Source organism: Orcinus orca, chromosome 9, assembly GCF_937001465.1.
Source record: "Orcinus orca chromosome 9, mOrcOrc1.1, whole genome shotgun sequence".
NCBI classification, from domain to species: Eukaryota; Metazoa; Chordata; class Mammalia; order Artiodactyla; family Delphinidae; genus Orcinus; species Orcinus orca.
The window spans coordinates 6,941,302-7,085,480 of record NC_064567.1 but is presented as its reverse complement, the minus strand read 5'-3'; the positions used below and the strand labels follow the sequence as shown (position 1 = coordinate 7,085,480).

At 45.1% G+C, this 144,179-nt stretch overlaps 3 protein-coding genes and 1 pseudogene across 4 annotated transcripts; all 4 read right to left on the bottom strand.

Annotated features, from left to right (window-relative positions):
- Positions 1–54,255: 54,255 nt before the first annotated feature.
- On the bottom strand, positions 54,256–73,086 carry PDIA4 (protein disulfide isomerase family A member 4). Its single transcript, XM_004283653.3, has 10 exons — positions 72,637–73,086; positions 66,709–66,892; positions 65,304–65,509; positions 63,427–63,565; positions 62,254–62,459; positions 61,971–62,129; positions 59,070–59,221; positions 56,959–57,115; positions 56,429–56,662; positions 54,256–55,476 (listed from the first exon to the last, which is right to left on the bottom strand). Exons 1-10 carry the CDS (start codon positions 72,722–72,724, stop codon positions 55,061–55,063), a joined length of 1,941 nt encoding a protein of 646 aa, XP_004283701.1. The 5' UTR covers positions 72,725–73,086; the 3' UTR covers positions 54,256–55,060.
- A 1,273-nt stretch (positions 73,087–74,359) lies between these two features.
- On the bottom strand, positions 74,360–87,408 carry LOC117198085 (activator of 90 kDa heat shock protein ATPase homolog 2-like; annotated as a pseudogene).
- Positions 87,409–92,104: 4,696 nt separating this feature from the next.
- On the bottom strand, positions 92,105–111,469 carry ZNF786 (zinc finger protein 786). 2 transcript variants are annotated; one of them, XM_049714722.1, is made up of 4 exons: positions 110,948–111,469; positions 101,156–101,278; positions 96,814–96,966; positions 92,105–95,416 (listed from the first exon to the last, which is right to left on the bottom strand). In XM_049714722.1, the coding sequence occupies exons 1-4, from the start codon at positions 110,958–110,960 to the stop codon at positions 93,594–93,596; spliced, it is 2,112 nt and encodes a 703-aa protein (XP_049570679.1). In that variant the 5' UTR covers positions 110,961–111,469; the 3' UTR covers positions 92,105–93,593. The 2 variants fall into 2 exon arrangements, with proteins under 2 accessions (XP_049570679.1, XP_033268595.1); XM_033412704.2 differs by having other exon boundaries at positions 101,156–101,282; positions 110,943–111,465.
- Positions 111,470–116,145: 4,676 nt separating this feature from the next.
- Positions 116,146–129,946, bottom strand: ZNF425 (zinc finger protein 425). The gene is given in 5 exon segments (XM_033412705.2): positions 116,146–120,001; positions 120,004–120,357; positions 122,600–122,710; positions 125,869–125,995; positions 129,807–129,946. Coding segments are annotated over 5 exon segments (2,106 nt in total). The 5' UTR covers positions 129,825–129,946; the 3' UTR covers positions 116,146–118,505.
- Between the last annotated feature and the right edge of the window lie 14,233 nt (positions 129,947–144,179).

The window sequence follows — 144,179 nt, the reverse complement described above, 5'->3', positions numbered from 1 at the left end:
CTTTGGGAGCTCTTCGGGCCACCTCCTCAGGGGCTGGTCAGCTTTCCATCCGTGAATCCCTGGGAACTGTGTATAATGAGGATAAGCATAGATTCATGGGGAGGGAGACCCATAATTTTCTACTGTTTTCTTAAGGGCATGCTTGACTCCTCAACAAAAGGATAAGAACTACTGACTTGAACTATTAGAATCTCTTCTGAATTTCAACACCGGCCAGACGTCAGACTGAAACTGGCTGTTCATTCCTTCACTCATTAGAATAAAGGTGACAGGGACATGAAGCATCCTCCAGGGTCAGTCCTTTATCAGGGTAGATCACAAGATGAGAAGGCACCTGCATAGCCAAGGCTTCTTGAGAAAATGAAGTGGTTGAACTACGGTTCGAGATTATGACCTTGGCTTTTTTTTTTTTTGTCAAGTTGTATTCAACACCGCATTGCTGAGGGAAGGGAAGGACACGTATATAGATTTGGGGGAGAATGAGGCAGCCCTTGCCTGTGAAACTGTTGGAGAATCACTGAGTCTTCCTAGGTCCTGACTGCGTCAACATATCACCTTTCTCCAAAACCCCTCTCCTCCTCCTGACCTCCTGGAGTGGCCAAATGGTGGTCTGGAATGACATCTCCTGTGAGATGTGACTTATTTGGGGAAAGGGTGTTTAGCAATGTAATTAAGAATCTCAAGATGAGATCTTCCTGGACTCGGATGAGCCCTAAATCCAGTGACAAGTGTCCTCATACGAGAGGAGAGGTAACGTGAGGACGGAGGCACAGACTGCAGCGATGCGCCTACCAACCAAGGAACACCAAGGGCTGCCGGCAGCTGCCAGGAGACAGACAGGAAACGGATTCTCCAAAAGGAACCCACCCTGCCAACACCTTGATTGCAGACTTCTGGCCTCCAGAGCTGCAGAGAAGATACTTCTGTTCTTTTCTGCGGTACGCGGGCCCCTCACTGTTGTGGCCTCTCCCGTTGCGGAGCACAGGCTCCGGACGCGCAGGCTCAGCGGCCATGGCTCACGGGCCCAGCCGCTCTGCGGCATGTGGGATCTTCCTGGACCGGGGCACGAACCCGTGTCCCCTGCATCGGCAGGTGGACTCTCCACCACTGCTCCACCAGGGAAGCCCAACGCTTCTGTTCTTATAAGCCACCAGTCTGTGGTAATTTGTTCCAGCGGTCCCAGCAAGTGGGTGCATTGAATACACCTCCCTATTTCTCCTGGCTTCTTACATTTGTCGCTCTTGAGTCTACTCCTAACATAACAGCCAGAGTCAGAAGTCGTTCTTCTGCTGGAAGCCCCAGTGGTCCTCTCCCCATCACTCCCTCCTTTTTAGAGGAGCACACGTCCACATTCAGGTAACCAGATGGCTCATTTTCTCATGCCCTTCAGGTGTTTTTGTTTTGTTTTTTAATTTATTATTTATTTTTGGCGGCATTGGGTCTTCATTGCTGCCCACAGGCTTTCTCTAGTTGTGGCGAGCGGAGGCTACTCTTCGTTGTGGTGCATGGGCTTCTCACTGCGGTGGCTTCTCTTGTTGCGAAGCTCGGGCACTAGGCACGCGGGCTTCAGTAGTTGTGGTGCACGAGCTTAGTTGCTCCGTGGCATGTGGCATCTTCCCAGACCAGGGCTCGAACCCATGTCCCTGGCATTGGCAGGCGGATTCTTAACCACTGCGCCACCAGGGAAGCCCCAAGTGTTTATTTAAAAATCCTCCCTCTGTGATATCTTCCCTAACTACCCTACTTAAAACTGCACCTGCCACACACCCTAGCTGCCTCCTTGCTTCATTTTTCCCCATAACAGTTACTACCACCTAACATGCTATGTCTTGTAGTTATTTATTTTACTTTTTTGTCTGTCACCCCACCGTTACACTGTAAGTTCCATAATAGTAGTAGGTACTTGATTCATTTCTGTTGAATGAATGAATGATGATTTAATGGAGGTACTTGATACATTTCTGTTAAATGAATGAATGGATAATGTTCATCCAGTGGAACTTTCCACGCCACCTTTAACTCCTCCATCTCAAGTCTCACTCCCCACATCTTAATTCATCCAGACTTACTGATCACTCACTTCCGACAGCCTCAAATCTACCCCTTCCTCCTTTGGTCACAGCTATCGCCACCGTTTTGTCCAGCGACCCATGAATTAGCTTCCTAAATAGTCTCCCTGACTTAGCTCTTCCCCAGTACATCCTAGACTGCCTGTCATGTGAATTTTCCTAAAAATAGCACTTTGATAACGCTTCTCTCCAACAAAAAAAAAAAAAAAAAAAAAGAAAGAAAGAAAAAAATCACAATGGCTCTGAAAGACGAGATTATGAGTGAAGTTCATCTCCTTCTTTATACCTTTCTGGGTTTTTTTTCTGATTTTTCTACATTAAAGGTATATTCTTCCTATTATAAAAATTTATTGAAGATAAAACTTCCAAATGGTTTCCTCTTGCCTATAGCAAGGCCCTCCATAGTGTGGCCCCCACTGTCCTCTCTCCCCTCTGGACCATCCCCACCCCTCTCTGCACGGACCGAGCCTAAACTCTGACCCATACTTCAGTGGGAAAGTCTCCCCCGGATCCCACGAAAACTGGACAGGTACATTTAAAAGTATGAGATTAGATCACTCCCTAACACCATACACAAAAGTAAGCTCAAAATGGATTAAAGACCTAAATGTAAGGCCAGAAACTATCAAACTCTTAGAGGAAAACATAGGCAGAACACTCTATGACATAAATCACAGCAAGATCCTTTTTGACCCACCTCCTAGAGAAATGGAAATAAAAACAAAAATAAACAAATGGGACCTAATGAAACTTCAAAGCTTTTGCACAGCAAAGGAAACCATAAACAAGACCAAAAGACAACCCTCAGAATGGGAGAAAATATTTGCAAATGAAGCAACTGACAAAGGATTAATCTCCAAAATTTACAAGTAGCTCATGCAGCTCAATAACAAAAAAACAAACAACCCAATCCAAAAATGGGCAGAAGACCTAAATAGACATTTCTCCAAAGAAGATATACAGATTGCCAACAGACACATGAAAGAATGCTCAACATCATTAATCATTAGAGAAATGCAAATCAAAACTACAATGAGATATCATCTCACACCAGTCAGAATGGCCATCATCAAAAAATCTAGAAACAATAAATGCTGGAGAGGGTGTGGAGAAAAGGGAACACTCTTGCACTGCTGGTGGGAATGTGAATTGGTTCAGCCACTATGGAGAACAGTATGGAGGTTCCTTAAAAAACTACAAATAGAACTACCATATGACCCAGCAATCCCACTACTGGGCATATGCCCTGAGAAAACCAAAATTCAAAAAGAGTCATGTACCACAGTGTTCATTGCAGCTCTATTTACAATAGCCAGGACATGGAAAAAACCTAAGTGCTCATCATCGGATGAATGGATAAAGAAGATGTGGCACATATATACAATGGAATATTACTCAGCCATAAAAAGAAACGAAGTTGAGCTATTTGTAATGAGGTGGATAGACCTAGAGTCTGTCATACAGAGTGAAGTAAGTCAGAAAGAAAAAGACAAATACCGTATGCTAACACATATATATGGAATTCAAGGGAAAAAAATATCATGAAGAACCTAGGGGTAAGACAGGAATAAAGACACAGACCTACTGGAGAACTGGACTTGAGGATATGGGGAGGGGGAGGGGTGAGCTGTGACAGGGCGAGAGAGAGTCATGGACATATACACACTAACAAACGTAAGGTAGATAGCTAGTGGGAAGCAGGCACATAGCACAGGGATATCAGTTCGGTGCTTTGTGACCGCCTGGAGGGGTGGGATGGGGAGGGTGGGAGGGAGGGAGACGCAAGAGGGAAGAGACATGGGAACATATGTATATGTATGGCTGATTCACTTTGTTACAAAGCAGAAACTAACACACCATTGTAAAGCAATTATGCCCCAATAAAGATGTTAAAAAAAAAAAACCAGATGGGCCGGGGCAATTCCAAGGCATGAGGGGCTACAGATGTAGTCAGATGGAAGATGTGTTAAAGTCGCAAATGTGACCAAGAATCCCCAAAGGCAGACACTTGAGTCTCCTCACATTCTAAAATTCCTTCTCCTCACTCTGTTATACTTAATTTGCGTTTGGAATGTTGCACTGATTTTTCTCATTGCTGGCTTTTGTAATGCTAGCATGGTCATTGTGCTTTCCTATTCAACAAACCATAAGAATTCTGAAATGCAAGCCCTCCTCTGATGATAAATGAAATTGATTTTAAAAAAAACATTTGGATTCACCAGAAACAACGGCCTCAACACTTGTCTGAACTCCTACCTAATTATTTTTGGGGCTTTGGGCTAGGAAGCAAATTACATTATATTCTTCTAAAAGTATATACTTACAGAACCATCTGTAATCCCTTCAAAGCAATCTTTGCAAGTCACTACTGGAATACGTAATGTTATAAATTCTATTAGATCATAGAATTACAGGGCTGGAAGTGATCTAGAAAACTGACAGATCATAGAGCTGACAGATCCCTGCTGTCTTCAAAAACCGCATCTTAACTAGGCCAGAAAATAAATGACCAAATGTATTTGTTCCAAAGTGCCTTCCTGCTTCCACCTCCCCAAAATGTAAAAAGATTTTCATGTTGAGTGAGATCAAACCGTAAAAATTTAAATTTCAAAAGGGAATTGGGAAGAACTTTCCAGTGCTACTATCCATGATTATTTCCCTTACTATGCACATTTGTAGGAATCACGTGTCAGTACTCTGAGGCCAGCCCTACCCTTTCCTCTCCTTTGGTCACTAGGTTATCAGACGGAGTTAGCCACGTACCTCCCAGGAGCCCAATCTGCTCAACTGAGTTGATCCTACCGCAAGTTCCCGTGACAGAAGCCAGCAGAAGACAGACTCTGTGTCATTTCTATTAAAACAATGCTTCTTATCACCAAGGCCAGGTTCACTCTAACTTGGGCAAATGCTAAGAAGCGTTTTTAATAGGGTAAAGGCAAGTCAGGCCAATCGTTGATTAAAACCCCAGCCTCACCTTTGTTGCCACCACTCTCCCCACCCACCGGCTGGCCTTCCCACCTCCCTCCTCGGACACCCAGACTCATAGAACCTTCCACCACCCCTCAGTCAGAACAGTCCCATAACATGTATTCAACGTTCATCGCTCAGCACGTGTTTTTTGAGCACCTTACTGCACTGACCACTTCACGGGGATATTCTCTCTAATCTTCACACGGGGACTCTGATGTGCGTGCCGTGGTGATCTTCAGCCAGCTGGTGAAGTGCTGCACAGAGAAGTTAAGAAATTTGCCCAAGGTCACAAAGCTTGTAAGTAGTAAAGGGAGCAGACACTTGAACCCGGCAAGTCTGACTCGGGTGGCCATCCTCTGAGGCTGCCTCATTCAGCCTCCTCGTAGGCCTGATGCCTTTCCGTTGCCAACAGCAGTGGTGCTACATGTTAGGAAGAGGTAGAACGGCCTGACCTAGTCGGGTATAGCTTCTCCGAGGGCGCGGCATTGAAATTAGGGCCAGCAGTTAGGAGAAGCTGCCGTAGAAAGGGGTACAGAGGAGCATTTCAGCCCAGAAAATGAAGTCATTCATTCATTCACTCATTCATTCATGGTGTGATGCTGAACTTCCGCTTTCTTGGAGGCACTGGCGTCTGCAGCCTATTCCCCGGGCAGGAAGCACTGGTTGATATTCACGTACTCATTAATTAACCTGTAAACATTTATTGATCCCTATGCTGTGCCGCTGTTAACCTAGGGAATCATGAGCTGCCGGAGGTCGTTTGGCAAATGGATAAGAACCTTTCCTTTCTTCCTGAGACGTTCATGCGAAGGTTACTTGGCAGGTGAGGCCAACTCTGGATGAAGGCCCTTGACTTGGTTTACTGGTCACTAATATGCTTTTCAAAGGAAGAGGCCAAGTGCTAACTGGTGGTGCCCTCAGGGTGCAGAGCCACGGGTGAGCCCACGTGGAGGCCCCCCTGTACCCCTGAGTTCTGAGAAGGAGGCTATCCCAGAGGACAGACAGACGTGATGGCTCAGCTGAGCAGTATGTGCCCCCGCAGCCTGTGACCGCCCAGTGTTTGATTCAGAGACTCAAACATCAGACCAGGCAGGAGGCTTCTGTGATGTGTTCCGTGTTGTTCTAGGTGGTGTTCACATGGGTGTGCTCATCATGTATAAATGCATCCGTTGTGCACCTTCTGTACCTTTCTTACACTTGAATGTACAGGTTTATTTAAAACATCAGGCCATGCAATTTACTTTCTGGTTATAATAAGCATGACGGGAAAAGATCACATGTGAGCTGGCAGGGACCTCTGAGAGTGGCTAGTGCAGCATTTATCAAAGTGTGTTCCACGGAACCCTGGCCCCAAGAGATGTTCTACCAAGAAGAAATGGATTATGGGTTATGGATTATGACAGATGCTGCATACTATTGATTTTAGGGGTTTGAGATATCAGCTCCCAAACGGAGTTCACTGGTCTCCACACATCCCTGCCCCCATCACCTCATAAATATTCCCCATGTCAATATCACTCGCTCTGCATTCCAGGCACTAGTACCAGCATCCCCCAATGGCACAGACCAGAAACCTGGGTATCATTTCTGACTCCTCTCTTTCCCTGACTTCTTTCAATTACATCTCCAATTTTTTTCTCCAGTCTGCCCACTTTGGCCCCATTTTCACTGCCATCATCCAACATCACCAGCATCTCCTCTCTAAAACACTACAGACCCCTAACGGTTCTGTCTCCATTAACCTATTCTCTCCAAAGCAGCCAGAAGGATGGATCTCTGCAAAGTGTAAACACCGCACGCCTAATGAAAATCTTCAGTAGCTTTTTGCTCCCCTGGGATAAAGTCCCAAATCCCCCAAAAGGCTTCAGAGGTCCACAGTGATCTGGCTTGAGGCTGGACTCTCACCACTTTCTCAGAAGTTCCACACGCTCTCAGTTAGGAGCATGTGCTTTCTTCTCTGCCACTCCCCACCCTTACCCTGGGCAGCTCCTACTCACCCTTCAATTCTCAGCACTCTGTGTGGGCTCCCCCTGCCATGCGTTCCTGACACCCCTTTGCAACTTCTCTGTAACTGACCAGGGTTTGCTCAAGTCTGTCTTCTGCACAGTATGAATTCCACTGCAGAGACTGTGTCTGGGCTTAGGGGCCCTACCTCTTGTGATCATGAGTCACTCAATAAACGCTTCTGAATAAACAATAATATTAAAGGTAAGATAAAAGAAAAAGCCCTTTTACACTTTAGATAACACAGAACTTCCTGAACATAACTGTCTACAGAATTCCTTTCTCATTTAGCCCAACAAGACTGTACTGCTCAGAATACTCAGGGGGAAAAGCAGATCCAGTCCAAGCCTCTCATTTTACACAAGATTTTGAGGCCCAGAGAGGTGAAAACAATGACCCAAAGTCATCTAGCATGTTAGTTCTTGAAAGAGTGCAGTTTGGCCTCAGAAAATAACCTACAACATAATAAAATTTAACTTTTTTTTAAACACTCCCTGCAGGCGTTTTAAAGCCAAGAAATACCATAGAAATTAGAAATCTTAATTAAGATAAGAGGGAAGAGCCGGGCAAAGAAGATGAGAAGCTGGTCTCTCATCACTCACACTGAAATAAAACTGATTAAAGAGTTAAATGAAAAATAAGAGCAAAACCTAGAAGAAAACACAGGGGAATATTTAACTGAATTATCAACAGGAAGGACTTTAAACTTAAAAGTAATGGAAGAAACCACATAGGAAAAGATGTGACAACGGAAAATTAAACTCGGCGTGGGCCACCTGGCCGAGTCAGGACTTCTTTCCCTACATGTAAACATAACTGGCTATATCCCACTAAGTAGCTTAAAAAGAAAAGAAGGTATCATTAGCATAAGTCCAGGAAAATATAAATGCTTTCGATGACAAGAAAGGAAGAGAGGGCACAGATGCAATGTTGGTCAGTTATCAAAATTAAAACTCTCGGGCTTCCCTGGTGGCGCAGTGGTTGAGAGTCCGCCTGCCGATGCAGGGGACGCGGGTTCGTGCCCCGGTCCGGGAAGATCCCACATGCCTCAGAGCGGCTGGGTCCGTGAACCATGGCTGCTGAGCCTGCGCGTCCAGAGCCTGTGCGCCGCAACGGGAGGGGCTGCAACAGTGAGAGGCCCGCGTACCGCAAAAAATTAAAAAATAAAGCTCTTGAGAATCAAACTCGATGGTCATTAATTAATGAATTTAAGTGAACTTTTACTGAGTGTGCATGACACATGCCAGGCATTAGATTACATGCCTCTGACACCTGCAGTAACATCTTTGAGGGAGAGAAAGATGCCTGGGGTAAGAAGCAGCATTTAGGCACCCGTTCTACCTTTTACAGGAAGTTATTTACTTTCTCTGATTTAACTACCTGATGGAGTTGTTTCGAGGGTGAAATGAGATAATGCTAGTTAAAGCTCTTAGCACAGTGCTTGGCAGGGAGGTAAATCTCAATAAAATATTAAAGAGAGCCAACTTAAGTTGGGTTCTGCAGATCTAGGTCTAAGAGCATTTCTATAAAGAGCTAAGGTATACTCCTCTCCCCCACGCACCTCATTTAACCTCTTTGATCAGTACTGATATTTCACCGTATTTCCTTTAGGTCAGCAGGGGAAGGAAAAAGTTTTCCTCTAGGCTTTCAAGTTCAGTTTCTGGGGACCTGTGAATTAAGCCCAACAAAAGACAGGATGGTAAGGGGGAAGAAAGGAGAGTTTCCTTATGTGTGTAGCACTCATACATGCAGGAGTAATCAATGAGGAGTAACTCAAAGGGGTAGTTAGAATTTGGAGTTTATACACCTAACTTAGTAGGGGGAAGGGAGGGGAAAGAAAAGGCTACTATGGAAAGAGCAGAAGGGTTTATTTAGGAAAGCCAAACAGGAGAACAAACAGGAGAGAAGGAAGTTTGTGATAATGTTTGTCTATATGGGTTTGAGTAGTCTTTCTTCTTCAGGGCCATAAAACTCCCCCAGAGAGGACATTTATGAGTAGACCCGCCCCAAAGAGGGAATTTATGGAAGCCTTATTTCCCCGAAGTTGCCGCTTTGGGTCAGATAAGGGAAACTCCCAAACGGCTTCTTTCTTCATCTGTTGACTCTCAATTGTCCTCAGCTCAAAATAATTTTATGCCGAAGTAGCATATCCTGATTCCCTTCAGGTCTGATAAGTATAACAAAAGGGAAAAGCTGACGTGTGCAAACCAGTTACTAGAGACACGAGTACTATAATATAAATGAGATAATACAAAGAAAAGTATAAATGATTATACAAACTGCAATGATTACTGTTATGTAAATTCCCACCTCAGTCAAAAGACAAAACCCCCCAAATTTATAAGGATGTCACTAGAGCAATTATCCACATCTAAAATAGAGCATTTGAGAGCATTCCTAATGTCTTTCTTAATCTATTAGCCTTTCCTAGATTATATGTATTTTTAAAAATCATTGAGTCAGCTAGCTTAGACTTTGGAAATCTCTAAGCTTCTTGTACCATCATTTTCTCTAGGACAACTTTTCAATATCTTATTTTAAATTTGATGATTTCTCCATTTTTCTGAAATTCTCAACCCAGCCCCAATATTCCCAATTTCCCAAATTTTTCTCACTAATCATAATAGGTAATTAGGAAGTCAGCTTGGGCCTTTTTCTGAACAATTTCCTGGTTTTGTCTTTACAGGAAGAAAGAACAGTAAGTTACTAGGAAAACCCTAAGAAATATGTTGAATAAGAGCTTTATTTTGAGTAAGTGCAAGAAATCTATCAAAGTTGTCCCAAAAGGAATTTTTTTTTAACAACGACAACCAAAAAAAGCAAAACTATCCTTAGAAAAGATTCAGATGATGCCAATATTCCAAAGGGCTTATTTCTTAAATCTAGTTCATATTTTAGTTTCTGGGTATAATTTATATCTGACACGTAAAACCGAGGTTCAGCCCCACTTCCTCAGCCGAAACCCTCTCCCTTAAGGAAAATAACTTCATGTTTTTGTTGGCAATGTTTTTTATGTGCAAAACACTTAAGTGTGGGTAATCTCTCAGTTTGTCCTTCGACTTCCACTATAAATATTTAAAGCTTGGAAGTTCACCAGTGGTTTGCATTTTCCCAATCAGTTGTTGGAAATAAATACCCCCGCCCACAATGGTAGGTTGAGAAAAGGTGAGTAATTTATGGGTGATGTAAACCATTGAAGAACTCCCAGAATAGGAGTTTAGCACACACGGAGTTTCATGGGTGGTATCTTTACCCGAGAGGGAAAGAGGAAGTCTTGCTGAAACCACCTGTTTGACTGCTGTTGACTCACTCTTAATCCCTAACCAGTAGAGACAGGGATGTAGACATCGGGATTTCTGGGGGAAGGGGTTCCTAATGATGAGCCGGAAGGTGGTACCCGCCAGTGCCAGGAGAGGGACCAGCAGACCAGCGCTCCCTACCTGCCCGCCTGGCCTCCGCGCGCTGGGAGAGCGCACAGTCCAGACCCGCCGCGTGCTCCTGAAACTGACACGACACTGACAGGACTGCCTGCCACGGCGCGCCCCGCACTGGGGCCCCAGGCAAGCGCGTGACTTGGTTTCCTCGTCATTCCGCGCGGCCCACCCGGTCGGGTGGGGCGTGGGCTCCCAGCCAGGCGGGCTGTCCTCAGCCAGGCGAACCCGCGGCTCCCGGAGCCCGCGTGGCTGGCAGCCGCCCGCCCGGGTTTACTTTCATATTTAGCTAGGCGCTACCCACAATGCATTTGTAAAAATGAAATGCAAAAGAGGTTAGTGCTTAACATAATCCTTACAAACACTACTTTTCAAAAGAGCGATTTGGGGTTTTTTTTACATCGTATTTAATCGGGAAGTTGAACGCATCTTATTTTTCATGGTTGTGACATGGCCCATGAAAAGTCTCCTTACTTAGAAAAGTCTCTGGGAAGGAACTATAAATAATCGGAGACCTATTCCCCTCCACAGTTGGTCCAAAAGTTGTGGGTTATCATTAATCTGTTTGACGTGGTCTCACCTAACTGACTTTGTGTTTTGCTTTAATCAAGAAGCAGTAATTGGTAGTGTTTACATAAATTAACCAAAATGCAAATTTAAGGAAATTTTTAGTTTATGATCTAAAAAGGAAAAGACTTTGTAAAAATAGCTTGCTTGGGACTCACAGACATAGAGAATAGACTTGTGATTGGCAAGGGGAAGCAGGGGGAGGGAAGGGGGAACTGGGAGTTTGGGATTAGCAGATGCAAACTATATATTATATATAGAATGGATAAACGACAAGGTTCTACTGTATAGCACAGGGGAACTATATTCAATATCCTGTAATAAGCTATAATGGAAAAGAATATGAAAAAAATAAAATAAACTGCTTGGTTACAAGTGTTTTTTTTATAAAGTTACTTTCCAGCAGTATTTATGCATTCACTTTCAAAGTGCCTGGAAAAAAAAAACTAATGCAAAAAAAGCAACTTTGTTTTAATTAGCTTTAAACTTACCAAAGAATGTATCGGTTTTTAGAAATCTTATATTGAAAATCGTTAATTCATGGTTAAACAGCAATGCATTTCTTATAAATCAGGAAAAAGAAGGGGAAAACCAATTAAAGAAGTTTCCTTTCAAAGCTGCATATGGTATGATCTCATATGTCTATGTATGTGTATATAAATACATGTGTGTGTTTGTAGATGGATAGAAAAAACCTGGAAGGTACACACCACATTATTAACAGTGATTACATAACTCTAGGGAGTGGGATTTCAGGTGAGGGCATTTAAAGAAACTTCCAGAATGAAAAAAGGTACAGAGCGTTTGTTGCCAAAAATTCAGCATATTTGTAGGTGTCTGTGAATGAACTTTGGATTGTTTGTTTCACAACAAATATAAAGTACATATGTTCACAGACCCAGATGGATACCCAATTTAACACCAGGTGGGAAAGGAGGTGTAAGTCCATTTCTGATTTATGGCAAGACTTCCTGACACCACGTCGTCCATCATTTCTGTCTGCAGTTGTCAGCCAGCAGGTGTCATCTCTTTGGTTCAACTGTTGTGATCAGTTAGAGTTTATAGTCAGATTCAAGCAACAGGTTCCAACACACTAGCTTTCCTCATTAGCAATGAAACTTGACTGCTCTGTTGATTAATACGCACCCTCTGCTGTAAATTTGTTTGGGGGAAAAAATCGTGAAAAAAATTGGAGAGAAGGTTCTATGTTTACCAAATCTTGATAGATGAAAAGGGCATCATTTGTTAGTAAGGATGGTTCTCAGCTGGAGAACACCCCCAGCTCACGCTCTCAGGCTGGTGGCAGCTTGTTAAAAACAGGTGCTTTGTGTCAGTCAGCCTTGTTGAACTTAATATTAAGTTAATTTCTGAATTTAAAAGCATTAAGCCGACTGGTAGTCTAGAAATGTTAGAATACCAGAATCTTGTTCAGTGTTATAATCCTGATAGGCAGTTCCATATCTATTTCAGATGACTAAAAAAATCTATCAGAGGTGAGGTCATTATGAGGGAAATGGACTGGAGCTAACATTTTCCTTATATAATTTCAACCCATGACCCAGGCCCAAGATGACAATTATTACAACCATGTTCTTAGTGTCAGATAATTTTTCCACAATAATATCTGTATCACAGGAAAAAAATGTAGCATCCCTACAAAACAATGAAATTAAAAAAAACAATTGGAGATACATATGTATGTGTGTATATATATATATACACATATATATGTATATATGTGTGTATATATATATATATATAGAGAGAGAGAGAGAGAGAGAGAGAGGGAGAGAGAGGGAGAGAGAGAGAGGGAGAGAGAGATCTTATGGAAATGAGTGTTATCTTTCAACCCTGCCATCTCACTTCAGGGATTTATGCAATGATTCTGCCTCCTGGTATTCGTTCCTGTGTAATCACATCTCCAGGAGTGAGACCTGAACTTACTAATTCATTTCTAAGGAAAAGAATAAGGCAAACTTATAGGGTGTCACCTTCAGGATTAGTTTCAAAAATAACTGTAGATTCTACTAGGATTCTCTCTCCCCCCAGCCCCATCTCCACCCCCGCAATTGCTCTGGGGGAAGCCAGCTGCCCTGTACAGAGCAGCCCTAGGGAGAGGCAAGGAAGGGTGTTTGCAGCCAACAGTCACTCAGGCCTGAGGACATGTGAGTGAGCCAACAGCCTTGCAGAGGGCTTGGAAGTAGACGTCTCCCCAGTGTAGCGCTGAGATGAACACAGCCCTGGCTAACACCTTCAGTGCAGCCTGGGGAGAGACCCTCAGCCTGAGCGCCAGCTAACCGTGCCCACATTTCTGACCCATGGATAGTGTGAGAAAAATGTTAGTTGTCTTAGATTGCTGTGTTTGGGGTTAATCTGTTATACAGCCATAGATAACTAATACGTGTCCTTTACTAAAAGTGCTGCCATTGCTTAAGCATCTTTGGAACCCTTCTGTTTTGAAAGTTGCCTTCAGGGTCCAAGTGTGAGCCACACACGAAGATGGACTGCATTACTTTAATTACACCTCGTCTTTGCCAAGAACATCCTTCCAGGCTTGTTCTCATCACATTCACCATCCTTGACTTTGACAGACTTGGGGCTGTTTTAAAAAGCAAATCTGCCTTCCAAAGAGGAGGAGTCACTGCCACAAGGAATACTAAAAACGAATATGCCACGGCTTCTGAAGACAATTTCACTTGGCTTCAGATACATTCTGACTGACGGCTACATCACTGGAATAATTCTTCCAAGGGGATTGTTTTGAAAGGGATGATACTCACTTTGGATATTTAATGCACAGATTACTCATTGAAAGAGTTGTGCTGTGTTTATTTATTTAGTATCTAACAAACATGACACTTCCTACCAATAATTACTCTGTGCAGTAGGTGCTATTATCTTTTGTATAGCCGAGGAAACTGAGGCAGAGAGAACTTGCCTGAGGTGCACAGAGTAAGAGGCAGAGCAGGAGTGTAATCTGGGCAGAGTCTGGTTCAGGTCTTTGCTGTCCTGCTTCTGTTAATTCACTCTGTGTTCTAGTTAGATCTCACCCCATAACAGGGTCAAGACAATAACAAAGCAGAATCAGATTCTTATTCATTGTAATAAAATTTCACCTCTACTCAGATAATATTCCAATTTGATGGGCTTAGGAAATGTACAAAGTACTAAATTGACGTTCCTTCGTACATTCTCCTGTAAAAAGAAAGGTTTCTTTTCCCTTAAAAGAAACCAGAACATCTGTCTTTGGTCAAATTTAGGAAGGTGCAAGTTCGAAACAGCAAATTAAGATTTTGGTCTTTATGTAAAACCTGACAGTTTTTTAAAAAAAATTAGTAACCTATCAGACTTTGGGTAGAACTTTCCACGCATTCGGGTGTGATGTTTCTGACTGAAATGCTGGCAAAGCTCACACCAGATTTGGAGTCTGGCTTCTGAGAAGAGGGCTTTGTGGCAGCCACCCTGTCTTGACAACTGCTGGGTTACTTCAGAGAAGGTGCCTTTACTGATAAGCCTCCCTTTTCTTTCTCTTCTTTGGTGTCTGAGGGTGTCCAGCTGAGTGCACCTCCTCTAGCTATAACCAAGGGAAGTGTCCTTTCTGATGTGGTTTCCTGGAACGCATCTCTCCCTTCAGTCTGCTCCTCCTTCCTGCGAAACACCAAAGACCCTTGTTTATAGCTTTATTTTGTGTCGCCACTCAGCAGATCCTTTGTTGTCTTATAATAATTTGTGAATTTGTCCCCAGGTAGATTAGAACACTTTTAGGGGCGGTTATGCAACTGTATTGGTTCCATTAGCCTCACAGGCATTGTAACACAGGCATTGTTTCTTTTTTTTTCTCGGTACGCGGGCCTCTCACTGTTGTGGCCTCTCCTGTTGCGGAGCACAGGCTCCAGATGCGCAGGCTCAGCGGCCATGGCTCACGGGCCCAGCCGCTCCGCGGCATGTGGGATCCTCCCAGACCGGGGCACGAACCCGCGTCCCCTGCATCGGCAGGCGGACTCTCAACCACTGCGCTACCAGGGAAGCCCCTTTAATGCTTATTTTTAAAAATGAATGAACTGTTTCCATTTCCAAGGAGCCATGTTATTACCTATAGACAGACAGGATGTAAGTTGGCTTCCAAAGTCATGCGAGCACCAGAAGATGCCCAGTTTCTGCTCTTCACGCTGCTGCAGCCAACTTTTTAAAGATTCCAAACTACTAGGAATAGCAACGAAACTCAGCAGGACAGAGTCATGGTAGTGAACTTGACCACTCTGATGAGTTTCCAGACTACTCGTTATTGGAAACGATTGTTTAAGAATGGTTACTTGACTTGTATACCTTTGTGCATTATTTAGCAATGTAAATAATTAGCCTCAAGAACCTTCTGTGATTCCAGTGCACATTTTTTAATCCCCAAGAGCTTGAATTCAGAAAGGATTCTGTGTATCCATGAGGTAACCTTCTTTTTCTCCTCTTTTTCCATCCTTTACATGGAGGCATAAACACCATCATTTTAATAAGCAGATTGTCAACAAATATTCACTGGCCCCTGCTATTGGCAAGCTCTGTGGCCAGAAACACACAAGAGAAACAACCTCTGTCCTTAAGTAGCCAAGTAAATAATGCGTGTGATTTACCTGTACAGGGTAACACCAAAGTATGATGTAAGGTTCCCGAAGCACAGTTTACAGACAAGGAACTTCAGACCGGAGAGGTTGGGCGGCTCACCCAGAGACGCACAGCTGCAGAATGACCCAACCACGACTCAACTCTGGTTTTCTGGTGCCAAGCCCAATGCCCCTGTCCCAAATGTGGATGGATATGTAGAAATATACATTCAGCCGGAGGAATGTTCAAGGAAAGAGCGAGACAATTCACGGCTTGGATAAAGAACTTTTATTGCATTTTTAAGAAAATTATAAGCATAATCCAATTCACAAGTAGGCTATTCAGTTCGTGCAAATGACTAAAGAAAAAAATTTACATAAAATTGTAGTAATATATTTAGTAGAGAATGCTAACAGCGAAAGAATATATTTCCAAAAAAAGAACATATGCAACTTTTGGTCAACAACTGCTGATGGGAAATCCATGCCACTGTCCTGTGCTGCTATCAGCTCAGTAGGATGTGCTCAAGGCTTATAGGTTGGCAGGAGGAAGCTGCAGTGGGGAGGGGGACAGTGTCCCACAGCAGGGGACAGTGATCTCTGTGAGACCACACACAGTCACTTCAGCACCAAGAACAGATAGCTGGAGCATCTGGCAACAAGTCCCACTTTAGTGTTGCTTTCCTTGAAATAACTTGTCATTTCCATTTGCTCCTTTAGGAGGTAATTAGCAGGGGTGAGGTCACATGCCTGTATCTTCCTGCTTGCAGTATGTACTCAATGGATATTTTCGATTAAATGAAAACCACATTCTACAGCATAAGTGCAGTCACGTTTGGATGACTTAACTGCTGATGTCTTGGTCTAAATGTCACATACAGAGAAAAATTATGAGCGCTAGGGAAGGTTGATAAGATAAAACCAAAGGCTGTTGCCACTTGGTATTGACTGAATATTTGTGTACCCCCCCATATCCATATGTTGAGTCCCCAATCCCCAATGTGATGGTATTTGGAGGCCGTGCCTTTGGAAGGTGATTACGTCATGAGGGTGGAGCCCTCATGAATGGGATTAGTGCCCTCTAAGCAAAAACATGAGCGATGATCTCTCCCCCGACTATTCGAGGACACAATGAGAAGACAGACGTCTGCAAATCAGGAAGAGAGCCCACACCAGGAATCAAATCTGCAGCACCCTGATCTTGGACTTCCAGCCTCCAGAACTGTGAGAAATAAATGTTGTCTAAGCCATCCAGTCTTTGATAGTTTGTTATTGCAGCCTGAGACACGCCTCATCACATTCCATTTTTGCCACTTACTACGAGTGTGATCATGCACAAGTTAGTATTTTGACGCTCAATTATCTCATTTTTAAAATGAGTATAATAAAACATAGGTGGTAAGCACCTCCAAATCAACATTTTTTTGGATTTGACACCAAAAGCAAAGGCAATAAAAGCAAAAATAAACAAGTGGGACTACATCAAATAAAAAAGCAAAGGAAACCATCAACAAAATGAAAAGGCAACCTACTGAATGGGAAAAAAAATATTTGTAAATCATATATACAAGAAGTAGTTAATATCCAAACTATATAAAGAACTCAAACAACTCAGTAACAAAAATACAAACAATCCAATTGAAAAATGGGAAGAGGATCTGAACAGACATTTTTCCAAAGAAGACATACAGATGACCAACAGGTACAGGAAAAGGTGCTCAACATCACTAAGCATCAGGAAAATGCAAATTAAAACCACAATGAGGTATCACCTCACACCTGTTAGAATGGCTACTATCAAAATGACAAGAAATAGCAAGCGTTGGGAAGGATGTAGAGAAAAGGGAACGCTTGTACACTGTTGGTAGGAATGTAAACTGGTGCAGCCACTACACTATGGAAAACAATATGGAGATTCTTCAAAAAATTAAAAATAGAACTACCAATATGACCCAGCAATCCCACTCTGGGTACTTATCTGAAGAAAATGAAAGACCAATTTAAAAAGATATCTGCAGAACTACCCTGGTGGTGCAGTGGTTAAGAATCCGCCCACCAATGCAGGGGACATGGTTTCGAGCCCCGAATCGGGAAGGTCCCACATGCCGCGTAGCAACTAAGCCCGTGCTCTGCAACTACCGAAGCCCGCACGCCTAGAGCCCGTGCTCCGCAACAAGAGAAGCCACCGCAAAGAGAAGCCCGCGCACCGCAACGAAGAGTAGCCCCTGCTCACAGCAACTAGAGAAAGCCCACGCGCAGCAGCAAAAACCCAACACAGCCAAAAATAAAAACCACACATATATCTGCACCCCCATATTCACTGCAGCAGTGTTTATAATAGCCAAGACATGAAAACAATCTGAGTGCCCATCCAAAGGTGTATGGGTAAAGAAAATATTATTCAGCCATAGAAAAGAATGAGATCTTGCCATTTGTGACAACGTGGATGGTCCTTGAGGGCATGATGCTAAGTGAAATAAGTCAGAGAAAGACAAATACTAGATGACCTCACTTATATGTGGAATCTTAAAAAAGAAATAAGAACTCATAGATACAGAGAACAGGTGGTTTCAGGGGGTGGGAGTGTGGAGGGCAGGCAAAATGGGTGAAGGGGGTCAAAAAGTACAAAATTCCAGTTGTAAAGTAAATTACTCCTGGGGTTCTGACGCTCAGCACCATGACCCTGGTTAATAACACTGTGTCGAATATTTGCAAGTTGCTAAGAGTAAATTCTAAAAGTTTTCATGAGACGAAAAAGTAACTGTGTGCTGAAAGATGTGAAGTGGACTTAGAGTGGCGATCATTTTGCAATATATACTAATATCAAATCATTATGTTGTACACCTGAACATAATGTTATGTGTCAATGACACCTCAATTTTTTAAAAATAGAAAAAAAATGGATATAATAATAGTACTACCTCATAGAATGATCAGGAGGGCGAGCGACTGCATTTAGCATGGTCCCAAACGGGAAGAGCTCAATTACTGCTCTTTCACTACTCTAATGATGATTGTTATTCCCTGCTCTTTATTTCATAGACATGATATTTTTCTATATTGCAGCAATGACCATTGTTCTGGTATAAATTAAATGCTTTAAATAATATTATGAGTCTGCTTTGATGATCCTAGGGACAGATAAGGAACTTGTATGTAATCTGAGAGCCCAGGTACCAGGTGGGGCCAGCCTTAGCCCTCTGCCAGATTCTGTTCACCTGCTGCTGACTGTTCCAAGTCTATTCTCCCGTCAACTCCTCCACACCTGGCCAGCCTTGGTGTTTCACCCACCAACTCTGCTTTCCTCCACCCAGCTCTGGGCCTGCGACCCGCCGAATCCAGCGGTTTCACCATCCAGCCCTGAGACCTCTGCCTGGCAAATGCGCTGAGTAAGCAAAAACTCACCTCCAACCAGCGCACCCCACCGTGGACCAGAGGGTCGGAGTCAAGGATTATCCTTGGAGCGCAGTGTCCACATAAATGCCCCCCCCCAAATATACTTAAAACTTCCAGCAGCGACCCTTAACAATACAGTACTCACGGCCTTTGAACAAGGCCATTCCAGCTGGCTTTGAAGCCTCCAGGTGACAGATGAGGAAGGACCGGGGCCACAGCGAGCCAGCGCGTCCAGCACAGCAGCGGTGGGAACCGCTCCCCCGACGGCCGGCCCCTCCATCATTTGGGCCGGGAGGCGCTCGCACCCCATGTCACGAAAGAGGAAGGCGAGACGCGAGGGACAAACGCTTGCCTGGTAAGGAGCGGCAGGGCGGGGACAAACCCAGATCCCGAAGCCTGGGTCCCCTCCCGCCCCACCGCGGGCGCCTGCAAGCGGGAACCTTCCACGGGAGAGGTGTGTCCGAGGAACACAGGTTTGGGCAGAGAGAAAGAAACTAGTACAGAGGAGAAAGAAAGAAGATTTTTAAAAAGGAAAAAAGTTCCAGCCGGGATCCACCTGCCAAACCAGAACACACAAAGCGCTCCTGTTTGGGTCTGCGGCGGTCCGGCTGCCTCACCTGACACCTGGACGATTCCGCCGAATGGGTCACCTCCCGGGGCCGGATGAGCGCGGCCGCCGCACAAAGGCCGGCTGTTCCCTGCGTCCCGCGGCCCCGCGGCTCCCGCCCGCACCGCCCCCTCAGCGCTGGCCCGCCTGCTCAGCCCCGCGAGGTCCAGGTGGAACCTCTTCAAAGAGAAGCCTCTAGACGCTGGCACCCGAGGAGGCCTGTTTAAGCACCGCAGAGCCGTCCCACCTGCCCTTCCCCGGAGGTGCAGAGCCCGACTTGCCCGCCTCCCAGCCCACCTTAGCCACAGGTGAGCCTTCTGGAGGATTCCCCAGGCTGCGCCCTCCCCCCGACGCCCTCATCCTACAGCAGCCCTGCCTGTGAATAACAAGTACCGTCTTCAAAAACCAAGCCTTCTGCTACTAACACAACACTGTTAATCACCTATACTCCAATATAAAATTTTAAAAGCTTTAAAAAAAAAAAAAAGGATGAGGTACTCTCTATATATTGACTAAGATTCCCAAGATGTATTAAGCTAAAAATAAATAAATATTGCAAATAAAAGAAGCAACACATACACGCCTCCGCAGGAGTCTTGGAAGAAACACTGGGAAAATATTTCAATGGATCTTTTCCTCTTTCAAGCTGGAAAAAAATGTTAAGAAACCTTCAGCTTCTTTGCAGAAGGCCAGGACGCTCTGGCCGCTTAGATAAAGTCCCTTTTCAGGGTCATTTCGGGTTGGGGGAATCCCATTTAGATCAGATATAGGGGTTTATATGGTGTTATCTACACCATGTGGGAATTTGTTTACTCAGCCTTTTTCTTTTAATTGAATGAAACTCTTTAAATTCTATAGTGCTTTGCAATTTTCAAAAGTTTCACACACGTGATTTCATGTAATCCCATAATAACCCGTTTTTAATCCCCTATCCCTATATTGCCCCTCCCCCTTCCCTCTCCCCACTGGTAACCACTAGTTTGTTCTCTATATCTGTGAGTCTGCTTCTTTTTTGTTTAATTCACTAGTTTGTTGTGTTTTTTAGATTCCATATATAAGCGATATCATACAGTGTTTGTCTCTCTCTGACACTCAGCCTCTTTTATTCTAACTTAGTTGAGCTGGGTGCAAGGAAGGAATGAGATTCCTAATTCTTATGTAAGTAGCACTATAATACTATCTAGTAAATATAGATATATAGACATAACAAAGGAAAAAGAGACACCGTCCCAATAGATCACACTTTCGATTTTCAGTTTTCTTTGCTTATTCCCATATAATTCTCCAATAGGTGTGAGCACAGTATGATTTTGTTTTGTTCTCCTGCTGAACTGTATGTGCAAGTTTCCTTTGTACTACTCAGTCTTAATAATTCTGTTTTAAATCTGCATAACTTTCCATCTCTCAAATAGATGTATAAAAATATACTTAAAACATTTCCTATTCTTGGGTGTGCTCTGGGGGAATAAGGGTTTCTATGACCGGGAGGAAGGGGTAATTTTGGGCACTGCTTCCCAAGGGCAGCTCTGGGTGGGGCAAGGGGATGTAGAAGAGAGTGGAGATAAGGATGGAGGAAGTAGACAAACGTGTCCTGGTTTTGCAGTTAGCCATCTGCATTCCTCAGGTTTAGATCAGACTTTCTAAACCTGGGTTCATGATTGGGCTTGGAGCTCCATAACACCCTGACATTGTACACAGAATGTTTGTACATATGCAAATATGTGCAATTTTGTGGAATAGATGCATAACTTTCATCAGAGTCCCAAATAACATAATGGTTTTTTGGGTTTCTTTTGGTTTTTTGTTTTTGCGGTACGCGGGCCTCTCACTGTTGTGGCCTCTCCCGTTGCGGAGCACAGGCTCCAGACACGCAGGCTCAGCAGCCATGGCTCACGGGCCCAGCCGCTCCGCGGCATGTGGGATCTTCCCGGACTGGGACACGAACCCGCGTCCCCTGCATCGGCAGGCAGACTCTCAACCACTGTGCCACCAGGGAAGCCCAACATAATGATTTTTAAAAGATTTTAAGAACCGCTGGTTTTGAGAGAAAAGATTCAAAGGGCCAAGCTCCTTTGAATTGCTAAGCTTCTGCCATCCCCAAAGATGCATCTGAAGTAGAGCATTGTGGGGGTGACACATTGGTGTGTGCCTTGGGGACTGGACATCACAGGCAACTTGTAATAATAATATACCTCCATAATTATGACACATTTAAGAAACTGAAAAGTGCTGTGACTGGGGCATGTGAATAAAATTAGATTGGCATTCAGAGGAGAAAAGATTCCTTCAGATTGAGAGGAAAAGAGAAACAAGGGAGGCAGTCTTGCTGGGAGAGATGAAGCCTCAAAGATACTTTTAGGGAAGCATGTGGGGTGTGGTTTGATGTGGTGAGATGTGGAGGGCAGATCAAGTAAATGGGGGAGTGTGGAATAAAGAGGGGAGGTAGGTCGGGGCCAGGGAGTTTAAGATGTATCACTTAAAAACAAAACCCCAATGAAGGACTTCCCTGGTGGTGCAGTGGTTGAGAATCCGCTTGCCAGTGCAGGGGACGTGGGTTTGAGCCCTGGTCGGGGAAGATCCCACATGCCACGGAGCAGCTAAGTCCGTGCGCCACAACTACTGATCCTGAGCTCTACAGCCTGTGAGCCACAACTACTGAGCCCACGTGCCACAACTACTGAAGCCTGTGCCTAGATCCTGTGCTCCGCACTAAGAGAAGCCACCACAGTGAGAAGCCCACACACCACAAAGACCCAATGCAGCCCAAAAAACAAAAAATACCCACAACATTGTAAATCAATTATATTTCAAAAAAATTATTAAAAAAAACAAAATGAACAAAATTGCTACCTCTGTGGCTTCACCTGTAGCTTCATCACCTCCTGCGTGATTGTTGTTTACGTAGTCGTGTTCTCCTCCTGCATTTTAGAAGAGGCATCTGTTTATATCCTGCGCACAGAGATTTTTAAAGAGAGGAATCATATCAGAGAACTGCTTAGACGGAGCTGGCTAAAAACGCTTTTGGCCACAGAAAGATTCCCCTTAAATAATGGTCTCCTTCCCTTCCCTGCCTTAGACGGCTGTAGTTATAAATCAGGCTGAAAGGGAGAGGGGAGGGCACAGAGCCACGAGCAGTTCTTGGGTCTGGTTGGAGAGCAGAGGTCTTGGGGCTTGGGGTGGAAGCGGCTCATGCCTGTGGAAGACAGACCCCAGAGAAATTAGGGAATTTAAACATCATCAAAGGCAGCGGGGTGCCATGGAATGGTTTCCAGCATATTCTGAAGAAAAGCACAGGTTAGCACATGAAAAAAGGGTTCTTCCCTGGGAGCCCTGTGACCACATGGCGCATCTTCCTAAAGAATTGCTGTTTTTCCAAGTAGGTCATAGCACAGCTGTGAAACAGATTAATCGTGACGTCTGCCCCTCCCACCTCCTCTTCAGACCTCCTTCCTGGCTGCCCCCTGGTTCTTATCAGTGCTCATCTCCAGCCCCAGCAGCATCACCTGGATGAAGTTTTAGGACCTTGACCTCAGCATCTGTTAAATACCTACTGAAGTTACATATATTCCTCATCTCAGCCATTTGAAACTCACTTCCTGGGTTTTGGTGAAACTCAGGTATCACTTTAATGGTTATTTACACCATATTTTTCTTTAAATAAATTAATTTGTTTTACATAGATACTTCTTTATTTTTTATCTTTATTGAGGTATAATTTGTATACAGTAAGATGCACCCATTTTAATCGTGCTGTTCAAGGAGTTTTGACAAATGTATACATACATGAAATCACAACCAAGATGTAGAACTGTCCCATCACCACATAAAGTCCCTTCATGGCCCTTTGCACAGTCCCCCATCCTTAACCCCCATTCTATGCAACTGCAGATCTGCTTCTATGATCATAGATTCGTTTTCTCTTTTCTAGAATTTCATGTAAATGAAATCATACTTTTGTGCACTGCTGATTCTTTTTTTTTCATTATTATTCTTGAGATTCCTTCATGTTGTTGCATCTATTAGTAGTTTTTCCCTTTTATTCCCAAGTAATTTTCCAAAAATACATTTTTCAAGAAAACTTTACATCTCCAGTAAAATTAGAAAATCAATATCAATTACCATAAGTAAAAGGAACCATAAATATGAATACTATGGAAACAAAGTAATGTTTTAAAATTCTAGTGAGATACTGTTGCCGCAAGAGGTACTTTCCTTTTGCTTAAAAAAGAAGCTTAGCAAATGGGAGGTATTAGTGACATATCATCAGACTAAGATTTTCCCTCCTTGATGTAATCATAAGGATTGAAAGAAAGTTGGAAAAAAAAAACTTTTCTCATTATAGGGGTCAGTGCTATTTAAGTCCGTGTACAGTGCTACCTAAAGTTTCTCATACCTCACCATGATCTGGTGATATATATCCCATGCTTTGGGTATCCTCTTTCTACCAGCTAGGAATGTGTTGAGCTGCATGTAACAGCAAAGCCAAATAAGAGTGGCTTGAACCCATGCAGACTCATTGTCGTCAGATCACAAGAAGTGTGGAGCTAGGCAGTGTCCAGGGCCGGAGCAATGCCCCACCGGGTCATCAATACTCCAAGATCTTTTCTCTTTATCTTATGCCATCCTTTGGGAGGGCCTCTGTACTCAAGGTTTCAGAATGGCTTTTCCCACTCCAGGTACCAGTCCCCATTCCAGGCAGGAGGAAGGGGTGAAGTATGTCTTCTCTTCCTTCTCTTTCCCCCTTTTCTATTGTTTCTCTCTAGTTTTAGTGGGATTAGAGAAGGAATTCAGACAAATGCATGTGTTCAGGCTACCATGTTAAACAGAAGTTGAATGCTTAGATGTTGGTAAGAGATGTCTGAGACCAGAATGACCTTCCATCCAAATAAACTGAAGACTCTTTCAAATGTGGGAGAGATGAAAATAATTTCGGACTGGTCAGGCTTCCAGGAAATCCCAACTAGCCTACTTTGGCAAGTGGTCCCAATCACTGCCTGAGAGATTATAAAGATGAGGATAGAGCCTGTATCTTCTATTCTTCATCCCCCAGAAGGCTCAGCCCTTCACTTCTCTCAGCCCCAGATCCCAAGGAAACTTCATAATTCTTATTCCAATTACTTAAAAGAACTTTCTGTTATTGACTAAGCTCGATGAAGGTGAGGTCAGCAAATGCTATGCCTTACAAAGCGGGATTTCCTAAGCATTCGTATTAATCATAATCTTCCCACGTTTTCTTCCATCCTTGAAAATTTCAATTCACTTTAACATTTAAAATTTTAAAGTACAAATGATTTAAAGCAGGAAAATTAAGATTTGACAGGCAAAGATAATAACTAAGATTTCTTGATCATTTCTAATCACTTTCATTCATTTTCTTCTGATTAATGTGGAATTTCTTACCTGGATTTTGGTGAGGGTGCTTATATCTAATCATTGAGTGGGATTTGGCCCCAATAACAAAACCATTGGCAAAAGACCATTCTCAGCATTTTATGGTAACTCCTACATCACAGCAGCAGTCTTTCTTAAAGGTGAAGGATACGGTCATATTAAACTTGGCCTAACTATTTAACTTATTATAACGATCAGGGATTATTAAGAAAAGAAGTCTAGAATATAACAAGTATAAACATTAAATGTATTCATGGACGAACTGGGAGATTGGGATTGACATATATACACTAATATGTATAAAATGGATACCAAATAAGAACCCGCTGTCTAAATAAATAAATAAAATAAAATTTTAAAAGTAAAAAAAAATATGTATTCGTGGACGAGAAGTTCTCTAGTCAAAGCTCTAGATGGAAAGTGAATCTTCTGTGTAGTACTGCCCTCTGCTGCTGCCCTGAGTCAGGAAGGCATTTTGCAGATCATAGACAGAAAGACGATTACAAAAAAAAAAAAATCAAAGCTCATTTTGTTGACATTAATTTTTTTTTGGCTAAACATGGGGCACAAATATGTTCATTATTTATTTATTTTCCTGTGATCCCTGGATGTCCTAAAATATTTGTGAAGGACAAGAGGCTTCCATCTGGTAATTTGTTTCTATTTCCCATCATGCAACTATATTCATTTTGAATATCAGTTTGTGTTAAGCTGTTTAAAATCTAGGGAAAATCATCAGGAAAGGCATCGATTTCTGTAGCACTATATTGTATGGCTCATATAACATTAAGACGTTTTGAAAATGATTAAAGCAACTCATCCTAAGTTATTTAGAGTAGCTACTGAAGAGATTTATATAATGAAAGTGAAAGTGGTTCTCTTGGCTGGTCCGATGGTAGTGGGTTACCAGAACTTATTAACGTTAGTGTCACTAAAGTTGGTATACAACCCCCCACTGCTAAATTTGACTAGCTTTTCACCTTTTGAGTTTGTATCCAATTAAAAAAAAATAACTTTGCAAAATATTCATTTTTGAGGAAAAACAATCTTAAAAAAATGCACTTATAGCAACGAGGAACAATACCGTTCTTTTTCTAAGTTTCATAACAAGTGCATTTTTTTTTTTTTTTTTTGTACTGGAAATGGCCTTTTGCAGGTTTGAGCCTTTCATTTGTACTTAACCTGAATGGCAGTTCTCTATGGCTTTTGGGTCGGAGCACACTTCTCGTGTCGTAGCCCTTGGAGATTGGGCAGGTACAGTGTTACTGCCAAGGGTTAAGCTTCCCTGGCAGCATGTCCAGGGTGCTTCTTTGCTCAGAAGGGAGGAGTTTTCAAGGGACCCGGTACAATCAGATCTGATTGTCTCCTCTGAGGACCAAGGCTCTCTTTACCGTCATGGTTATCTATTGTTTGAGCTGCAAACCCTTGTCAATGATGAAGCTCTGTAAGTATCTCTCAGTAGCTCAGGCCTAACCACTGTGTTCAGAGGAATTTAGGGATAAGAGCTAAGGTGCAGGGCAAAAGGGAGAAATCCACAAGTCTTTCCTTGACGCTTTCTATTATATTTGCTTTAGTTCAAAATAGTAATGATCATTTTTTTAAAATAATAAAACCAGCATAATCTGTCCTTTCTAGAGAATGAGACTGGCCATCAGAGCAAAGCAAAGAAAATAAGGGTGATATCATTCCCCAAAGCTCCTGATTATGGAGGAAACAGTACATATATCTTTTCCTTTTTTCTGCAGTGGGGACGAAGGGCAATGGTTGGCGGTTGAGTCACTGAAACAGAAATAGCCTGAGTCTCCAGGAACACCCCTTTAGATGATCCAAACCCCATCATGATTTCAACTGACAGACAAAGTTACAGGGAACAAAGAATTAAAGCAAATACGGATAATGGAGGCAGCTTTCCCATTGCTCCCCCAACCCTTTGCCCCTTGTATCCGACTAGTGTCTTCTCAGTTGCCTGGATCATGGCCTCTGCTCCTGGGCGTGTGGGTGTGTGTGTGGGATGAGCATCCCAGAGACCAGCGCAGCAGGAGCGGTGTGCATGCCTCAGGGACCTGGGGTGAAGTGTGACTGTAGCAGCCATGCTACTTCTCCTCTGCATGGTCCACTGAGGACTAATAATTGTATTGAACTGGATATCAAATGCCTTGCTCTCCAGGGGCAGAATGGAAATTGATCCCTCGGAGAGACTATGCCTCTAGGGCCCACCTCTCTGATTCCCCTGCCCCATCTCTAAGCCCCTACCCACTGCCTTTGGCAAAAAACACCCTACCTTCCCCTCCAGGCAGAGTTCCCCATGCTGCCTTCATGCAGCTACCTATTGCCTCGTATTCTCATTTTCCATCCCCTTTTCTGGCTCCCCAACTAGAGAGGGAGAGTGTCCTGAGTTCTTTCATCCGTGCCTTCCTTCTGCCTAGCACACAAACCCCCTCTTCACAGGTACACAATGAGTGTTTTGGGAATGCCTGAAAAATTGAGCGAATAAGCATTTATTTAAAGTTACTGACTGTAATATAGAAAATTTTCCAGGCCTTGGTCTAGAAGTCGATTTATTCCTAATGGGTGGGCGAAATAAGTGGAAGGGCCCCTCTGGGAGCTGGAGCAGGTGGTAGAAGGTGTTGGTGAATAATGAGATTTAGGGGCCGCCAAGGAAAGGACAGAATGGAAACCGACGCTGCTGAAGACAACGCACTGGGGATGCCTGGCGCTCTGTCCCCAGGCTTTGGGGCTGTAGCGATCAGAGGTGTGTTCACAAAGCCCTCCTCCTGACCCCACGCTAATCAGCAGCAGTGCAGAAGCACCTTCACCGGTTCTTCCCACCTTCTGGAAGCGGGGGGCAGGCCCCGACACTGCTTCCTATCAGCCCAGAGCCTCAGTCCGGGGCCACTTCCAGAAAGACGCCCCTGTTCACGTTGTGAGCTGCACCTTTCCACAGAGGGGTTCATTCAACAGCCCTGTGTCCACCGCTCTCACATTTACTCGTTACATGCATTGCACTTTATCTTCAGAATAAAAGTCACTCAGAAAGTTTGTGTGTGCTTTAATTTTCAGCTCTGCTGTTCCATGGCGGCTCTGCAGGACACTTCTCAGTTAAGCTCTCAACAGCCTTCTTTCAGAATCAGTTCTTTTCCCTTTCCTTCTTTGCTTCTGTCTCTACAGACAGAATCGTTTGCTTCCCAGCGCACCAAGGAGTTAACAACAGAGGTTGCACTGGAGAGAGATAAAGGTGGCTCCAGAAAGCTGGATTCTTCCACCCCGGCCCCAGGGGACAGAGGACACCTCCCCAGGAGCCGGGAGCAGGCCCAATCATGGTCACCACTAAAAAAGATCCTGAGACAGTAGCCTGGAGAACATTTGATTGACTCCGTGTAGGAGCGACCAGCCCCTAGCCCCGCCCCACAGCAGACCAATCCTGTTCCATCCATTCATCCGTCCCAGGATTTCATCCATTCCTGTTTCATCCATTCCCTCCTCAGATCATTTTGAAGCAAATCCCAGACATCATATTTTCTTCAACTGCAAATATTTCAACATAAAATTACAAAGGAAAATAACTCCTTTGAAAACTCTTTTTAAAAACATAACCACCGGGCTTCCCTGGTGGCACAGTGGTTGAGAGTCCGCCTGCCGATGCAGGGGACACGGGTTCGTGCCCCGGTACGGGAAGATCCCACATGGCGCGAAGCGGCTGGGCCCGTGAGCCATGGCCGCTGAGCCTGTGCGTCCGGAGCCTGTGCTCCGCAACGGGAGAGGCCACAGCAGTGAGAGGCCCGCGTACCGCAAAAAAAAACAAAACAAAACACCATAACCACAATACTATCACTTACCTAAAAATTTAACAATAATTCCTTAATGTCATCAAATATGCAGCCTTGGTATTTTCCTGTCTCATAATTTTTTCCAGCTTGTATTTTGAATTTGGATCCAAATAAGATCCATACACCATAATGGGTTTGCATGTCTCTTAATTCTCTGTAAAAAAAATTTTTAATTAAGATATAATTCACATAAGATTCAACTTTCTAAAGTACACAATTGAGTCCTTTTCAGCATATTCACAAGGTTATGCAACCATCGCTGCTATCAAATACCAGAACATTTTCTTCACCCCATATCCATCAACAAACACTCCCATTTTTCCCCTCCCACCTCGGTCCCCGGCAACCCCTAATCTACCTTCTGTCTCTTAATTCTCTCTCTTTTTTTAAAAAAAATAAATTTATTTATTTATTTATGGCTGCGTTGGGTCTTCGTTGCTGCGCATGGGCTTTCTCTAGTTGCGGCGAGCGGGGGCTACTCTTCGTTGTGGTGCGCGGGCTTCTCATTGTAGTGGCTTCTCTTGTTGTGCGGTACGGGCTCTAGGCATGTGAGCTTCCGTAGTTGTGGCACGTGGGCTCAGTAGTTGTGGCTCGCGGGCTTTAGAGCGAAGGCTCAGTAGTTGCAGCACATGAGCTTAGTTGCTCCGCAGCATGTGGGATCTTCCCGGACCAGGGCTCAAACCCGTGTGCCCTGCATTGACAGGCGAATTCTTAACCACTGCGCCACCAGGGAAGTCCCTCTTAATTCTCTTTTAATCTGTAGGCTTCTCCTCTTTCCGTCTTATGCAATTTACTTGTTGAGGAAACTGGGTCATTCGACTTCAGAGTTTGCACAGGTTGGATTTCCCAGATTGCCTCCCTGGGATGTAGTTTACAGAGTTCCTTTGTTCTGTATCTCCTGTAAATGGATAGTGAAGTCTGGAGTCTTGATCAGATTCAAGTCGGATTGGGGAGGCATTCCTGGTGTTGTGAACATCTGTAAAGAAGCACATGATGTAGGATTCTCTCTTTTCGCGGCGTTAACAGCTGTTGGTAACTGTTGCCCAGATCTATTGATTCATCCAAGGTCGCACAACGGTGCGGTTTTAACTCAATCTTCCCTTCTCTTCTGTGAGTTGGCATGACTCTACGAAGAGAAACTTTCCTTCAGCAACTATGAGTTACTCTGAGGTGCAGCGTATTGTGTAAGAGCAGGATAAATGTTTGAGTCTTTTCCTCTGTCTACAGTTTTGAAAATAATGAGTTTGTTCGCAAGCATTCTCCAAAGCTGATCAGTGAGAGTTGGTTGGTTGGGTTTTTGGTTTTGGTTTTTTTTTTTGGTAGCATAATTATAAACCATGCATTTAAAAATCTACTATAAATGTGGGAAAGGTAGAATGGGTCCAGATTCTGGAGGACCTTAAAATTTGGCAGAAGGGCATAAATTATGGCATTCAGAGAGCATTGTTAATTTCTGATTGAGGTGTTATTTGGTGAAATGGTGTTGAAGGAATAATATTAGAAACGGCAACAGAGGAGAGGATGTGGAGAAAACCGAACTCTCCTACACTGTGGGTGGGAATGTAAGTTGGTGCAGCCACTATGGAGAACAGTATGGAAGTTCCTCAGAAAACTAAAAATAGAATTACCATATGATCCAGTAATCCCACTCCTGGGCATATAGCCAGACAAAACTCTAATCTAAAAAGATACACGCACCCCTGTGTTCACAGCAGCACTATTCACAATAGTGAAGTCATGGAAACAACCTAAAAATCCATCAACAGATGAATGGATAAAGAAGATGTGATACATATATACAGTGGAATACTACTCGGCCCTAAAAAAGAACAAACGAATGCCATTTGCAGCAACATGGATGCAACTAGAGATTATCATACTAAGTGAAGTAAGTCAGAAAGAGGACAAATACCATATGATATCACTTATATGTGGAATCTAAAATATGACACAAATAAACCTATCTACGAAACAGAAACAGACTCACAGGCATAGAGAATAGACTTGTGGCTGCCAAGGGGGAGGGGTTCAGGGGAGGGATGGAGTGGGAGGTCAGGGTTAGCAGATGTCAGCTTTTGTATATAGGATGGATAAACAACAAGGTGCTACTGTACAGCACAGTGAACTATATTCAATACCTATGATAAACCACAATGGAAAAGAGTATGAAAAAGAATATATATATATATATATATATATATATATGTATAACTGAATCACTTTGCTGTACGACAGAAGGCAACACAACATGGTAAGTCAACCATACTTCAACTAAAAAAAAAAGATATTGAAAAGGCAGCAGATGTCAGGACAGACTCAAGGTGAGGGCAGGGGATAAATAAACAAGAGTCACAAAGATCAGAACGGATCTGTTGCTACAATTTAATGAGAGAGAGAGAATCAGCTGAACATGATTAGAAATGAGGAATAAAGGACACACGTTTTGAAGAACAATTCAGACACTGCAAGTGATTGGCAGGGTGTGGGAAACATGAACTCTAAAGGTTCAAACCAGGGGCAGAGAGAATGGTCATTCCTTGGCTAAAAACAGGGCAGCTGGATGAGGGAGACAGTTCTGAAGAGAGAAGATCAGGATGATGGGGTGGGTGCCAGGAAGGTTGTTTGAGGTCAGAGTGAGACGTCTGTGTGTGAATATCCAGGCATCGCAGGCGGGCATAGCTGAAGCCGGGAATATGAAGAGAAGGATGTGAAGAGATTTGTCAAGGGAGAGACAGATACTCAAAGGGCTGGAGGAGGGAATAGGAAAGGATAGAGGGGGAGTTAAGGCAGGCAGCCCAGAGCCAGGAAGAGTGAGGAGGGAGTCCCGGCTAAAGGTGCCACACAATTGGGTAGGGTTACGGAGAGTAAGAATTGAGACAGCCATTGGATTTGTCAAGACAAGGAACTGGAGACCCTGGAGAGAGGAGGGAGGTTTGGAGAAAGTTAAGGAGGGAATCTGTCCTGGATTTTATCTAGTGATGGACAGTCAGTGCACATTTCCATCCCTCTTCTATCTCACTCCAGTACCACCGAGGCTGGACACCTGGAAAGCGCACTTCCCAGCCTCCTGTGCCAGCAGTGGTCCACGTATAGTTTGTTTTCTGCCTGAGATGGACTGGAATGGGATCTGGAAATCATACAGGAGGTAGAAGCTCTTTTCCTCCTGCAATGGGGGGAGCAAACACCAAGTTGGACAGCTGTGCTTTGAGCAGCCATGCCCTGACCTCTAGGTAGCTTGGCAACCCTGGCTTTCTGGATCACGACTATGGCTGTGAACCTGAGGGCAGCAGTGGTCCCACTCCCTTCCTGTGCTGTCCAGACCTTCCCAGCTCCCTCGGCTAAAGTCCTTCTGCTTGAAATTCCTAGTGTGGCCTGTCTCCAAGTGTCAGAGGCTAGGCAGTGAGTGGAGGGATTTAGGAATCAGCCTGTGGAGTTGGGAGGACCCAAGGCGATCATCATTTTTCAAGGTGGGGAAGACCATGCGTGTCTGCCGGTGGCAGCGGTTGGGGGAGGTTGAGGACGCACACAGGTGGAGGGTAAGTGGGGGACCCGTGGAGTCAGGGACCACCTCACTACAAATGCAAGGGAAATACACCTGAAACATACCTCCCACCAAGAAATAAGAGATTTGTGGGAGTTTTCTGATTACAAAAACAATACACATACACTATAGAAAAAAAAAAAAAAAAAACCTGGAAAGGTGTTTGTTTGTTTTAAGTAAAAACAAACGAAAAAATCATGCACAGTCAAGCTCAAAGTCTTTGGCATCTTTCTTGCTGGTTTCTTTTCTTGGCACGTTACTCCTGGTTGGGGCTGAGTGGAAGCACTGGTGAGGTTGCCGTGTTGGCGGAAAAGCTCAGGTTTCCCTCTGGACTTAACCACAGCCCAGTACTCTATTTCATCCTCATAGGTTCAGGAACATTTTTGTCAGTCCCCGGAGAGGAAAGCAATAACGGTGCTCCCTGAGACGGGCATGTGAGCCAGAGTGCCAAGAGTTTCATCAACCATGGGAGCTCCAGAGGTCACTCGGACCAGAACGCCATTAACTATCACAGCAACACCAAAATGATGCACTCATGGTGAGTGTGCTAGTCTCCTAGGGCTGCCGTCAAAGTGCCACACACGGGGTGGACTGAAACAACAGAAATTTACTGTCTCAAAGTTCTGGAGACTGGAAGTCCAGCAGATGTCAGCAGGGCTGGGCTCTCGATAAGTCCCATAGAGGAGGGTCCTTCCTCGCCTCTTCCTGGCTTCTGGTGCTGGTTGGTCAGTTGACATTGGCCTTCCCTGCCTGCAGCTGCCCCTCTCCAGTCTCTGCCTGTCACTGCATGGTGGTTGCCCCGTGTGTGTCTGGTCTTCATATGGTGTTGTTCCCACTTCTTATCAGGACACCAGTCATATTGGATTAGGGGGCAACCCAACTCCAGTTCGACCTCATCTTAACTAGACTAATTACATCTGCAATGACCCTGTTTGCAAATAAGGTCACATTCACAGGTACTGGGGTTAGGACTTCAACATATTATTTGGGGTGGGGGGGACACATTTCAACCCATAACGGGGAGCCAGGAGCCCCAAGCAAGGTGAAGTTGCTGAATGACAAGTACAGAGGTCTGGTGGCCAGGCATCCTCTGCTGGTCAGCTCTTGAAGATTCACTGCCCACTCTGGGCTCCTCTGTTAGGCTCCAATCCAATCACAGTCTTTCCCCAAACAAGGAAGAGGACAGAGGCACACAAGATTCCACTCAGTTCATTATAACCACAGCCTGGTTCTGCTGCCCTAAGTTGACACTCGAATTTTTCCATCATACTATAAGATAGTTCCTTAGTTTACGCTAATTGATGGGTTAATTTCTAATTGGGTGATTTTCTCTGACTTCCCTCCTTCCAAGAGTTTAGAAGACACCTCACTGTTACCCCTAGGTACCACTAACATCCATAACTCTAGAATACAGTTGACAGATGGAAGATCAGTGTCAATGTCACATGCATGGCGAACGGCTGGCTTTTCCAAGGAAACCAGCTTTGCAGCCAGGACCCCGCGGACAGCGAGCTTTATCGTCTTTGCTCTGGTTGAAACTCTGAGCAAATCCCTTACTCAGAATGCCTTGGTTTCTTAACTGCAAGAGGATGACTTGTGTGATACGCACTCACAAGTCATTTTATACCGAAAGTGGTCAACTTTGAGTGGACCTGTTTTTTTGTTTGTTTGTTTGTTTTAAATAAAGAGACGAACTTTTTAGAACAGTTTGAGATTTACAGACCTATTGTGAATATAGTACAGAGAGTTTCCAGATACCCTGCACCCAGGGTCCCCTATTATTAACATCTTACATTGGTAGGGTACAGGTGTCACAATTAGTGAACCAATATTGATACAGTCTTATTGACTAAAGCTCCTACATTACTCAGTTTTCCCCTAACACCCTTCTTCTGGTCCGGGGTTCCATCCAGGAAACCCCATTACATGTAGTCGTCATGTCTCCTTAGGCTCCCCTTGTCTGTAACAGTTTCTCAGTATCCCTGTTTTTGATGATCTCAACAGATTTGAGGATTGCTGAGCAGGTGTTTTGTAGACTGTCCCTTCATTGGGATTTGTCTGATGTTTTCCTCATAATTAGATCAGGGTTACGAGTTTTTGGAGAAAGACCTCCGAAGTGGCGTGCCATCATTATATTGTATCACAGTCACGTACTGTCACTATGACTTATCACTGTTGGTTTAACCTTGATCACCTGACGGAGGTCGGGTTTGTCAGGTTTCTCCATGGGAAAGTTACTCTTTCTTCCTCTCCCTTTCCATACTGTCCTCTCCAGTGGAAAATCGAGTGGGCACGTTTCTGAATGCTGTTTATATTTCAAACCTTGCATCGCTCTGGCGGCCTGACTTCCCTTGGTGATAACAACCCGCGTCTGCGCACACACAGCACCTCCCACCCACACCCTCTCTGTTCGATGCTGCAGACACCTCTTCCATGCTCTTTCTCCTTTCCTGTGCATAGCTTGCTCTTGCGTCTTGCCAGTAAGTCTGTATTGCACTTTGAATAAATACCCTCGTGACGCAAGATCATGGCAAGTTTCCATGACCTGGGGTGATGAGGCTGTGAGTTGCTGAGGAAGGTTTGCTTGATTTGTTTAGTGCTATCAGATGTGACACAGGTAGCAGCTAATTAGCACATCAATCGTCTGTAGCGTAATTATCACCTCAGTTAAAACATCAGAGCCTGCTAGCAAGTATCATTAAGTTTAAATTGGATCCCTGGGCAATGTTCTAATTACAATATTTGAATTTTTTAAATGAACTTGTAGAAAGATTAGTTTCATGCTATACTTAGTGATTTCTTCCTATCGGACAGGAATATGTACAATGTACCCTTGAAGTAAATGATCATTCTTTCCTTGTAGCACTAAGGTGAGCTTATGAGTACGATTAATTAAAGTAATTACATCTTGCTTCTTACTAGAATATATTAGATTCTAATTATTATGTAGTATAGTACATATAATATCTAATATATAATAATATATTCATAAATATATTTAAACATTTATACATTTATAGGTAAGTATAATATATTACATAGAATTATTTTGTTATATGTTTCATATTATATCTTATATTCCATATAATTTATTATAACATTCTATATTATATTATACATTCTTATTGGAAAATATATATACATGCATATACATATATACAATATCATCTTGGTTGAAAATCTGAAAGTGAGGAATGGAAGATGTCATTTCAGAGCAAGGTTAGATTACACTATGCAAAGTAGCAAAGGTACATAGGATATGAAAGAAATCAGCCTACAGGGAAGTCATATTTTAATTAAAATATAAAATGTAATCCTTGGTATTGGCCCTATGCTTTTTAGGTTCTTGCTGTGCAGGCGTGGCAAACAGGGAGAGCCTGTTGAGAATGCGAGCCTTTCCAGGATGACCTTCCCCATGGCCACAGTGTATGGCTGGGCAGGCTGTGCACTGCACAACTCCAGGGGGTGCCATTCATACAGAGACTATAGTATAGACTATACTGAGATGCTCCAGGAGTTATACTATGAGGCTCTGGATCTCCCATAAATTGTGCATGCAACAGGGAGTTTTCCTGAACACTTTCCTCATTCTCTCTTCCTTTTTTCCATTCATGGTACTCATGGGTTATTAAGATTTAATGATTTACCCATCTGGTATGGAATCTATTTGGATCATCCACACCTGAGGAGGGCAGTCTGACCATCTACCATCATTTGATTCTTTTGCACTACATCTTTGTTTTCAATCACTCAACAAATAGGTATCAGTATTTCAGTCTATGCCTCCCCGTGGGCTATCCTTCTCTTATTTTGAAGAGCAGACGTGGAGAATCTTTTATCTCCTGCAATCTACTGACCCACAAAGCATATCAAGGTCTGCCAAAATAAAGAACCACTTAAATTCACACTGGAAACGTCTACATAGGTGTTCACAGCAGTATTACTATAACAGTAAAACCCAAATGTCCATCAACTGCTGAATACAGAAATGAAATGCGGTATGTCCATACAGTGGAATATCATTCTGCCATAGAAAGGAGTGGGTTGCCGATGCCTGACACAGCATGGCAGAACCTTGAAAACAGTGCAAGGAGCCAGACACAAAGGCCTGTATATTGTGTGATTACATTTATATGAAGGTTCAGAATAGGCAAATCTATAGAGACAGTAGATTCATGGTTGCCAGGGAGTAGGGGGAGTGACCACTAGTAAATATGGGGGGTTTGGGGGGGAGGGTGGAAAATGATGATGTTCTAAAATTAGATAGTGGTGATGTTGCATAACTCCATGAATACACTACAATGGCCTGAATTGTACACGTTAAGAGGATGAATTTTATGGTGTGTGAATATGTCAATAAAGCCATAATGAAGACTTTTAAATCATATCGGAATCACATAACTTTAGAGATGCATTTTAGAGGGCTCTAGACCAATTCCTCCTTTTACATTTGAGGAAAATAAGGTTCTAAAGCAGTTGATTGATTGCCAACAGTCACAATATGTTGATTGCTGCCTTGTGATTAAATTGTAAGGGAGAAGGTGTTTTTGTGAGGGTCCCAATTACATATAAGTGGCTACCGGTGTATCCAGGAGATGGTCCGCACAGCAAATTACATTTCACAATTTAAAACCCAGTTTGGGGCTTCCCTGGTGGCGCAGTGGTTGAGAGTCCGCCTGCCGATGCAGGGGACACGGGTTCGTGCCCCGTTCCGCGAAGATCCCACATGCCGCGGAGCGGCTGGGCCTGCGCGTCCGGAACCCGTGCTCCGCAACGGGAGAGGCCCGCGTACCAAAAAAAAAAAAAAAAGTGGATCCTAGATGGACCTAGAGATGATCATACTAAGTGAAGTAAGACAGAGAAAGACAAATATCATATGATATCACTTATATGTGGAGCCTAAAAAAACTGATACAAGTGAACTATTTACAAAACAGAAACAGACTCACAAACATAGAAAACAAACTTACGGTTACCAAAGGGGAAAGTGGGGTGAGGGATAAAAAAGGAGTTTGGGATTAGCAGATACATACTACTATCTATAAAATAGATAAACAATAAACAACAAGGTCCTACTGTATAGCACAGGGAACTATATTCAATACCTTGTAATAAATATTAATGGAAAAGAATCTAACATATATATGAATCACTTTGCAGTATACCAGAAACTAACACAACATTGTAAATCAACTACACTTCAATTTTTTAAAGAAAGGATCATAGACCTAAATGCAAAACTATAAAACTCCTAGAGGATAACACAGGAAAAAAATCTAGGTGACCTTAAGGATGGTGATGACTTTTTAGACACAACATCAAAGTCATGATCCATGAAACAAATCATTGATAAGCTGGACTTCATTAAAATTAAAAACTTCTGCTCTGGGAAAGACACTATCAAGAGAATGAGGAGACCAGCCATAGGCTAGGAGAAAATATTTGCAAAAGACATTCATCTGATAAAGGACTCCTATCCAAAGTCCAACTCTTAAAGTCCAACAATAAGCAAACAATTCAATTTTTAAATGGGCAAAAGACCCAAACAGACACCTCACCAAAGAAGATATACACATGGCAAATAAGCATATATGAAAAGATGCTCAACGTCATACGTCATTAGAGAATTGCAAATTAAAACAGCAAGGCACTACTACACACCTGTTAGAATGGTCCAAATCCAAAACACTGACAACACCAAATGCTGGTGAAGATGTGAAGCAACAGGAATTCTCATTCACTGCTGGTGGGAATGCAAAATGGTACATCAACTTTGGAAGAGTTTGGCAATCACTTTTTTCTTTTTTTGGCAATTTCTTACAAAAATAAACATACTCTAACTATGTGATCCAACATCATGCTCCTTGGTATTTATCCAAAGGAGCTGAAAACTTACGTCCACACAAAAACCTGCACACAGATGTTTATAGCAGCTTTATTCATAATTGTCAAAACTTGGAAAATGTCCCTCTGTAGGTAAATGGATAAACTGTGGCATATTCAAACAATGAAATATTAGTCAGCACTGAAAAGAAATAAGCTATCAAGCCATGAAAAGCCATGGAAGAAACTTAAAGGCATATTACTAAGGGAGAGAAGCCAATGTGAAAGTCTATATGCTGTATAATTCCAACTATACGTCATTCTGGAAAGGCAAGACTATGGAGACAGTAAAAGGATCACTGGTTGCCAGGAGTTAGGCAGGAGGGAGGGATGAATACTGGAGCACAGAGGGTTTTTAGGGCAGTGAAACGACTCTGTATATTATAATGATTGATACATGTCATTAAACATTTATCCCAACCCATGGAACATACAACACCAAGAGTGAACCCTAATACAAACTATGGACTTTGGGTGATAATGATGTGTAAATTTGTGGGTTGTAACAAATGTACCACTCTGGTTCAGGATGTTGATAGTGTTGGGAGGCTGTACCTATGTGGTCGCAGCCAGTCCATGGGAAATCTCTGTATATACTGCTCAATTTTGCTGGGAACTTAAAACTGCCTTAAAAATAAAGTCTATTTTAAAAAGGGGGGAGAAAACCCAAAACACCAGAGAACAGTGATTCTTCAGAAAAAAGTACATTACTTGAGTTACTTCATTGTATGTCACCGCTTGGAATTTTCATTTATTTAAAGTTTAATTGAAAATTAAATTAATTTAAATAAATTTTAAAGTTTAATTTCAAATAAATTGATTTAAATTGGTTTTAAATTTGAATTTGTTTAATATAAAATTTTAAACACACTATTTAAAGCAGGGACACGGCGGGAACTGCACCGTATAATATTTGTATTTGGTAAGTGCAAATCTTAATTCATACATGAACTTATCTTACTGAATTTGGCAAAATCTTTAAAATGGACATTTCTTCCTTTTTTCAAATTGTTAATTGCTTGTTTTACAGCTAAAGGACGAATAGAGGAAACAGTGATTATTACTGATTATTACATGAGTATTACTGAAAATAATTTTGACGCACAGAGAGAAGTGTTCAAAATGACCCGCTCCGGGGGTCCAGTATTTGGTCCCTGATACTGAACCTGACAGTGGTGACTTGCCCCAAAGCTGCCCTGCGCGCCCAGCTCTCACTGTTCGCTTCTGTACGACAATACCCCCTCCCGCCCTCCTCAAAGCTACGGGGAAAGGGACTTGCACTTTGAAAAGACCGTGCAGCCAGTGGTGCGGGGCTGGAGGTCCAGGACCCTGGGGCCGCTCTGCGGGAGAAAAGCCAGGCAAGTTCCCAGCCCCGGTCTCCTGCCCCCAGTTACCACGCGCCTTATTTCTCCCAGGCATCATTTTTTAAAACTCACTGCTAATTAAACACATTTTTTGTTTTAGCCGCCAGGGACGAAATTCACTGTTTCCCCTTCTGTGAGGACAGGGACCCCCCCATCTCCCTCCCGGAGAGCAGACGGTCCCCATTTCTCCTAAAAACAAAAGCCCTTGCGGAGAACAGGAGGCAACGACCACGGAGACTGCGGGGCGCAGCGCGCCGGGAGCTCCCCGCCGCCCGGGTAGGAGGTCGGGAGCCCGGGGCGGCTCGGCTTCCTGGCCGAAGACCCCGGCTCGGGAGGGTGAAGCCCCGCAGTGCGTCCCGGGCGATTTCCCTGTATCCCAGCCCGAGACGCGGGGCGTGGGGTCCGGGAAGCGGAACCTGCCCGCGCGAGGCCGCCCCACGCAAATGCCCCGGCCCTTTGAGACTTAAGACAAACCAGGGAGCTCCCCACGCTTCACAGACCCGCCAGGACCCACCTTCGCGGTTCGGCGCCTTGGCCGCGGCTCGTTTTGCATGCAAATCACCCACAATGCTCTAGCAGGGCCGCCTGGAGCTGTTTGCATTCCACTGAAGAGGAAAAGCCTCCTTTCTTGACGAAGTTCATATGCTTAATGGTTTTATGTTTTAAATATACGGTTGATATATGAGGTGTATGTTTGTGCGTTTAAAAAGAACCCCCCCCCCCCCCCCCGGTCTATAGGTAATCACCATAACCGTCGAAGGGATAGAATTCTAGAGCTTTATATAAGCAGCGGTGGAGCGTTTTGTATCGGCTGGTCCGCGTGCAGTGGTGTTTACAATTAATTGATCACAGCCAGTTACAGATTTCTTTGTTCCTTCTCCACTCCCACTACTTCACTTGACTAGCCTTTTTATACCGCCTGAGGGAAATGGAGAATTAGTCTTAAAAGATTTTCTTTTTCTCTTTGTTTTTTTTTTTACCTTACAGGACAGCCAAATACTAAGTCCGTTTCTTAAACACACCATAAAATGCACTGTGCACCCCCGTCTGCCGGCGAGGATGACTAACGGACCGCAACAGATGCCCCGTTCATGAGTCTGCAGGGAGGACGCCGGAAAAGAGGTCCTCTTTTCTCCGGATTGTTCCTTGAGAAAAAGGAGAGCCAGAGGTTTGGGTGCCTGAGGTGTGAAGGAGAGAGAGCAAGAGGTTCATTGTACTGGCTTAAGCCCTGGGTCCACTAACCTTTGCTTTTCTAATAAAACGTAAAGATTTGGGTATTGGGGGTGGGTGGGTGGGAAATGCGGGCTTTTGCAAAATCAAGGATATTTTGGCTTCAAACTGTGGTGTCTGCAATGATAGCAGGATATACCTTGCAATACTGGGGGTATACTTATATACTAAGACTTGTTATCTGAAATTCAAATTCGACTAGGCATCTTGTATTTTATCTGGCAACCCTATCTTAGTCGCACAAGTCTTACAAAAGAACTAACCCCAAACTCTTTCCTTTCTCGAGTTATTGTATGAATCTAGGCTGGCCTCATTGTTTTGTTGGCCATTCATTATTGCTTTGCAGTTACTATCACATGGTTAGGAATCTTCTGGAGACAGGATACATATGTCATCAAGACTGATGGGATTGTGGAGTCCCCTCACCTGTGGAATGAGAGCTTCCTAAGGTCGGAGAAACTGACTCTGCTCTCAAGTTTCTTAGCTTCTTCATGTCCATGTCACACTATTCCATCAAGTACTTACCTCTCTCCCTCTCTCCTTGTCCGTCTGTCTCATTTATTATCTGTCCATGTATCTACCTATCTTTTTTTTTAATTTTTCATTTTTTTGCAGTGCTTCTATTGACCAGGACACCACAGCAATTGGTTTCATGGATTTATTGCCATTGTTTTGTTGTCCGTTTTTCATCATGCGGTGGCAGGGAGAACTCTTGAAGAAGAAAGATAGGATTTTTCTGGTCCTGCAAGTCATGAACTATGAACTCTGGCTGACCTTGAGCTGCCCGTGTGACCTCTCAGAAATTCAGTTTCCTCATCTGTAAAATGATAATGTCTGCCATCTCTCCTGACTGGGTTGCAAAGAATATTAAATAAAACAAATAATATTTGAAGATACCTTGCACCTTATAAAATACAAAACAAACGTAAGGGTTTTCTTTGGCACATACAGAACATTGACTGTGGCCATCGGCTGTTATTCTCTTGCAAGATCGCTTATTATCATTATTCCTCAGATACAACAGTCGTGTGTCAACTGCTGGTGTGTGATCATAGCATCATCAATTGGCTTGAACAGTTCACTGTGATTAAGGCGGTTCGCCTTCTAAGGGTATGCCCATTACAGAGGGCTGGGCACAGGATCCAGACTGAGAACCCACACAGGGAACCCTGGCTTCCTGACGGTGGTACTCCTAACACCGCCTTACCTCTCTGTGAGGTCAACTAAACAAGATGGTTCTAGTGGAAGCGCCAGAGAAATCCAACGTGTTCTCAACGCACCTTGGGTCGCCTCCACTTATAAGGACAAACCAAATAGTCTCCTTTATTATACACACATCTGTGACAGTTACACAGTACTATGCCTTGCTTCCGGTGCTGTTAGGAATTTACATTTCCATCTAGCAAAGGGCTAGGAAGATCACTGTTATAACCCCCAGTTTCAGATGGAAGAAGAGGGCTGAATGGCTTTCTCAAGGTTACACGAGAGAGTAAAGGCAGAACCAAGATGAGAAACTGGCTCCAAGGCCCCACCCAGGAGTCCCACAATATACTCTGCCCTTCTCCCATTCTCTTCTGTATTTCCAGACTCTTGCACTTGGTTCTTCCTCCTCCAACATGTTTTGAGAATGTTCATATCTCTATCTTCAGAACTTAACAGTATTGTTGACTTTGAAACGTCTCTTAATTTTGTCTATTAAGTGTTGTGACTATTATCAAATATTAATCTCTCATCCTGTTGATATTCAAAACACTTAAAAATCCTTACATATCTTTAAAGACGATTTCCTCTTTTTTGCAAATGATTTAAAGAATGTAAAAATTATATAAAACCCCACTCCACTAAAAAGTGGGAAAAATAAAATCCTTATTCACCCCCACCCCCACCCCATTACCCCATTTCCTTTCCTTGACCTCTTAGAATATATACTATCTTTACCATATCTATATGTGTGTGTTGGGGCAGAGGAGGATTCTGTGATGGGTTTCCCCAAACTTATTGTTAGCTTCTTCAGAGAAAGGACTATTCTAAAATTCTTTTTTGTATTTCCACCTCTTATCTCAGTGATAAGCTAGTGTTAGCTTTCAAATTTTTCACATTAAGATAAAAGCAAGAGCAACATATTTAACACCTAGAAGGGGGGGCAGCTGTACAAAAGACTAGTCAAGTGCAGTAGTGAGAAGGGGGGAAAGAGTAGAACGAGGAGTTCGATCTGTAACTGACTGTGAACAATCAATTGAGATAACTCACTACCTTCGGACCAGCCGATTCTGAAGCTGGCTGCGTACAGAATTTAAAGCCCAGGGAACTATTCATTTTAACCTTATGGTGATATTCCAGTTGGCGTTTATGAATGACAACATTTACAGTATGTATGACATGCATCCTCTAACGATTCCCCCCAAGCACCTATTTATCAATAAATAGCATAAATGTATTTAACAACAAGAATCAGAAGCACTGCTGAGCACCCTGGGAAAGAGACATGCAAAATTAGCATCTCGTCACTAGGGCGTCTCTCCTCAGTCCGGTTTTTCTGGAGCGACTCCGCAGGATCCGGGAGAGCCGTCCGTTCAGCGCTGACCTCCTCTGTCTATTTACCACATGTGACCCTCGAGACAGCTCGGTGAGGTCTGGAGAAAACTCTGTGAGCCAGAGCAGATAAAGTTTTGTGCTTCTCCACGTCTGTAAACCCCGGCAGAGCCCCGCAACCCCGGAAGCAGCGCTCTCACATGTTGGAGTCGGCTCCCTTCCGAAGGGCGGAGGGGCCTCCTCATTGCTCAAGATCTGCTCCTCTTTAAATCCCAACTGATAAAAAAAACAGAAACCACCACAGGAACGGGAAGATGAGTCACCTGAGACACTCAAACATCTTGGATGCTTCTGAGAATTTCAAAATTTAAAGAGACAAAAGACAGAAGCTGAAAGTCAGAAAGGAAGATGACTTTAAGCGAAGGCAAGAGGAACAGATTTCTGTAAAAGCATCAGAGAGACAAAGCTCAGAGAGACCTGAGGTTCACCCCCAATGCAAAGAATAGCAAAAGGACTGCAGGGCTGTGTCTGGGGCAGCCAGGTCAGGAATATTCCCGGGCAGAGGGGCAGCAGAGTTCTCAGCAGGAAGGCCACAGCAGGAGGGCAGGCAGCTGCCCCTTTGGGAGTTCACATCTCCAGGCCCAGACCAAACACACCTGTTACCCCTGATGTGAAAGCAGAATTGCTGGATGCCTGTCTGACTCCCGCTCGTGCCTAGCCCAGTGCCTGGCACATGGCAGGTGCTCAATAAATGTGTTGAGTGAATGAGTGAGTGAAAGAGATTAAGGAAAATGAACAATCCCAGAAAACCAGACACAAGCAAATGTCCTAATTTTCAAGAGGGGGAAAATGAGAGTAAAATGTTCATAAATTACAATCTCTAAATAGATGTTACTCTCCAGTAAAATTCTAGAATGGATTATTTAGGAGGTGGATGTATATTGGGAGCCAATTTGAAATTAACAAGAAAAAGTCACACATCAAAATAACTTAATTTCTTTTTGTTTCTAATTGCACGGCTTGACTAAATTGTTCCCATCTCTTCTTCTGCCTTTATGTGGGCTGGAAGTCCACTCGACAACAGGCTCAGAGGCTGCTGCTGGGGACTGAGGCCATCCTGGGAGAGGGGTGTCTCTGGTGCTGTCCCATGGGGCTGTTTCTTGGCCAGACCCTGTCTAACCTGTTTTCATCATTCACGTGAATGAAACACCAAAGGCAGCTATTCACCTTTACTGAGGACACATTAGGTGATATGCTGTGAGAATCAGGAAGGCACCAGAGATTGACAGCGTGGGCTCATATCACATTATCTGGGCTTGAGTCCTAGTTTTCACCACCTACTAGCCATGTGTCTTTGGGCAAGTTGCTTACCTTGCTTGAGCATCAGTTTCTCCACCTTTAAAATGGGCATAATCAGAGTATCTATCTTGTAGGAGGTTGGGAGAATTAAGTGAAGCCGTGGAAAGAGTTCATTCGGGCACATTAAAAAGTCCTGTAAGAAGGTTAGCTCTCAATGTTCAGAAACATTTTCCCAGGCTGAACAGATACAATCTAATGAGAAACTAACAGATACAAACTAACAAGACAACAGATACAAATTAACAGCTGAAGTTTCCCTTCTCAGTTAAAAACAAAAAGAAAATCGGAGCAGGTACCAGATAAGAGAATCTCACAAAGTAAAAATGCAAATCCGAGTGTCCCCCTGAGGTATGCTCTGGTCAGGTGGTACCCAGAGCCCAGGGCTCATTTTTTTTTCATTTAATTTTTATTTTTTAAATTGAAGTATATTTGATGTACAATATTATATGTTACAGGTGTACGGTATAGTGATTCACAATTTTTAAAGGTTATACTCCATTGATATTTATTATAAAATATTGGCTATATTCCCCGTGTTGTACAGTATATCCTTGTAGCTTATTTTATACCTAATAATTTGTACCTCTTAATCCCAGGGCTCCGTTTTTAAAAAGACATTGGCAAACTAGAGTGTACCCAGGGGAAAGTGACCGAGGTGGTGACATACATTTCCTCACACTTTCTTGACTTTGCAAAAATGCTTTCAACTAACAGTATCCCATTAGCTTTGGTCTTCGTGACAATCCTGTGAAGGGAGTAGGATTGACAATATTTTTTCTAGTTTTCAAGCTGAGAAAAATGGGGCTGGAAGTGGATGGGGAGTTTGCCCTGTTAGTAAGCTCAGTGGCCCCAGACAAGTCTGGAGGGGGGGAGTCTCCGATTCCAGGTCCAGCTCGATCCCCAATGTCCACCATACTCCCTGCTTCCTGTCACCCCAGTGTCGAGGGGACCCTGGCTCCCCTGGCCCAGCTGGCTCAGAACCCTCCCCTGGGGCTCCCGTAGCCCTGGCGGACAGCCCTGCAGAAGGCGGAGGCGGCTTGGGGGCTGTCTGCCAAGGCTCGTGCCCCCTTAACACTTGGACTTGTGGGCCTGGTCAACCACAGGAGATGCACACAGTGCAGCCTGCAGGCCCTTCCTTCCCAGGAGGCTGTGTCCGCGGGCTGGACCAGGCAGGGCCCACCTGCAGGGGCGCATCTGCGAGGGTGATACAGGGTTGCTTCTTAATGTTAAAGTAGACAATGGAGGTACCTTGTTGAAAACCTTTTTGACTGTGTCTGTCTTCAAGTTCTAATCAATTAAGTTATGGCAAAGAGAAGACAGTTTGCCCTGATTTTTATCAAAGGTGCCTCTCCAGGGCTTCCCTGGTGGCACAGTGGTTGGGAGTCCGCCTGCTGATGCAGGGGACACGGGTTCGTGCCCTGGTCCGGGAGGGTCCCACATGCCGCGGAGCGGCTGTGCCCGTGAGCCATGGCCGCTGGGCCTGCGCGTCCGGAGCCTGTGCTCCGCAACGGGAGAGGCCACAACAGTGAGAGGCCCGCGTACCGCAAAAAAAAAATTAATTAATTAATTTTAAAAAGATGCCTCTCCAAACAGTCCTAAAATGTTTATGAAAGCATAAACATTTGTCTTTTTTTCTTGTCTTTTTTTCCCCATCTATGTGCCCTCCCAGGCCAGGTGAATTCTCTCAAACTTTTCTTCCCTCCCTTCACTCAAAACCTATCTGTGGTGGGTCCCATCTTTGCCACATCTCTCTCTCTCCCCCCTCACTTTCCAAGATGGGGCCCACCATCCAGCAAGATTATTTGTCCCGATAGGCAAGTAGTCGGGAGCCTGCGGTCACCACCACACACCTTCCCAGGTTCCTGGTTTTTCAAAGCCCCAAACCTGGGGCACTGAGGTCAGGAGACCTCCCTCACCGGGTCTCAGAGTTCAGGGAGGGCACAGCATCGACCCTCGTGTCTGAGCTGCTCTCACCCTGCTCACATGTTACAGCCCTGGATCATGGGGAAATAGACAGGGAACCAGAACAAACAAACAAAAAAACCTGTGGGAATGACACTGAAAATTGTATGAATACCAGAAACCTGGGTAGAGAGAAATCGTGTGTCTCTTGACTCACTGACATTCACCTGGGGAGTTAGCTGAAAATCAAACGTCTCCCTTCTTTAGTCCCTCCTGCCTTTGAATTGTGAAAATAAAACTAAATAACAATTTTTTTTAATGAAATAGAAGACACCCCAGGCAGGATTTCCACAGTCCCATGGGGGGGTCCGTCTGCCTTTGCACCCATCTGATGAGCTCCTGGGGTCTGAGTGGCCCACTGCACGAGGACTGTGCACAGTCAGACCAATAATACTGGTTGTCTTAGTTGGCTCAGGAGCTATAAGAAAACACCACAGACTGGGTGCTTAAGCAACAGAAAGGTATAACTCACAGTCTGGAGGCTGGAGGTCTAAGATCAAAGTGCTAATCAATTCAGTTCTTGGTGAGGACCCCCTTCCTGGCTTGTAGACGGCCACCTTCTTGCTATGTCCTTACGTGGGCTTTCCTTGGTGAGTGCACATGGAGAGGAGGCTCTGGCCTCTCTCTTCTTATGAGGACACTAATCCCACCATGGCAGCCGCACCCTCAGGACCACATCTAAACCTAATTACCTCCCAAAGGCCCCACTCCCAAATGCCATCACATTGGGAGGTAGGGTTTCAAGATAGAGATGTCGGGGGGGAAACATTGAATCCATGACACTGGTATCCACTTGGATTTGCTTTTTCTGTCCAGATAGTTGTAAAGGCTGGCGTGGTCCCAGGAGTGGGGATGGGCCCATCCGGGCGCTCCCTGCTCAGGCCCCTGAGATTGCAGCCCTCAGCCACTCAGAGCACGTAACTGACACTCCCAGGCCACAGCTGGAACACTGGGTCCCGACCAGGGGGCCCTTCCTCCCCGAGAATCTGTGTCCACGGGTTGGCAGCTTTCTGCTTAATCCCTCAAAACATGAAGGGCCTGCTTTCCCCCCAGTCCTACTCAAGGTGCTGCCACCTGCCGACCTGGTGACACCGGTGGGCACGGGGATAGGAATTTTCAGCGACTTCGTTGACTCCCTGGCGCTCCCTAGGACGCTGTACACCACCACCCCCATCCCAGGCAGCCCTTCCTAACCCACACAGGAGAATTAAAAACCCATAAAAATTGCCCTCCTTAGACTTCTCCGGAATTTGAACGGACTCGGGCTGGCCTTAAACACCTCCTTTTCACAAGCCCGGCTTCTGAGTCTTCTCTCCCTCACACGTTTCATCCTTTTTATAGGAAGGCCCTCTCCCTTGCCCCCGCATATGTCTTCCTTAAAAACAGGGCCTCATAGGGCCGGAGGGAAGGGCCACAGGTGCCAGCTTGGATGAACGGGGCCCCCTTGAGAGGTTCATGGGAGGACACTGCCCTCCCTCCAGCCTGGCCCTGCCCATACCATCTCGCCTCCTTTGGGGACGTTTTCTCAAAGCCTTTCCGAAGAGCCAGGCCCACCTTTCTCCGACCTCCTATGTGGCAAGTGTGATTGTAAAAGCCCCTTTCTGAAAGCAACAGGCTCCTTCTTCACACCTTTGGTTTTCAGACCCAGAGGAGGGGAGCCAGGAAGGAGGGGCTGAGGGGTAGGCAGAGACCCCAATCTGATCAGCTCCTTCAGTCTGCAGGGCGCCGTGAGGGGGCGGAGCCTGGCAGCCACGAGGTCAGAGGATCAGGAGCCTGAGACTGGGCTAATTCAGCAGTGACATCGCAAGGCGCTGAAACAGAATCACTGACGGTAGCTCCGGACCCTTCGCAGTTTTGAATGATTGGAAGTGCCCTAGGCCAGGCCCGCCTCTTCTCTGGGCCTCAGTTTCCTAAAAAGGCAGGAGTTAGAAGTGCCGAGGCTCTGGTGGGAACAGCAGATGTGGGTGGGCTTGCCTCCAGCTAATCCCGCCCCCAGGGACCTTCCCTGACCTATAAATCAGCCTTGGGGTGACCAAAAGGCAGTTGGGTGTGCTTCCGGGGCGGGTCAGAGAAATAATAGGAAGGACTTTGACAAGTACAGCCGCGCTGGGCACGTGCTGAGGTAATCCATGAAAGGCAGCACTTCTGCCCGGCCAGGTGGCCATTGTCATGTTCAAATGCCGTTGAAGCACAGACCATGTTGTGCGGCTGGCAACCCACCCAAACCCTAAGAACTCAGCCCAAATCCCACCACCAGACTCAACTCTTCAGCTTTTCTAAAAGAACTCGAGTTTTAAGCCTTTGTTACACTCAGGGCATCCTCTGTGCTAGTGATTTCTTGTGATTATAAAACCATCAGAGAGGCCTCCCTGGTGGCGCAGTGGTTGAGCGTCCGCCTGCCGATGCACGGGACACGGGTTCGTGCTCCGGTCCGCGAAAATCCCACATGCCGCGGAGCGGCTGGGCCCGTGAGCCATGACCACTAAGCCTGCGCGTCCGGAAGGCTCCGCAACGGAAGAGGCTGCAACAGTGAGAGGCCCGCGTACCGCAAGAAAAAAAAAAAAAAAAGTGTGTGGGGGGGTAGGATTTATTTAGATCTGCAGTTTCTAACCAAGCCCAGCCCTCAGATGCCTTTTCTTTGGCCCACACAGTATTGATACGATAATCTGAATTAGACTCGACACTTAAAAATTAGGGGATTTCACATTTAAAATGTCTGGCTTTTCTTGAAAAATCAGAATGGCAACAGCAGGTCCAGAGTCCTACAGGCAGCAAGCGCCCCCTTCAGGTGAGACACAGAATCTCAGGTGTGCCCTGGTCACCACCACTCCCTATCGCCCGCATCCAGCCCCTTCATGCACGCAACTTACCACCCAGGTCCCTTGAACACTGGACTTTTCAACCTCTGAGCTCGAAGGCCTTTTAAGTCTCTAGAGGCATCAGTTTTCAATCCAACCTGAGCTGAGCTCACACTTCTTTTTTTGAGAAAAGCCAGAAGGAATAGACAGAAGCTCGTTTTCCACATTTCTTCTCCCAGCCACAGCCACTGCTTTCTAAAAGGCCCTCTCTCAGTCTTTGCCAACAAGTGGTCCTTTGTCCTCCTCTCTCTGCCCCAGTATCTCCGTAATCTAAGGTGGGGACACGACGATTTAGAGAACCGTGCTCATTCTGTCTGGGGCTGACTCCGAAGGGGGAGGTAAGGGCAGCGGAGCCCTTCCCTGCCTGGCCCTCAAGCCTCTGAGGTTCTCCACCGGTTAACTCAAATGGTGTTTCATTCTGGGCTCGGCCCTGGGGGCTCCCAAATCTCACTTCAGCTTTCCCAAGTCCGGTGCTTAGCACAGCTGGCCAAGTGCCATGTGGGTAACAGGACAGACTTACAGTAGTAGCGATGCTTTACCATAGTACAGGTGCCAGAGAATTCATTTTCAGTACCTCTGATTTGTCATAATAGGAATCAAGGAGACACAGTAACGTGCCTCTCAGGGTTTAATTCCTTTGCTCCAGCTGAAGGCTCTTCTGAAGATGGGGGGAAATACACCTGTAACGTCGCTACTGATGTGCACCGAGATGGGCTCAAGGGTCAGGCTTGTCCTTGGGCTCCTGGAGCACTTCCTGGCCCACATCCCTCACCCTAGGGTGGGTCCACATTGAGGAGGATGGATACAGAAGAGAAGGAAAGCACCAGTACTTCCTCGGGGCCTGGGGAACGAGCCAAGGGCTCACGTGTTCTCGTAAAATGCACTAACGAGGCTTGGCACTGGGAGAGGGCGTCAAGGTGGAGCCCTGAGGATCCGCGCAGGAGAGAAGCCAGGGCAAGTTCCACCTGCTCCTGGAGTCTCCAGCACGCTGGTGCCTTACAGGCTCCAAGCTTCTTCAACAAGAACCCCATTGAAGCATCTTTTAGTTCCAGTATTTCCCAAGCCAAATTACCAACAGAATCCAGTGTTAATGAAGCCGTCATGACTGTTAGTCTCCTTCATGACTGTTCTGCCAACACACCTTGGGAGATGCTGCTGTAGAAACAACACTGGTTCTGAGTTCTCGTTCTGGCTTCTCAATTTACTGTGTGACTTTGGGCAGATAGATTATTGTCTCTCTGATCTCCACCTCCTTTATTATGTGATGGAGGTCATACCTGACCTGCCTATGTTTCAGGTGAAATGTGATCATATTTGGAAGTTTTTGAAATCAGAAAGTACGCAGCAACCCTGCCAATCTGATTCCCTAGGCCAGAATTAGGGTTCAGGAATCTGTTTTATACACACACAGACCCACACTCTCCCATTTGGGGTCTACCTGTGTCTGATCTATGGTTCCATCCTGGCCCATCAGGACAAGCGGGAGAGACAAAGAGATAAGCAGTTCCAATAAAAAGGGGGGCGAGGCGGGCTTCCCTGGTGGCGCAGTGGTTGAGAGTCCGCCTGCCGATGCAGGGGACACGGGTTCGTACCCCGGTCCGGGAAGATCCCACGTGCCGCGGAGCGGCTGGGCCCGTAAGCCATGGCCGCTAGGCCTGCGCATCCGGAGCCTGTGCTCCACAACGAGAGAGGCCACAACAGTGTGAGGCCCGCGTACCGCAAAAAAAAAAAAAAAAAAAGGGGAGAGGCCTCAGATTTCGCATCTCAGAGGGGCTGACGTTCTGTGCGGAAACCCGTGCACACATTACTGCATTGGATCCTTACGAATACCCTGCGAAGGAGGCTGTGTCTCTACCTTACAGACAGGAAAACAAACTCTGAGAGGAGTTAAGTAACTTATGTAAAGCCACACAGCCTGAGAGCAGAGTCAGCCTGGGTTGCAGCTTTGATGACTCAGAACGGATGCTGGGTCCCGGGCACCTAGAAGGCACGCGGCCAAGGCACCGATCATCAATCTTATAAGACTTGCTACTGTTTCCTCCGTCCGGACCTCGCCAGTTTCCGTACCTACTAGACACACCACCAAGACAGCGACCATCGAACATTCCTCAAACTCGTGCAAAACACGTGACCCAAGAGATCTCTCGTCGTTTTTTTTTTTTCTGAAACTGGGACAGTTGTGGGGAAAAAAGAGGTGACAGAAGTGCTCTAGCTGACATTTAAGAGACAAAACTACAAGGCAGGCAGTGCTGATGATTCAAACGGACCAACTGCAAAAAGATGTTTGAGAAAATCGGGGGATCTGGACTGTGTACTGATGAATTACGGCTTATTTTGGTGGCTGTGAAAAGGCGCCGAGGCCCTGTAGGACAATGCGTTCTCCAGCGCAGCGGTGAAACGACGTCTTGGCTGTCATAGGGGTGGGGGGTGCGGGGTGGGGTGGGGGGACATGAGGGACTTCCCTGGTGGCCCAGTGGTTAAGACTCTTAACCACTGCTTCCAATGCAGGGGACACAGGTTCGATCCCTGGTCGGGGAACTAAGACCCCACATGCAGTGGGTGTGGCCAAAAAAGGGGGGATATGAAAATGTAGCAAAATTTTGGTAATTGTTTTAGGTGAATGATGAGTAAAGGGCACCGAGTAGCCAACTCTCTCCGTTTTTGTGGATGCTTGAGATGTTTCATAATTAAATGACAAAAAGTTGATTCAGGCACTGGATGTGATACCAGTCTTCTTGCGTCCACTCACCCACCCTCAACCTCCCATCAGCGCCGGCTCCTGCAGACCCCTTAACTGCTAAAGCCCACTCGGTACTCAAAATGCAGCCCACCCTCCTTTGCAGCCGGCCCTGGCTCCCCTGCTACTAGACTGCGCTGTCTACAAGGGAGATGCAATGGCACAACTGGGGTGGGGGAGCAGCACACCCCAGCTTCGCATTTGCAGACACATGCCCCCTTCCTTTCTTCAGCTGTAAAGTGAGCACAAGAGCACCTACCTTGCAGATCACTTGCACTGGGATAATCCGGCAAACTGCTGGACACAGGGTCTGGCTTTTGCTAAATGCCCAATAAATGTTACCTGTCACTCCCATGATTAATCTCTCAATCTGATCACAGCCCTTCCCTGCTTAAAACCATCAGGGGTTCCCTGCAAAGCTCTAGGACAAGGTCAAACTCCTGACTTAGGGCACCCACCTCTTCCAGGTCCAGCTCCAGCTCCTTGCGCATCACTGCTTCCCTCCCTCGCCTCTGTCCCTCTGCACCTGCTTTGCCTCAGCCTGGAAAGTTCACCTCTTCCTTGTGGCTCCCGGGTCAGCCTCTCTGAAGGGCTGCTCAGGCTCCCAGGCTGGGCCGGTGCCTGCCCTCTGGGCTCCCGTGGCCTGCACATCTTTACCCTGGCACTGATCACACTGGACTGTCATCGGCGGACTCACCTGTCTCCTTTAGCAACCTATCAGCTCCCTAACCAGCCTGGGGTAGATTCTCTCCCAGGGGTCTACTCTCTACAGTCGATACAGGGTGAGTTTACCTGACACTCCATTGGGCAACTTGGTTTCCAGATTGTATTTCAGAAGAGGATACATTTTGACTTCCGCCTCAGGGCCTTTGCATTCACTAGGCATGAGTCTCCTGGGATCTTCTTAAAATGCATTCTGACTCAGCAGGTCTGGGGCCAAGCCCCAGAGATCATGCATTTCTGACAAACATCCGAGTAGTGTCAACGCTGCAGGTCCCGGGACACACTGAGAAATGACTCACTCCCAACCTCAGCCGGGCTCCAGCCAACTCATCCTTGGGTCTCAGCTCAAACATCACTTCAGAAAGGGCTTTCCCGACACCTCACTTCAAATGAGACCACACTTATTCCCTCCTAGAGCCCAGGCCTCACGTGTGCTGTGTGAGGTCTCCCAGACCAGCACGGAAGCCCGAGGCGGTGCTGGAGGAGTGTGCCTCTCGGTTGAAAAAAAAAAAGCCTTCAAGCCCCACACCCACATTTACTCCTGTGAGCTTCTGGCACAAAGTCTCTGAAGGGGGCCTGCTTGTCCTCCTGAGGGAAGAGGGCATCCAGGAGGGTGCAGAGGACTTCCTGCCACACTGGGGATTCTGAGGACTTAACAGACACCCCCGCCCACCCTGGCCAGACTCAACTTGAAAGCAGATCATCTAGAAAGGTCCACCACGGCTGTCCCTTCCCCTGGGGTTGCTTCTTGCCCCACCCAACCCCTGCAGCAAACCCACCAGCCACTGCTCGAAGAGACGCCCCCAGCTCACGATTTCTGTTTCAGCAAAATTAGGAACAGGTGAGCGGGGACGGCACATCTCGGTGAATGAACTCCCAGAATGAAGCTCACATCACACAAATCGCCCAGAACCCTGCAGGCCGGTCCAGCTTCCCATGCTGTCCTGTCCTGTCCCCTCCCTCCAGCCTCCAGAAGTGCTCAGGGCCTTGCCCTCCACCCCTGCCCCCTCCCGACAGAGTGCACCACTGCCCACCCACAAACAACCAAGAGCAGAGCCCATCGATGCCCCTACCCGGGTCGGGATGCCACCCCACCCCTGGATGTTCAGGCAGACTGGGCAGGGAGCCTCCCCTCCAGGCCCGGCCTCTCCATCTCCAGCACACTGAGGCTCCAGGGCGGGACCATGTTCTCTAGGACGGTGATGGAGGTTCATTTTGAATCCTTTCTTTATTCCATCACAACAGCCTACCCCTATCGTCCTATCACCCTAAAGTCTCCACCTGTGCCCCAGCTCATCTCTCCTTGGCCACAGCGGTTCTGAAGAGGCAGGCGGCCTCTCGGAGGCTGAGCCTCGGATCGGGGTCTGGGAGCACCTGGGAAACGCTCCTGCCTGCGGTCCTCGATTTGGGAGGAGAAGGCACGGTGACGCCCAGGCCCGCAGAGATGCTGTTTCTCCCTGGACCGGGGGGCAGATCAGTCGGGCTGGAATGCCGTCCTCGGCAGGGTGCTCGGCGACAGTTCTCACTTTGTGCCACAACAGAAAGAAAAAAAACCGAACACCAACAGTCCCATCTTCAGCTAAGCTTTCCTCAGGTGACAATCAAACAAAAAGGAAAAGTCGACGTGATTTGGCAAAGGCTTCTTAAATTTTAAATTAAAAACAGAGAAAAACATTCACACAGAAGAGATTCAACTGTCTGCTTTGAAGAAATATATTAAAGAAGGTGAAAAAGTTAAAAAAAAAATCAAACCCCAAATAATGGTAAAAATAGATGTATCCTCTGTAAAATTCTGGACTAATCTACTGAGTCATTCATATCTATTCAGTATCAGAGCATAAGGTGAAATACCAAAGTATAAAAAATTAAAACACAAGACAAACCAAAACACCTTGACAGACTGCCTTTGAGCAAGCCCACTGGGCTCGCAGCTGGCTCAGGCTCCAATGCCGAGTGCTGGAAGCTTCGCTGTCTGGTCCCTGCCGCGCTTGCCCTGAGCAGACCCTCAAGGCCTTCAAAGTTCTTCCCTGGCCCTGCTCAGTTCTGTGGCATGTTCTTCTATAAACTTGCTCAAATGCTCCAGATCTCTGTTTCCGTCCTCAAATTTAATTGGGTTCTTTTTGTCCCCACTGGGGGAGAAGTAGATGGTGGGGAAGCCCTCGACCTTGTAGCGGTCGTTGGTGACATCGTTGGCCGTGGCGTCCATCTTGGCGATGACCAGATTCTTGTGTCCCTTGTACTTCTTGCCCAGGGCTGTGTACACGGGCTCCAGCTGCTTGCAGTGCCCGCACCAGGGCGCGTAGAACTCGATGAGGACGTCCTTCTTAGGGTCCATCACGATGGAGTCGAAGGTCTTCCCCACCACGACCTTGACCGGCCCCTTGTTGTTCTTGGGCACCGGCTGGGATTTGACAACTGGCTTCAGTTTTCCTGCCGAGGAAAGCAAGCAGAGGAGGAGTGTGAGAGCCGAAAAGCCCCGACCCTGGCGGCTCTAACTGGACCAGGCAGTGAGGCTGGCCTGACGTGCAGGACATGGCAAGTCAGACGCTGCCAGGGCCAGCCAGGGCCTTGTCTCCAGGAGCCCACCGCCAGTTCTCTGGTTTCCTCACGTCTTCTACTTTCCCAGTCCCTGCAAAGGCCAGAGAGGGTGCAGGTGGTTCCCCACAAGGCCTAGCAGACGCTGGGTCCTGTTCAGTGAGGCTGTCACAAGAGATGCTCCCGATGCAGAGGGGTTACTAGGAGGGTGGGCGCCGCGGGCTGGAAGCCACGGTGGGGAGTAGACTGAGCAGTGACGGACAAGGAGGTCTGCCCGTCAGCTGCCAGCGCTGGGGACCCGGGGCCATGTGCGCAACCAGGTGAGAAAGACGCTCGCCTTGATGCCAAAGCAAGTTTTCCTCATACATGAAACTTACGTCTAAGTCCAAAAGCCTGTTGTACTTTACATAGTTTAAAAATAAGGCTTCTTGGGCTTCCCTGGTGGCGCAGTGGTTGAGAGTCTACCTGCCGATGCAGGGGACACGGGTTCGTGCCCCGGTCCGGGAAGATCCCACATGCCGCGGAGCGGCTGGGCCCGTGAGCCATGGCCGCTGAGCCTGCGCGTCCGGAGCCTGTGCTCCGCAACGGGAGGGGCCACAACAGTGAGAGGCCCGCGCAACCGCAAAAAAAAAAAGGCTTCTTGAAATTTCCAAGACGCCTGCCTTTTATTCTATTATGAAAAAAAAAAAAAAAAAAGAGAGAGAGAGAAAGCAAAAGAACAGGGATTCTCCATCCCCATCTTCCCATCCCTCGGGTCCAGGAGGAAGCCTGGGCCAGGCCCCCGACAACCAGCCGGTGGGGCCGCGGAGGTGGAGGATGGTGGGGGGATGGGATGGGGGGGGCTCACCTTTCTTGAAGGCGCTGACAAAGGCGCGGAGGGCGTCGGCATCGAAGTCGTCGGGCTCCATGGCGAACCTGCGGCCGCCCTCGTCCAGGATGGCCGCGTTCACCTCCTCCCCACTCTCACTCAGCCCCAGGTCCTTCACCTCCGTGGCGAAGTCGTCCTCGTCGGCCACGGCAAAGGTGTACTCGGGGAAGTCCTTGGCCACCTCCAGGACCTTGTTCCGCCAGAACTGAGTGGCTGAAAGGGCACCGAGGGCTGTGAGCCAGGCTGCAGAGGCTGAGGCTCCAGATGCCGGGCGCAGACCCCGGACCAGCCTCGGGCCACAGCCCAGGGCCCCTGCCCGCAGGCGGGTCGGGGTTGGGAGCTGGCCTCGCCCGGTCGCCCCCGCATCTCTAATCTAAGAGGGCCCAACTCGACTCGAAGCTCCCCTCGTGCTCAAGCAGAGAGGGAAGGGGGTAGGGACACAGCCCGGGAGGAAAAAGCCCCTGAAGCCGTAAGTAACCACACACCCCAGCCGCCAACCCGGGCCTCACCGACGCGGTAGTCGAAGCTGAAGTCCACGCCGTAGTACACGACCACCAGGGGGCGCCGCGAGTAGCGCTTGGCCTCGTTGGAAGACTTGCGGTGGCCGACAAGGGGCAGCGTGTGCCTCAACACGTGCTCCTTGATGGCCGAGCTCTCCGTGGAGTCCTGCAAAAGGGGGCAGGTGAGGTGCAGCTGTCCGTTGCTGTCGATGGGAAAAGCCATTTGCTCCAAGAGATGGGCACAGGGGCCCCACTCAAGTCCACCCAGTGATGCTGGGGCCCCTCCTCCAGGGAACCCGAAGTGAGCCTCTCGGGCAACTGCAGAGGCCACGTGCCCTTCCCTCTGGGTGGGGGCCTGCGGTCCAGGTCAATCAGGTTCTGCTGGGGGAAGGCCCGGCTCCCAGATGACAGCGGCGCTAACACGGGCTACACTGGGCACAGGGTCCCACCTTCCCCTGGTCTGATCCTCACAGCAGCCTCTCTGGGACACTGCACGGACAAGGAACACGGTGCCGTGATGCGAAGTGCTGCTGGGGCTCCGAGCTCCGCCTGGAGAAAGCCTGCCCCTGACTAGCCGCGACACTGAAGCCGGGGGCAGGGGTGCGGGCAGTGTCTCTCAGGAAGAGCATGGGGCCACACAGCTGCACGTGAGGGTGGCACGGCCACCTCGCTCTACAGGTGAGGAAACCGAGGCCCAACGAGGTGCGGCTGCCTGCCCAGCAGGAAGTGATGGATGACCCCTGCTCTCTCCCCCTAGGGCCCATGTCCCATCTGCAGCGATGGTCAGGAGGTGGTCCCAGGTGGCGCTGAGAAATGGCAGGCCGGGCCAGGTGGGAGGAGGCAGCAGGGACGAGGCAGAGGGCAGCTGGGCTGTGGGGTGTCTTTCATCAGGACGGCCCCTGGACCAACCATCCCTCAGGAGGTGAGCTCAAAGCCGAGGGGCCCAGGACAAATGTGCTCCCGAGCTGAGCACCTGGCCCCCGCGGGCCCGAATCTGAACAAGGCCAGAGCCCTCCTCGCTTACGTCTGCAGCCAACAGGCTCCCCTCACGGCAGTGCTGCCTGTGCTGACTTTACACCTGGCTTCATCTTACCTGTCCTGCCCTTGTCTTCCCTTTGTCCTAATTTTTAAATCCATTTTTTAAAAGTCACATTTTATCTGTTGTGTGCATTTTTTACAAAGCAGCCTGAAATAATTTTTGCAACCAAGACGGTATATAAATAATACCAAAAGAGTAAAGTAGCAGTGATGTGTACAACAGACTGTGGATCTCAACCTTTTCAGGTCAAGGACCCCTTCAAGAATCTACTGAAAGCTGCAGACAGCCCCCCTTTCCCAGGAGCACACACACCATACAGAACTGTACCATCAGGGCCCCTCTGCGGACCCAGAGCCAGTATCTCTGGGTGCTAAAAAGAGAAGCTGGAGGGCAGGGGGAGAGATGAGACCACCCCCACACGTCCTGGCTGGGGACGGAGCACACCTGCATTCTCCCCTTAGTCTGCTCCTAACTGGTTGTAGGACCTCCAGCCTGTTGGCTCACTTCTCTGCATCGTTCTATCAAATAAAATATTTGGATTCAAGGTGTAAGGTTTTTTCCAAACCTGAAGATCTGTTCAGTGGAGTGCGGAGCCCCTGTGAAGCACTCGGAACACCGAGCTGGACCCAGGCTCACCCTGGGCTGGGAGCTCCCTCCGCCCCTCTAGAGATGAGTGTGTCACCCCCTTAGGAAGACCGAGAGTGGGGGGACATAGAGGAAAGAAAGGCCAAGTCCACGTGCCACATCCCACAGCTTCACCCAGTGAACAGAGAGGCCCGTCATCGCTTCCTAGGCCTCAGCGCCCAAGCCACCTGGCGGCAAGTGAGGCTTGGCTCAGACCCAGCAGCCAGCACGTCCTGGCCAGGAGCCACACCAGCCACGCAGGCCGCTGCTGGCCTGCCAGGAGCTATAAAGACCGGGGGAACCCTTCTGGCAAAAGCAGGTGGAGCTCTGCCAGGGGCCAAGGCCCCACGACCCACGAGGTATGTGTGACCCCAACCCCCGACCGCCATCCCTCCCACGAACCCTGACCAAGAGACCATGCCGATGGGATGCCCCGGGGCTGGCATCCCTCCCCCACCTGGATGTCCATCACGTGGCTCTTGGGCTCATATTTGGACTGGAATTTCTCAGGCTGCATGATGACCAACTTCCCCGGGGAGACTTTCAAGAACTTGGCTATTTCAGTGTGGAAAGTGTGGTGGAATTTGTAATCCTCTCTCAGGTGGTTAGCTGAAAAATTAACAGAACAACAAATACACGATTTACTAAATTGCTTAAATGATCTAGATTCAACTCACTACCCACCATCAGTCAAAGCAAACGCCCAGAAAATAGTGTTCTTAACCACGAACGCCGTGTGGACTATATCCAGAGCTGAAACACTTGAAAGGAGTCTGGAGTTTACAACCTGGTATAGATGTAATCCCTTAAAATCTATATATCTTGGAATTTATTTTAAAAATAAACAATCTTCACAGAAAAACTCAGAGCTAATTTGTCAGGCGCTACAGTCGTCTGTGGCCTCTGATGCTGAGAAGCACATAACCCTGGACAGACAGCCCAAATCCTCCTGCGTCCGTCACAAGAGCCCTCCATCCCCACAGGGAGTTTTCACACCCAGCACCCTTTGCAGGGCTTTGACTGCTCCTCCCCGAGTTGTTGGGTGGCCTGTCTGTGGGCTGCGGTTCTTTTGCTGTACATACTTTAAATCTCGGGAAACTCCCCAATGCACCCCCACTGACTGAGGATACTCTAGAACAGGGGCTGGCAATCTTTTATGGAAAGGCCCAGACAGGAACTATCTTGGCTTTGTGGACCCCACGGTCATGACGACCCAGCTCTGTGCTGATCAGCGTGCAAACCATCTGGTGTGCTGTGTTCTAAGGGAACCTACAAAAACAGATGAGGACCGGATTTGGCCCGTGGGCCGGCCTGTCAACCCCTGCCCCGGACCCCCCCAGGGGAATCACCTCAGTCCCTCTGCTCTGTCCTCGCTGAGGCATCCACACGCACCCTGAGCGGAGTGTGGTCCCAGCACCGGGTGAGGCGTCGCCCCACCCGAGGGCAGCCTCCGACTGGCTATATATAGGGACAGGTGGCTGAGGGCACAGTACGTGTCTTGCAGGAGGCAGGGGCGACCTGGACAAGCTCACAGCTTCTGGAAGCTGAGACAGACTTTGACTGAAATCGTAATTTTCGACCTGCCGACTGTGTGACTTCAGGCCTGCCGGTGACTCACCTCCCCGAGCCCCAGTCCCTCCTCTGTAGAAACAGGACAGGGCACCTCTCAGACCACTGGAAGAATGAAACAAGGTGGCCCACCCAGAAGGCACCCCCGTTCTAAGCCGCCAGGCGCCCCGGGTATTTGTTATCAGGTGGCCCTGGGTGCAGAGACAGAATCGACAAGAACTTCCTGCCCGCCCTCCACGTTCACAGACCCCTTCCTCCCGCCAGCCTCCCCTCTGCTCCTGCCCCATCAGCTTCCCTGTCGTCCACGCTGCATCTCCAGGACTGTCTCTGGCTCCTTCCCCACAGTCTACACCCCAGGCCCAGTGACTGTCACCCCTGCCCGAGCCTAACCTGACCGGCCACGTGGGGTCACACGTATGTCAGGCTGGAAGTGAGGCAGCTGGACGGGCAGCACTGGGCCCACCCAGATGTATAGCACCAGAACCCACATTTTTTTTTTTTTTTTTTTTTTTGCGGTACGCGGGCCTCTCACTGCTGTGGCCTCTCCCGTTGCAGAGCACAGGCTCCGGACGTGCAGGCTCAGCGGCCATGGCTCATAGCCCCAGTCACTCCGCGGCACGTGGGATCCTCCCGGACCGGGGCACGAACCCGTGTCCCCTGCATCGGCAGGCGGACTCTCAACCACTGCGCCACCAGGGAAGCCCCAGAACCCACATTTTGCCAAGATCCCCAGGGATCTGCATGCACATAAATGTGTAGGTTTGGGGACTCCGTGGCTGCCTGTGGCCCTGGGTGGGCTAGGGGACCCCTCTGCAAGTTTCTAGCACAACTGGGTGACAAGGTTACTGACTGAATCAGTGAAGACCGAGGAAGCACAGAGTTTAGCTCTACTGTATGTTTTACAACGTTAATCTGCATTTGACAAACGCACAACCGTGACTGCGCAGCAGAGATTAGCACTAAGTGGCAAGCAGATCATAATTGCTCCTTCGAAGTAGAAAAGCAAACTGTTTTGGTGTGTGTGACGTGGGGTGAGGGGTGGAGGGCACTCAGGAGCTGATGAGGACCAAGAGGATCCTGACCGACCCTGAAAAGCCATCTTTTGTTCATGGCCTAGGGACCGTCCGGGGAGCGAGGACGCCAGCCCCCACGGGACACCACTGACAGCTGCTGGTGATAAACTTTGCCTCCCGGACCGGCAAGACCAGCATTCAGTGTGCAGTCAGCATCCCCAGGCACTTTGCTAAGCACTTCCTCCAATTTATCTCAACTAATGTAACAACCTTCCAAGTAGGACAGGTCACCGTGTTGGACGTGAGATCTCCGAGCTGATCAAGTCACTGACTGTGGTCACAGTATTCGAACACTGGCAGAGCCAGGACTCGAACCCAGGTCTGATGCAGAAACCCTCGCTTTCCGGTCAAGACCCTACCCCTGGCAGAGGGACTGGATCTGGGAAGGGGCCCCTGGAAGGGGCGGGAGGTAGACAATGACCTTGGATGAACTTGACTGTGCCCCTCCCCTCCTCTCAGAGGCCAGGAGGGGGACTGTGCAGCCCTCTCATCTATTTGGTAAGAGATCATATCACCCACGTGCAATGAAAGCAACAGAGAACCAAGCCCCAAGCCGAGAAAGGAAAGCCTGTTCCCACGTATGCAATCTCAATTCTCCCATCAAGCCATCCCCTAAGTCGATGCCCAGGAGTTTTATACAGAAGCAGCAGACTCCCCAGCAACCTCAGAGGGCCCGGGCCTGGGCACTCTGCCCTGCCCAGAGGGCCACTCCTTACCAGCGTCCTGGTACCGCTGGTAGGCTGGGTCGCTCTCCGCCTTAAAGACCCCAACGATGATGACATCGTCTCCATCCTTCAGGAACTCCTGGACCTGCTTCAGGGCCAGGATCTGCTTGGAGGGTGGCCCGGACTGCTCGATCATGTAGTCGACGATCCCTGGGAGCAGAGCACACGCCTGAGGGGCCGCTTGGGGCTGTAGGGCGCTGTCCCCACAGCTCTGCCGGCGCCCACACGCACCAGGAGCTTCCCTCCCCACTGAGGCCAGAGGAGGTGGCAGTACCGTATTTTTCCCGTGGGCCGTTGTAATCAAAGGGCTTTCCCTTGCGGAAGATTTTCAGGGTGGGATAGCCGGAGACGTCGAACCTCTTGGCCAGGTCTGTCTCTGCGGTGGCGTCGACCTTTGCCAGGGGGATTGGGGGAGAGCGCTTGCTCAGCTCCTTGGCGGCCTTCTCATACTCGGGGGCCAGTTTCTTGCAGTGTCCACACCTGCGAGAGGAAGCAGTTCTGTCAGGGGCCTGTTCTGGTGTGGATGCCACCTGCCAGGTAAGTGAAGCGCAGAAACCCAGCCTGCGCTCCCGGGCAGGCGACTGGAGAGATCCGGCCAACCTCGGGATGCCCCCGGGTGAGGGCAGGGCCCGGGCCTGCCCCAGGGGCCAGCAGGATGTGGCCTCCTCCTTCATTGGGGTGGGGGGACGCACACAACACACACACACCCGAGACATGGTGGACAGGGGCATAACCGTGACATGGGGTAAGACGTGGGAAAGGCCAAGACAATTTTCTTGGTGGGAGAGCTGGGACAGGTAAGGATACCAGTCAGTGGTGACTTCACACAGGACGTTACGGTGAGCTGGGACACAAGGGATGGGCAGGAAGTGGATGCAAGCCTGCGAAGGGGGCGGTGAGGGGAAGGGACAAAAGGCAGGAAGCTCTAGGGGCCCTGGGGCTCCGGCACAAGGAGGGAACACGTCTTGAGTGTAAAGCAAGAGTCAGGGTCAACTTCCAAGATTCACTCCAGAACAGTCGAGAGCAGAGACGAAGACAGAGAAAACCAAGGTCCAAACATCTCAGGAGGGAGGCAGCAAGGCCCGGGGGGGAAGCGGGCACTGCCTGGCGCACGGCCGTGTCCTCCAGCTCCGAGGGGCCCCAGATCGTTGGGTGGCCCCCCTATGTGGCCCACGTGGCTTACTCTCCCCTGCAGGCTCCACGCTTCAGGCCTATATTTTAGCCTCATCCTACCCCCCAGGAAAGACCCTGTGAAACCGCCTCTCTCGGAACACGCAGCGCCCCACTCTGCCCACTTGTGCACGGCGGGGACTTTGCACCCGCCTGCTCTTCGGCTAGCCCTGCCTCACGTGCGGGGGTCTGTCTCTGCCACCCCCGGCCCGTGCCTGTACCGAACACAGGACGGGCCTGACCAGTATCCGATAACAGGTGATAGACACCATCTTACCACGGGGCATAAAACTCCACCAGAATGATGCCTGAGTCATTCACCACCTCATCGAAGTTATCTTTGGTCAGCACGAGTGTGACTTCTGGTGGAGGTGTCCAGTTGGGCTGGGAGATCTCTTTGACCTTGGCCACAATTTCTGGAAGAAACAACACAAGACTGAGCACATGCAGGCGCCCGCTCCAGGGGTGGCAGGTGGTGAGGGGCGAAGAGAGAGAGCGGGGCCACAGAACAGGACCCATGTGATTTCCTGAAATCCAATCACATCTACAGCCAGGGCCACTCCGCACAGTTAAGAGCCAGAGGCCCACTGTTTCCAGCAGCTGTCCGTCATGGGTCCACTGCCACACGCACCCGCTGCAGACTGCTCGAGACAGTCCAAGCCCAACCCGACGAATGAGACTTCCGTTCCTAACACGCCAGGGTTCTAACTGCACTTGAACCCCGAGAGGTCATCTCCCAGTGTTTGACCACACATGCCTATTAATAGTTTTGGGGTCATCCTCTTAACTCGTACAAATACATATGTATTTAGACACGCACATCTAGCACTGGCACGTTACACGCATCATAAAACGTAACCAAACTGGAGAAAAATGAAAAGAGAAGCAGCAGCTCCCACGCCGCTCAGGCTGCAGACTGCGAACGGCCCTTCTGTGGCCTGCTTCCCCGGAGATGGATTCAACGCCAGGCCTGGGACACTGAATATATTCTCGCAAAGCACTTTCCAAGGGGTTCTTAGGAGCAGTGGCTGCAAACTTTTTCTCTCCTTTTTTGCCATAGAATCTACCAAGGAGCCAGGTCTGAGACCCACTGCCGCAAAGCACGAGCTTTCAGACTGGAGCGCGCACAGCAGCACCTGCCGGTGTAGGCAGAGCCGAGGCCCTGGGGCCATCAACGCAGGCGAGCCCCATTATTAACACGCACTGGGAGGGCTGGTGCCTGGGGAGGCCACTTAGGCAAACTCTGCTCTCAAGATTCCAAACTGGGCCACGTCCCTAGCTGGCAGGTGTCAAGCGCAGACCTCCAAATATACAAGTCTGTCACAGGACAGACTCTCGTACCAATTCAAAGGGAACCTTGAGATCAAGTCCACGTGACCTCACACTCCGCGATGAGGAGCCCAAGGCCCAGCAAGGGAGGCCCTTGTGGGGGACACAGGGCTACGTGATGGCAATGAAGACCCCAAACCTATTCAGTGCTATTTCTACTACGCTATACTGGGAATGGAAAATGCAGCACAAAGCAATCTTTTTTCTTAAGTGATTAAGAGATACGCTAAAGGCTACCACAATGTTATTTTCTCATTCATTTAATGAAACTTATTTAGTGTCTGATGTGAGCCAGGCAGGGACCCATCGGGCCTGGTTTTAGAAACACTGTCTGGCTCCGCACACCAGTGGTTCCAATGGGGGCTCTGGACCTGCACGTTCGGCAAGCCCTTAGAGCTCGCAAGAAACGCAGGTTATTGGGCCAGACCTGAAACTTAGTGAATCAGAAGCTCTGGGCTGGGGCTCGACAGTCTGTCTAAACGAGCCCCCTCAACCCCACCCCACCCCACCCCCCGTGAGTCGGATACAAGCTAGACATTCAGAAGCACCGCTCCAGCGCACTACCAAGACCCATGACCTGTAACACACCAGCTCCAGACCTTGAGTTTCATGGTCGCCAATGGAAGAAGATACCCCCTCCCATGCAAGGACAAGTTTACATTGATCCAAGTTTCCGCGAACATTCCATCAGGGATCACTCCCCGTCCACTCAGCTCGGCTTCCTTTCTAATATCCAAATTCCCCTCCCATCACCCCCTCCACTTTCCCTTCCAGGGAGAGGGAGCCCTGTCCCCGACTTCCACCAGCAGCTCAGAAGCCGCTCACCTTCCTGGGTCCTGGAGCCCTCGTAGTCGACAGCCTGCCCCTTCTTAAGGATCTTGATGGTAGGATAGCCACTCACGTCAAACCTGCTGGCCAGCGCCGATTCCGAGGTTGCGTCGATCTTGGCGACAGCAATGGGAGGGTCATTCTCCCTCAAGGTAGTGGCGATTTTTTCATATTCTGGAGCAAACTGCTTGCAATGCCCGCACCTGAGAATTAGATTTCGGGAAGAAGAAGCAGGTTAACTGTATCCATGGAGACTTAAATCCAGCAACACGCACACACACGGGGACACTGGGACCAGAAATGTTTGCAGTTGACAAGAAACACAAAACAGGGGAGGCCAAGGCAGCTGAAAGTCAAACAGATCCAGGTTCGAAACTCAGCTCTGCTGAGGGAACATGCTTTCAACATCTCTACACCCCAGTGTGAGGAGAAAACTCTTCCTGAAAGATGCCGTCTTTTCCACTCCTCTCAGAAGCATACGGCAGGGTTTTCCAGAGGCTACGTGATCGACGATGATGTCAGCATTCTGACGTGAACATGTAAGAGCGCTACTGTTATTTAAAGATGGCCTTTTCTATTTCTCAGTTTTAATTCCCGATACGGTAACTACTGATAAACATGACCCACATAACAAGCTATTTGAGGTCCTCAATTATTAAGTGTTAAGGGGTCCTGAGAGAACAAAATGTTTGAGAACGGCTGATCTATAAACCAGGAACAATGTAACCTCATAGGCCTGTCCTAAGGTCTGTTTAGATACTTTTACAAAGCATCTCACACTGTGCTAGACAAACAACGTAAGAATATCTTGACTATTTTGTCTCCGAAGTGAACCAAGGAGGGCAGGAGAAAGGGGAAAAAGAAGACGGGATTATGAGATGGAAAAAACAGCAGAAGAGAGGTGGGGGGAAGGAGCCCAAGAGTCATGACTGGCTGCCCCGTGAGGGTGAAAGATGGGAAAAGAGGGGCTGCTCCCCCAGGGCCCATGCACCTTTCCTATGGGAGGCCCCAGGGGCTGCACTGGGCAGCCACCAGACTCCAGGCAGGAGGAGGGGGTGGAGGGCGGAATCTGTAACGAGGGATGCGCCTGTCACCCACGCAGGTCTCTGTGTCATCACAGCTCGTTAGCCGCCCCCAGCTGTAACTAGCAGAGGACGTGTGCACATTTTTAAGCACTGGATCTGAAACGAGCGGGGCCCGCGGTCTGCGAGGGCTGGCTCGTCAGACGCTCAATGCAAATTGGCAGAATGCTGAGCCCCTGGCGCTCCCGAACCAGGAGTCTGGGTTCCTGCACCCGGACACTCCCACCCTGCGGGGTCCGGATGACTCTGAGGGGTCCAGCCTGGGACACAGAGGAACCCCTGGTCCATCTGGCTGAGGGGGGCGGAGCGTGGGTCCTCACCATGGAGCGTAGAACTCCAGCAGCACCGTGTCTTTGTCAGCCACAAAGTTATCAAAGTTCGCGTCATTTAGGACTGAGACACCATTTTCTTCCTTAACTTCCAAGTCATCGCCGTCGTCCTCGTCCTCGTCATCTTCCTCCTCCTCGTCTTCCTCCTCAATGGCATCCTCTTTCTTAGAAGAATCTGTGCAGAAAATACCCAGACTGGTTAGGAAAATGGTGACCCTCCTCCTTAAAAATCTTCCTAGAGGGACTTCCCTGGTGGCAAAGTGGTTAAGAATCCGCCTGCCAATGCAAGGGACACGGGTTTGAGCCCTGGTCCGGGAAGATCCCACAGGCCGCGGGGCAACTAAGCCCGTGCGCCCAACTACTGAGCCTGCGCTCTAGAGCCTGCGTGCCGCGACTACTGAAGACTGCGTGCCTAGAGCCCGTGCTCCGCAACAAGAGAAGCCACTGCAATGAGAAGCTTGCGCACCGCAACGAAGAGGAGCCCCCACTCGCCACAACTAGAGGAAAGCCCACGCGCAGCAACGAAGACCCAACGCAGCCAAAAATAAATAAATACGTAACTTTACTTAAAAAGAAAAAAAAAAATCTCCCTAGAACCCAAAACCCTCAAAATGGTCACGAGTCCTGCGTGGTCCCTGGGGGCCTCCCCAACCCCAGGAATTTGCATATCGGGTGGCCACTTAAGATTTCACTTAAAGGGAGGTCATGCCTAAAAGATGGCTGAAAACTGACTACAGGTCTAGAACTTAAAGTCTAAAAACTGCAGCAGGACTCGGAGGGCAGAACCAGCCCCCTCTCCAGACAGAGCACTCCCTCCCTGGCCCTGCTCTGCAGGCCTCCAGCCCAGGTACAGAGAACCCGCCGTCCTGCTCCCCAGGCACAGACCTGATGCACCCCTCGGGCCGCCCCGCGCAAGCCTCCTGACCCATATGCACGCTGTGCGCCTCAGGCTCCTCACTTCGTGGGCCCCCCACGTCTGTGCTCAAGGGCCAGGCTAACTTTCACACACATATTCCTCTTCCTCACCCTCTCTGCTTCCACAGGCAGGAAGCACTGCATCTAATCCCCCCCGACCCCTGCCCAATGAATGACTGACTGCCTGGTCCCCAGATCAGTACAAACAGGAAACAAGTACTGGTCTCAACTTTTCCAGCCCGGAGGTTACTCGGGCTGACTTCGTAAGTAAAATATGATGCCCCACACTCCTCCCTTCACATTTCAACCTTTGCTGAAGGACTGTAACACCCGTGGGGCTGTTTTTTATGTGTATGAGGTAAAAATGCCACCCCTTTCAGAAATGGATTAGGATTCCATCCTCCAGAATGAAAAGCTGAGAACCAGCACTTGTTTCCTGTTCGTACCTTTGTAGGACGCCCTGCCTGGAAGCAAAGTACTCTTTCCAGAACGCAAGCATATGAGCACATCTTATTATCAAGGTTCAACTGAATTTGTTGCTGAACTACAGGTACCAGAAATCCTGAACGGCAGTTCTCGTTACCCAGGTTCCCCAGCTGCTACCATGCCAGCAAACAGAACTGCAGCCAGCACGATTTCATCAACTCCAAAGGCAGAATGTTTCAGAGCCAATTATTTATTTTTGGAGATGCTTCCCAGGAGAGAAACCAACACCGACAGCGGGACTGAGGTCAGGGCTCGAAAACCTGCCCTCGGGATCCGGGAACCCCTGGGATTTGACCAATCTTAGCCGCCCCTGAACTGATCCAGTGCTGGCTCTGCAGGTGCTCAGAAAAGCCAGGAACTAGTCTGGGCAGGGTGGCAGCTTTGCTCGGTATCATTAAAATCTACCAATCTGCACACTAATTGTCAAAAGTAAACCAAAAACCCACCCCACCCCGCTGAGCCCCACTTTCCTCCACATTGTCCCTTCAAACACCCACTGCTTTTTCCTTTCACACCCCCGACCCCCAACTTAAGGCAGAAGTTCCTCCATTGCGCGGGCAGGAGAAACGGCTCTAAAATCCAAAAAGAACACCCACCAATTTGAGGAGTACATACCCAGCAGACTCCCATGTTTCTTGGGGCAGGTTACCAGCCCTGCCTGCAGTCTTCCTCCCGCCCTCCCCGAGCTCCCCAGCCACCTCGCCACTTCCCTGCTCCTCATCAGGGACCCTGCAGGGTGGTCAGGCCTGCAGAAGCCCCAGGCCCCCAGCACTGTCAGCAGGAGGCTTGGGGAGAGCAATGAGAACCAGGCTCCCTGGACGTGGAGGGGGCAGGACCCAGAGGAAGACAACCTGGGCTCAACCCCAACGCCACCTCTCAGGGCTGTGGCCTCAGCTCGTTTCTTTACACTCACGTCACACTGAATCCCCTTCCACTGGTGACTGGCAGCCAACACGATACACCCAGGTCCTCGGGAATCCTAGGACGTAACGCTTGAGAACCTCCGGGTTTACGCCAGCTGGCTAGGGGCTCCCGGTACAGGAACACTGCCTACAACAAACTTGCAGGATAAGTACTAGCTGACCCATGTCGGCCTGCAGAACCTTGTCACAGTGGCTTTCAAAAGGCTAGTCTGACGGCCCCTCACCTGAAAGTCCCACCCAAAATGACCCACATCGGGGCTGCAAACCCGGGGGCTTAATGTGGGGATGTCATGCAGGTTCTCTGCTCCTGTCGCGGACCTAGGAAGCACCACACGCCTTGCCCCAGATCTGGGTGCTCCCACGGCCCGGAAGGCCTGCTGTGGGCAGTTAGGTAGATGCCCCAGGCAGTGCATCTCCACTCTCACCGCCTGGCTGCTCAGCTCAGTCCGAGAATCAAGTTTACTTGCGGGCAGACGGAAAGACTGGAGGAAGGGTGGAAAGAAGGCTCGGGAGAACTTAATCCCCTCTTCAAGCTAGGAAACACAGCTCAGGGAGGAAGAGGGACTCGGCTATCTGCTCAATGCACAGGGATAAGGTGAATTTTACAAAATGGAAAAGCAAAGATGCTTTCCTACCTACACCCAGCCCGAAGTGGTCTGAGAGCACTATTGGTAATGGGGCTCTCACGATTAAATGGGGGTCCATGAGTTATCCTGGGACAGAGCTCCAAACAGTGAATTCATTTCTTGACACTTTTTAAAAAATTGACTTTGAGTTTATATTTTTAAGGATAAACAAAATGGCAGAACATTCCCTACATAATTAAGGATCCTTAATAGCATTAAGGCGTGGCCCCCCCTTTCCATTCCTCCCCAAGTTGCAGACAATCCCCAGGGTTGACTCCTCTGCAACTGGAGAAGGTGCTGGCTCTATATTCCCATGGACTAAAACCCCACACATCCGGACAAGGAAAATATCTCAGTTTAATGGGGAGACCACTCTTCACTGGGCTTCAGTTTTAAAGTTGGACATTCTAGGATAGAAATATATCCAAAGCCTTCCAGCACCTTCTGGAAGGGTGCCATCCTCCCCTGCGTGTAGTCAGTGAAGCCTCTTGCATCATCTCCACAGCCTGCTTAGCCCACCCAGTAAGGCCACTCCTGAAATGTAGGCCCCTCCTCTAACCAGGTCACTGCAACCCCTGCCCACTCCCACCAGTACATCTGACAACACTGGATCCTGCCCAGGCTGGACACCAGCCGCTCCTTACAGCATGTCCTCATCTGCCTCCTCAGCTGGCCGGTCTTCCAGTCCCCACCAGGGAGGTGCCCATAAAAGTTGGGTAAATCTTACCATTAGGTCAATACTGAATAGAAAAAGAGAAATTTGTTATCAGATATAACATCATTTAACTGATATGTTTTATGCGCCAGGCACCGTGCTGGGCACTTAAGCACACTCTCTCATCCCCCGAGGGAAACACATTGCATGCACTTTACAGAGGAAGAAACAGAGAGCTTTAGTCACCTGCCCAAAGGCACAAGGCTACTGAGTGGAGGGTCCTGACCGCTCAGCTGCTATGCCATGGTGACACATAGGATTTTCTTCCCAGGATGCCCCAAGTTTTACACGGACTCGTTTGATAATTACTTCCCAGAAAGGAAAAGAGAGGGGCAACTGGACAGTTCCCCAGCACTGTACCCAAGTGAATTTCCACTTACTTTAAAATCTAAACCAATCCCAAATGAAAGCAAGCAAGGGACTTCCCTGGTGGTCCAGCGGTTAAGACTCTGCACTCCCAATGCAGGGGGCCCCGGGCTCCATCCCGCATGCCGCAACTAAGAGTCCACATGCCGCAACTACAAGAGCTCACAGGCCACAACGAAGATCCTGCATGCTGCAACTAAGACCCGGTGCAGCCAAATAAATAAATAAGTAATAAAATAACTAAGAACCTGCATGCCCAGCAGTGAGGCAAAAAAAAAAAAAAAAAAAAGTTTTCCTTAGGGAAAACCCCCTAAGGACAGGGACCATCTGGGGTAGAGGCAAGTGTGGCCCTAAAATAAATCCACGGGATGGGTTATCTGTGATAGAAGCTGAACGTGAAGATCCAGGGATGGGAAAGAGTCAAGGTAACTACTAGAAGCCCCACCCTACCCAACTGCAGAGATTCCCGGGCTCACCCCAGAGGCGGCTACTTCCCAGGGTCTCCAGTGCATTAGCGACCTGTGACCAAAATGACAGATTCACTCTTCCTAATAGCCCTTGGTGTCCACCCATGTTTGCCACCCTTCCAGGCCTCTTAAGAATCCCCGCAAAATAGAATCACTGGATCAGAACCAAGACAAAGCTAGTTTGCTCTTTGGCTACGTTCCAAAAACTACCCTCCATCTCCACTGGTCCTCAAACTTTAAGGTACCTCCCAAAGTTTACCTTGCCCATGAATCAATGAAATGTTTAACATGCAGATTCGAGGGCCCACTGCTGCAGTCCGCTTGGGTGTATTTTGAGACTCTGTATTTAAATAAGCACCAGGTGATTTGGATAAAGGTCCTAAGACACTTGTAGGTGACACTACTCTCTAGTTCCTGTTGGCAGGTAGGTGTTCTCACCAAGCGTTGGTTTTTAACCTCCCTTTCTATGTGGGTAAAGACTCTTGAATCATTGACTTGCATAAAAGTTACTCAAGCTGTTTAAAAGAGTATAAAGTTCACAGTTCCTTTACACACTAACGTTAGAAAAAGGGGTTTATTTATATTGGAACAAACTCAACAGGAAAAAACTCTAGTCACCTAGAGAAAGGCCAGAGAGGAAGAAGTTTAAGACCAGTAATGCGATGCCCTGTTCTCTAGGAATTAGCACTCTTTTCTTGACTAAAACTTTCTAATTTTCCAAGTTCTCTTACACCATTTTTTAGCTAGCCGACTTCAAAGAAAAATGCAGGAGTGATGACTAGTAGCTGCGAACCTTCCTCCCAGAGCGGGCGCTTTATGGGCAGGGGCCACACTCATCCTTAACTCCCACAACCCAGCGCAGTGACCGGCACACACAGTAGGTGCTGAATAAATGCTCGCAAAAGGAATGCTATCTCCGGTTTCCAAAAGATGCAAACCAAGCCATTCCTTTCTCCCTCAAACCAGAACCCTTGAGTTACTTATATCCAAACCTACAAACCACAGTTTTGAGACGAAAAATGCTTGCTGCCCACGGTTGTCCCGAGAGCTCCCACTTGGGGCTTCGTGCCCTCGCCCCTTCTCTAAAATCTGTTTTGAAACCAGAGGCCCCTCTCCTTCACACTCCCTGGACGTGTTAGCCTCAAATGCTGAACCAGTTCCCAAGCTCCCGTTCCCAGGAGCGGGAAGTCAGCCTGGACTCGAGGAAAACCTGAGCAGAATCACGGCGAAGGAGCCAGCATGCAAAGAAGGCACTTTACATCCTGTCCGCGTTCAAGCCTCAGTGGCAGCCCCGGCCGCTTCGCCGCCCTCCTCTCCCGGATCCCCCAAGCGATGCTGTCCCCCGCTACCGCCCTCAAACTGCAGCACGTCGGCGGTCCGCGCGGCGACCCCGCCCACAGGCCCGGCCCGCCGCCGCTCACCTTCATCCGGGCCCTCTGCGCTCGCCGCTGCTAGCAGCTGCGCCAGGGCTAAGAGCAGAACGAGCAGCCAGGCTTCCCGGGGCCTCATCGCGGCGGTGCGGAGCTCGGCCTCCTCGCGCCGACGGCCACTGGGCGATCCCAAACCTCTGGCTCCGGTCTCGCGAAAAGAAACGAGAGGTAAGGAAAGAAACTCCCCCCCCCGGAAGACCTAGCCGGCAATTGACTGGGGGCGGGGAAGCCGCGGACCGGCCAATCCCAGCCCGACCTGGGGCGGGGGCCGCGTGCGTCGAAGTGCGCGTCCGAGCGCCAAAGTGCGCGTCCTAGCTCCCCAGCACAGTCCCCAGCACAGTCCCCAGCACAGTCCCCAGCACAGTCCTCAGCGCAGATCCTCCTCCCTGGCCTCCTCCGCAGGCCCCGCGGCTCCGGCGTTTAAAGATCAGAGCGCTACCATGAGGTGCCCCCTTCTGATTGGCTGCGCCGCGGCCTCCAATCAGCGGCTGCCACTCGGTTTGCCTGGAGCGCACAGGCTGAGAGAGGGAGCGGGGGAGAACAAAAGCGGCGGGCAGGGGCCGGAGGGGCGGGGTCGGGCTACGCCTCGGGAGCAATTGGCCGGTGGAGCGGTAGGCGGGGCCTTGGAAATGCGAGGCGGGCGGGGCTCCAGGCTGCTGATCTGGGCAGGAAGAACACGTGTCCTTAGCAGAACGTTGGTGAGAGGGTACGTGTGCGCAACTCTGGGGGACGGCGGGGTGGGGGGGAGGGCTCAAGAGCGAAGCGGCGGAGAGGCCCGAACTAGTCTGTTGGTGGGAAAGAGAGAGAACGGGACTCCGGAGTCGGCTTCATGTTCGTGGTCTTTTTGGTTTACGCCTGCGCGAATGAAAGTTGGCATTTCTTTCCTGGATTAAAACACAAATTGGCCTAGGGACGGGGGTCGCATGCAGTAAAAGTGAATCTAGAACTAGGATTTGGGGAAGCTTCTTTCTAGGGTTTCATCTATGAGCAGGCCATCAGGTGCGTGTCTAAACTTTGCTTCATGTTATCAGTTTCTCCTGATTTTACGCAAAATCTATAGGTTTACACAAGTCTAAATATAGGCTTGAGGTCTTCCCTCTTGACAATTTAGGAGGAAAAAAACTAGATTAAGATAGATAATGATTTTTGTACGTCAAGCCGTGATGTGTTTTAGGGTTTGAGATTTCTTTAACACCTGTGGATTCGTATGCCTGAAGAGTTACGGAAGACAAATAGGTCAAATTAACAAAACTCGAGGGTCCAGAAGTATTTTTCTGTGTATACAGATTGTCAGGAAGAAAGAAAGCTAACTACTCACAGGCTTTAGTAATTAGAAAGTTTTTTATTTGATTTATTAAATTTAATAAATTTCTATTGAACTACTGAATCTGATGGTACTCCCCTCAATTTTGTAGGGCAGGAAGACATTATTCAATTAACTGTAACGACAGGATGAGTATGCACTAAGTGATTTATCAGAATGCTCTGAATGTAGAATATCAAACAGTTGAATATCATTTTAAGAAACTTTTCAGGAGGCTTCCCTGGTGGCGCAGTGGTTGAGAGTCCGCCTGCCGATGTAGGGGACACAGGTTCGTGCCCCGGTCCGGGAAGATCCCACATGCTGCGGAGCGGCTGCGCCCGTGAGCCATGACCGCTGAGCCTGCGCGTCCGGAGCCTGTGCTCCACAATGGGAGAGGCCATAACAGTGAGAGGCCCGTGTACCACAGAAAAAAAAAAAGAAACTCTTCAAAAAGATAGTGTGCCCAGCCAAAATTTTTATCTTTCTTGGTAGTTTCCTCTGAATCCTTATTAAACTGAGGATTGAGAATACCATTTGCCCAGAAGTGGGACAAATACAATCAATTTCACTAAGACCCTTTGTTGATCCAAGGTATGAGAGGAAACCTCTCAAAATGCAGTATATATGTATGTATACAAACACATATATATGAAATCAGTAACATATTACTTGTGAAATTAAAGTAATATTTTCTTTTTAAAAAACATTTAGAGCAATGAACAATGAATGAACAGTTCATTCAACAGCAAAACATTAGTTTATCAAGTTGAAAAGCTCCTCACTTTTTCTTTATCCCCAAATATCACCAGGTTTGGTTATATGGGTACAAGTAGGCTGCAGACCACTGTGTTCAGGGTCAGAATGGAGAGAGAGATTTTTGTGATTATCTCCAAGATCTTTATAACTAGTTGTGAACATAGGAGGCTGCCTTTAAGACACAGAACTGGCCCCTGGCTTGTCCTCAGGCCTGCCATTTAACACTGTTAGGTTATGTTTATAGATCAATTTGAGCATGTGCTTCCCTCTTCTCCCAAATAGCACTCTCTAGAGAAGAGGCCTACGGGGAAATAATCTTCCCCATTATATAGTCTCCAGGTGGATCTGTGACAATATCATTACCAATCTTGGCACTTATGTCAGTTTTCACAAGCCAACAATATATGGTCAGAAAACTGTAAACTGAAACCAGGCAGCTGCACATCTGCATGCCCTGAATGCATGAGGCTTATGATCAATCTTTTGGGGGAATTAAACCCTGTGGGATGAAACCATTTCTTTTATGTGCTGGAGAACTCAGGAATGGTCCTGACTATCTTTCCCATGGTTCTGATATAGTCCCCTTTCAGTAGAAAGGGGAAAGAAAAGCTGAAGTTTTCGGAAATAAAGGGATTCGTTTTCAGAAATCTCTGCCTCTTCAGGCAAACGCTACTGTAGCCAGAGATACAATCTGCATATACTTTTCTAGCTTACATTTTTAACTTAAAATCATCATACTCATTTTCTCACGCTCTTACATTGTCTTCTGAAGGAATTGAGCTCTCCCTTGAAGGGTCCACCTTGACTCATGAAGATGAGAGACTGAAATGAGGTCCCATGCACACACTCAGACCTCCTTTAGCTGCTCAGGCAGCTGCCTGAGAATGCCTACCATATTCATTAACTCCATCCTGTTCGTAGCTGAGACATGGTACTCAGACTCTATCCTTACCTTTTAGGATGTAATGATATTCAGCTACTGCAACTTTTATTGAATCTTCCAATAGCTTGGAGTATTTACTGCCTTTGATGTGATTCAAAACAGCAAAATGTTCACACTACAAGTGTGGCCAAACATTGAGAGTAAGACTAAGCCAGCATTTTTGCAGGAGATTGTCTGTGATAAGACATTCTTTCCAAGTTTGCAAATATAGGTAACCTGCACAGCCATTTTGTTTGTTTGTTAAGCCAGTGGTCTTGGCCACCATTTCTCATTGTTCTATGGTGAACGAATTCTTAAGAAGATGTTTTAAGACTCAAACTGATATTATTTTAGTAGTATTGTCACCAAATGCTAGGTTCCAGACATTTGGTAGCTGTTACTAAAGAGACCAATGCCCTTGTGGAAATTAAATAGTAAAACTTAAAGACAGAATACCTTTGTATTAGAAACAAAAAAATATTTACTGTGTTTGCTGTGAAAGGTTAAGAGTAGAGGCTCTGGAGTCAGACCTCACAGCCTTGAGTTTAGACCCTACCAACCTTTTACTCATTCAGTATTTATTGTGTACCTACTATGTGACTAGTGATTTTCAGTGTGCAATCTTGCATATATTTTTGCTATTTTTTTAAAGATTTATTTATTATATATTTATTTAATTTATTTTTGGCTGCGTTGGGTCTTAGCTGTGGCACACAGGATCTTCACTGAGGCACACGGGATTTTTCATTGTGGTGCGTGGGCTCTTCATTGTAGTGGGCGGGCTTCTCTCCAGTTGGGGTTTGCAGGTTTTCTCTTCTCTTGTTGAGGCACACGAACTCAGTAGTTGTGGCTTGTGTGGGCTTAGTTGCCCCGTGGCATGTGGGATCTTAGTTCCCCCAACCAGGGGTCAAACGTGTGTCCCCTGAATTGTAAGGTGGATTCTTTACCACTGGACCACCAAGGAAGTCCCTATTTTATGCTATTTTAAGTGAATCTTTAAATTTCACTTGAAATTAGAAATTTCAAATTCCTATTGTTCATTGAAAGTATGTAGAATACAATTGATTTTTGTATATTGACCTTGTCTCCTGCAACCTTACTAAACTCACAGCAGTTTTCGTAGCTTTGTTTAGATTCCATTGGATCTCCTACATAAATCATGTCATCTGCAAATAAAGACAGTCTACTTCCTTTTTGTTACGGATGCCTTTCATTTCTTTTACTTTCCTTATTTCACTGGCCAGAATCTCCAGTACAATGCTGAAGACAAGTAGTGAGAGAAGATATCCTTGCTTTGTTCTAGATATCAGGGGAAGAATTCAGTCTTTCCCATTATTTGATGTTAGCTATAGGTTTGTAGCAGATGCACTTTGAGGTTGAGGAGGTTCCCTTCTAATTCATAGTTTTCTGAGAGATTTTTTTTTTAAATCGTGAATACATCATATTGTTTTTCTTTTTTAGTTTGTTCATATAGATTAATATATTGATTGGTTTTCAAAAGTTAAACCAACCTTGCATTCCTGAGACAACCTGCACTTGGTCATGATGTATTATCATTTTTATATATTGTTGGATTTGATTTACCAAAATTTTATTAAGAGTTTATATATCTATGTATAAAAATATTGGTCTTTAATTTTCTTGTTATATTTTTATCTGGCTTTGATAAATCAGTAATGCTGGCCTCACAGAATGAGTTGGGAAGTATTCTCTCTTTCTCAGTTTTCTGGAATAGTTTACCAATTCACTAGAGAATTGGTAAAGTTCTCTAGTGAAATTTTCTTTGTGGGAAAGATCTTAACTATAAATTCAATTTCTTTAATAAATACTAAGGCTATTCAGTTTATTTCTTCTCAAGGGAGCTTTGGTAATTAGTGGGTATTTGTCCATTTCACATAAGTTGTCAAATTTATTGTCATAAAGTTGTTAATAATATTCTTTTTTATGTTTTAAATAACTGTAGAATCTGTAGTGAGGTCACTTCTCTTACTGCTGATATTGATAAATTTTTAAAAATAAATTTTATTTATTTATTTATTTAGGCTGCATTGGGTCTTCGTTGCTGCATGCAGGCTTTCTCTAGTTGCTGCGAGTGGGGGCTACTCTTTTTTTTTTTTTTTTTTTCTTTTGGTACGTGGGCCTCTCACTGTTGTGGCCCCTCCCGTTGCGGAGCACAGGCTCCGGACGCGCAGGCCCAGCGGCCATGGCTCACGGGCCCAGTCGCTCCACGGCATGTGGGATCCTCCCGGACTGGGCACGAACCCACGTCCCCTGCATCGGCAGGCAGACCCTCAACCACTGCGCCAACAGGGAAGCCCCGGGGGCTACTCTTCCTTGCGGTGCATGGGCTTCTCATTGCGGTGGCTTCTCCTGTTGCAGAGCACAGGCTCTAGGCACGCAGGCTTCAGTAGTTGCAGCACACAGGCTCAGTAGATGTGGCTCGCAGGCTCTAGAGCACAGGCTCAGTGGTTGTGGCGCACGGGCTCAGTTGCTCTGCAGCATGTGGATCTTCCCGGATCAGGGCTCGAACACGTGTCCCCTGCATTGGCAAGTGGATTCTTAACCACTGTGCCACCAGGGATGTCCCTTCTGATTACTTTAGGTTTCACTTACTCTTTTTTCCCCTAGTTTCTTAAAATGGAAGCTGAGGTAATTGATTTGTGACCTTTCTTATCTTCTAATGTAGGTATAAACTTCCCCCTAAGTGTGGCTTTATATCTTGAATTAGACAGGTGGAGACGGTGGATATAGGGAAGTCCATGCAAAGAATTGGAACATGAAGGATGGAAAACATAATATAGCTTGAATCTATAGTGAGAGATATTCTATGTAAGTGAGGCCCATGCAAATAACCGAAACATGGAGAATTTGGAGAAAGGCAGGTTATTTAGTAAACCTGAGATATAGTGGGAGGAGGTGCAACAGGGATGAAGCTGGAGGCAGGGGTCCAGAAAATAAAAGCCTTTAGCCTGAGGGCAATAAGAAGTCAGTGAAAAATCTTAAGTGGGGGAGTGGCATGGAATTATTTGCATTTTATAAAGATCACTCTGGTGGGCATGTGGCAGTGGAAGTTGACTGGAGTCAGGAACACTGGATAGGAGATGGTCTATCCATGAGGAGATGGTCTCGTGCTAATCCAGGTGAGAGGTGGTGGTGGTAGCGGGGATGAAGCAACGTAGGAATATTAAAGTAATAATAAGGAACTAGAATCAGTGTAAAAATTGGTGATTGACCAAGACATATGGGGAAGAGGAATGAAGGGTCAGCAGGGCAGCTAGTAGTGCCTTTCAATGAGATGGGGAACAGATAAGGAGGAACATGTTACTGTCAGGCAGGGACGAGAGGAGGAGTGAAGCCGGGAATGAGTTCAGTTTGGGGTGTGTTGAGTTTATGATGCCTGTGAAGCATCCAAGAAGAGAGCTACAGTAGGCGGGTGTCAACATGGGTTTTGAGCTTAGGAGAAATGCCAGTATGTGATGGGTAAGTGAGGTGTGAGTGGATGAGACCACCCATGGAGAGGATGTTGAGTGAGAAGAAAGTAGAGGATGAAAGTTTGGAAAGCAACATTTTAGGGATTGTCAGAGGATACAAGAGAAGTAAGAGTGATCACCTTGCTGCAATGAGAAGAATTTCATGGAAGAGAGAACAAGAAGACAAGGAACAACAACAATATATATTAGATTTATCAACAGAGAATAATATGCACTTTCCATGAGGTACTTAAAAAGGTTTTTTTAATTGTCAAAAAGAGTTTAGGGCTTCCCTGGTGGCGCAGTGGTTGAGAGTCCGCCTGCCGATGCAGGGGACACAGGTTCGTGCCCCGGTCCGGGAAGATCCCACGTGCCGCGGAGCGGCTGGGCCCGTGAGCCATGGCCGCTAAGCCTGCGTGTCCGGAGCCTGTGCTCCGCAATGGGAGAGGCCACAACAGTGAGAGGCCCGCGTCACAAAAAACAAAACAAAACAAAACAAAAAAAAGAAAGGCCTCATCTTACAGGCTGGAATCACAGAATTCTACATGCTGCCACTATGACAAGAAGACTTAAGAAAAGCAATTCATGTAATCTCAATGCACACACTCAAATGTCAGTGCTCCAACTCTTTCTTACCCTAAAACAGCCACACTTTGATGCTCTTCAAATCCAAGCCTCCCAGCACGGGGGTAACTGCCCTTTCTGTCTTCTCCCTTTCCCCTCTGTCCTGGAAGAGTGAGCAGCTCTTGTCCCATTTCAATCTGGGATATTGAGCCTGGTTTGGGAATAGTGTGTTTTCTCACCTCGAAAGGTCACAATGCGGTGGACTGGTTGCCTTCAGCTTTATGTCTGAAAGCACGTCCAGGGGCGCCAAAGTTCCCATATTTCACTAAAGGCACAAGACACTGGGAGAGAGAAAATCAAAACAAAACCCAAAAAACCTGAGGACCCTTCAATGCCAGGAAGGGGAAATAAAACCATCCACACTCCAGCACTGTAAGCTTTATTTGGAACTGGGGTACCCATCTTACCACACTTCTCACATGACTAAAAAGCCCAGTGAGGTGTCTGTTTTCTGATAGTAGTAGAAACAGTACTCCAGGAGAAACGACGTCAGGAATCTTGCAGGGAAGAGTTCTCATCGGCATCTAACCCAAACGATAGGGCTGGGCTGCTCAGAACCAAAAGGCTGTTCCAACTGCTCTCTAAGGGCCTGGACAACATGGTCCAAGAAAACAGCGGAGCAGGTGACTGGTTGTAGTTTAGGAAGCAGATGCCCGAAGACAGTGGGGAACCTGGCACATGGTCCGGGAGGGGGGCGGCTGGAGGGCTAGAGCTGTCCCACGTGTTAGTGTTCTTTTTTCTATTCTGTTATAAATTCATGGATTTAATCCAGTATAAATTAAGAGTATTTGTTTTCTTTTTTTAAAGGAATGATAGAGGGAAGTGGTAAATGTTACCACTTGTTACCAAATGTTACCAAATGTTTTTCTGCTTACAAAAAGTAATGCCCTTATAAAATCTTCTCAGCTGCAGTAAACCTTTTATTTCTTCAAAATGCTGCTTCCGCCAACAGAATTTGAGTTTCTCTTCTTCACAGGCAGGAGCTCCTTCACGGTCCAATTGTAGTTCCGTCTGCCCTAGAGTAGGCACAAAAGTCAGTGCAACTAGTGCCTAGTGTTCTGGCCAGTTCCTGCATCTCCATTTCAGGATGACCTTTTTATTTGTTAACAATTCTATATATTTACCGGTGATGTTCCCATCAAACATTTGGAGTTTCCCTCCCTTTTCAGCTTCTAATACAGCAGGAGATTTAGAAAATTTTTGTACCAAGTCTTTCACAGTAAAGATTCTGTACAGCTGCTCGATAGCTGTGTCAAACAGTCCCGTCATGTGCAGTGCCATAGTGGGAATCCTTACACCCAGTGCCACTGGAGAGGAGGCCTGAATCTGCAAGGTATTCTCACTCAGTTTCCTTTTAACAGTCAATTCCTGGGTTGCCATAGCTTTGGTTTGTAAAATCATTCCCATTGTGAATTCCGACTTAAGTGCCTTCAGGTAATCTCCAAGGGCTTCCCTGACCTTGGCGGTGTCTGCAGTTTTCATAAGATCTTTCAAGTATATCCCCATCTCCTTTCTTTTTACTCACGTTCACTTCAGTGTCATCTACTTCATTTTCTTAAGACAGGTTGGGTATTTCAATCAACCCCTTGTGCTTCGCACCAGCTTCTTTAATTACACCTTTCCAGCCCAATGTGATGTTCCACTCATAGAGGAAAATCAGCTTTCCTTTGCCGCGGCTGCAGGAAGCCTCACCTTCCACCTGCCTCAGCTCACTGATCTCGCAACCGGCAGCCTCATTCTCCACAGCGGTGCCCGCCAGGAGCTCACAGAGCTTCCCCTTGGACCAGCTGGTGGTATCCCGCTCTGTCAAGCCCTGGCTCACTGCCACGTCCCTGAACCTGCTTCTCCTCTTGTTCCCCTCCTGGCTTCCCTCTGTAGGACTGTGGGCAACATCTCCTATCATCCAAGGGCTGGATGTTCTCAACATGTGTTAGTCTTAATTACCTCCTTCCAATGACTGGAATCTGCCTTCTATCATAAACCACACATGAAGCCCTTTCATCGAAAACATGCATTGCTTTCCTCCTTGGTTCTCATTAGACTGTCTAACCTGCACTTTAATCAACTTCAAGTTTACCTCTTGGGCAGGTGCAACCTGCTTCTCATTGGTCAAGACTGAGTTGAGGTGCCGTTTCTCTGGGACAACTTCCCTGACCCCTTGAATGTAGGTTAAGTGCCCTTCCTGGGTGCTGTCCTCACGCGTCTGCTTTCCCTCTCGCCTGGCGTTTATTCCACTTTCCTATATCTGCCCATTATTCGTCTTTCTCTCCATTTGACTGTGAGCTTCTCGAGGGCAGGGACAATACCCGGCCACATCGACGTTTGCTGAATGACTGGGACTGCCCTTCCTCCTGGTGCTGCCCTTGGGTTGGGTGTGCTTTCCAAACCCCAGCCCATGGCCATCTGCAATTGGCTGTTGATGTTTATGATCTTAGTAAATTACTCCTAATTTTATAGCATTAGAATCACTTTTATTTAAATGACTTTCAGATCTGTACTAGATTCAGTTTGGGGGTTGATTTCAGTCCTATATCCGCTCACATATTAAATTTATCACCTCTGTTGATCTTTTTCACTTCTACACTGATTCATTTTGTCAACTAAACCATTTCCATTAATAGTGTCACCACCTTTTGCTTCCCTTCTCCTCTTTCTTTTCCTTCCTCTTTCTCCTCCCTTCCTTTCCTGAACAATTCAGTTCCAAAATCATTAAGTAGAGCTGAGTAAGGTAAGCATCTACAGCAGGTGGGGATGGGAGGGGGTGGGGTGGCCCAGAGCAGGATGTCAGAGCCCCACTGGGGCTCTGCTCGGGGGAAGGGGTGGCAGTGGCCCCATGAGGTGGCTTACTCACAGGAGGACTGATCAGATAAATAAATATATTACAGATAATGGGAGCAAAGCTCACTCTTGGAGATGAGAATTACCGATATGGGAAGGGACAAAACTAGAACGGACACTGGTGTGGTAGTGGTATTGGTGTGGAATCATTCATAAAAATAGATGTGGAAATAAGTGTAAATGTAAACATGTGTACGTGTTATATGTATGTATGTCCTAGCTCTGTCCACTGAGAGGGTCTGGGAGTAGCAATCCTCAAATAGCAATGGGCACAACTAGTGCCGGATCTTGGCTTCTAACCCACTCTCCGTTACAAGGAACCAGGGGTCCTGGGAGAAATGATCAACTGCAGCGCTGGAACAGGGTAAATAGAAGACATACCTGGAACAACCTGTGACAGAGATAGCAAGGAAGTTGCTCAAGAATGATGAGAACAAGTCAAAAGGACACAGAAGCCTGTGTAAGGGGGCTTCCACTGGCCAAATTTAGGACAATGAGAGCCTCAAAATAAATACGGATAGAATTATAACCCACTGGACAAAATAGGAATAAAAATAGGAAACTATTATGAGTCCATACAGATATAAAATATGTGGCTAAATGAATGGAAAATTTGCTGAGGAATGGGATATTTACATGACTTCAAAGTACCTTCCACAAAATCATGAACTACTTGTTAATTACAGAGGGGGGAAAGCAACTTCATAGGGAAGTCTGGCAGACACTACCTTAAGTGATCACCATGAACATCCTCAGTAATGGAACGAATTGAAATCATGCGCCACCCGATAAGATGCAGTGAGATAAACACAGCATCACATCCTGGCTAACCCTCTGAAGGCAAATAAACTGAGCCTACTCATGAAGACACATCAGGTACAGCCGGATTGAGGGACATTCTACAAAATAACTGCCCTGTAACCTTGAAAAGTATCAAGGTCTTGACAGCCTAAGACTGTCTCTTTTCTTTTTAGAAACTTATTGAGGGCTGAAAACAAGCGGCAACATCTGAATTTTTTTCTCCCTACCAAGTCCCTAATGCTTCATATTAGTATGTACACGGTCTGAGTCCCAAGACAGAAGAGGTGACAGTTACTACCTAACAAAGACTGTCACCTTCTTAGCCCGGACAGTCATCACTCCTCCCATTCTTTTTCTGTGCAGCCCATTTCATGCCTTAGGATCTGTTACTCACAAACCCTCATTCTGTTAACAATTTCTGTGTCTCTTAGGACTCTGTTTTGTAAGAGGAAATGCAATTCCAAAACATTTTAAACAGTAAGAAAATGTTACTGGTTCACATACGTGAAGAGTCGGGTAGGATAAGTTCAGGGACCACTTAATGTGGGGTTCAAACAATGTCACCAGGACAAGGTTTCGCTTCCATGTGCTGGTTCAGCATTTCTTAGGGCTGCATCCTTCCTCATTCATATCCATCAGGAAGAAGGGTGTTTTTTTCCCCTGTGTAAGTCATTCTCATAGAATAAGGAAGTTATGACATAATTTTCAAATGGCAAAAGTACAGGTAGTTTTCTTCTCTCATAGGTGGCATTTTCTACTACCTTTCAACATCAGCACTGTCAGCATGAAAACTCTAAGGGCATGATTTTCTATCCAGTTACGCTTTCACCACTGTGTGGACGACTCACTGAATGCTGAATCTCCAACTGCAAAAGTGACTTAAATATAAGTATCTGTGACTTTAAAAGACGCTGGATGGGTACGTCAAGTTTGCTGTCTCGTTAAAGGCTGACCAAGTAGCAAACAGAAAGTATGGATGACCTGCTGAGACTTGCTTAGCCTTTGATTTCATGAATTACTCTCAAATTTTCAACAAAAACGTCTCATGCCTAGAGGGAGCAGCCTCATGCATACGCCTCATCCCAGGCATGTAAAGCACGCACCACGAGCATTCGTTCTGACGCTTATCCGGATTCTCCTACTCCTGGGCTCAGAAACAGATGACCACGTCATCAAAGGGCACTGCCATCTGGACCCCCAAACGCGTTTCCTTCTGTCTCAGGATGGCTTCACACTTCTCATCAGTAATGTTTAAAAGCCTTCTCTACCTTTGTTCGTATCACGCGAGAAGTTACGACACGGATCTTGAAAAGCCAGACTTTTCAATATGTAAAATGGGCAAGGTTTGGATGATACAATTCCAAGAAGAGCTTGTGATGGTTTTGCTGGTCCTCTTTCCAAAACAACAGTTGCTGCAAACAAAGCAAATTTATACCCTGACAAAGGTGGAATACTGAATGTACAGGCCCTTGTTTTACAGGAACAGTCGGGGGATGGGGGGAACTCATAAAGAAGTCAGTCATTGGAACTGCCACAGACACTCATTTCTAACTGGAGAAACTTGACCTGAAACAAAGAGTTTGATTCAATTAAAAGGACATTTGAGGGAATTCCCTGGCAGTCCGGTGGTTAGGACTCAGCTCTCTCACTGCCAGGGGCCCAGGTTCTATCCATGGGTGGGGAATTAAGATCCTACAAGCCACGTGACGCAGTCAAAAATAAAAATAAAATAAAAAGCCATTTGAGCACATAGCATAAGACACAGTCACGTAACTACCTACCATAGGACACAGTCATTTAAATGTGTTAAAATACTGTGTGATAAAGTATGCATAGAACTGTCTTCAGCATTTCCTGTGAGATATCTTTAAACCCATTCATGTGTTTTTAAGAAATACAGAAAGTTGCATTTACAGAGACTTCTACAATTGGTAGTTCGACTCCACTGAAATGAAATTTAAACTGAAAACTATTTGCCCCAAGATCATGTTACAAATGTCAGAAAGAAATGATAAATCATCAGTGATCTTTTTCAAGACCATTTGCACCAGAAAAACAAACCACTTTCTGTAGAAGATGACAAAGGGGAATAAGGAAAATGCCCTATAGCTTCCTGATAACTTGGAAAATGTAAAACAGAAGCTTGATTAAGCAGCCACAACCCAAGAGAAACAATACTGTATTAATATGTTTTGAAGAAGTTCCAATAAATATGTTGAAAGAAAGGAGGGAGAGCATAGAACTGGAACTCAAGAAACCTAGGCTGTATTCTCAGTCACTAGCTATATGACCTGGAGCAAGTCACTTCAACCTCTCTGTAACTCACTTTACTCATCTATAAAGTGAGGGAGTTGGATTATGATCCCTAAAGATTTTATTCTGAATACCATTTTGTGTGTGTGTGTTAGGGAAAAGGCAGTAAGAAATTAATTGTCATATTTCTTGGGAAACATTGTTTCAATTTAAGCCAAGTATCAGGAAACTGAGTTACTGTCACCCCTGAGAATCTCTGAAAGACTTGAAACTAAAATAAGAGTTGCAACCGTCATCATCATTTTCTAAAGAACTACATGTTGAAGTGACAGTCCCTATCATTGCAATTTAGTATTATACTCTATGTTCCCCTATGGGACTCCTTTCCTTTTCTCAGCCGTAATTCCCTGTTCTTTCTTCCACTCTGTACCTTACTAACAGTACTCCCAGCACACAAGCTGAGCTTCAGAGAAACAGCAACACTCAGAAAGCCCTGGGCTGACTGTAAAATCAGTGGCTATGTGTACATCTCTTTCATTCGTTAATTCATTGATTCAACAAGTGTTTGTAGAGCGCCCACTGTGGAAACACACTGCATGGGTAACAAAGATTAAAAAAAAAAAAAAATCAGTCCCTGCTTCGAGGAACTTAGTAACCACGGCTGAAAGCACGGATTTCCCTGCACGGCCCCCTCTGGACTCCAACGCGCGAGCTCGGGTTAGACTGCTGGGCTAGGGCTGCAGATTTCACAGTCAGTCCGAGGATCCCGGACCGCGCCTCCTCCAGGCCCGGCTCCCGCCCGAGCAGGCTTTTCTTCCTGCCACCGCGGACCGCCCCTTCTGCCGGGCCGAGAGGTCACCGCTGACACTTGCAGAGTCTGCGTAGCCCGAGACCCGGGGGCGCGGCCGCTGAGCCCGGCCCCGGGATGGTCCCCAGCCGGATTCCAGGCCTCGGTTGGGCGCGGGGTACCCTTTTCAAACGCCGCGCTGGTGCCGCAGCGAACGACCAAACGATCTTACCGACCGCTCGGGCGTGGGGCCTGCGCTGGTCAGCCCCGCTCCGCGGGGGCCGTTGCCATGGGGACACGCAAGGCATCCTGGGAACGCTGCCTTTCTGGCGCGGGGACTGGGCTCCTACCGCGTCGCCTGCAGGCAAGAGGAGCCAAGAGTCTCCAGAGGCAGGTCATAGCGCTGCGCGTCCGGTCCATATCTCCCAGGCTCTGGGAGGACTGCAATTTAAACTCTGCTCCCCCCCACCCCTTGGTTTTTTTTAATGGCTACGTCACATCTTAGGTGTGGCACACGGGATCTTTGTTGGGGCTTGTGGCCTCTCGTTGAGGCATGTGGGCTCTTCGTTATGGTGCGCGGTCTCCTCTCTAGTTGTGGCCTGTGGGTTTTCTCTTCTCTAGTTGTGGCACGCTGGCTCCAGGGCGTGTGGGCTCTGTAGTTGTGGCACGCGGGCTCTCTAGTTGAGGCACGCGAGCTCAGTAGTTATGGTGCGGAGGATTCGTTGCCCCGTGGCATGTGGGATCCCAGTTCCCCGACCAGGGATCGAACCCGAGTCCCCTGCATTGGAAGGCGGATTCCTTACCACTGGACCACTAGGGAAGTCCCGCCCCTTCCTCTTTTGGGGGTTACACAAGGTTGGACCTAAAATTGATGGGCATATAAATCAGGGAATTGGATCATGTGTAAGGTTGCCTTTTTCTGCCTGAATTTTTGGTACACCAAACTTCTCGACAGTGAAAAAACTTGATAGTCAATCTCATAAAGATGTGGAAATTGTTATTTGAGCCAAACTGAGGATTATTACAGGGGAGACAGTCTTGCAGAAAGTTCTGAAGGCTGTTCCACCTACCAGAAGGCAAAGCACAGTTATATAGATTTTTGAGACAAAGGGTTATATATCAAAGTACCGTATTGACAGTTTACATAGTCCAACGAGGCAAGTAGTGGGTTATTGTGACCTCTGACAGGATTGAGAAAGGAACATTAACTCCTAAGGGGTTAACTTGCTGGTGCCAGGAGGAAATTGGGTGAGGTTTTTTTGGCGAGTAGGCATTCCTGTGTCTTCTAAGGGGATATAGTTAATGTCTACGTAATGCAGATGCACAGTGCACACTAAAAGGGAGACGGTAGTGGTTCAAAGGGACAGAGTCCCTCTCCTCCTCGTTTCCTATCCTCCAGTTACTGTGGGAAAAATGTCCCTCCCTCATCAAAAGCCAATTCCTCCACTTCCTCTATTATCTTTCCTCTCAACATCAATTTCCTCCTCTTTCAGAATCCTCCTCCATTAGCATGCAAACATGCTCCATTATCAATAACTTTTCCCGCTACTGCCAAATTCTCTTTTCCCCTTCATGACCAAACTTCTTTCAAACTTGAGTTTTCTGTGTAGCCTGTCTCCAATTCCTTATTCACACTCCTGCACCAATCAACCAAGTTTTGCCTTTCTGCCCCAACGGCTCCCAATGAAACTGTTCTTGATTAGGTTAACATTTATCTCAATGTTGCCAATTCTACTGGCCACTTCCCTGTTCTCATTGTACTCCTTAGCAGCAGACCTGCTTCTTGGAATACTCTCCTTGCTTGGCTAGTGAGACACCATGTTCTCATGGGATCCCTCTCACCTCACTGTTCTCTCCTTTTTGGTCTCTTCTGCTTCTTCAAATCTGTTGACCCTCAAATTATTGGGGGTTTTGACCAGGAAAATGACATGACCTGACTTTTATTTTTAAAGGATCACTCTGGCTGCTCTCTGGAGAACAGACTGTGGGCAGGCAATGGTGGAAACAGGAAGATCAGTGAGGAGGCTATTGAAATAATCAGGCACCAGGTGATGGCAGCTTGAGCCAGGTTGTCTTAGAGGAGGTGGTAAGAAGACTTAAGAGTCTAGATTTATTTTGAAGATGGAATTCTCAGGACATGTTGATGGATTAGGTGAGATTTTTGAGAGAGAGAGAAGTCAAAGTATCAAGATTTTTTACCTAAGAAACTAGAAGGTGGAGTTTCCATTTGCTGAGATGGAAAGGACTACAGAAGGAACAGGATAAGGGAGGAAAATTATAAGTTTGGTTTTGGAAATGTTGAATTTGAGAAGTCTATTAGACATCCAAGTGGATGTGGTGAGAAGCTATCCTTTTATTCCCTTGATACACCACACAGGCATAATAGAAACTGTTGCCTCTCCATCAACAACTTATTTTAAGTGTTTGGTGAGTACATCCTTTTCTGTACTTTTTACCAGGTGACTCTCATCAGGATATAATCACACTGGTTTCCGGGGGGGGGGTGTTATTCTCATAGAGTGGGGTCACAGATAAAAAGCCCTCTAGTTTCCATGAGAGTGATTGGTTTGTTCCTAACTTATTTTAAAACTTCTGGTGATAAACTCCCCTTTGTCAATTATAACTACAAGTTTCTGGATTTTTAGTCAATAACTCCAAGCTTCACATTTTAGGGTGATGGAAACCTCCCCCCAGAAGCTATCTTGGTCAAGAGTGAAGTAGTGAATTACGTTCAGTCAGAAAGAAGATTCTATTTTATTCCTAAATAATCTCTTTGTCCCTAAAATCATAAAGGGTTTCCATTCATTCCGATGGCTTTTCTTCCCTATTTAAAAAAAGAACGCTTTCATTAATCTTTTGGTCTTTTCCAAGATGCTGCTAATAATCTCCCTTTGCCTATGTGATTTTTTACACTGAATACTTGTGGTTTTCTCTGTTCTCTTTCTCTGTAATCTTCCTTCCCTGGTTTAGGTAACTGTGCTGGTTTTGTTTGTTTAAGCAGTTAGTATTTCTTATCCACAGAACATGCATTTCCTAGATTTCCAATTAAGTGTGATGGAAGGATCCCTGCTCAGAAGACCCGCACGGTCTCAGCCCTGCCACTAACTAGGTATGAGATTGTGGATGAGACACTGTGGCTTTGGTTTCCTTCTCTGTAATATTAGAGACTGGAATTTTAAAACTCTAAAATTCTAAAAAGAATTAAAAGGAGTGTCCAGCCCTCCTTTAGGACTGAGTTTTGTATTTTATTTTTATATTACTACTTTTTAAAATTTCAGAGTTTCCTTGTAATCACATACATTTTTATATAGATGCATAATCACACATGAGGGGCTTTTTGGTGTACTTTCCCCCCTTTATTTGCTTCTTTCTCCCACTCTCTTCCCCTCCTACCTTTATGTCATATATGTATATATGATTAAGATAATATGTATAGATATGCATTTCTTTCCTATAGAAAAATGGGCAGAGGCTAGTATTTGCACAATTCATTTTCTCCCATTTACTCTTATTTTCTATCTGTTGAAACTTGGTTCTGTTTTCTCTGAGATTTCTTTAATACTACTATGAGATTTTGTTTTGTTTTATTTTGGGTTTTTTTTTGGGGCTCTGCTGCACAGCTTGCGGGATCTTAATTCCCTGACCAGGGCTTGAACCCTGGGGCCCTGGCAGTGAAAGTGCCGAGTCCTAGCCACAGGACTGTGAGGGAATTCCTGAGACGTTTTTATTTTAAAAGTCACTTTTTTTAAACTTCCCAGAATTTGCTTTTCAGATGCTTCCTTTTTCATAACATTATGTCTTGTTTTATAATAAGTGTTCTCCAATTTTTCTGAATATTTTTATTAGAGATTTAAAAATATAGCTTTTATTTCCTGAATTAGCTATGGTTTGTCTGACGTACTTTTTTTCTTGCTTGTCTTGGTCTTTCTCTTTCATGTAAAAGTTTTTTCCAAATGTTTGATAATCTTGCCTGTCCATATTTGAGAATGCAACAGTAGACAAGTCAATTAGGATCTTTGTGTCCATGGGTGGGTCTTGTATGACAGTTTACTCCAAGGTGACTGATTGCTTAGGAGTCATGCTAGAATGAGGAGGGCTTTTATCTCAGACAACATCCATATTGTTCTAGTTATCCCCAGATGCTTTGTTCCTTTCCTTTTTTCCCTTACAAGGTAAATACCTAGCTGCCAGACACACTTCCTGCTTCTGGTGTTGGTAGTGGTAGGGATGGAGTGGGGCTGGACTATTCACTGTAATAGACTTTCAGTTAATGCCCTGGTTTCCAGACTCCATCCTGCCTGGCTCCCCAGGCTGAGCTTCTTCTGAGCAAATCAATAGTCCCCTCAGCTCAGTCCTGTGATCCTCTTCATTAGATACCATTCTTTAATAACTTTCTGAAATCTATTGAAATTTCTCATCTGGTGATGGTCTCCTCGGAATTGTTCTTTATTGTGGATTTACAGCCTTTGAAGAAAAATCCCTTTACTATAATTTCAATGGGATACTGAGAGGCAGAAGACAAACATAAGCGTGTGCTTAATTCCTATCTTGAATCAAGACAGTAACTGGACTCTTGTGAATAGGGTCATTTTTCTTACTTGTAGTAGTTACCTAGCTGATTCTCTTGGATGTTCCAGGTACACAGTAATATGATGTATTCTATAATGTTAAATAATGGCTCAGCAGAGACCTTGTCTTCTTGACTTAAATGGATTTTTTTTTTAAACCGTTCTGTCCCTTTAATATGATCTTCACTGTTGCGCCAATCAGAGTTCTTATTCCTTTGTAGGTGACAGGATACTTTTTTTTTTTTCCTTCTTCTTATTTTTGGAAGTTCAGGGATTTCACCAGGATATCTCAGCAGTGATATTTTTTTTTTTAGGAATTTTGGGCAGGAAAGGAAGAGAAGTTTTAGGAACCTGTGCTTATAATACCTTCCTTCCCAGAAATCCCTCTACTTGTTAAACACCACTCTGGTATCTTTTTCATTTGTAGCGTGGGCAGCCTAGGATACTGGGGTTTAGTTGGGTTGTGCCCTTTTTCTCAACTTCCTCCAAAACCCTTCCAGTTTCTAACAAAATTCAAACACTTTGGATCTTTCACTATCTCTGAGATCCTCCAATTATAACAGGAAATATGTGAGAACACCGAACTGGAGGCCCTAGCCTTCAGTCTCCCTCAAAGCCTCTACATGATTCATTGCCACATCCTCCTCCTCCCCTCCCCCAGCACAGGCCCCCTTCTTCTCCCCCTCCCCCACTACGGACCCTGCTCCTCCTCGCCCTCCTGCTCCCTCACCATAGGCCCTCGTCAGCAGCAGGGGCCACGGCTCCTTCTTTCCTCACGCACTGTAAGGTCAACTGCCTCGTGAACACAGCAGACATAGCCATGTGTGTCTAATGATTATAAACCTGCCTAAATCATATCACCTCTTAATATCATCAGTCACCTCTGTTAGCGTCCTATCACATGAGAGAAAGGGTGCTCTAAAACCAATTAAAGATTTATTCTGACTTAAAGTTGTTTTGTCACCTAAAACTGAGGGCGTTCATCCCCTGATATTCTGTCTTAGACTAAGGGCTACTTGGCTGGAGCCAGGGCTATTCTTCAGTAATATTTTCCAGAATGAGTCCTGTAGAACTCTACTGATGTCCACAAGATCACAGTGGGGTTTTTTTGGGGGAAAAAAAAGACAGAAAGGAATCCCAAGGTCAAATATATTCAGAATATACTATACATTATGTCTTCCTCTTGAGAGTCATAGACTCTGTGTGTGTGTAGGGGGAAACTGTTTAACTTATTTACTTGGAGCTAGTGTTCCAGAGAAAATCATCTTGAACTATTGCTTTATAGTAATGTCTATTACAGTTTACTGACATCTCATTTTCTATCATCCCTAGAATTTCAGGTCAGCCATTCTTTTAAATGAAACATAAACCCTCTGAAAGTCAGGAATTCTCTGGATGGAGTACAACTCTGTCCCTGGGGTATAAACATTGTGTGCTCACACAGCCTTCACCTAGTGTAACAAATGGGGTATTTTCCTCGACTTCTATTTGTATTATGTTTACTTTGAACGTTTCCTTGAAAACTCTCTACATGAAACGTTGTTGCCTGTCAGGCTCCCTAATAAAGCTGTTTAGCTTTGTTATTTTGTCTTAACTCAGACTTTAGTCATCTGCCTAGAAAGTCACTCTTGGGAATCTCACTCACTCTCTCAGCTGCAAACAGCACCTGTGTTCTGGAACTCCCAAATCTACCTCCTGTCCCAATCTCTTATCTAAACTCTAGCTACCCCCTCTCCATGGGGTGGGATAAATCAGGAGTTTGGGATACTATATATAAAATAGATAATCAACAAGGACCTACTGTATAGCACAAGGAACTATACTCAGTATTTTATAATAACCTGTATGGGAAAAGAATCTGAAAATAAAATAGGTATATATGTATGTATAACTGAATCACTTTGCTGTACACCTGAAACTAACGCATTGTAAATCAACTATACTTCAATTTAAAAAAACAAAACTCTAGTCCCATACAACTTAGCACCTTTGGTTTTATTTTCTTCAACCCACATTAATCAAATTTTGCTTGAATTATCAGCTTTTCCTTAAGGGTAACCATGCATAATCACTATGAAACCTGCTGTGAAACTTCAGCATTCACATAGACAAACCATGAGTCGGAGAACTCATTTTGTTGCTATTAGCTTCAAATAAGTCAAAACCAAATCCTATCATATCAGGCCTGCAACAAAAGTCGCTGGGTTAAACCCCCTGCTTATCATCATACTATGAAAAAAAGAAGAGTTGACATTTAACAGTCACCCCATCCTTTTAGCTTTGAGAACAGTACTGGAGGGATTTCCTGCTGTCTAAATTCAAGCTGGGATTTCAGAGTTAGCTTATTAGCACATTGGGGAAAATGACCCATTAAGATGGTGGGAAGAACAAACCTATCTACTGTTTCTATCCACTGTTTTCTATCAATGGATAGAAAACACAGCTGGTGATGTTTTAAATGAGAATCTTTGTGGTTTCTCACATGCCTAACCTGTATTACATTCTTGCTCAAAAAAGGGCCCCTGTTCCTTCCATCTGTCTTACCAGATTTTGGGTTTGGCTGCGCTGGCTGTGGACTCCCTGGCAATACCGACTCTGCTGACCGCTTTGGGCGCCCTCCTCGGCCTCAACTCCAGTCGGCCTCAATCATCGCAAACAGTTGGCTGAGCCTCTGCTTAACGTCAGGCTCACTGGGGGCACGACAGGACTTCGTGTGCACTCTGATGTGTTCGGCGAGTTTCGACTTATAAATGAAACCCTTGCCGCAGTCTGCACAGGCGAACGGCCTGTCGGGACTGTGGATGCGCTGGTGCCGAAGCATGTGGCCCCTTTCCCGGAAGTTTTTATTGCACTCGGGGCAGCGGAAAGGCCTCTCACCGGTGTGCAGGCCCTGGTGGCTGAGCAGCTGCGCCTTCAAGCGGAAGCTCTTGTCGCACTGGGGACACTGAAAGGGCTTCTCGCCTGTGTGCGTCCTGATGTGCTCCACGAGCTTGGACTGCTTGGCGAAGCCTTTGCCACACTCGCAGGAGAAGGGCATCCGGCCGCCGTGCAGCAGCCGGTGCGCCTTCATGTCGGCCTTCACGCGGTAGCTCTTGCCGCAGTCGGGGCACGGGAAGGGCCTCTCGCCCGTGTGCAGGCGCTGGTGGCTCCGCAGCTGCCCCTTGAGACGGAAACGGCGGCTGCATTCGGGGCAGCCGAAGGGCCGCTCGCCGCTGTGCACGCGGAAGTGCTCGGCCAGCTTGGATGGCCGCGTGAAGCCCTTGCCGCACTCCGCGCACTGGAAGGGCCGCTCGCGGCTGTGCGTGCGCTCGTGCGCCTTCAGGATACCCTTCAGGCGGAAGCTCTTGCCACACTCAGGGCACCCGAAGGGCCGCTCTCCGCTGTGAACCCGCAGGTGCTCGCGCAGCTTGCACGGGTGGGCGAAGTCGCGGCCGCACTCGCCGCAGGAGAGCTGCCTCTCGCCGCCGTGCCGCCTCAGCCGGAAGCCCAGGCCGCACTCCGGGCACGCGAAAGGCTGCTCCTCTGACTGCAGCCGCCGGTGGAGCCGCAGCCGCCCGTGCTGGCGGGAGGCCCGGCCGCACTCGGCGCACCGGAAGGGCCGCTCTGCGCTGTGCACGTGGGTGTGGTCTGGAAGCCCGCACTGCGGGGAGGAGCGCCGGCCGCACGGGCCGCAGGAGGCCGGCCTCTCCGCGCCGGGGCCGGGCTCGAGAGCCTCCGGGCGCTCCTCGCCAGCCGGCATCAGGCCCGGCTTTTCTCCCGAGCGCGGGAGCTCAGCCTGCTCGGAGGCGGCCCCGGCACCCTCTCTCCGGGAGCCTGGCCTCTCCGCGCCGGGAGGGCCCCGGGGGCCTCGCTCGTCGCAGCCGGGGCACTGGGAAGGCCTCGGCCCCGCGCGCAGGTGGTGGGCGTACACTTCACACTCGCTGCCCAGCAGCTGGCTCTCCTCAGGGTGGATTGACAGGGGTCTAAGCAAACACGACTTCCGGCGGAAGCCCCGCCCACATTCTGGACAGCGGAAATGCCTCTGTCCCCGAGGGATGCTCAGCGGCTGTTGTGCCTCGGTTTGTTTGCGGAATTGATTCCAGGCCCTGTGTGGCAGGTCCTTCGAGTGGCTCCCCTGGTGCTGCTCTGAGAGGTTTTTCCAAAAGCCTTCCCCACAGACAGGGCAAGGGTGCTGGAGGCCCTCCCCAGAGGTTTCCTGGAAGCCTGGGGGACCGAGGGTCCTGGGACTTACGACTGTGTCTCTTTGGGTGGGTTCCCTGGAGCTGTGGACTACTGGAACTAGAGCCCGAGTATCATGTCTTTGTGGATTCAGGAGGGCGACGACTTGGTCAGGCCTGAAGGAAACATCTTCACTTTTTCCTAATAAGGGTTCAGAGGAACGCTGGCTCTGAAGAGGATCTACTTGGAAATGGCAGTGGGCTTCTCCTGGTTTCACAGCTTGCTGGCTTCCTGAAATTGAAAAGAAAACTTCAGTCAGTATCCCATCCTGTGACATGACCAAGGCTTATGTGGCCGTAGCAGTGACCTGAGGTGGCCTGGAAGCCCAGCTTCCACTGAACTAAACCGGCAGCTCCTTTCAGTGGGGTCAGTTTCATGACCAGGAGTTTGGTGCGAGTCTGCTGAAACTAAACTGAACAGATCTATCTTAGAATAATATTGAAAAGAGAACATGTAAGTCACAAATGTAGGACCTAAGCTTTGGAATCAGACTGGGTTCGAATCTCATTTGTCCACTGTACAAGCTTTGTCAAACTCATCTCTGGCTTCAGTTCCTTCTCCTGTAGAAATGGAAACAATACATAAGATTGTTGTGAGAACTGTATGAGTTAACGTGGGTAAAGGGCTTAGCGTGGGCCTGGCACACTGCATGTTCCCTGTAAATGTTCACCATTATTATGACATCAGGGCCACCAGACTTGTCCCATTTGGATGCGCAGACATTCCTGGAGTCAAAAAATAATGACAGGGACGTCCCTGGCAGTCCAGTGGTTAATACTTCACCTTCCAGTGCAGGGGGTGCAGGTTCAATCCCTGGTCAGGGAGCTAAGATCTCACATGCCTCCTCGCCAAAAAACCAAAACATAAAACAGAAGCAGTATTGTAACAAATTCAATAAAGACTTAAAAAAAGATAAAATAATGACGGCAGTGTTACTGACAGGCCCTGGCTAACACTATGATTCCGTATACTCCAGGAGCTGTCCTAAGACCAGATGTTCCTCCCTCCTCGTCTCTATTCCTACCAACCTTGTAAAAAGGTTTCTTGGAAGAATTGCTAACAGACAGTAAAATAATTTGTGAAGAAAAACTTTTACTCTCCTGAAAGCAGCAGCTAAAAATTAAACTACTGACAACATTTCTTGGCATGATGCTCCCATTTGACTTTCTCTTTCCATACTTTAATACTGACCCTTAAGAATCCAAAAATCTCAGACTCTCCCATCATGACAAGAAACAAAAGAGGAGTCTCTATTCCTCCCCCCACTACTAAGAATACCTCATATTTGCTGAACTCTTACTGTGCTGCCAGGTATCATTGTGACAGTTTACATACATTAACCCATTTAATCCTATAATGTAGGTACTTTTATTATCTTCACTTTATAGGTCAGGAAACTGAAATACTATGAGGTTGAATAACTTGCCCAAGGTCACCTGGAAAAGGCAAGATCCAGACTCAGGATCCAGAACCCACAATCCTAACAACTATGCTTTACTGCCTTTCTCTAGAATATACCAGGTGTTAAGCCTCAGTCCAGTCAAACAGGAAGTCAAGGTCAGAGAATTGGAGCTAAGAAACCTGAATGGGATGTCTTAAGGACAGGGCCCTGATTCCTTAATACTCACCCACAAACAGCTGTCCCTCAATAACTGGATCCAAATGCAAATCAGCAGAGGTGCAAATTATGTTTCCTGATTTCTGTGATTCTCCCCAGATCCTGAAGAGTTCTCTCCCCTGTTCAAGCCAGGATATTAGTTCTGGTTTGGGAAGTCCATCATCTGTACAGAAAAGTCAAACAGGGTAGTTCGGTTTCCTTGAGCACTAAATTTAAAGCACAATGAGCTGTTTTTAAATTCTCAAATTTACTCCTGGGAAAATGTATGAGAAGAGATTTTTAAAAATAGATTATAGGTTTACACAAAGAAAAGCAGAACTGCCCACACATTATAACAGTGGGTTCCTAATCTACCTGGACCTGTTAGATGACTCTGTGTTTGATTTTGTCTTGGTCCCAATATATCTAGCAATGCTGCATTTTGTCACAGGTTTCTTAAAACTCACCAGTATTGTGCTTTGAGAATTGTGGGACAACCCCTGAGACAACCGGAGATATCTTGGGAATAGGGGGTATATGAAAATAAGAACTGGAGCTTCAGCTAAAATATTCTGAGAAGTACTTCCAGTGACAGTGCTAATCGCAACCTAAAATACAGTTGAGTTCTGCTAGAATAGAAGGGGGTTGCAATGAATGAAATGAACGAATTAAAATATTACAAGATACCCATTTCCCTGTAAAAACTGTTTACGCTGTGTACTTTCAAGTAAAACTTTCTTTCAGTAATATATATATTTAAAAGAACCAAAAGTATGCTTCATGGATTGCTAAAGGGAGATTAGTAGATGGTCCAAATCAGAGAAAGAGGATAAGCTGGGCAATGCTGAGGGATTTTAGGGATAAAATGTCAGAGTGACATATACATTAGCCCTCTGAAATCTGACTTCAACCCCAAAAGAATTCCAAGGCTGCTCTCATGAAAAAAGGAATCACTGTATTTTATTTAAATCCATACACCTAAAACAAATATCATATAATATCGCTTATATGTGGAATCTAGAAAAAAGGTACAGATGAACTTACTTGCAAAGCAGAAATAGAGACACAGATGTAGAGAACAAACATGTGGATACCAAGGGGGGAAGGGGAGGTGAGATGAACTGGGAGATTTGGATTGACATATATACACTACTATATATAAAATAGATAACTAATAAGAACCTACTGTATAACACAGGGAACTCTACTCAGTGCTCTGTGGTGACCTAAATGGGAAGGAAATCTAAAAAAGAGGGGATATATGTATACGTATAACTGATTCACTTTGCTGTACAGCAGAAACTAACACAACACTGCAAAGCAACTATACTCCAATAAAAATTAATTAAAAAAATAAATCCATACACGTATTCTCAATCTTCATCTGGGTTGAACTCTCAGCATCTTTTAAAATAAAACAATTTTTCAAAAAAAATTAAGAAAGCAAGTCCATTTACAAGAACATCAAAAAGAGTAAAATACTTAGGAAAAAATTTAATAAAAGAAACATAAGACTTACAGAATACAAATCATAAAATGTTGTTCAAAGTAATTTTAAAAGTCCTAAAAAAAAAAAGTACTAAATAAATGAAATGATATCCCATGTTCATGAATTGGAAGACTTAGTACTGTTAAGATGACCATATTCCCCAAGCCCCATCTGCCCTTTTTTTTTTTTTGGCAGAAATTGACAAACTGATCCTAAAGCAATGGTAATTAAAACAGTGTGGTACTGGCACAAGACTAGACATATATAGATCCATGAAACAGACTTGAGGATCCAGAAATAAACGCTGACATTTACTGTTAATTGGTTTTCCAAAAGGGTGCCAAGATAATTCAATGGGGGAAAGAATAGTCTTTTCAACAAATGGTGTAGGGACAACTGGATATCCATATGCAAAAGAGGCTGGATCCCTATATCACACAGTGTGAAAAAATTAACTCAAAATGGATCAAAGAAGGAAAAAAAAGGATCAAAGACCTAAATATATGTACTAAAGCTATAAAACTCTTAGAAGAAAACATAGGAGTGGATCTTTGTGACACTGAATTAGGCAATGGCTTCTTAGATATGACACCAAAAGCTCAAGCAACAAAAGAAAAAATAAATGGGAATTCATCAAAACTTAAAACTTTTGTGCTTCAAAGGACTCCATCAAAAAGGGAACAGGGGGCTTCGCTGGTGGCGCAGTGGTTGAGAGTCCGCCTGCAGATGCAGGGGACATGGGTTCGTGCCCTGGTCCAGGAGGATCCCACATGCCGCGGAGCGGCTGGGCCCGTGAGCCGTGGCCGCTGAGCCTGCGCGTTCGGAGCCTGTGCTCCGCAACGGGAGAGGCCACAGCAGTGAGAGGCCCGTGTACCACAACAACAACAACAACAAAAAAAGGGAACAGGTAACCCAAGAAACAGAGAAAATATCTGCAAATCATATATCTGATAAGGGTTCAGTATTCAGAACAAATAGAGAACACTTATAACCCAACAATAAAAAGACAAATAGCCCACTATAAAAATGGGCAAAGTATTTGAATAGACATTTCTTCAAAGATGATACACAAATGAAAAGATGCTCAACATGATTAACCATTAAGGAAATGCAAACCAAACCCACATTGATACACCACTTCACATCCATTTGATCTTTTGTTGTTTCTTCATTGCTGCGCGTGGGCTTTCTCTAGTTGTGTCGAGCAGGGGCTACTCTTCACTGTGGTGTGTGGGCTTCTCATTGCAGTGGCTTCTCTTGTTGTGGAGCACGGGCTCTAGGAGCATGGGCTTCAGTAGTTGTGGCACGTGGGCTCAGTAGTTGTGGCTCGTGGGCTCTAGAGCGCAGGCTCAGTAGTTGTGAAGCACGGGCTTAGTTGCTCCACGACATATGGGATCTTCCCAGACCAGGGATCAAACCCATGGCCCCTGCACTGGCAGGCGGAATCTTAACCACTGCGCCACCATAGAAGTCCACATCCATTTGATCTTGATGCTTGGAACATTCTTTTTGGGTGGCACAGGGTTCATGTCACAAGATTATTTTTCTTTCCTCTATTGATTCAATTACTTTAATTGGTTCTTCACTAACAATGAAAATAATGTAATATCTTGTATTAATGTTTCAGAAACACTGTATAGAAACTGGAAATCTTAATTATGTCAGACGCTGGCAAGAGAAGTGGAGGGAATATAGGAGAACTAATTACCTTCGTAGACTGAAAGATAAAGAGATATAATGTAAAGTTCATGAAACATGATCTAGAAGTTTATTATTTAAATTATAAAGGTGGCCAACAGAGGCATTAAAAAACTATCAGGGGCTTACCTGGCAGTCCAGTGGTTAAGACTCCACACTGCCAATGCAGGGGGCATGGGTTTGATCCCTGGTTGGGGAACTGGGATCTCACAAGTCACGCAGTGTGGCCAAAAGATAAAACAACAAATATATGTGTGTGTGTGTGTATGTGTGTGTGTGTGTGTGTGTGTGTGTGTGTGTGTGTATGGAACAAATTGGAAAGAAATATTTGTAACATAGATAATAAAATTTTTTTTTAAAGTTAAAAAAATTTTTAAAAAACTATCAAAATTTCGGAAGAAGGGGGAAAAAGGAGATAGAAGAGGGATAGTATAAGTAAGTGAAACCCTCATTTTTCACAGTAAGGAGTTAAACTCAATAACCAAGAAATACAGGTGTAAGCACAATAGACTGTAGTAAACTGCAGTAAAAACTAAAACAGAAATGATTAACATGGTTGCCTTTGGGGAATTAACTGAGTGAGGGGTGAGGCAAGAGACTTATCATTCATTTTGATGCTTCTCCAAACAGATTGATTTTTTAAAAAACATATTTAATAGTAAAATACAAAGACTAAGTAAGCAAAAAGACTAAAAAGAACACCATTACCGTAACCATGCAAAAACAACTGCGGGTAAACACCTATGTATAGCCTTCCAAAATCTCATTGCAGGGAAAAATAACATTAGCTTTTTTGAGGTATATGGACACCACTGTAAAAGTTGACAGGTAGGAACATCCTAGGTTAAAGATATACAGGGTACTTTATGGATATAGGCAAGGTATGTATCCATGTTGAAAAATCATGGCAACCTGTAAGTATATAGTGATTAAAAGCCCTGACATATATTTAGTCATCTCTGACCACCTTACATTACATGCTGTCACAAATATTCTCATGTAGCAACATCTACCCTTGAGTAAGGATTAGCAATGCTTACAGATATTAACAAAAGACTCTGCATAAAAATGCCTTTCTGAGTTAATTTCTGAGAAATCTGGCTACCTGACAAACAGGAGTATGGAGTGACTGAAACCCCTAACAGGACCCAGTTCCATGCCTCAGCCACAGTTAAACACTTCTTACCTAGAGAAACAAGAATCTCATAATTGGTTCTCATTACTTGCTTGTAAAGCTCCTTCTGCCATGGCTCTAGATCCCGCCATTCTTGCTCGGAGAAATAAACGGCCACATCCTCAAAAGTCAGAGGTAACTGAAATTATAGGCATAATACACATGCAGTCATAATGGCTTCAAAACTCCAGTTCCTTTTCATCAATTTAAGAGTTTCGCAGTGGACAGTGTTTTTGTCCGTTAGGCAGCTTCTTCCTTGGGAACTGCTCCTTCCCTGACTCCCATCATGTGGTTCTGTTGGTGACCATGACCACCCCCTTCCACTTGTTTCTCTATGCCTGTTCCAACTACATATGCATATGTATAGCATGGACCTCTTTCTTTTTCTTCTTCTTTTTTTAAACAAAAATGGGAACAAATCACTGTGTAACTTCTTTCACTTAACTTGTCATCTTTCCAGGTCAATTTACATAAGCAAAATCGGTTTTTTGTTAATTGCGTTATATTCCATGGGTACACATACTCCACTGATGACACATATATTGTTTCCATTTCCTTTATAAATTACCAACAATGCTCTGATATGCTTCCTTATATATTAGTGGTTTACTTCTGCAGGAAAAGGCTAAATAAAAAGGAGGCCTACTAAATCAAAGGATAGAAACATCTTCAGTTTACGAGATACCACTAGATTGCCTTCCAAAAAGAATCCAGCACTTTTACCCTTGCTAATAAGAGACATTTCTTTACACCTTTGCCAGCACAGGATGTTCTGAAACCTTATTTGTTTGTTTGTTTATTGGCCAACATGATAGGTAAAATATTCTATTTCATTGTTTTATTTATTTATTTTTAGGCTTCTCTGTGAGCCATGCAGGATCTTAGTTCCCCCACCAGGGATTGAACCTGTGCCCCCTGCATTGGGAACGCAGAGTCTTAATCACTGGACCACCAGGGAAGTCCCCTGTACTTCATTATTTTAATTTGCATTCATTTGTGAGGCTTAGCAACATTTTCATATTTGGCGGGGAGGGGGGGTTCCACTTATCTTTGTGCATGCCTGTTCACATCCTTTGCTCGACGTTTTAGTGGGCTCCTATAATTTGAATTAACTTTCTTACATTAGGGTTAATAATCCTTTGACTAGTTAACAAACATTTTCTTCTAGTTTATCATTTGTATTTTGACTTTCTCTTCTGCCAAAGAGAATATTTTGACCCTTTTATTTAGTTAAAACCTGAGTCTTTTCCATATTGTTTCCAGCTTTTACTTTCATTTTTTGTATTTGTCACAATCAAAAAATTATACAAATATTCTACTGAATTTTTTTCACAATTAGATTTGCAGCTTAATTCTACAGATGATATTGGTATCTTTATTTATGTACAGCCAATCACAGAACACTAATAAATGCACCACTCTTTCTCCTTAGATTGAAATCCTGACCTTCACCTTTGCATATATTAGATTTTCACATGTATGTGAATCTATATATTGTTATACTATCTATACATATCTGATTACAGTACCTATGCAATGTTATAAGTGCCCCCCCACACCCATTCTTTGTCAAGCTACTGCTGTTAATTTCTGGAACATTCATTCTTCCTTACAAATTCTAAAATAATTTTGTCCAGTTTAAAAAAAAGTACATTGGGATTCAATTTTAATTAAATTTATATGTGTATTTAGGAAAGATTGAGCTCATCTAGGAACATGTTCTACCACTCATTTGATCTTGCTTCCTATCCTTTAATAAACTTAATGATTTTCTTCATAAATGTTCTGAATCTTTTTTATGAACTTTATTTCTGGTATTGTGTAGTTTTCCCAACAATTATAAATGGGACCACCTCTGCCACTTCAAATCATTACTACTAGTATTTTTAAAAAACTGATTTTTGTAAACTTATTTTATATCCAATTAATATACCATATTTGTTTATCAATTCTAATAGTATTAAGGTTTTGGTGGAACCAATCATAGTTCTCAGATAATTTCCCCATCTCTTTTCAAAGTACGTGCACTGCTTTTATCTCATACTGTTGTACTTACTAGAACCTCTTTTGTGGCTTCAGGGTTTAGTACCTTGATTTGGAAGACTTTCCCTATTCTAAAATTATAAAAGATATTCTGGTATATTATAACAATAAGGCACATAATTCTTTTTCCAAAGAGATATTAAATTGTCACAAAACTTACTGATGATTCTTTTACCATTGTGTTGGGATTGCTTTTTCATAAACTAGTTTTCCATTTATACTTGGTTATATTTTTGTTCCACTGGTGGTTTTGTCTATTCTTGCTCCAATACTGGACTGTTTAATTCTTATAGTTTTATCAAATGATTTGCTATTTAAGAGGATATGGCCATCTACCACCACCTTGATCATTTTTTTAAAGGAAACTGTCCTGACCTTCCTTGTCTATTTTCTCTTCTAAATAAACAGGAGAAATATTTTGTCAAATTTATATAAATTCTATTGGGATTCTGATAGGAATATACTAAGTATATGAATTAATTTTGAGAGAAGTGGGTCTCTAAATTATGGGATCTTCCCATCCAGAAACATATATTTATCTAGATTTTTTTATTTTCTTTAGTAAAATTTATTGTTTTCTTCATATAGATCTTATATAATTCTTGACAGATTCATTCCTAGGGATTTTAGAGTTCTGGTTGCTACTATGAGAACTGAACTGAATAGGAATATACAAAGCACACACATGCATACCCTTCAAGCACCAGCTGCCTCAGATTACCCTGTGGTGAGCCCTACCTATTCACACCTGGTGTTACAACTTGCCATCTAATTTCAGATAATGTCCCTTCCACTACTTCACAATAACTCAAAAGCTCCATCCCTTCTTGCACCCACTTCCACAGGCAAATTTCAGATTGTTTTTAAGGTAATTATTTCTTAATCATTTAACATGCATAAAACTGTGCTGTTTTTATTGTTTCTATCTTTTCTTTTTAACTTGTCACTGACAAACTTTTTGAGTGTTGTGTACCTAACCCCATTTCTCCCATAAGCTCTGTGGTTTTTACTGCATGATTTTGCACTGCACTGTGATTTTTAGAAATGCATATGATGTATGATGGCAGAATTCATTACTTTTAAAATGTTTTCCAAAAATGCTCAAAAAGGCTTCACTGTTTCTTTCTTTAATCTTCAGAAGTGTGAAAGATCCAAAAAATTACAGAGTACATTATAGCGAGCCTCTGAGTATTTACCATTGATTTCACAAATTTACCGTTATAGCGAGCCTCTGAGTATTTACCACTGATTTCACAAATTTAACATTATAGCGAGCCTCTGAGTATTTACCACTGATTTCACAAATTTACCGTTATAGCGAGCCTCTGAGTATTTACCACTGATTTCACAAATTTACCGTTATAGCGAGCCTCTGAGTATTTACCACTGATTTCACAAATTTAACGTTATAGCGAGCCTCTGAGTATTTACCACTGATTTCACAAATTTAACGTTATAGCGAGCCTCTGAGTATTTACCACTGATTTCACAAATTTAACGTTATAGCGAGCCTCTGAGTATTTACCACTGATTTCACAAATTTACCGTTATAGCGAGCCTCTGAGTATTTACCACTGATTTCACAAATTTACCGTTATAGCGAGCCTCTGAGTATTTACCACTGATTTCACAAATTTACCGTTATAGCGAGCCTCTGAGTATTTATCACTGATTTCACAAATTTACCGTTATAGCGAGCCTCTGAGTATTTACCACTGATTTCACAAATTTACCGTTATAGCGAGCCTCTGAGTATTTACCACTGATTTCACAAATTTACCATTATAGCGAGCCTCTGAGTATTTACCACTGATTTCACAAATTTACCATTATAGCGAGCCTCTGAGTATTTACCACTGATTTCACAAATTTAACATTATAGCGAGCCTCTGAGTATTTACCACTGATTTCACAAATTTAACATTATAGCGAGCCTCTGAGTATTTACCACTGATTTCACAAATTTAACATTATAGCGAGCCTCTGAGTATTTACCACTGATTTCACAAATTTAACATTATAGCGAGCCTCTGAGTATTTACCACTGATTTCACAAATTTAACATTTTTTCTTCAGACTTCCTTCTCAAGAAATTGAATTTGACAGATAAAACTCAAAGCCCCCTCGGTCCCCACTTCAATCTTATTCTTACACTCAGTCCTATTCACCTCCCTTCTGAGACACAACCATGTTGATGCATGTGGTACGTTTTCAGCTCATGTTTTTAATTTTTTTAATATACATACGTATCTATAAATAATATATAGTATTGCTTTGTCTTTTATACACAAATGCTTTATTATACTGCAACTTGCATTTTTCATGCAACATTTTGAGATCTGTCCATCTTGATATACATAGAACTGATTTATTTTAATTTTGTATAGTGTTCCATTGTCTGAATGTCACAATTTTTAATTCATGCTTTTATCCATTGACCATTTGCTTTTAGTTCTATGAACTGCCTGTTCATATCCTTTGCCTGTATTTTTACTGGGTTATTTGTCCTTTCATTTCTAAGATTTCTTTATATAATTTGTGTATTAACTGTTGACTACATTAGTTTACAAATACTTTCTCCTAGTGTATCTCTTAGCTTTTATTTTTACTTAAGCTGTCTTATATTTATATTGTATATAAATTTTCAATTGTAATGCAATATATCAATCTTTTCTTAGTTCATTTTGCCCTTTGTGGTTTAAGAAATTTTCTTCTACGCTAAGATTATGAAGATATCCTACATTTCCTTCCAAAAGACTGAAGTTTTACTTTTCATGTTTAGATTTTTAATTTATCTGGAACATAATTTTTTTATGGTATACAGCAATGATCTACCTTAATGTTTTTTTCCAAATGGAAAAGTCAGTTGTCCCAACACCACTTCTGAAGTTCTCCGAATTAGATTCCCAGGGCTGCTGTCACAAAGTACCACAAACTTGGCGGCTTAAAACATTAAATATTTATTCTCTCATAGTTCTGGTAGTTAGAAATCTGAAATCAAAGTGTCAGCAGAGCTATGCTCTCTCTGAAGCCTTTAGGGGAGAATCTGTTCCATGCCTTTCCCTTTGCTTCTGGTGGTGGTTGTTGATATGTGGCATTTCTCAGCTTGCAGCTGCATAGTTCCATCTCTGCCTCCACTGTCACAGGGCCTTCTCCCTTTGTGTGTCTGGGTCTCTGTGACTCTGCTCCTCTTCTTATAAAGACACCACTCATGATGGATTAAGAACCTGTCCTACTCCAGTATGATCTCATCATAACGAATTTCATCTGCAGCAACCCTACTCCTATTTAGGTCACAATCTGAGGTTCGGGGAAGTACATGTATTGGGGGAGACACTATTCAACTCAGTACTCTGCTCTGGGGTCCTCTTTGGGTTTCTTCCGCTCCATGTGACTACCCCTGCACAAAACAGTACTGTATTAATTCTATGGATTTACTGTAAATTTTATTATCTGCTAGGGCAAGTCCCCGTTATTCTTCTTTTCCGCATCATATTTTGACCTTTATTTTTCCAAACGAAATTTAGAATCCGTTTATATAATTTACAAAAATCTTACTGCCATTTTGATGAAGTTGCAGTAAATTTATATATTAACTTGGAAGGAAAGTATCATCTTTATTATATTTAATAATATAATAAATAATAATTTATAGTCTTCCCATTTATGGGCATGATTTACCTCCTGTTTACAGGCATATCTCATCTTACTGTGCTTTGTGCTTTGTAAAAAATGCAGGTACTGCATTTGTTACAAACTGAAGGTCTGTGGCAACCCTGTGTCGAACAAGCCTATTGGTGCCATTTTTCCAACAGCATTTGCTCACTTCATGTCTGTGTGTCACTCTTTAGTAATTCTCACAATATTTCAAACTTTTTCATTATTATTGTATTTGTTATGGTGATTTGTGATCAGTGATCTTTGATGTCACCTTTTTTTTTTTTTTGACTGTGTTGGGTCTTCATTGCTGTGCGCGGGCTTTCTCTAGTTGTGGCGAGCGGGGGCTACTCTTCGTTGCGGTGCACAGGCTTCTCATTGCCGTGGCTTCTCTTGTGGCGGAGCACGGGCTCTAGGTGTGCGGGCTTCAGTAGCTGCGGCATGTGGGCTCAGTGGTTGTGGCTCGCGGGCTCTAGAGCGCAGGATCAGTAGTTGTGGCGCACGGGCTTAGCTGCTCCACGGCATGTGGTATCTTCCCAGACCAGGGCTCAAACCCATGTCCCCTGCATTGGCATGCGGATTCTTAACCACTGCGCTACCAGGGAAGCCCTGATGTTACCATTTTAATTGTGTTTGGGTGCCATGAGCCGTGCCCATATAAGACGGCAAACTTAATCAATCCATGTATGTGTTTTGGGACTTCCCTGGTGGCACAGTGGTTAAGAGTCCACCTGCCAATGCAGGGGACATGGGTTCAAGCCCTGGTCCGGGAAGATCCCACATGCTGTGGAGCAACTAAGCCTGTGTGCCACAACTACTGAGCCTGTGCTCTAGAGCCCGTGAGCCACAACTACTGAGCCCGCGTGCTGCAACTACTGAAGCCCACGCACCTAGAGCCCGTGCTCCGCAACAAGAGAAGCCACCTTAATGAGAAGCCCGCACACTGCAACCAAGAGTAGCCCCTGCTCGCTGCAACTAGAGAAAGCCTGCTCGCTGCAACTAGAGAAAGCCCGCGCGCAGCAACAAAGACCCAACACAGCCAAAAATAAATACATTTATCAAAAAAAAGTTATTAAAAAAAATGTGTGTGTTCTGACTGCCCCACGGACTGGCCCATCTCTCTCCCTCTCCTCGGGCCTCTTTATTCCCTGAGATAGAACAATACTGAAATTAGGCCGCTTAATAACCCTACATTATTAAGTGTTCAAGTGAAAGGAAGAGTCACACATCTCTCACTTTAAATCAAAAGCTAGAAATGATTAAGCTTAGTGAGGAAGGCACATGGAAAGCTGAGACAGGCTGAAAAGCGAGGCCTCTTGTGTCAGTTAGCCAAGTTGTGAATGCAAAGGAAAAGTTCTTGAAGGAAATAAAGTGCTACTCGGTGAACACACAAATGATAAGAAAGTAAAACAGCCTTACTGCTGATACAAAGCAAGTTTTAGTGGTCTAGAGAGAAGATTAAACCAGCCACAACATCGCCTTAAGCCAAAGCCTAATGCAGAGCAAGGTCCTAACTCTTTTCAATGCTATGAAGCCTGAGACGTGTGAGGAAGCTGCAGAAGAAAAGTGTGAAGCCAGCAGAGCACAGTTTATGAGGCCGAAGGAAAGAAGCCGTCTCCTAAACATAAATGTGCAAGGTGCATCAGCAAGTGATGGTGTAGAAGCTGCAGCAAGTTCTCCAGACCTAGCTAAGATAATTAATGAAGGTGGCTATACTAAACAACAGATTTTCAATATAGACAAAACAGCCTAATATTGGAGAAAGATATCTTCTAGGACTTTCATAGCTAGAGAGGAAAGTCAATGCCTGGCTTCAAAGTTTCAAAGGACAAGCTGAGTCTCTGTTGGGAGCTAAATGCAGCTGGTGACTATAAGTTGAAACCCCTGTTCATTTACCATTCCAAAAATCCTAGGGCCCTTAACAATTATGCTAAATCAACTCTGCCTGTGCTCTAGAAATGGAACATCAAAGCCTGGGTGACAGCACAGCTGTTTACAACATGATTTACCAAATATTTTAAGCCCACTATTGAGACCTACTGCTCAGGAAAAAAGATTCCTTTCAAAATATTACTGCTCATTGACAATGCACTTGGTCACCCAAGAGCTCTGAAGGAGATATATAAGGCATGTTGTTTTCATGCCTGCTAACACAATATCCATTTTGCAGCCTATGGATCAAGGAGTAATTTCGACTTTTAAGTCTTATTATTTAAGAAATACCTTTCATAAGACTATAGTTGCTATACATAGTGATTCCTCTGATGGATCTGGGCAAAGTAAATTGCAAATCTTTTGGAAAGGATTTATCCTTCTAGATGCCACAAAGAACATTCATGATTCATGGGAAGAAGCTGAAATATCAATGTTAACAGGAGTTTGGAAGTTGATTCCAACCTTCATGGATGACTTTGAGGGGTTCAAGACTTCAGTGGAGGAAGTAACTGCAGATGTGGTGGAAACAGCAAGAGAACTAGAATTCGAAGTGGAGCCTTGAGGGTGTGACTGAATTGCTGTAACCCCATGATAAAACTTTAACAGATGAGGAGTTGCTTCTTACGGATGAGCAAAGACAGTGGTTTCTCCAGATGAAATATACTCCTGCTGATGCCATTTAGATTGTTGAAATGACAACAAAGGATTTAGAATATTACATAAACTTGGTTGATAAAGCAGTGGCAGGGCTCAAGAGGACTGACTCCAAATTTGAAAGAAGTGCTACTGTGGGTAAAATGCTATTAAACAGCATTGCATGCTACAGAGAAACGACTCCTGAAGAGTCAACTGATGCAGCAAACTGCACTGTTGTCTTATTTTAAGAAATTGCCACATGCCAACCTTCAGTAACCACCACGCTGATCAGTCAGCAACCATCAACAAGGAGCCAAGACCCTCCACCAAGCAGAAAGATTACAACTTGCTCCAGGCTCAGAAAATGATTAGCAATTTTAGCCAGAGTATTTTTAATTAAGGTTTGTACATTGTTTTTTAAGACTTAATGCTACTGCACACTTAACACACTACAGTACAGTATAAACATAACTTTTATATGCACTGAGAAACCAAAAAAATCGTGACTTCCTTTACTGTGATACTTGCTTTATTGCAGCAGTCTGAAACCAAACCCAAAATATCCCCAAGGTATGCCTGTTATTAATAATTTTTTCTATAAAGGTGTTACAGGGGCTTCCCTGGTGGCACAGTGGTTGAGAGTCCGCCTGACGATGCAGGGGACACGGGTTCGTGCCCCGGTCCGGGAAGATCCCACATGCCGCCGAGCGGCTGGGCCCGTGAGCTATGGCCGCTGAGCCTGCGCGTCCGGAGCCTGTGCTCCGCAACGGGAGAGGCCACAACAGTGAGAGGCCCGCGTACCGCAAAAAAAAAAAAAAAAAGGTGTTACATATCTTTTATATATTTAGTCCTAGGTATTATGGTTTTTGTTGAGATTGTTAACGGTATCTTAAAAGTAATGATCTCATGAATTCATTTAGTAATCTGAAAAAATGCTCAATATGTAAGCTTATAGAGAAAAACATAAAACCTCAATTTCAACAAAACACTAATCAAATAATGTGTACCCTACTTAGGTTTTTATATCTTCTTCCTTCCAACGTGTCCTCCTTCCTTCTTACACTCAACACAAACTTCAACACGTTAGCGTTAAATTCTGCCATTTAAGTCCCTGCCAACCATCATTTCAACCATTCAGAATCTTAAATCTTTTCAAACACTTGTTCTAAATTCAGTAACTATAATGTAAAACTGGCTGAACTAGTTAACATGCATTGCCGGCCCCAGACCAACTTCGATCCTATCTCTCATCCGCCCGTCTCACGCACAGGCGCCCCCGGCCCAGACTCCGCCAGTTCCACGATCGGCTTTGTTTAGGGCTTTGGACACGCACGAGCCCAAGGGGCGGCGTTCACCGGCTCAGTCCAGGGTCCAGACCCCACCGCAGGCGCTAAGCGCGACCCTCAGACCCCGCCCCACCCGTCCGCCTCCGCCCCGGGAGGACCCCAGGATGCCGGCCCGCCGAGCCGGAACCCGAGGACCCTCCCAGATCCCCGAGCCGGGCGTCCGCGCGGGGAGCCCCTCTTACCGGAGCCGGCTCGGCCATGGGCCCTCGCGGTCCCACCTGGCCCCGGACCGGGTTACAGCCAAGCCAGGAGTCCCTGCTGCCCGCGGCACCTTCCCAGCGGCAGCGGCGACCGCGGCCTCCCACCCCGCCGCTGCTCGCCGACCTGCAGGCCCAGCGCAGGCGCGGTGCACGCTGGGACTCGCGGCCGCTCTGCCCCACAGCGGCCCCCTGCGGCCTGGAGGAGCGAGCGCTGTCTGCAGTGGCAGCCCGCGCCGTGCAGACCGGTGTCAGTCGCAAGCCGCAGCCGTCCGGGGGTGACCGATCCTCGCACTCTCTTGGGGGACCCAGAGGAGGGAGACGGAGATGCAGACGGAAAGAGGGGGAAATGCAGCGTCAACTGCAAATGGATGGATAGTATACTCGCTATTAACTGAGATAGAAACAATGAGAGGGAGTACAGGGGTTTGATTCCTCCCCAAAGCCAACCCCAGTCAAGGATTAGGTTCAAGGGGTCATCTGTGAGGTGATCTCAGGAACCAAGTCAGGGAGGTGAGAAATCAAGGGGCATTAAGCATTAACGAGCAGGTCCCCCCCGTCGGCAACTGGGAGTCCATTCTGCTGGGGACTCAGAGGGTGCAGATCATCCCTCAGAATGGTCCTGCCAAGGGTGAGGAGGCTGGGTATTCATCCTCAGGAAGTCAGGCAGAGTCATGACATCGCTTTCCCCATGGACTTACATTAGGAACATGACTCATAGTCTATAAAGTTCAAGAAATGGTCTATAACCTAAATATGAAATGGATCTTTTTTTTTTTGCGGTACGCGGGCCTCTCACTGCCGTGGCCTCTCCCGTTGCGGAGCACAGGCTCCGGACGCGCAGGCTCAGCGGCCGTGGCTCACGGGCCCAGCCGCTCCGCGGCACGTCGGATCCTCCCGGACCGGGGCGCAGAACCGTGTCCCCTGCATCGGCAGGCGGACTCTTAACCACTGCGCCACCAGGGAAGCCCTGAAATGGATCTTAAATTTACTCTGCCTTTCACTCTTAAGCAGCCAGTATGGTTGAACTGCTTAGATATATGTAATTGCTATCCCTAACTTAAAGGTTTTCTTAAGGAACAATACTGTATATATACAATTTAGCAACAATAAAGCAAATTTTAAAAGAAGTGAAAGTTGTCCATAATTCTGGTATTCTAATGTAAATGCTCGATTTTGCTTCATATAGACTTCCAGTCTCTGTCCACAGACATGTTCTTTTTATATGGTTCTGAGACACACATAATTTTTTGTCTTTTTATCTTTCACTTACCATACCAACGTTTTCCATATTTCTCATAATCTCATAATTATACTTTTAAATGGCTGCAATTTAAGGTAGTGTATTAATCTGCTAGGGCTGCCATACCAAAGTACCATGGACTGTTTAACCGCGGGTTAAACAACAGAAATTAATTTTCTCACAGTTCTGGAGGCCAGAATTCCAAGATCAAGGTGTCAGCAGTGTTTGTTTCCTCTGAGGACTCTCTCCTCGGCTTGCAGATGGCTGCGCTTCTCCCTGTGACCTCCCATGGTTGTCCCTCAGTCTGGGTGTTCTCGGTCCCAATCTCCTCTTATAAGGACACCTGTCACATTGGATTAGGGCTGACCCATAACACCTTGTTTTACCTTAATTACCTTTTTAAAGGCCCTATCTCTAAATATAGTCACATTCTGAGGTACTGGGGGGTCAGGACTTCAACAAATGAATTTTGGGGGACTTCCCTGGTGGTCCAGTGGCTAAGACTGCGCTCCCAATGCAGGGGGCCTCAGGCTTGATTCCTGGTCAAGGAACTAGATCCCACGTGCCACAACCAGAAAGATTCCTCATACCACAACTAAAAGATCCCACATGCTGAAGCAAAGATCCCGCGTGCTGCAACTAAGACCTGGTGCAGTCAAATAAATAAATTTTTTTAAAGAATTTTTGGAAACACAATTAAGCCCGTAACAGGTAGGGTAGTGTGAAGTATTTAGCGGCAGTTTAAAAATTTTGTGGCCATAAATAATATTGCTTGAATATTTTTATACACACAGTCTTAAGATACAAAAAGTACAAAGTGCAAAGGATAGACCAATACATTAAATTAGATTAAAATTTAAAACTTTGCTGAAAGGGAAAACCCTGCAACCTAGCATACTCTACCCAGCAAGATTATCCTTTAGAATTGAAAGAAAGTTAAAGAACTTTTCAGACAAGCAAAAACTGAGTTCATCAGCACTAAACCTACCCTAAAAGAAATGTTAAAGGGTCCTCTTTAAGTGGAAAAGAAGAGTCTATAACAAGAAGCAATAATCTAGAGGAAAGGAAAAATCCCACCAGTAAAGACAAATATATAGTATAGGCTGAGGATCAACCACTTAAGCTAGTATGAAGATTAAAAGACAAAAAAATGTAAAATTGACTATAACTACAATAATCAGTAAAGGGATAAACATGAAGTAGTAGAAGATGACATCAAAAACACAAGATGTGGGGGAGGCGAGGAAAAGTGGAGATCTTTTAGAATGTGTTTGAACTTAAATGACTACCTGGTTAAAACAAATAGATATTATTATAGGTAAACATATATGACTCCTGTGTAACCACAAATCAAAAACCTACAATAATTACACAAAAAAGGAGAGAGAATGGGACACAAGCATACCGCTAAAGAAAATCATCAAACCACAAGGGAAGAAACTAAACGGAGAACAGAAGAACAGAGAACTACAAAAGCAACTGTAAAACAAGTAACAAATGGCAATAAGTACATACTTATCAATAATTACTTTAAATGTCAATGGACTAAATGCTCCAATCAAAAGACATCGGGTAGCTGATTGGACAAAAATAACAAGACCCATCTATATGCTGCTTACAAGAGACTAACCTCAAAGCTAAAGAAACACACAGACTGAAAGTGAGGAGATGGAAAAAGATATTTCAAGCAAATGGAAATGACAAGAAAGCAGGGGTAGCAATACCAATATCAGAAAAAATATACTTTCAAACCAAGTCTGTAACAAAAGACAAAGAAGGGTATTATATGATGGTAAAGGGATCAATACAAGAAGAGGATATGACACTTGTTAACATATATGCACCCAATACAGGAGCACCTAAATATATAAAGCAAATATTAACAGACATAGAGGGAGAAATTAACAGTAATACAATAATAGTAAGGGATTTTAACACCCCACTTGCATCAATGGACAGAAGATCTGGAGATGCTCAACATCGCTAATTATGAGAGACAGGCAAATCAAAACCACAATGAGATATCACCTCACACCTGTCAGAATGGCTATCATCCAAAAGTCTACAAATAGCAAATGTTGGTGAGGATGTGGAAAAAAGGAAAACCTTTTATGCTGTTGGTAGGAATGGAAATCGGTGCAGCCACTGTGGAAAACAGTATGGAGATTCCTCAAAAAAAACTAAAAATAGAACTACCATATAATCCAGCAGTTCCACTATTGGGTATATATCAGAAGAAAATGAAAACACTAATTGGAGAAGATACATGAACCCCAATGTTCACAGCAGCACTATTTACAATAGCCAAGATACGGAAGCAGTGTAAGTGTCCATCAACAGAAAAATGGATAAAGAAGAAGTGATACACACCCACACACCCACCCCCCCCACACACACTGTAATGTTACTCAGCCATAAAAAAGAATGAAAATCTGCCATTTGCAGCAGTGTGGATGGACCTAGCGGGTATTATGCTTAGTGAAATAAGTCAGGCAGAGAAAGACGAATACTCTCTATATTATCACTCATATGTGGAATCTAAAAAGTAAAATAAATGAATGATATAACAAAACAGAAAAGGACTCACAGATATAGGGAACAAACTAGTGGTTACCAGTGTGAAGAGGGGAGAGGGGAGGGGCACGATAAGGGAAAGGGATTAAGAGGTACAAACTACTATGTATAAAATAAATAAGCAACAAGCATATATTGTACAGGACAGGGAAATATAGCCATTAACTTGTAATAACTTTAAATGGAGTATAACCTATAAAAATATTGAATCACTATGCTGTACAACTGAAACTAATATAATATTGTAAATGAACTGTACTTCAATTTAAAAACAAGATTTAAAACTTGAGATCAAAAGACATGATAGAGTAACCAAAACTAGGTCACAGATTGGGAAAAAATATTTACAACACGGAATAGCATCTAAATAAACATAAATAACTGCTAAAAATCATAGACTGCCCTAGAGGAAAATGTGCAAAATTATGAATTCACAGAAAGGAAAAAAAAAAAACCGAATAGGTGCTAAACACACGACAATGTTCCATCTCATTGTTAGTCAGGCAAATGCAATATCTGTTTATGAAAATGCACATACCCTATTATCCAGCAATTCTTATCTCAGAGCTATTTTTGCATATCAAAGAGCCATATCCTAGAATCTCTAAAGCAGCACCGTTTTAAAAGTAAAAACAGGAAAATAATTTAAATGTCCAATCACCCAGAGGATGGATATCTTGTGGGACTCAGTTCGTGTATGTGTGAGATGTGTGCAGTTAACTATTCCTGTCCAGCTGTTTTGCAGTGGCCTCTCCTGGGATCCTCAAATCCACAATCAAGTACTGTCAGCGGTTCAGTGCTTCTCCACCACGGTGTTGTTGGGTATATCACAGATCCACGCATTAAGCCAGAGAATGTCTTGGTTTGGATGGAGAAAATGTAAAACCAAGATCAAATCCATGCCCTCCAGGGGGCATGGCAGGGGAAGCAGGGAAGGTTTCAGTTGAATGTGGGGAGTGCTATTAGAGAGAGGTATTTAGAGGATGCTATGAAGAGATGAGCACGTGCCCAAAATGTTCCTGGTGTTGAGAGTGAATGGTGGATATGAAGGAGTTCAGAAGAAGAGACAGGAAAGGCATTCCAGAGGAAGCTGTCATGAGGATATGATGCATTGGGGAAAGATGAAAGTCATCTGGTATGAGTGAAATTCATACTGTGAATAGGTAACAAGATTAGGCTGAAAAGGCAGGTCCAGTTCAGCTCAGAGGTTCTTTTATGTCATGTTAATGAGTTTGCATTTATTTTTAAATTTTTATTTATTTTTTGGCTGCACTGCGAGGCACGTGGGATCCAAGTTCCCCGAACAGGGATGGAACCCATGTCCCGCCCCCGCAGTGGAAGCGCAGAGTCCCAACCACCGGAAGTCCCTAATTTATTTTTAATTTTTAAAAAATTTTATTGAAATACAGTTGATTTACAATGTTGTGTTAGTTTCAGGTGTACAGCAAAGTGATTCAGATATATATATCTGAATATAAATATATAATATTCTTTTCCATTATAGATTATTACAACATACTTAGCGTACTTCCCTGTGCTATACAGTAGGTCCTTGTTGGCTATTTTATATTTTAATCCCAAACTCCTAATTTATCCTCTCGCTTTGGTAAGCATAAGTTTGTTTTCTATGTCCGTGAGTATATTTCTGTTTTTTAAATTTGTTTTCTATGTCTGTGAGTCTATTTCTGTTTTTTAAATAAGTTCATTTGTATCATTTTTTAGATTCCACATGTAAGCAATATCATATGTTGTCTTTCTCTGTCTGACTTACTTCATATGATAATCTCTAGGTCCATCAATGTTGCTGCAAATGGCATTACTTCATTCTTTTTTATGGCTGAGTAATAGTCCATTGTGTATATATACCACATCTTCTTTATCCATTCATCTGTCGATGTACACTTAGGTGGCTTCCATGTCTTGGCTATTGTAAGTAGTACTGCTATAAAACTGGAGTGCATGTATCTTTTCAAATGAGATCTTTCTGGATATATGCCCAGGAGTGGAATCGCTGGATCACATAACTCTTTTTAGTTCTTTAAGGAACTTCCATACCGTTCTCCGTAGTGGCTGCACCAATTTACATTCCCACCAACAGTGTAGGTGGGTTTCTTTTTCTCCACACCCTCTCCAGCATTTATTCGCAGACTTTTTAATCATGGCCATTCCGACTGGTGTGAGGTGGTACCTCACTGTAGTTTTGATGTGCATTTCTCTAATGATTAGCAATGTTGAGCATCTTTTCATGTGCTATCCTCATGTCTTCTTTGGAGAAATGAGTTTTCACTTATAACAAAATTGGAAACTTCTTAAAAATATCTTTTGAGAATAACATTAGAGTTGCATTTTAGAAAAACCAATTTGTCACAAGAGTGATAATGTATTACTGGAAAAAGCCAGAGGCAGGGAAATCTGTTAGGAAAAACACTTGAAAAAAAAAGTTTTTCGGGCTTCCCTAGTGGCGCAGTGGTTGAGAGTCCGCCTGCCGATGCAGGGGACACGGGTTCGTGCCCCGGTCCGGGAAGATCCCACATGCCACGGAGCGGCTGGGCCCGTGAGCCATGGCCGCTGAGCCTGCGCGTCCGGAGCCTGTGCTCCACAACGGGAGAGGCCACAACAGTGAGAGGCCCGCATACTGCAAGAAAAAAAAAAGTTTTTCAAAAGTGAGCTTATATGGTGTTAGCAGAGATAGAGAAGGGCTTTTATTTGGGAGAAATTTAGTAGACTGGGTGTAGGAAAATCTAGGATCATTATCAATTTTACAGCTCTGGAGATTAGTTGTAATTTTGACGTGAGAAAAACGGGAGTGTAAAGAAAAGAGGTATAGAGTGAGGGCTGGTACTGATCAGGAGTCTTATTCTGGGCGATCTGTGTTTGAGATGTCTGTGGAAGTCAGAAACAATCAGGAGGAATCTGGAAATATGAACATGGATTTATAGATTTAAAAGTCATCATCACCTCACAGAGAACAGAGAAAATTGCTGCACAAGGTGTGGCTCAGGAGAGCCAGACAGGCGAATGGACAGGAACAGCTGGCTGTTGGATTTGGTGGGGGGCATGCTTCTTCCCCATTCTTGGCATTTCTCTCCATTTAGAGGAGGCTCCACCAGCACCTCATTCCTAGTCTCTGCCTCCTCATTCACTTTGTTCAGGTCTAGGGCTATACCATCAGGTTCTCCAAAATTAATTCATTACGGTTAAATGAGGTCACAGGGTTGGGGTACTAATCCAATAGGACTGGTGTCCGTATTAAAGGAAGAACTACCAGAGATACCCCACCCCTACCCAGAAAAAAGCCATGTGAGGACACAGGGGGAAAGTGACATCTGCAAGCCAGGAAAACAGGCCCTCACCAGACACCAACCTTGCTGGCACCTTGATCTTGGACTTCCAGCCTCTAGAACTGTAAGAAAATAAATTTCTGTGGTTCAAGCCACCCAGTCTGTGGCATTTTCCTACGGCAGCCCCAGCAGACTAAAACACCCATAATGTAAGGAACTTCTGTCGCAAGAAACTTTATTACAAAAAAGAGGGGAAAAAGGCTAAAGGAGGAGCTCTAACCTGATTCTCACATCAGGATGACCAGCGCCTTCCACAAAAAGCTTGCTTTCCTCCAGTCTCCAGACGCTGTGCCTGGATTATCTGGAACCTTCGTCAAGGAGCCCTCACGGCCGCCTGCTCCGTGCTGGCCAGTGTGGCTGAAGCATGTTGGCTGAATTTTTCGTCCTGCCTCAGCCAGCGCCAACAGAGCCAATGGCCCCACCGCAGAGCTGTGACTGCTTTCTGAGTGGAGTGACCTCGAGACTGAAGGGCTGCTCCCTGGCGTGCATGGCAATGTGGGTGTTAAGCGCCCCCAGGTAGGTGAAGCCCCTTCCACACTCAGCACAAGAAAAAGGCCTCTCCCCGCGGTGACGGTGCAGATGGGTCTCCAGACTTCTCTTCTGGAGGAAGCTCTTGCCGCACTCGGGACACCCGAAGGGCTTCTCGCCGCTGTGGACGCGTACGTGCTCCGTGAGCCTTTACCGCTGAGCGAAGCTTCGGCTACACGTCGCACAGGAGAAGGGCTTCTGGCCGCTGTGCTGGAGCAGGTGGCTCTTCAGGTTCCCTCTGAGCCGGAAGCCCCTGTCGCACTCGGGGCACCGGAAGGGCTTCTCCCCGCTGTGGACCCTCGCGTGCTCGGCGAGCTGGGACGGCTGAGCGTAGGCCTTGCCGCACTCGCCGCACGGGAAGGGCCGCTCGCCCGCGTGCTGCCGCCGGTGCAGATTCAGGGAGGCCTTCCAGGAGAAGCTCCGGCTGCACTCGGGGCACCGGAAGGGCTCGGCCCCGCCGTGGAGTCGCCGATGCTCGGCGAGGTGCGCGCGGCGGTGGAAGCCCCGGCCGCACTGGGCGCAGGAGAAGGGCTTCTCCTCAGTGTGGACCTGGAGGTGCCGCGTGAGCCCCGAGCGCCGCGGGAAGGTCCTCCCGCACCGCTCGCAGGGGAACGCCGTCTGCCTGGCGTGGACGCGGCGGTGGCGCGCGAGCTTTGAGGGCCGGGTGAACCCCCGGACGCACTGCCCGCAGGAGAAGGGCTTCTCCTGGCTGTGCAGACGCTGGTGCGCCTTCATGGCGTTCCTCCAGCAGAAGCTCCGGCCGCACTCTGGGCACCGAAAAGGCTTCCTCCCGCTGTGCCGACAGAGATGGGCCCGCAGGCTGCTCTTGAGGCGGAAGCTTCTCTGGCACTCCGGGCACCGGAAGGGCTTCTCCCCCGTGTGAACTCGGACGTGTTCGGTGAGCTTGCTCCGGTGGGTGAACTTCCGCTCACAGTCGTCACAGGAGAATGGCTTCTCCCCGCGGTGTGCCCGCCGGTGGGCCCTTGCGGCCGCCTCCCGCGAGGGGCCTCTGCCGCCCTGCGGACCCTGGAAGGGTGTCCTCCCGCTGTGCACCCGCAGGTGCTCGGCCGGCTCGTCCTGCTGGGTGAACCCCCGGCCACACTCCCGGCAGGAAAACCGCCTCTCCCCTCTGGGCGAACACACATGCTTGTTCAGGGCGGCTTTGGACCGGAAGGCCCTGCCACACTCGGGGCACTGAAAGGGCCACGGGCCCGGGCGAGCCACCTGGTGCAGGGCCAGGCTGCACCTGAGACAGCTGCTCTGCTCGCACGCGCCGCGCCGGAAAGGCTGCTTACACGGGACCGCCCGGAGCCACCCGAGCTCCGCCTTCCCCCTGGACTTGTTTTTGTGCTTCGGGATTGACAGGACTGGCTCTCGCGGTGGTTCCTTTTGTGCTTCACAAAGGCTCTCTTTATCTGGAAGACCTTCCTACAGACAAAGAAGGAATAAAGTCTCAGACCTGGTGGAATTTCCAGGCGATCTGGGCTTCCCATTGGCTTATGCCGTGGATCGTTCTTGTCCTGATTAGATGCTGTGATGTCGAGGCTTTTATTATTTAGAATCTCTGTTTCTTGGAGACTTGGGTGTTGTAAGGCGGCTCTTTGATCTGATAAAATCTTTCTTTCCTCCTTGGATAAGGGAGCACAGAAGCCCTGCTCTTGGAGACCATTTAAATGGCATTCCTCCTCTTTTGCCCCGAGAGTTCCCTGGTCACCTGGAGAGACAAAAAGGCCCTCCCTCATCAGTGATGGGCCTGCGGGGTCAAGGACTGTCTTCACATCACTGACAACGTGGGAAAGGGACTCCCGTTGTCCCCATGACTTTGCGAATCTGCCTGCCACAGGTGAATTATATTGAAGTTTAACTTGGATGTGCACATCCTTTCATCATTTGTTAACAAAAGGCTTAGCGTGAAAAAACTGGCAGGCAAATACATTTTGTGAGCCTATGAGGACCCTCAGAGGCTAAGCAGAACTTGGAAGAAAATAAAAATGAGTTACTCTGAGAATCTGACCATTTCATTATAATATTTCTTTAAATCTGTGAAATAAATAGCACAATATTTAAGTAGGAAGGCTTCGGGTCATATTCTTGCACCCTTCCACCACACATTTCAGGAAAAGTTTTCTGAAGAAGTGCTAATAGTTTTCTGAAGAAGTGCTAATATCTTTCTTAGGAATGTCAAATGGCAATTTACTGAATTCACAAAGAACACTGTGGAAATAATTCCCTTTCCCAAGGAACTCCGAATTATAAGAAAGTCACTGCTGTTCCCAAAGTAAAAGCCATGATGACAGGGTACAGAGGGAGCTGAGCTGCTACCTTATTCTCACCCACCACACCTGGAGAGGACAATTCCCGACCATCATCTGAGCTGCTATGTTCCAGAACATCTTTTTCTCCCTCATGCTGTTGCAGTGGGTCACATAGCTCTCCTTTTTTAAATCTCTTAACCTGGGAGCAAACCTCACCCATCAGGCTTGCCCCAGAGCAGGACTCTGATTCTGCTCTGAGGTCATCTCAACAACACAGATGTTTCCAACTAGACGATGTCATTTACTAAGTTAGCACCCACAGCTTTTGCCTGGACCATGAGAAGAGCATACTTGCCTGTCTCCTTGAATCCTATTTCTCATCACTTACTGTTTATCCCAGGCAGGGGAGTAGTTGTGTTACTGGGTGAGTACCACCTGGTACAAAGGAAACATTTGTTTTTAGGGACAGCCACCAACGTCGTTCATTCTTTGGTACTCAAAAACCTTTCCAGGCCCTTTCTAAAGGATGAAATTAAACTCCCACCATGGCATTTTTGGTCTCTGATACCAATTATGTGCCACCACTGCCACCCCCCATCTTCCACTATGTCCCACAAATAACATTCAGCTATACTCAGCACCTTCCATTTTCTAAATATAACAGGCTTGTTCCCACCTCTAAGCCTCAGCTCATGTATGACCCCTGTTGAATCTTCTTTGCCTTACCAAATATGCCCATTCTATGCTATTTAAATCCTAATTCCTTTAGAAGTCCTCCTGGGATATTGCTGTCTCTTCTCTGCTTTCTCCTCTAAATCCCTATAGCGCTTTATTATCATTGCCACTTACTATTTATAAGTGTATACAGTCTTATTTTATAGTTGACTAATCCAATAGTTCAATATAATTGACTAACCTAACTGCCATGTCAGTAGGTCAGTAAGACAGACAATAACTCTTAGAGTGGGAAAACACATATATATATCTCTCTCCCAACCCCTGGCCTAAATAATATGTGACATAGTCCTATGAACATGGTAGGGACAATACTGATTAGATGAGTGAATTAATAGACAGTAGCAGTGAAATGAAGCCCCTGGGAATTCTTTTATCCTCCGATGGAGCTAGTCACACACTTCCTGGGTTTAAATTCCCTCTTTTTCAGGAGAGTCCTTGATACCCAGAGACTTAGTAGATCTCCATTTAGTAAAGCATTAACATACTCTAAAAAATGACACATTCTCTTAAATACTTAAAGTATTAATATATTTAAAATGTTTTCCTTATGATACAAGGAATTAAAAAGTAATCCTTCAAAAGGAATAAAAAAATCCCAAGTTCTAAAAATCTGTACAATAAAAAAATATACTGTACAAAATTGGAAGGCTTCTCATTTCTCTGTACACAAATGGACATGATGATGTGATGGGGAAGACGGTTTTTCCTCAGGACTGGACAAATGGATCCTTTACTGTTCTCTTAAAGGCAGTTCCATTTTCTGCTTTTTTTTTTTTAATGAAATATATACAACTTCCTTCTTTATAAAAGTAAGACATATTTGCTACCAACTTGAGTGAAAAAAAATAACATTCTCCATCAAAATAATATTTCTTATTCACTACGTCCTGCTGACTCTGCAGAAAGATTAGCAAACAAGGCTAGGAGAATAAATGAGTCAGGCTCTCAAATCCATCTACTCACCAGAAAGGCTAAGTGTCATTTGTGTTTTCTCTAAGTGTCCCTGGTCTCTGATTAACAGCATTCTTCCTTGTTCCATCCAGGTGATCAAATCTGGCTTTGAAGAAATACAGCCTGCAGAGAGAGTCCACACAGACTCAGTCTGGGTTTCCTGAGTACTTGACTAAAAACAATTTTAGTTTTTAATTTTTAATTTTAACTTTAGTTTCATGGCTGACCTTGATTCCTGGAGACATGAGATCAATGTTAGTTTAAAAAAAAAATGGAAACTCTTGATTACATGAATAACTGTTAAATGTTCCCGACAATATTTCACAAAATTAAAGGAAACAGGGAGGTTGGGGATGATGAGGATCCAGGCAGAAAGTATTCAAAAGGGATCATTATGAGAACCATGTGAGTAAAATAAAAAGTAGTCGGGGGCGGGGAGGCTGGGGGGGGGGGTGGTCAAGGAGGGAACCCAGGTGACTAAACTTTTCTGATTAGACTCTGCACATCTAAGGAACCAATTACTGAGGTGCCCACATTCTTTCTAATATTTTATTTATTTATTTGGTTGTGCCACGTCTTAGTTGCCGAAGGCAGACTCCTTAGTCGCAGCTTGCGGACTCCTTAGTTGTGGCTCGCCAGTTCCTTAGTTGTGGCATTCGAACTCTTAATTGCAGCATGCATGTGGGATCTAGTTCCCTGACCAGGGATCGAACCCGGGCCCCCTGCATTGGAAGGAGGATTCTTTACCATTGTGCCACCAGGGAAGTCCCGCCCACATTCTTTCTTGATCAACGTAATGAAGGAACCAGGAGGCTGTTAAATGACAGTGATTATGAAGAAGTGGAGAGTAATGTGTCTAATGACATCAGCCTGAAGGGAGGAGGGGTTGTTACAAAGTAGTGGAGGGATTTTAAAGATGTATCAGATACCCTGCAGTGGTGTCACCTACGGCTCAGCCCTTGGATCAGTGTTTCTCAAAGTGACCTAGTTACCACCAGCATTAGCAGCACCTGAAGTACTTGTTAAAAACGTAGATGCCTGGGCCTGAGCCGGGACCTGCTAAATCCTAATCTCTGGAGTTAGGATCTGGACATCCTGTAAAGAAAACCATTTGCAAATAATACTGTTTGCTTTTTAAAATTTGGGAAAATCACACTGGATTCTCCAAGCCCAAGGATTGTGATAACTCAAAACTCAACACTGGATCAGCACAGGGCTGTAGTTTCTCCTACCCTACTGGCCTCAGTCTCCTTAGCTTGACCCTAACTGTTGGGGTATCCTGGGGACAGCTGGGGGTGTCCTGTCCTATTGACAAATTCTCCCTAAATGATCCCAACTGGCCCTGTGGTTTAAATGTCATTTATACAATGACCCCAAATGTGTGAATCCAGTCCTGATTTCACTGGAATTCCAGTCTCGCATACTCAATTATCTACTTTATATTTCCATATAAATGTTTAATAAGCATCTCAAACTTAATGTGGCCAAAACCTGCTCTCTCCCAAGCCTTCCTCATGTCAGTGAATAAAACCACTGCCATCGGGGCTTCCCTGGTGGCGCAGTGGTTGGGAATCAGCATTGCTAATGCGAGGGACATGGGTTCAAGCCCTGGTCCGGGAAGATCCCACATGCTGCGGAGCAACTGAGCCTGTGGGCCACAACTACCGAGCCTGCGCTCTAGAGCCCATGCTCTGCAACAAGAGAAGCCACTGCAATGAGAAGCCTGCGCACCGCAACCAAGAGTAGCCCTGACTCGCCGCAACTAGAGAAAGCCTGTGCGCAGCAACAAAGACCCAACGCAGCCAAAAATAAATTAAATAAAATAAATTTTAAAAAAACAAAAGGCATTGCTCTTTAAAACAAAACAAAACAAAAAAACACTGCCATCAAGATACTCAAGCCAAAAATCTAGAAGTTGGTTCTTCTTTCACTGGACTCCACTGCAAGCCACTGGCAAAATCTGGGATGCTACCTCCAAAACATATCTGGAGACTGCCTCCTGCTCTCTATCTTCATTACTACATACCTGGTGCAGCTGCCACAAAGATTCACCAGTACTGCCAAGGCTCCTGGTTGGTCTCTCTCCTTTATTTCTACGCACTACAATTTATTTTCCACATAGCAACCCAAGTAATCATTAAAAAAAAAAAGATATCATATTACTTCTCTATTTAAATCTCCCTATGGGAATTCCCTGGTGGCCCAGTGGTTAGGACTCTGTGCTTTCACTGCCGAGGGCGCAGGTTCAATCCCTGGTGAGGGAACTAAAAGCCCACAAGCTGTGTGGTGTGGCAGAAAAAAAAAAAATCCCCCTATCATCTTCCCTTTATCTTTAGAATAAAATCCAACCCTGCGCCTCAGCCTAGAGGCCCTTCACAATTCGGCATAGCTGCGCTTTCTGTCCTCTTCTCCCATCACTCTTGTGCTAACCCTCTGTGCATATGCCACAATAGCCTCACTGTGGTTCCCACCATGTACTGAGCTCATTCACTCCAACCTTTGGGCCTTTGCACTAGTTCTTTCTCTGCTTAGAATTTTCTTCCCCATGATTTCACATGGTTGACTCCCTCTTGTCATTCATATCTCAGACAGAATTATAAACCCCCAAAGAGAGAAAGAATTCTTCAGGTATACTGAGATCACCTATTAAATTGATAAGAGGAGAACTATTCTTTATGACACAAGACTGAGTTAGAGCAAGATGAGTAAGCAGTGAGGTACAATCTCCCCAAATTTCTCTTCCAATCCACTTCCTGAGTACTTCCCTGGAGATATCTAAGTATCCCATCCCCCTGCTCTCTTCTCTCTCCCTTTACCAGGGAAACTTTCATCCCTGTCGTATCCACGTTCTGCAATGTGTTGGGTCCTCAGCTTATTCTAATACAATAACTATGGCCCCTTCATGAGAGACTTAGTTCTTACAAGGATGCATCTCATTCAGGCAACATAAGCAGGCACTAAAGTATCAGTTAAAGAAATAAAACAACACACTTAAAAAAGAGAGAGGCAATTAGATTATTTTGTAATTCTAACTGTGGGAGAAAAGGGGGAGGGTTGGAGTGGGAGATAGAGAATGCAGAGTGTTAACAAGGCTGAGGGGCACAGATATCACCGGATAAAAAGGGACAAAATTCCCAGGCCATTACAGGAAGTTAAAGAGACATTCTGAATGTGGATTGGGCACAGTATCATATTCAACCAGCCAACAGCCAATAAAGGGAAGAAAGCCTACTAGTGCCAGGTTGGGTCCCAAAAAGCGATTCCTTAGAAACGCATCTTACCCAGGGAATCAAGGCTCTCATAATTGGTCTTCATTTCCTGCTGATACATGTCCTTCTGCCACTTCTCCAGGATTTCCCACTCTCGCTCCAGAAAGTATAAGGCCACATCATCAAATGCCACGGGAAACTGAAATCATAAACAGTACATACATATATTTTCATTTCAAGGCTACTGTGTTTTTCAACATCCGTGTCTTTAAGAGACAGGAAGGAAAAAAAAAAAAAAAGAGACAGGAAGGAACGGTATTAAAGTAGTTATCTCTGGATGGTGCCACGAACATAATAAAGGGGTCACAGAGGTCTGTTGGAACTAAGTAAAGTGAATGGATGAATAGCAGGCCTTTGAGCACATGTTCCGTCTCAAGGAGGATACTTCACACAGCAGCAAACAATTACTGCAATGTAAGACTGGGCCAGTGTCGCCAGATATGTCAATGCGGTACGCGGGCCTCTCACTGTTGCGGCCTCTCCCGTTGCAGAGCACAGGCTCCGGACGCACAGGCTCAGCGGCCGTGGCTCACGGGCCCAGCCACTCCGTGGCATGTGGGATCTTCCCGGACCGGGGCACGAACCCGCATCCCCTGCATCGGCAGGCGGACTCCCAACCACTGCGCCACCAGGGAAGCCCCAGATATGTCAATTTTTAAAGTAACTTTTTAATTTTTAAACGATTATAGATTCAAAGGTAGTACAGACGGGTTCCCTGTACCCTTCAGTTTACCCCAATGGTCACACGGTACATTATTACAGTACACTGTCAAAACCATGAAACTGACATTGGTAGTGTGTGTATAATTCTATGTGATTTCATCACATGTGCTGACTCATATAACCACCCTGCAATCATGAACAAAACTATTCCATGACCAGAGATCTCCTTTGGGCTACCCCTTCCTAATCATACCCACTAATCTATTATCCGTCTCTGTAACTTTGTCATTTCAAGACTGTTACAAAAATGAAGTCAGAGAATTCACTGGCAGTCCAGTGGTTAGGACTCCATGCATCCACTGCAGGGGGCACGGGTTCGATTCCTGGTCAGGGAACTGGGATACTGCATGCCATGTAACGTGGCCAAAAAAAAAAGTCATAGTATGCAAGTTTTTGAAATTGACATTTTTCAGCCATCATAATGCTCTTGAGATCCATCCAAGCTGTGTTTATTGCTTATCAATATTTCATTTCTTTCTATTGCTGAGCAGGAGTCAATGGTATGGGTATACCACAGTTTGCTCTACCACTTACCTATTGAGGGACAATGTAGTTGTTTCTAGTTTGGGGCTATTACCAAAAATCTGCTATAAATAATCATGTACAAGTTTCTGGTGGGGATACATTTCATTTTTCTGGGATAAATGCCGAGGTCTACAACTGCAGGGTTATATGGGAAGTATATGTTGTTTTCTAAGAGTCTTCCAGAGTGGCTGAACCCTTTTACATTCCTACCAGCAATGCATGAGAGATCATTTCTCAGCATCCTCCCCAGCATTTGGTAATGTTGCTTTTTTTTTGCCCACACCGCGCAGCATGTGGGGTCTTAGTTCCCTGACCAGGGATCGAACCCGCACCCCCTGCCTTGGAAGGGTGGAGTCTTAGCCACTGGACTGCCAGGGAATTCCCAATGTTGCTATTTTTTATTTTCATCACTCTAATAGTTGTGCAGTGATCTCATTGGGATTCGAGTTTGCACTTCTCTAATGAATTAATGATGATGAGCATCTTTTCATGTGCTTATTTCTCATCCACATATCCTCTTTGGTGAACTGTCTCTTCATGTCTTTTGCCCATTTTCTAATTGGACTGTTTTTTTTGTTGTTGTTGAATTTTGAGAGTTCTTTATATATTCTAGATATAAGTCCTTTGTCAGATATGTGGTTTGCAAATATGCCCTCCTCCATCCGTAGCTTGTCTTTTCACCCTCTTAACAGAATTTTTCCCAGAGCAAAAGTTTTTAATTTTGATGACATCCAACTCATCATTTTTTTCTTTTATAGATTGTGCTTTTGGTGCCACATCTATGAACTTTTCACCAAGCCCTAGGTCCCAAAGGTTTTCTCCAATGTCATCTTAGAGCTTAATATTTTACATTTGGATGTGACAGTCCATATATATATATATATATATATATATATATAATATTTATTTATTTATTTATTTTGGTTGCGCTGCATCTTAGTTGTGGCAAACAGCCTCCTTTAGATGTGGCTCAAAGTCTCCTTCATTGCGGCTTGAGGGCTCCTTAGTTGTGGCACGTGGGCTCCTTCATTGTGGCATGCAAACTCTTAGTTGCGGCATGCATGTGGGATCTAGTTCCCTGACCAGGGATCGAACCCGGGCCCCCCTGCATTGGGAGTGTGGAGTCTTAACCACTGCCACCAGGGAAGTCCCTGGATGTGACAGTTTTATGTGAACTCTCCTGATTTTTACATTTTGGCAACTAAAATTCACAATTTTAACAAGGAATAGTTAAAAACAAACAAACAAACAAACACCCAAAACACACAGCTGCGAGCCACAATTTGTTCATGGACGTTTAATCTACAACCTCTGGTATGGACTGACTAACCAGGACCGCTCTTCCTGGAGGTTCGAAGGACAGATGCACTGTGACAATAGGGAAGGAAGAGAAGATATATAATTTAGCTTGTGAAGATTCCATTTCACTCCTTTCAAATTCTGTACTACAAATGTAGATGAGAGCCTACCAAGGCAAGTGCTGGGCAACTCACAAGACAGCTCGGGCTCTTCGCAAGTATATGAAAAATGTTGGTCCCAAATGCTACAAAGTAAACTCTCCCAATAAAGGAATCTAGGAAACTCCACAACCAGGGCCACTTGACACTTTCTGAAGAGAAAAGTTGCAGAGATAAAATTCCATCATCAAAACTACTACAGGCGCCCAAAGCTGAAGTATCAGCTAGTATAACAAACAAGTTAAAACTTGGTGTTGCATTTAAGGTGGGACTTTCAAAGAAATTCCTCTACTGTTTACTTGCAACTCACCCACGTGCTTTCCACCTACAAAAGACTTTTCTGTGAGCATTCTCACAATTAGCACTGAACTGCTCCAGTGAAAAGGAAAATCAACCAGAAAAATGCTGATTTCTCCCTGCCTACCCCCAATAACACAACAGCCAAGAAGCTGACATCACTTGAGCTTTTTCTGTGGACTCAAACTTATAGTCAAAGAAGAACTATTACAAACCACCAAGTTTCACAGAACAGAGAGAGATATTCCAGGACGTTGAAGAGAGGCGGCCTGAAGAAATCTGAACAGAATTGGTACCTGCCAAGGAATGCTGGGAGAGAGGGGTGAGAAGCAGAAGGAAAGAAAATGCATTACATTAGTGAGATTATTAGATAGGAAATCTCAGTGGAGATACAAGGAGAACTTGCATACTTAGAACTTAATTGAATGTAGAGTTTCCTGGATTAGGCTTGGGATATGTCTTTCAAACTCTAAAACCAGTGTTCAAATTTTCCATTAAATCACTAGAGTATTCGTGGTAAATCTGAATTAGGATAACCATCCAAACTGGTTAAGTTTTCCGTCTTTTCCTAGAGGGAGCAGTCTCCAGTCTTCTTCCAACTTTTCCTCACTTGCTGATGAAGATGTGCTTCTCTGAAACTCCATGTCAGCAGAGCTCGGAACGTGAGCCCAAGAAAAACCGGGACGTTCAGAGACCCCCGCACAGGACGGGAACAGCAGGGGAACTGAACGGACCACAAGCGTGACCCTGGGTTTCTCCACGGACCCCTTTCTCCCAGATCAACCTCACAACAACTCGAGCACCTAGACCGCGCCTTCTCCGGCCCGGGGTCGGAGCGCAGTCCTGCTTACAGACAATTCCCGGCCGGGGCTCCCACCGCCTCACTCTCTGAACCGGGAGCCCACTCCAGATCGCGACGGGGCCCGCATCGTCCACGGCCCCTCTTACCGGAGCCGGCTCGGCCATGTCCCCTCGCGGTCCCGCCCGACCCCGGCCCCCCAGCTACCCGGGAATCCAGGCGACGCCGCGGCACCTCCCCTACGGCGGTCCCGCGCTCCGCCCAGACCAGCCGGGCCGGCCCGGGCGCGGTGCACGCTGGGACAGGCGGCCGCTCCGCCCCCACAGCGTCCCCTGCGGCTAGGAGGCGCGAACGCCGGCGGCGGGAGCTGCCCGCGCTGTGCCGGCCGCAGGAGTGGACCTCGAGCAATTTTCATGTGCCTAATTCTCACCCACAGACCCTCTTCGGTGAAATATCTCTTCACGTCAAATAGTCTTATTTTAACTTTGTTCTGATTTACCTTTCTTTAATTACTATTGACGCTATAGACTTTTTTAAGTTAAAAATTTTATTGAAATAATTGTAGTTTTATATGCAGTTATAAGAAATAATGCAGAGAGGTCCCATGTTTCACTTCTATTAATTTGTGTGTGTGGGTATTTAGTTCCATGAGGCTTTAGGCTTTTCTATGCATTAATTTGTTTTTCCTCCTTTGTAACGCTTTCTTCATTCCCTATTTGATCCTAGAAAATGATCTTACATATTTATATAAATTCCATATCACATCACGGTCACATCACATAATCCAGTGATGTTTCTCATACATTTCTTATTCAGTAGCTTGACTTATAAGATTTTTCAAATGTATATTTTCAAATTCACTTATTTTTGTCTTTGATGCAATCTGATACTTAAGTATTTAGAATTTCTCTGTATATACAGTGAGTAGTAAATACAAATTTATTTTCTTTGATAAACCATTTAACTATGTAAAACTATCCAGTTTATGGTGTTAGATATGGATCTAAAGTAGTTCTTATTATTCTAATATCCATCTGTACTACTTGGACAGCCTTTGCTCTATCACAGTGAAATTTGCTTTATTCCCTTAACTAGTAGTGTTCCTGAGACTTCAAAGCCACTGAAACCCCTTCCTCTTTATGTGTGTCTGGAGGGCTCACAAACTTCCTTAGTGACTCTTTGTAGTGTCTCCACTGTTGTCCCTCTGCTGCTGCCAATGAGCATGTCACTGTTGTTGTGGTAGCCAGTGATTATTTCTCCTAAAGCTGCTGCTGGGGCCTCAAAGTTGGGGGTATGGATTTTCCTCAAATGATTACAGTTTTCAGCCTAATTAAATTTCTGGGCTTACAATGTCTTTTACTGGGACATTCAAATGATATTCCCAGGAGACCAGAAAGGTGAGCACCTGAAGGACACCCCTACCTATTACACACTTGGTGTGTAAAGGGCTGCCCAGTCTTTGGATGTCTCTTACACAGAAGGAAAGAAATCACAAATAGGCATGAATACAGCTATTTTTGTAAAATTCTGCTTAGCTTCCTAAACCATCTGTACAGGTCAGCCCTTCTGTTCTCCATGAATGAGGAAGGTGTTTCCCTACACAGCCTCACAACTATCCTGTCCCAAGTTTTAGGCCACCCCAAACCAACTTTGCACATCTCCATTTTCCCCAGAGTTCTTTCTGGCTGACTTCAGGGAGTCCTATTACACAAGGAAGCCACCTATGGTGGAAAGAGCTTGAGTTTAATGTGAGAAAGACCTGGCTTTGGATATAGGCTATACCGTCCGCCATCTTTGTGACACCAAGCAAGTCACTTGACACTTGGAACCTTAGTTTCCATATCTGAAGGGTCGCTGTAATAATTAAGTGGGAAGCAACTTAAATGTTCATTGACAGAGGAATGAATAAAGAAAATGTGGTACATACATAAAATCGAATATTACTCAGCCATAAACAAGAATGAAATAATGCTGTTTGCAGCAACATGGATGGACCTCAAGATTACCATACTACGTAAAGTAAGTCAGAGAAAGACAAATATCATATGATATCACTCATATGTGGAATCTAATTTTAAAAAAGATATAAATGAACTTATTTACAAAACAGAAACAGACTCACAGATTTCAAAAACAAACTTATGGTTACCAAAGGGGAAATGTTGGTGGGGGAGGGGTGGATAGGAATAAATTATGAGTTTGGGATTAACATACACACACTACTATATATAAAATAGGTAACCAACAAGGAAGTACTGTATAGCACAGGGAATTTTACTCAATATTCTGTAATAACTTATATGGGAAAAGAATCTGAAAAAGAATGAATATATGTATATGTATAACTGAATCACTTTGCTGTACACCTGAAACTAACACAACATTGTAAATCAACTATACTTCAATAAAATTAAAAATAAAATACATGTAAGCAAAAAATAAAAAATAAAAACTAAGTGAGAGAACATAGATAAAGCAGTTTTATCACAGTACCTGGCATTCATTCCTCCTGGCCTCGCCCCTCTCCCACCTCCCTCGGCCTCAGATTGTCTGGTATGCAGAGAGGCACATCCTTCACCCTACCTGGAAGTCTCCTTGGCTTTCTTCTCTCGAGTCTTATTTTCTCTCCTAGCCTGAATCTCCCAGTCCTGTGTTATTTCCCTGCTAAGAATTCAGCATAAAATCCAGCATATTAGGCAAAAATCAGATATAGTCAAAATGACCCCAAACATCTTCCAATTTGCTCCTAATTGTTGTACACATGGTTTCATACAACTCTGTACAGCAGTTCTTTTTTTTTTTTTTGCGGTACGCGGGCATCTCACTGTTGTGGCCTCTCCCGTTGTGGAGCACAGGCTCCGGACGCGCAGGCTCAGCGGCCATGGCTTATGGGCCCAGCAGCTCCGCAGCATGTGGGATCTTCCCGGACTGGATCGCGAACCTGTGTTCGCTGCATGGGCAGGCGGACTCTCAACCACTGTGCCACCAGGGAAGCCCATGTACAGCAGTTCTTATACACACAAATGTTTCAGAACCAGTAACTTAGACCAGAGGCAGGAAGAAAATGAAAGTCCAGTTATAGATGTCTGCACATTCAAACCATCCTGCCTCTGAGATAATCATCGAATCTCTGGAGGTGGAGAAGCAACGAGTGGGGAAATGGAAAGTGTTGCTGCATGACTGTTGGGACTCCTCTAGTCCTCTTTAATATTAAACCTCTATAAGCTTTCCACAGTCAGTAGACTTGAGTGCCATCATTCCACTAAGCACATACTGGAGGCACACAAGATGTGAAGTATCTGCCACATGGGGGCGCTATGAGAACTAAAAGCTACAATGTGCTTATTCCAGCAGCGCTTGGTGTATAGTAAGTGCTCAACATAAGTCAGCTGTTGTTATTACCTTCTTTAAAAGGAGCAGATAAAAGATCTAAAAATCCCAGAACCAGATGGAAAACTGCCTTTCTCATTTCACTGAGAAGCATCATATACACTTAAATGAAAATATATGAACCAGTTCTTTTAAAATATCTGGTTAGAGAAACCCAAGATTCTGAAAAATTACACACACACACACACACACACACACACACACACACGGAGGAAGAACGTTACCTATAATATTCTGTTTTATTTTTACTTTTTTCTTTCCTGGGGCTAAGCCAGGATCTGTTTAAATTACTGGGATTCACTGTTCACTGTTCTTTTTCTGGCATGGTGCTGGAAATGAGGAGGAAGGTGCCTGTCAACCCCCAAAGAGAAACCATATCCTAACCTGCAGCTTAGATTGTAAAGTTGCATTTGTCAAGTTTGAACTCTGATTTGAATCACTATTTACAAGCAAATGCTGATGTTTCCTCCTCAATAAGCAGGAGAAAAATTCTTGTTTTTTAAGCAGGAATGAATGGGGGAGGCTGTATTGAATCTAGGAATACTGGGAGAATGTGGCAGTCTGGTCCCCAGCTGCATATTAACAGATGCCTGGCATAGAATTTTGTTTAGGAATCATATTAGCCACTCCCACCTGCTGTATGGGGCAAAATGCATCACCTAACAGATTACCCTTTCCCGTCTTTTTTTTTTTTAATTTACTTATTTTATTTTATTTATTTTATTTTTGGCTGCATTGGGTCTTCGTTGCTGCACGCGGGCTTTTTTCTGGTTGCAGCGAGCAGGGGCTACTGTTCTTTGAGGTGCGCAGGCTTCTTTCTCATTGCATTGGTTTCTCTTGTTGCGGAGCGTGGGCTCTAGGGGTGCAGGCTTCAGTAGTTGTAGCACGCGGGCTCAGTAGTTGTGGTTCACAGGCTCTAGAGCGCAGGCTCAGTAGTTGTGGCACATGGGCTTAGTTGCTCCATGGCATGTGGGATCTTCCTGGACCAGGGCTCGAACCCATGTGCCCTGCATTGGCAGGCGGATTTTTAACCACTGTGCCACCAGGGAAGTCCACCCTTTCCATTCTAAAGATCTGGCCCTCCTAGTCTTACATTGAGGAAACGTTTCCATGAGCTGTAGTGAACTGAGGAAAAAATATATGTTCGAGGCTCTCTACCCCCGTAACAGCTGGAGAAAGTGTAACAATGACACAGATGGGGAGTTCCTGAAATAAATCCCCAGGAGGCATCTATAAATTTATAAAATGTGGATTCAGGGGAACTAGCCATGGGGAAGGCTTGGGACCCTGTTGCTTACTCATTGTCTTGTCAAAATTAAATGTTCTGTGGTTGCAGTTATACTGTGTTTTGGTGATGGTGACCATTTCTATCTCTTCGGGAATGAAACCTGGAGAAGTCCAGTGTCATAGTCTCACTTTGGAAATGATAGAGCGAGCTCCCCTGGGACTTGCAGCACCCCAGACATACGTCAAGAGTTTCCTCTGATGCATCTCAAGGTAGTCTCTGCAGTGTCCATGCTGAGGAATCCCACAAGTGTGCCAAGTTAGTGAGTGCTTTGTGCTGTGAAAGTGTCAACCTGCTGTATAGCACAGGGAATGCTACTTCACTTCGCTGTACAGTAGAAACTAACACAACATTGTAAAACAACTATACCCCAATTTAAAAAAAATAGAGAGATCAATGTAGATGTCCTTCTTCATAGGGACAGGAATTTGTTTTGTTCCCTGCTGTATTGCCAGGGTACAAAATCTGATACAGAGTAGATAAACATCTTCGTTGTATGAAAGAATATTAAAATCAAAATATGTTGCCACTTTCAGCAAGACTAGAAAGAATAAGTAAAACTCTTCTCTTTAAATGACTTGGGATCTGGATCACTTTCCATAATGAGTTTTACCAAAAGCTTTAATCTGAGAGCATTGCAATTGTCTGAAAATTTGCTTGAGAACAATATAAGAAGGAAAGTTTTTTGAGTGTCAGAAAACTCTGTATATCCCACACAAACAAAAATATAATTTTTTATCATAAAAAAGAAGGTCTCGGGCTTCCCTGGTGGCGCAGTGGTTGAGAGGCCGCCTGCCGATGCAGGGGACACGGGTTCGTGCCCCGGTCCGGGAAGATCCCACATGCCGTGGAGCGGCTGGTCCCGTGAGTCATGGCCGCTGAGCCTGCACGTCCGGAGCCTGTGCTCCGCAATGGAAGAGGCCACAACAGTGAGAGGCCCGTGTACCGCAAAAAAAAAAAGAAGGTCTCTGTAAAGAAATGCAAAAGTATAAAGAAAATAAAGTCATACCACCTATGTTAAAAAAAAAAAAAAAAAAAAAGAAAGTGTCAATGAACCAGAAGTCCCCCAGAGATGATAGCAAAATGCACCGAAAGCGAGGTTGAAGTTTTGAGTTATTATTATTTTTTTAAATATTTATTTAGGCTGCTCCAGGTCTTAGTTGCAGTATTTGGACTCTCAGTTGTGGCATGCATGTGGGATCTAGTTCCCCGACCAGGGATTGAACCCTGGCCCCCTGTACTGGGGGCGCAGAGTCTTACCCACTGGACCACCAGGGAAGTCTCTGAGTTATTGTTTCTTTCATGAAGACTTCTTCCAAAAATGTGAGGGATTAAAAAGAAAGAAAGAAAGAAAAAACTCAAGAGGGGGCAGGGCCTTCCTAAGCAAGGTACCAAACCCCAAAATCATAAAAGACTGAAAATGTCAATTACATAAAACTAAAAAATTTCTGTTTTGCAAGATGCCAAATGGCAGATGTCAAACTAGGGAAAGTATATATAACACATAAAAAATTGCTGTGTTATATAAAGAGTTTGTGCAACTCAACAAGAAAACATCAACAACTCAACAGAAAAATATTTTAAATGTGAACAGTTCACAGAAAAGGAAATTCCCAAGGCTTCTAAGCTTAAGATGTTCAACTTTACTCATAATAAGAGAAATACAAAGTTAAATTAAATGAGATTCCACTTTTTACTTAGGTTGGCAAAGATCAAAAAAGTTCATAATACATTGGGCTACAAATATGGAAGAAAAAAGCACTCTCATACATCTTGGTGAGAATTTGTGAACATGACCTCTATGAAGGACAATTTATTGATAGATGTCAACATTTTATCTTATTTTCTAATTATTTTTGGCTGCACCGCACAGCATTTGGGCTCTTAGTTCTCCAACCAGGGATCGAACCAGCACCCCTTGCATTGGAAGTGCAGAGTCTTAACCACTGGACCACAGGGAAGTCCCTACTCCAACATTTTAAATGTACACACCTTTTAATCCAGCAATTCCACTTCTAGGAATTTTTCCAACAGATGGTTTTGTACCTATGCACAGAGAATTATGTTCCAGGATATCTGTTACTATATTGCTTATAAAAGCAATATTATCTATTTAGACTAGAAATAATCTAAGTGTGCCTCAATAGGGGATTGGTGTCAAGTAAGGAACTACACAGGGTTTTACCCTATTTGCAAGTTCCCAAGTTAGCCTGCCATAGTTTCCATGGATGCTGGACAAGACAGGAGATTCCTGGGTCAGAGACAAAGGACTCTGTTACTCACAGAGCAGGGGCAGTGTGAGCTTCGTGTTCCGGTCAATTCACTCCTGGGGGTGACACAATATGGCCCAGGTGGCTAAGGCACACACAACGGACCTGTGCCAAGGAACAGCGAGCCTAGGAGCCCCCAGCTGGGGCTGCCAGATTTAACAAGTAGAAACACAGATGTCCAGTTAAATTTGAGTTTCAAATAAACAAAAAATAATTTTTTTAAATTTATTTTTGGCTGTGTTGGGTCTTCGTTGCTGCATGCGGGCTTTCTCTAGTTGCAGCGAGCAGGGGCTACTCTTCGTTGCAGTGCGCAGGCTTCTCATTGCAGGGGCTTCGCTTGTTGCAGAGCACAGTCTCTAGGCACGCGGGCTCAGTAGTTGTGGCTCATGGGCTCTAGAGCTCCGGCTTTGTAGTGGTGGCACATGGGTTTAGTTGCTCCGTAGCATGTGGGATCTTCCCGGACCAGGGCTCGAACCAGTGTCCCCTGCATTGGCAGGTGGATTCTTAACCACTGCGCCACCAGGGAAGTCCCCCCAAATAATTTTTAATATAAATGTTTCACAGGGCACATTGACACTAAAAATTACGTGTGGTTTATTTGAAATTCAAATTTAATTGGGCATCTTATATTTAATCTAGCAATCCTATGTTAATCTTGTAAGGGGGATGTTAGTCGACTTGTCCAACCTCTGACCTGGAGGAAGACAATATCTTTACTATCTTTGTCAAGAAAAAAATCTGCCTTCTCCCCCAGGGGAAGACATGGTCTCTGTCCTCCCAGGTTGTTTGCATACGCATTCCCTTGAAATGAAACAGTTTTATCCAGTCCAGGATAAAAACTGTTACAAGACATGTAGAAACACCATGGAGAATTGCCCACCAAAAATTCACATAAACTATGGAGTAAAAAACATGTATGTCATATGGTTGACGTAGGGATTAAACCTGGTGGTTGTGTGAACAAATAATAATCACTAGTTCATTTGCAGTTTCCTTACCTAATTGCTGTTTTAAATTTTTTGCAAGCTTCTTTTATGATTTCATTTAGCTTGCCAACCTAACTTTCTGCATCTGCGCTCTGCTCCCCACTTTACCACATTTTAAGATCCAACAGCACTGCCCCTCATGTACTTTTCTGAATATCCCATGCTGAGCACACCTCTGGGACTTTGCATGGCTCTTCACTCTGATTGGAATGACCATCTCCCATTCCTGGGACAGCTGATAACTTCTATTTTCCTTCAAGACTCAGCTATCATGTCAACTTCTCCAGGAAACCTTCCCTGAAACTCCCAGGACACAGAAAAAGTTTCTTTCCTATATGCTACTTACTATAGCTGCTTTTATTTCATGTTTATATCTGTTGTGGGTTGGACTATATCCCCCCACCCCCACAAAAGACATGTTGAAGTCCTAACCCCTGGTATCTGTGAACGTGACCTTATTTAGAAATAGGTTCTTTGCAGATGTGATTAAGATGTTAGTTAAGATGAGGTCGTATGGGGGCTTCCCGGGCTTCCCTGGTGGAGCAGTGGTTGAGAGTCCGCCTGCCGATGCAGGGGACGCGGGTTCGTGCCCTGGTCGGGGAAGATCCCACATGCCGCGAAGCGGCTGGGCCCGTGAGCCATGGCCCCTGCGCCTGCGCGTCCGGAGCCTGTGCTCTGCAACGGGAGGGGCCACAACAGTGAGAGGCCCGCATACCGCAAAAAAACCAAAAAACAAACAAACAAAAAGATGAGGTCGTATGGGAGTAGGGTGGGCCCTTAATCCAATATGACTGGTGTCCGTATAAGAAGAGGAGAAGAGAAGCAGAAACACAGAGGCACAGGGAGGACACTATGAGTTGATGGGGGCAGAGATTGGAGTGATAGTGATGCCTCTGCAAGTCAGGGAACACAAGGATTGCCAGCAAATCCCAGAAGCTAGGTAGAAGCAAGGAACGACTCTCCCTAGAGCCTCAGAGGGAACATGGCCCTGCCAACACCTTGATTTCAGAATTACAGCCTCCAGAACTGTGGGAAACTAAATTTCTGTTGTTTTAAGCCACCCAGCTTGTAGTACTTTGTTATGGCAGTCCTAGGAAATGAATACGTCACATAATTACACAATATGCATTGAGTTGAAATTATTTACTTTCTTGCCACCTCCCACTGCTAAGTAAAGCTACAGCCCCACGAGGAAAGTTTACCTTATTCCACTCTTTATCCCCTGTACAATATCTGGCACATGGAGGCACTCATAAATGATTGTAAAACGTGAAAGAAACGTTATAGTGTCAATGATCATTGTTGACTTTTCCAAAACCCAAAAGTTCTTAATCAGTTTACACTTGGCAGTGAAAAGACAATCTTGCATATCATTGAATGTTTCAAATTGTAATGTCTTCTCAGTGAAAAATCTATAACCATCCTCAGCCATCTCTGATTGGTGGGCTCTCTCTTCTTACCTCATTCAGGTAAAAATTTCACATTAATATTTGGTTTAAAGGCAATATGGGGAGTTCCCTGGTGGTCCAGTGGCTAAGACTCCACGCTCCCAATGCAGGGGGCCTGGGTTCGATCCCTGGTCAGGGAACTAGATCCCACAGGCCGCAACTAAGACCCTGCACAGCCAAATAAACAAATAAGTAAATATTAAAAAAAAAATACGTGGGGAAGTAGTGCAGTAGAGTAGTCAAGAACTTGGGCTGTGGATAAACAATAAGGCCCTACTGTATAGTACAGGGGACTGTATTCACTATACTTCTATAAACCATAATGGAAAAGAATATGGAAAAGAATATATAGATGTATAGCTGAGTCACTTTGCTGTACAGCAGACATTAAACACAACATTGTAAATCAACTATATTTCAATAAAATTAAAAGAAAAAAAACAACTTGGACTGGGAAGTCAAAGGAACTTGTATTTGAATCCCTACTTGTCCACTTCTTAGTCCTGTGACCTTGGGCAAATTATTTGACTTTTAAGGCATGTTATCTCTATTATAGAATAGTTGAGAAGATTAGATCATATAATACATGTAAAGAGCATAGCATGGCCCCTGACATTTGGTACTCAATAAATGTTAGTTGTTATTGCTATAAAGAGATCATGAAAGGGAAAGACGTTAATATAATTTTTCCCACAACTAGAAGAAAATGTAAAACTCTTTTTGTAGTTTTGGAGTAACATGGCAAAACACAAATTTAGAAGGCATAAAGGGAAACACATTGACAGATTTGACTACATAAAAATAAACTTGGGGAATTTCCTGGTGGTCCAGTGGTTAGGACTCCATGCTGTCACTGCTGAGGGGCCAGGTTCAACCCCTGGTCAGGGAATTAAGATCCCACAAGCTGCGTGGCGTGGCCAAAAAATAAAAAATAAAATAAAAAATTTAAAATAATAAATAAATAAAAGCTAAACTTTGGAACATTAAAAGACACAACAACAGCAACAAAAACAAAAGTGAGAGTTATGTATTGCTGGTGGGAATGTAAATTGGCATAACTTCTCTGGATAGCCACATATCTCAAGAGTCTAAAATAATCATGCCCTTGCCCAGTAATCTCTCACTCCTGGCAACTGCATCTAAGAAAACAATCAAAAAAGCTTATAAAAATTATGGATAAGCAGAATCATCTTAAATTTATGTTGTAGTAAAAATTAGAACCTACATGTATAAATAAATTATTAAACATCTGTACAGTGAAGTAATATGTAAACATTTCATTTATGTTTTAGAAGAATATTTAATGCTAGGGAAGATATTCAAGTGTATTAAGTAATAAAGGCAGCTTGCAAAACAGTACTTACGGTTCCAACTATGTTAAATAAACAAACAAATATACATAGAAGAAAGAGGCCTGGAAGGATAGACACCAAAATGCTGAGTGATTATGTCTGAATAATGCAGTTATAGGTGGCTTTTGTCTTCTTTATAATCGCTGTATACTTCAAATATTCTGCAAAGCACAGAAAAAGAATAATAAACGTGAATGGAGAAAGACAAAAAGAAAAGGTAAAGGCGTCAGCCTCAGAATTCTGGTGGCCACTGGTAGTAAAAATAGAAAATATTTTCAACCTATTTACATCATATAAATATAAAAATATTTAAATAAAAAATAACATCCATACTTCCAATCGAGATGGATAATAGACTTGGAAATTTCCATCTACAATCACAGTAATCTGGTCACTGCACAACTGCCAGGCCTTTCACATATGCCCAGATGAGAACTACATGCACATGTACTGGGGGTGCACTATTTTCTATTTGGCTTCAAGTTCAGTGTTTGGCCAAATTCTGCTGTTCAGCTGTGGTGTTCAGCCTTGGCCACTGCAAAGTGGAATAGTTGAATGCTTACTCAATGCCATTTCTGGCATCCTTAAACTTGTACATGAGTAAGACTGTGCTGTTGGGTAGATTTCCATCATACCCCATCAGTGCATCAATCTTCAGTAACATAAACATGGCATGTCATGGACCTAGAGACTGTCCTACAGAGTGAAGTAAGTCAGAAGGAGAAAAACAAATATTGTATACTATCGCTTATATGTGGAATCTAGAAAAATGGTACAGATGAACTTATTTGCAAAGCAGAAATAGAGTCACAGATGTAGAGAAAAAACTTACAGTTACCAAGGGGGGAAGGGGGGGATGGGACCAACTGAGAGATTGGGATTGACATATATACACTACTATGTATAAAATAGATAACTAATGGGAACCTACTGTATAACACAGGGAACTCTACTCATTGCTCTGTGGTGACCTAAATGGGAAGGAAACCTAAAAAAAGTGGATATATGTATAGGTATAATTGATTCACTTTGCTGTACAGCAGAAACTAATACAACATTGTAAAGCAACTACACTACAATAAAACGTAATTTAAAAAGAACATGGCATATCAGTCATTGTTAGTATATGAATATTTGCTCCCAAATTTAAATATTTGAAATTCTAGATGTAACTAGAAGTGCAAAATCCGATGATGTGCTTTATATGTTGAAATGCTAACAATTGAGGTATATATGAATGTACTTTTAATATTGCAAAAGTAAAATGCTACAATAATTATTGCGGATTATGAAAGGTGCTGATTTTATGTAATAAATGAGAACTTTCAGATAGTTAAATATTAACAGTTAATGTGAATATTGAGAGAATGTCATCCAGATAACTTAAAAAAAACAATATATCCTTTTTGAACCTACAGATGTTCATAGAAATATAAATATGACCACAGGGCAAAACTAACAAAGATTAGATTGTATCACAATTCTAATTACTGTAGAATTATTTGGTGCAATTGCATTCATAACACTAAGTAATCTTTAGAAACTAATGTTTAATTAAATTCCATTTGGTCTGTTAATCCTAAAAAAGAAAAAGCCCTATTTGGTAATTTTTCGCATATTAGGAGGGTAAAATTAAATGCAGAATGTCAACATGGCTATCTCAAAATTTCACAAGGACAAAAAAAGTCATGTACAAGACATATATGATTAATCATCTTTGATTGAGACATGATTAAAAATATAGAGAGAGCCTGGAAAAAAAGGAGAAAGGAGATAAAATGAGACACCCAAAATACATTTCTTCTCTCTAAACAACGGACTTTACAAGAATGCTTTTAATTAGACAATGCCTTGTGGTTTGGGATCTGTGAAGGGTAATATTTTTTAAAGCTTGTAGAAATAATTACTGTAGACTTAAAACCATTTTAAGCTGTTGAAGAGAAAGGATTTTTTTAGATTTGCCCAAGCTATGAATTCTAAATATTGATTTATTTTAGAAAACATTCCTAAAAACTATTTCCTGATTTATATTTTGTTGTACACAAAAAGGTTATTGAAATTATGAAATATGCTACTACAGTACGTATATGGTATGTGTGACATTTGGACATGAAGAATCAACCTTAATTTTTTTAGGTTTGACAACATAGAGGATTAATGATTAATTCAACTGTTTCCTCTTTCTTTACTTGATGAACGATTCCCGGGTCTCACACACATAGTGAATTTGACTTTCAGAAACATTTATGGAATGTAAAAATCTGTAAAGAGAAATGCACAAAATTATTGACTACGGAGCAAATATGGTAAAGGCTATGGGTACAAGCATATAATTTGTTTACTCCCTTCAGTTCTATGTTTAGAAAATGGTTATAGCTTAAAAAGATGTAATAGAAAATGAGTGGCTTCAAGCAGAAAGATTGTAGACTACTTCCACAATTTTTCTTCAACCAATAACAAATTTTGTTAAACAAGAACCTTTGAAATTGTCTTGTCGTGTACATATGCAAAATTTTTCAACAAGATAGAACAACAGCTATTACATCCGTCAAAGGCTTATAGAATAAAGAAGGCCTTAATTCTGTATTTTCCAGAGAACGTTACCAACGTAGCAAGACTTACTAATAACCGATGGTGATTTACATGGAAAGCAGTTTGTTTGCTGGAACTTGCTGAATAAATTGATGTCCCTTGAGAATGCAAGTATTTCCTACATCATTGCTGCTGAAAAAAGATTTCCTTTTGATTCTACTCTAAGGAAGATGCTGAAATTGATGTGCATACAAGGAAAGCCAAGATGCAGGTGGAAACTTCAATTATTTTCTTAACTTGAAAACCAGTTAAATTGCTCCATTGTCCCTTTTCTAGATCCAAAGTTTAAGAACAAATTTTTCTCCAGTGAGTATGTATAGTGGCAAGAACAGGCTAAAGTATTAGAAATTAGGGACTTCCCTGGTGGCACAGTGGTTAAGAATCCGCCTGCCAATACAGGCGACACGGGTTCGCGCTCTGGTCCGGGAAGATCCCACATGCCGCGGAGCAACTAAGCCTGTACGCCACAGTTACTGGAGCCCCGTGCTCCGCAGCAAGAGAAGCCACCACAATGAGAAGCTCACGTACTGCAAGGAAGAGTAGCCCCCTCTCGCAGCAACTAGAGAAAGCCCATGCACAGCAACGAAGACCCAATGCAGCCAAAAATTAAAAATAAAATAAAAAGATATTAAAAAAAGGAATTAGAAATTAAAAATATGAGGATGGCCATCTTAAATCTGCTTCTGAAAATATGTATTTTCTTGAAACAGTGCACAAAACTTCAGTCAGCAAAATTGCTTCGATGAAATGCTATCACCATCCCCCCAAATTTTCAAGGCTAAGAATTAAAAAAGAGAAAATCTTTACCTTAATAAGCTCCTATTAGAAGAAAGAATATTTAATGGTAATGTTACCATATTATACTGGCAGAACTAGACCTATGCCCCAAGAAGCTCAGTTGAAAGTATCTTATTTAGTAATACAATTGTTTCTATTTAATGGTCATAGGAGTGTCCAGCAGTTGCTGTTCTTGCCTTATAAGTTCAAACTTTAAATTTTTTAAAGTTTTAATTACTACATTTTTAATAATAAAATTACAAAAATGAATTTCCTTTCCAAGAAAATTCAGATTTCCCCCCTCTTTTCTAGAAGTTCATTCGATTATAGTGATATTCTGATTCAGAGAATAGCAATTTTTTTAACATCTTTATTGGAGTATAATTGCTTTACAATGACAATTTTTTACCATCATTCACCAT

Bases quoted from the DNA above. Each gene is read 5' to 3' on its own strand.
- PDIA4 (XM_004283653.3), bottom strand. From the start codon at position 72,724: ATGAGGCCCCGGGAAGCCTGGCTGCTCGTTCTGCTCTTAGCCCTGGCG. The intron at 63,566-65,303 runs GTGAGCGGCTTC...TGTTTCTTCCAG, and splicing joins GGGCTCCAGGACCCAGGAAG to AAATTGTGGCCAAGGTCAAA. The intron at 62,460-63,426 runs GTAAGATGGTGT...TTCCTCTCGCAG, and splicing joins GTGGAGTTTTATGCCCCGTG to GTGTGGACACTGCAAGAAAC.
- ZNF786 (XM_033412704.2), bottom strand. The intron at 96,967-101,155 runs GTAAGAAGTGTT...TTTTCTGTACAG, and splicing joins TGAGATTCTTGTTTCTCTAG to ATGATGGACTTCCCAAACCA. The intron at 95,417-96,813 runs GTGAGTATTAAG...TTTCAATTTCAG, and splicing joins TGAGGGACAGCTGTTTGTGG to GAAGCCAGCAAGCTGTGAAA.